This window comes from Girardinichthys multiradiatus, chromosome 15, assembly GCF_021462225.1.
Source record: "Girardinichthys multiradiatus isolate DD_20200921_A chromosome 15, DD_fGirMul_XY1, whole genome shotgun sequence".
Lineage (NCBI taxonomy): Eukaryota > Metazoa > Chordata > Actinopteri > Cyprinodontiformes > Goodeidae > Girardinichthys > Girardinichthys multiradiatus.
In genome coordinates this window covers 28,874,651-29,018,829 of record NC_061808.1, presented here as the reverse complement: position 1 = coordinate 29,018,829, position 144,179 = coordinate 28,874,651, and the positions used below count along the sequence as shown (strand labels likewise).

Genomic DNA, 144,179 nt, shown 5'->3' with positions numbered 1-144,179 from the left:
TACCAAAATTTCTGCTCTAATCCATCACTGCAACCCAAATGAGGGAACAGATAAATTTCCTCATCCCAGCAGAGCAATTTGCTGACAGTGGGGGCTTAGTTTTGGTTCCCACCATTTAAAAAAATGAAATGAGAAGCCGAGCCTTCAGCTAAAAGGCTCCTTTTCACTGGAGCTAGTTCACAGTTTGGCTTAAGGAAGCAGGTACCCTCTCTATTTTTAACATAAGGCTTAAAGATTTTCAGTTTGTCATGCTGTTTTGAGCCCCGTCTGTTCGTGGACTCCCCATGATGTTCAGAGTACCTTTCCTCAACTCTCTTTTACCGTGCATCCATTCATGACACTTTCAGATGCCACTAGCTCCTGTAGTTTGTTCTGTTTTTTTCTCTGGTCTCCCTCTTTGTGCGCCTTTCTGCAGGTATCTCTCACTCTAAAGCTGCAGGTTTCTGACCTACTCTAACTAGCTCTACAGGCCTGCCCACTTTTATTTCTTTATAGCTGTCATGGACAGTTTTATTCATTGCCCATGATGCATTATAAAATAATTCAATGCCTAATGCAATGCAACTTGTCTGCAGTTTAAACGGCCATCGTGTCTGGCATGCACAGGTTTTCTCCCCCATTGTGCAGTTTATCAGAATACACGGTAACTTCAGAAGGTCCCCCTTTACCTCTTCTATTATAATTTACCTGACTCATTCAGTGTAATCCTGTCACTCATTATCCACCATTATGTAAAATGTTAACAGTCTAAATCTAATATGTATTGTTGGATTGATAAGCTGCTCTATATAAGGTTAATGTGTATAAAAAATAATATGTCAAACAATCCATGCAGAATAAATTCTTCATATATTATTTATTCTTCAACCTTTTTTAGCTGCTGGATGGTTGATAAACGGGACCACAAGTTGCACTCTGTGCCCATTGGTGTTTCAACATGCATGCTCCAGTATACACTGGATCGTAGAGAGCGTAAGGTGTTTGAATCTCTCTTGAGGTCTAGACATGTTTCTTGAAAGAGAGAATGTTAACTCATGCAACTGATGGTCATTTCAAAAGGGGTTGGTTGGAATTTTGACTTTTCTTACGCACCACTAGGGAAGGGAATGTGCCATATCATATGCCCAATCAAGCAGGATTCGTAGAAAATCTAAAACAGAAGAACTATGTCATTTGTCCCTAGGAGACGGAGGTGCTACTGCCTTAAGAGAAGTGGTTTCATGACGAAAGTCCAGTTTGTGTCAGGATCTGTCTGTGTATTAGTTTCTGTTATGTTTATTTGAACCTGCATGGTTTAGTCTTTGTTTACCTTCTGTTGTGTGTTATATTGTTAATTGGTCTCATTCCCTCTGTCTCCCTGCAGTTTGTCACACACCTGTCCTGAGTTTCTCCGAATTGTCTGGTCTTGTCCTTGATTGATTCTCCCTGCTGTTCTGTGTGTATATATGTTCCTTCGTTGCCCTAGTTTTACACTGGTGCGTATTGTTAGTTTTCCTTTTGTCGCATATTGATGTACATCTGCTGTCTATGTCCTGGGTCCTGGCCTGGTCCTATGTTCCCTGCCTGTTCCATGAGTGGGAGATAATAAAACTTTCTACTTACCTACATGGATCTGACTACAGCGTCTACTTCTCTGCACTTTGGTCAAACCACATACGCACTTCATGACAGTTTACCTTAAATACAAATGATAACCACACTACGAATGCACGAGATTTAACAGATAACATGGTGGCATCTGTTTTGTGTGGTTTTGCACATTTCAGGTTCTTAGCAATTAAAAACTGTCAAACGTTTGCAGGCAACTTCACTCTCTTCTGCGGACAAATGTGGGTGGCCAGGGTGTAGGTGTTTTGTCCTCTTTTACACAGTAGTGAGATTGCACATATTTTCATCCACCAAATCTTTTCATTAAGTTAAATTAGAATTATGTGGAATACAGACCAAAATAAAGGTGCACTGATTCTGTGCACCAAGAATATCTCTGGAGCTTGCACCCTAACGCCAAGGTTGACACGAAGCTGAAAAGGAGTGTGAAGGGCACCGCACCTCGGAAGGAATGACACAACAGACGCTTACACACAAACTTAGACATGCGTACAAATACACCTCCTCTCATTTCTTTTCTTCTCCCTCATCGATGACTCATCCCACTCAGGGACACAGAGTGAGCCAGGAGAAACAGGAGGAGAAGGATGGGAGAGTGTGAGAGACAACAATAGAGAGGGGGAACACTAGTTAATAGATTTGCAGAAACAACTTATTGCATAAAGCAACTTCCTGTTGACCTTTTGTTTCAACGCTTTGGTAATCCCATTTTGTACATCAATATAACTGACAGCCATTTCGTTTCACCAAACACCAGCATTGAGACTAATCTCACGTAGAGCTGGATTCACTGTTCTCTTTTTGTTTCAAACAGCTTCTTTCTTTTTGTGGATTACTGCTCAGTTGTGAACAACAGAAAACCTTCCTGACCAGCACAGCGACATGCCGAGCTCTGTTTCAGTCAGCCCCACCGCACTGCTGGGCTCATTTGATGTTATCTGCCAGAGGGATCCCAAACTTCCAGGGCATTCCCTGTCTGTGTCGCCGTGCATTGCTGATGGAGCCTGCTCCAAGTCCCTTAATCTCTAATGTCTTTGTCTTACGGTGTGAGGGTATTTGGGGAGATAGATAGACCCTTGATGAGCCAAAGGTGGTGTTACAAGAGGTGATTATATAGCATTGAAGGAGAGATGCTCTGGAGCTGGCTTTATCACTGAGGATAAAGGAGTATTGCTGCTGAGGGTATGTCTGTACTGCTGACTGTTGGAAAGCAAACAGACAGTGGAGTGGTCATGTCCCATGTGGCTGTGGAGCTACATATAGCATTTTACACCACAGCACCATCAGTGCATCCTTTCTAAACATTTTAAAGCCAGAAAGGTTATTATAGGATTTTGCATCTGTAGGATTTATCCTTTATATAACTGCAGATTAAGTATGATTAAGTATGACATTGACCTTGTAATTAAAATGAAATGTTGGCGATTACAAATAGTGATACAGTTCCAACTCAGTTTAGTTGTGTCGTACCAGTTGTGAAAATAGTGTTTTTCTTTTAATTTCCTTCTCTGCATTTTTGTGAGGCTTTACAGTGGATATGCAGAGACAGATGGGCAAGACAGCTTTGTTAAAATGGCAGTTTTTTTATATACAAAAAAAAATTAAAACAAAATAATTGATTGAACATATATCCTCTGTTGTGTAACTGAATACAAACAAATCTGCCAGAGGGAAACATGGAACAGATGGAAAAAGCTGTCAGGTAGGGGTCAGGTGACTATATGGACTGACTTTAACAGGAAGATCCACCCATCAAAATTAAATGGTTTCTTTCCTTTCACCAGCTCTGATACCCTCTGATCGCCAGCCCGCTATCACCTCAGGGGCCATAAGTAGTGTCCTTTTTTTTCTCTGCCATCCCGCTTATGTCTCCAGTCCATTCGTAACACTGATTCCTTTTCCAAATTCGCATTTAGAGCTCCATGTTTTACTAGAGCACACTGAATACTTCTCTTCCTACCCGCTGCAAGTTCTTTACCATGTTTGGGTCTAGCCAGCACATTACACAGACGCATCTATCTCATTATCCGTTGGTCTCGCCTCCTTACTGACTGGAAGTTGATCACCAGAACAACAACCTGAAATCCCTCATCCAGATTTTGCTTCCGTTACAACCAGGGGTGAAAGTAGTTTTAAATTCTTGCTGGTACTTAGGGGCGGAGCTAGAGGGGGCTGGGGAGGCACTGGGGGCATATATATATATATATATGTATATATATATATATATATATATATATATATATATACCTGATAATTACATGATAATAAACAATGATAATTTTTTGATGCATAACTTTTCATCTTCAGTTTCCATCTTTTCTTTTGAACACAAAGGTAATTGTTCTCTGCATTGTGGTCAAGTTTTGATTTCATTTAAATAAAACATTTGACAGTTTGGTTGTTTTCGCGGCTTTTATTTAAAAGTCTATAGATGGTAAGTGATTTATTGCTCGTCCTGTCCTAATGCAAGCGGCGGTTTTTATGTCTGTACGCCACCTGTGTAAAATCTCCCAGTCCATTAAATCGAACGCATCGATCTCCATGGCAACCGCTCTGGTTTGGAGGTAAGCGCACATGCGCTCTCATGTAGTGTATGTGAAATCTCTGGTCATAAGCGGTGTTTTCGAGTTGTACTGTGTTTCTGTAATTCGGCAAAATAACATGAAACATAACTAGTTACTCTCCCTTTGCTTTTAACTGGGGTATTCAGCAGCGAGCAGACAGACATTAAACGTAGCGGTGCTCGTTTTAAACGTTGGCCATTCACAAAAGCCTCTGAGGGAAGAGAGTTCTGAGGGAAGAGAAGCAATGCAAGAGCATTGAGGCCCCAGCATAGCAGAACAGTTCAGAAACTATTTGGAATGAGGGGAACAAAACTATATTTATAAACAGATTAAGTCGTGTTTTAGACTGCCAATTGGTAGTGGATCTGATCTTCTTTGCATGCTCATGACTTTTTGCAGCCGTAACTGGTTCTGGATGACAGCTTCATAGCAGACAGCCGTTCTTCCCTCTTCCCGGTACTGGGTACCGGCGCAGAATCTTTTAGTGGTACATAGTACCGGACCGGCTGACTCTGGTTACAACACAGCAGTGTCAATCCACAGCGGGGGGCGAGAAACCCCAAATTGGACTCCCAGATAAATGGAATAGAGTCAACGGTCAGCCCGATGGATTGCTTGCCAATCTGGATATGTTGTTTGTCAGGGAAATGGCAGCCCGTGCCTTGATCTAGGCCAAACATCGGTGGAAGAAACAGTGGTGCTGTAGGTACCTCGACCTCTGTCTCCTGGTGGTCAAAGACAGGGCAATGAAGGCCATTACAAACAGGAAGAAGCATGCAGTTAGCTCTAGTAACACCCGAAGCACTCAATATAGATTAAGAATGGAATCAGTGTTACAAAAGGACTGATGATCAGAAGGTATCGGCTCATGAAATGAAAGGAACAATGTCTTGGTAACCATCTTCTCATTCAATTTCAGCATTTGCTCTTTGAGGATATTCATCACATTTGCAAAATTATATCTTTAAGCTAAAGCCATATTTTGCAGAGATCAAAATAACAAGGGATAAAAATAATCTTAACGTATAAAGGTATCAGTCAGGAGATGAGTACAAAGAAATCCAAGGCATTATACAGGTATATGTTCCATGCCAAATAACAGACAGTCATCAATACTTTGGACCACCGGTGACACTTGTAAAACTGAGCATTTCTCGATAGTTAATGAAAAAACTAGACAGAAAATGGTCAGGGTGATTGCCAAGAGCCTGACACTAACACTTAAGGAGCTGCTGAAATCTTGGTTAATAGGGGCTGTGTTCTGGTTAGGACACAATGTTGATGTTTTCTTTCAAAGTAAAAGTGACTAAGATCTCCCAAAACCTTGTAAGAGAATAGATTATGGTCTGCTAAAGATCAACCTGGATCTTATAGCTATATATTCAAAACAAAAGCTTAGCTCAAAGTAACCCAGGACATCAGAAAGAGAATAACATACCCACAGTGAAATATGGTGAGCAGATCTGGGGTTACTTATATTCAAATGGATTTTTGTGATGGTAGATGAAATTCTGAAAAGTTGTAAAAATCAGCCAGTTCTGACCTAAAACATTCAGATGTGGATAGATTTCATTTTTCAGCATCATTTTTAATCCAAACATAGCTCTACAGCCACAAAATAACAGGTTCACCAGAAGAAAATCACAGTCATGGAATGACCTAGTTAGGGTCCCAAACTAAATCCGACTGATCTGCGGTGCCACCTGAAGAAGGCTGTGATTCTGAGATATCCTAACAATCCTGCACAAAGTTTTGGAGAACTTTAGTAAGGTAGAGTGTGAAAATATTATCATACCAAGATGTGGGATCCGGATCCTGATTCCTGCCAAAGAACACTGGGTGCTGAAGCTGGATCAAAATGTGGTTCAAGAAAGTTAGGGTTTAGGGTAGGATTAGGAATAAACTGGTAATGGTTAGGGTTAGGGTTTGGCATGAAAATGAAAAAACGTCAACAACAGTCCAAATATAGGTAGAAATACAAACTTGTATGTGTGTGTGTGATTTCTGGGGTTCCCAAGCAGTTTCAGATGGAACAATTTTTCAACCAGATATGAAAACTGATCCACAGAACAAGCAAAGACAAGCCATAGCAGCAGGATGCCAAACAAACCTCTCCCCCAAGAGCTTTAAGTGTGATTATTGGACAAACCTACTTAACCCATTTGCTGAATCCTATCAGTAATTTTAAAGCTTTTTTGCAATTATTGTTTTTACTTTAATTATTAGTGGGAGCTGGTGATAATTAGAGAACAAAGCAGTTGTGCCAATGGGTCAAACAACAAATAGGATTGTTCTGCAGTCACATCAGGAAGCAGCACAGTGATATCTCAGCTGCAGAATGTTTGACAAAAACTCTTCAGTGGTCTCCTCAGGATTGGTGTTTGTTTGTTTGAGTCAACCACAGCAGTTCAGTTTTGTCAGCAAGGTTCATCTGAACACATTGAACACACTAATGTTAAGTTCAAACCCAGTTACAATTCAGTTTAGTTAGTCCTTTTATCCAAACTGATTGGTAAAGTCTATTAGTGATTTCTACCATTTTCTTCCACTTTCAGTCCAGAGCAGAGCTTCATGTAAAGAAAGAAAGATTTGTGTCAAAATTATGTCACGTACCATCTAGTGACACCTCTGATGAAGATGGAAGTCTTCATCGAAACATGTTAGATATGCCCTGCGAGACAAAAAAGTTGTGCATCTAATAATAAAATAACCTAAAGACTACTACAGCTAAAAGATATTCCAGCAAAACATTTTAACTTGGTTCATTTCAGCCCTCAAAACAAATTTGAACTTTGTCCAATGAGATGCGGCCCTACAGCTCCACCCTGAAGGTCATCGTGATTTCACTGACAAGACTCTTTCTACACAGCAGCTATATTGTGTTTTCTTTTTTTTAATTTGCATTTTTGGTACAACCAGCCATGTCATTGAAGAATTATAAATTGCTGTCAGGACTGTACCTATAATACAGACATTAGCATCTTAAAAATTAGAACCTTCAAAGTTAGAAACAGAGATCCTGGCAAGAAATGTCTGTGAGATAAACTGGGGCATCTCCTCCTCTCACATGCGATAGAGTTGACCAGGGAATTTTGCTTGAGTGTACATCACTTTGTTTTCACTACTCTGTGCCATGTTGTGCTCAGCCCCAGCTACAGTGAGATTTTTATATTGTTAAATGAATGTGAGAGCATAAACGTGGATGCTGTCACCCACCACTCCTCACAGACACTCCAAAATAAACTACTCCCACCGTGGATTACTATTGATCCGTGTGGAGCACTCAGCTGAATTTGGAAATAAGGAGCGAGAGAGGGAAACTGAGTAAATATACAATTCCCTCTCTCTCGTCAACTTGACTTGTCATCTAAGGAGTGCCTGCAAAGAAATGTGCACAAGATGATTTAGGAACACAGTTTGACAAGTTGGAAAAATGACAAATGCGCGCTAGCTGTTCTTACATGTGAGGCAAATTACGTTTTCTGTAATTTGTTATATTTTGAACAGTATATTTCAGAAACAAAATGGAGTGAAAAAAATGGAATGTGTTGTGTGAGTGTTTTAAAATTAAAGACTGGAAGTCAGAATGTAAATATCCAGAATTTTTACTCTGCTTTTTGATAAAGAATTGACACAACAGTGACAGAGTGAAGTCTTCTGGAAATAATTCCTTGAATTTCATTTTTTTTTTCATAAGTTTCTTGACGGAAGGACATGAATAGACTAAGAGCAGTAATATTTTCAAAGATAATATACCAAGTTTCGGTCCTTAGTCTTTCCAGGCTTTTTCACAGTCTAAAGATACTCCAAGGACTTCTCAGTGTATTTCCGTTTGTTTCTTTGTTTAAACATAAAATTCCTGTTTTTTCAACTGGATAAAGCCTTTGTTTTTAAGTTAGGTTTTTATAGTAATACTTTTATTCTTACCTCTGTTCGGACTGTTCTCCCTTTTCATGTCACAGAAGACACATATTGTCAGAGCGAATGGTGTGTTCCATTTACCGTTGAAGCTGAAATTCACATGTGAAAATGATGTCACACGCAACATATTTGAGTTCTGGCTGTAAGTTGGAAAACCAGTTTAATTTGTTAATTGTTTTTTAGAAATGCAAGATTATAACAATTTATTTCTCAGCATTTAGTATATGGAAAAAATAGCATTTTGTTACCATGGAGACAAAACAAACATTGATTTGAACATTGATTGATTTTATTTTAAAAGATTAAAAGATAATTATCAAATGTTAAATGTGGTAATTTAGGCCAAAGGACAAACATTTTTGGAATCCTAAAATGTAATGTTGGTTATCCTAAAGCAATGCAGGGCATTGACCTAGATGTTGTGGATTTGATGAGAATGTTAGTTATTAGAGCCTTGAAACTTGAAATAGTGCAAGAGACTTGTGACTTGGACTTTCCCCTCAAAGACTTGTGACCTGGACTTGGGAAAAATGACTTATAAACATCTCTCAGTTATGAAGAGGCATAGATTTTTATTGCCTCCTAATAAGAAGTTGAAGCCATTTTAACTGTATTTTGTATGGCAAAACATTTTCTAAACTAAATCTGGAGCAGACCCTCAGAGAGAGAATTTTAGAACAGTTTACCACATGAAGAACATTGAGTTCACCCCTTCTTCTCTCAGTCCGATGCAGAGACTTTGCTGCAAGCTTTTCTAGCTTGTAGCATTGACCATGCTTTCTGGTCTCCCTAGAATTACAGGTCTACTTAAGCTACTTCACAAATTCAGCTGCAACAATGCTGACATTGGCCAGAAACCCAGTTCATGTAAAACATATTTTAATTTATCATGGCTTTCACTTTTGGTGCTGCCCTCCCAAAGACCTGAGGGCAGCTGAGGGTGTTGGTGTTTTAAAAAGCAAATTAAAAACATATCTATTCAGTATGGCTTTTAATTGAATATTGAATATTATTTAATAATAAAATTCATTATACATGAATATCTTACAAATATATTTTTATTCTGTATTTACTATTTACATGTTTCTAAATTTTCTATTTAGATTCCAGTTTTTTCCTCACTATGTTTCCTCACTTTGTCATCCTCCACATTGATTGATTAATTGATTGATTGATTGATTGATTGATTGATTGATTGGTTGATTGATTGATTGATTGATTGATTGATTGATTGATTGATTGAGAGGTAAGGTAAGGTCTTTCCCTGCTGATGGTTCTAATCCTCTTTTATTTTACAGTGATGGACCACAGTGTTCTTCAGGGGTATAATTATATATTCTTACTGAAACCAGTATTAAAACATGATCTTGTCTTACAGGTCAATAAGTCACAAGGGATGCTGTCCAGGGGAGAAAGTGAGACATCCCTTTTTCCAGTGACACTCTCCAGTTCATTCTTGGAATCCTTCCTCGCTCTGACTATCACTTCCAGAAAGAAAGTGATAGTCCCCAGTAGACTATGAGTCTGTTACTGGGTCTCCTCGCAGTTGTGTGTACTTTTAAATGTGTCCAGGAGTGATCGTTACCAGATGCTGAACAACCTGAATTGACTCTTCAATGTAGATAGCAATGCCTTTATGCTAAGCTTCCTATATTGGATCTATATTGGAACATAAATGGACAGTCATGATCTGCATCTGTTTGGGTTTCTATAAATTGCACTTACCTGTTTTCCATGTAGTTCCTGTCACCTTAGTTGTATTTACATTCCTGTTTTCTGTCCCTTCATTGTCAGGTGTTCTGCTGTAGTCCCTGTTGTCATCGCCGCTGCTGTCTCCTTGGTTCCTGTTGTTGTAATTATGATTATCGATGAATTAATATTTATCAAGAATTATAATTAACAATCATAATTTGACAAAATTAATTTCTTAATCCTCATCCTCATTTATGAATCGAAGACCAGGGATGTCTTCTGGTGTTGTAACTGTGGCGCAACGCCTTTGATAATTACAACCGTTAAATACCCGGTAATAATTGATAACTATTACCAGAGATGTCACTCTTTAATCAACCGTTTCTACCGAAACGTGGGGAACTTTTATCCTTGTTTTGACTGACAAATCACTCTTGCACAAAATAAACACAAAACGCCTTCTCTTTATCTATGTGAATATTTATTAAATCACAGCCTGATACAATCCGCTCTTCCGATTTAGTAATTTTCACCTACTCAAACATGCAAAGTTCTACACAAAAAGGGGGTAAAATATCTAACTAAACAAAATAAAGCAAAACAGCAGTGAGTACGTATGGAATCAACGCGCAGTTATGGCCAAAGTGATAATATGACAAGGGAATATGGTGTTGAACGAAGCTTTGGTAGCGCAGCCCGCCAGAAAGTGTAGCTCAGTGAAATGCACAGTCATAAAACATCCCCCAACTCTGGGCGGGGGTGAGCACACAAAGAGTCATAAAACGTTTGGCGGCAAGCTAGTAAGCAGTAAAGTTGAAGACAAAGAAAATGGTAAATTTCCCAATGAGGTTATTATAACAGTTCAGTTTCACAGTGCACCTGTGCGCAGGTGTTTGCACAGTAAAGACACATTTGCGAGACACGGCGGTCTCCGAAAGTACCAGCAAGTTTCAAAACAATGGCATGCACGTACAATTCATAACACATTAGACTCTAAATGGCGACTCTAATCGCACTAAAATTTCCTACTCTATCTTGCCCACGCTATCCTTAATAACGAAATAAAGGAAAAATATGATCTGACCGTCAGCAGTCGACTAGAACCAAGCAAGGAGGGAAAGTTGCGTCTCCTTGAAAGTCCGTGGTTTTGGTTACGTGTTAAACTCACGTCTTCGATCGGCAAAGTGAAATTTCTGGCCTTCTCATTCCAGAAATCTCGTTCATGAATTTTTTGTTGGCCAACGAAGGAGAATAAATGAAATCCACTTGGGACTCTTCTCCAGAAATTGATGCGCTTCAGTTGCTGGTCCGGCTTCCAGCGTGAAAAGCAAAGCTTCTTTCGAATGTTCCTTCCTATATTGCCTCCTGTGATGTCAGACCTGGGACGGCCCCGTCATTTCAGCCGCAGTGGCTGCTGGGTTTTGTAGGACAGACTATCCTGCGGTACAAAATGGCCGATGACGTTGGAAAGGCATAGTGGCGTCCAGCAACGTGCAAATGGTCCAATATTCAGCAAACAAGTGGTCCAAAACTGTGTTTCCTCTCACGGCTGTAAATTAATCATCCTATTATTAAAAAACATCCGTTTAAATATCTATTCACCTGCTGATGTCATGCTGGCGCTTTGGCCCTCCACAAACAAACAAAAATGGTAGGACTGGTAATTATTTATTTTGTCTTTTTCTTCACTATGACACACTGGAGCAATGGCTGCATTGCTGCAGAAGATTCCACAATCCATATATGCATCTCCCGATCCCTCCTACCATTCCTCATGAACAACAGACCAAGATATTCGAACTGCACCACTTCACAATCAGCTGCAGACAGCTCCAGTGAACTCTGGGGGTCATGGCTTGAGGACCATAAAATAAAGAATTGGTTATTCTCAACATGTCTGAAAAACAACATGAGATACATAAAAGGACCTTAAAACTTTCCAGGTATTGTGCACTGGAGATGGCGAGAGGGGGGGATGACTGTCATAACCCCCTTCTGACTTTTGTTTCTTGTTTAAAGTTTCTAAAAATCTTTTATTTGCCAGACTTAATGGAAAAACAAGACATCGAAAGTGAAGAAAAGCACATGGAGGGAAAACACTGGGAGAGGAAATAAAAAGACTTTTTTGATTGACAGCCATTACGCCTGCCTGTTTCCTGCCACACACAAGATTGCTGACCCATCCAACTGCTCGCCCGAGGCCTCCGGGTAGACAAGCAGAGATGGCAGCCCTATTTAAAGAATGAGGGATGATGAAAGGACGGACAACACCTAGGTCGCTTGTTATCGGCCAGAGTCCATGTACTACAGAAAACAAACTCAAATATAGTATATCATGAGAATTGGTTTCTGTTTTAGATACAAATTGCATATATTAACAGAAAGACCAGCTTGAACTCTTGGTCAATAATTAAAATGTAACCGACCGTAGTTTATTTACACTTGGATGTGGCAGATCCAGATCATTACCATTAGCCTTAATCTCCAGCCCCTAATCCTACCAGAATCACGGCTGTAATTTACATTTGCTCCCTGCAACAGTCCAGCTGGATCCTGCTGACATAAATAGGACACATGATTTAATAGTGCACAAAACAGGGCAACGAGGCAGTTCTAATGTTCCTGGTTGAAAATTCACAATAAATATCAGTCATGGATACGTTATTATTGTGATCTTGTGAAAAGTAAGCAGTAAAGAATTCTGCATTTTTAGGGCTAATGTTTTTTGAAGTAAAATACTAGTTTGGTGTTCTCCTGACTGTTGAAGTGAGACTGAACACCATGGTGAGATCCAAAGAGCTGTCTGAGGCCTTTAGAAAGATGATTGTTGGAGGTTATAAGTCTGGTAAGAGATGTACACAGGTCTCAAATGAATTTGAAACAGCAATCCACTGTATGGAAAATAATCTGCTAGAGGATGAAATTCAAAACAACAGCCAACATGCTTAGGTCTGGCCATGCAAGCAACTTCATCCCAAAAGCAAACTGCAAGACGCTACTGAAGTCTCTAAAAACTATAAAATGTCCCCACAGGACCTACAGCAGGCTCTTCCTATTGTTGTAGTTGAAATGCATGCCTGTACAACCAGGAAAAACTATGCAAGTTTAATTTTTACTAAAAACATTTGTCCTCCAAGAAAACCAAAAAGTCCAGCCAATGCTTTGTCAGAGAAAACTTGAACAAAGACCAGGACTTCTGAAATAATGACTCTAAAACTGAATTATTTAGACACCAGAACAGAGAACATGTTAGGTGTAAATCAAATCCAGCATCCTATTAAAGGAACCTGATACCAAGTGGAGTTGGAGGTGTCATGGTTTGGGGATGCTTTGCTAATACAGTACGTGGCCAGCTTAGAGGGTGCGTCAGTAAAGCGTTAGTAAATTTGAGTAGTAAGACCACCTGTAAAATCTGTCAAAAAAAATCAAAGCTGAAGCAGGACTGGACCCTGCAAAATGACTTAAATCATTCCAGTAAATCCTCCAGATATTTTTTTAAAGGACAGAATATTTATTAAGGTGCACTATTTTGTTTTACAGAATTTTGCATGTGAAGGATTTTGTACATTAACAATAACTCTCATTCAGTTCATTTTATCTAATATTGTTGTGATTATATCCCCCCTCCTTTCTTACTAACTAAAAATAAAGCATGTAATATTTCCTGATCCAAGAAAAAAAATGCAAATGCAGTAAAATGCATAGCTGGACCAATCACACCCATTTCACCAATCACAGACATGTTCCAAATTAGACACACTCAAAGAGCTGTTTTATGGTCAAAATCCTCAACCTTTGAGTCTAAATCAGTGGTTTTCAAACTGTCAAGTTTCAGACCCAGGACTAGGAAGCCCATTTCTCTGCAGTGGAGCAATACAACCGTTTCATAAAGAACAACTGGGTCAGTTACTCTTGAAAATCTCAACAAACACGTTTTCAAAAAGGGGGTTACTGCTTTTTTAAATGCATCATAAAAATATCCCGTTGCACATTCTATAAACCGATTGCAGCAATTTCCTATGTTTCACTGTGGCACAGATCGATAAAGTCAGAGCAAATTTCTCCCTTCCATCTTTTAAATTGGCCCATGGTCCATCTCCTTCACACACCTGGCCCTCCTTTTCAATGGTCCCTTTGTAGGACTTCTGTTATGAAACTGTCCTCCAGACCCTTTGAAATCCCCCTAACATTTTTCCCTTGAAGCCTTTAATTCAGGAGCATTTGCAGTCTTTTACAGATGGTCTCATATTTAGTTTTTTTTTTTCTTTGTAAAGTGGTTGTGGAGTAGAGCAGAAAAAAAACGCCACTGTTAGTGACAGCCCTGGTTAAGATGTTAAATAAGTCTTTTGGTTTTTTGCAGTAGCATAATTATGCACTGGAAACGTTTTTGAAAATACATCATTTAATTTGAGTGGTGGGACAAAACGTTTACAAGCAATTACTTTTTTAATCAAGTGTCATAATTAGTAGCAAGATAAAGGAAATGTATGTTACACATTTTTTAAATTTGCACCTTACTTTTAAGGTTAATATGTAGAAACTTTAAATAAGCCACAACTTTCTGTTTTTCTGGGGTATTAATGAGGTGACACACAGGCAAATTTCTGTTTACCTCGACAAGGACCCATTTTCATCATTTGTGTCCCACCATCACAAATGTGGAGATTGCTCAATGCTTCTGGGACATTATGTAGATTTAAGAGACTTTAAATGCTGTGGTCTATTGAGGGTTTTTGGCAACATGGACTCCAGGTGGGTGTTATGTGAAACTAGGGACATCAATGCCCATTCTTGAGTATGGTGAGGGATCAGTGATGGTGTGGGCTTTTTCCCTCTTCCAAAGACATGGGCCTCCCTGTCCTTCTAATCTGACAGGCTGGGCAAGGAGAACACTGGAAGAGCTGGAAAATTTGTTCATGTATATGACATTATACATTTTTTGAAGTACCGGGACATTTGTAATAAAACTTGGGTATTCCAGTCAAGAAACTGAAATTATCTTGCCATTGGGTCTTTCAGCAGGATAATGACCCATAACAAATCACCATATGAAGACAGAAATGGTTTACCAGACTCAAAACCAACTTGTTGTACCTGGCCATCTCTGACCCACAACTGTGGAGGATCTAGAGAGATTTTTTTAAAGATCCTTCTCTCTGTATGATCTAGCCGCATGAAATGTTATAGGAGAAGACAAAGTGCTGTCCTATTTGTAACAAGGGTTTGTAGAAAGTATTAACAGCAAGGGTACAGATCTGACTTTCCTTGATACTATCTCAGCCTCGGATCACCTAAATTAATATGTTTCATGTCATAGTGAGCAAATCTGGTCCCATTCTAGAGTAATTTACCTATTATTTTCATGAATGCAGTTTAAGTGTACAGTACACACTCACCTGCCATCTTATTAGGTGAACCTTCCTAGGTTGGACCCCCTTTTTGCCTTCAGATAATTCTTCATGGTAGACATTCAGAAAAATGTTTGAAACATTCCTCCAAGATTTTGATCCATTTTGAAATGAGAACATTGCACAGTTTTTTCTGATCTGTCAGCTGCACGTCTCCTGTTCCATCACATCCCAAAGGTGCTTTATTGAACTGAGATGTGGTGACTGCGGAGGCCATTTTAGTACAGTAACCTAATGTTGAAGAAACCAGTTTCAGCAACCTGACATGGTGCATTATCCTTCTGGAAACAATCATCTAAAGATGGGTGGAATGTGGTCATAAAGGAGCTCAGATGGGCTGTGATGTTGAAACAATATTTCAACCTGGAAAGACTCACAAAGAGAAGACAGGGATGCAATTAGAAAAGTTTATTAGTGAATATTTATTTATTTGGCGCTCGGACCCCATTGGAAGACATGAACGCTGAGAATGACATGCGCTTGAATGAACATCTTAGGGTTAGATTTAGAGATGTCTTCCCCCCCTGGTAACCGATCCTGGTGGTGGAGTGGAGGCCTGAGGAGATTTGTAAAGAGTTTGGAAGCCAAATGGTGGAGATGGGGTGGAGGAGGGTCAAAGTTCAGCTGCAGAACGCTGGGTTCCATGGATGAAGACCTTTTAAAGTGGAGCATTGAAGGATGATTGGCCGGGGAGAAATGCAGACTTGACACTGATTGGTGGAGCAGAGCCGCATTGAGGAGTAATTAGACAAAGCTCGAGGTGATGGTGAGTCTTCCATGTTGAATTTTCATTCAAACTCCATTTAATTGCTACTGACCCAAAGTGTGCCAAGAAAATATCCTCCACACCTATACACTCCCACCTTCATCCTGAGTTGTTGATACAAGAAAGGAGGGATCCGTGTTTTCATGTTGATTACCTTCAATTTTGACTATCTACCATCTGATGCCATTGCTGGGATCAAGAGTCATCAGACCAGGTAGTTTTTTTCTAATATGTTATTATTCAATTGTGTACGTGAATTGTAGCCTTAGTTTTCTGTTCTTATTTGACAGGAGAAGCACCCTGTGTATTCTTCTGTCACTGTTGCCCATCTGCTTAAAAGTTCAACATGTTGGTCTTCTGCATACCTTGGTTGAGGCAAGTGGTTATTTGAGCTTCTTTTGCCTTTCTAACATCTTGAACCAGTTTGCCCATTCTCCCCTGACCTCTGACATCTGACATCTACAAGACATTTTCAGAATGTCCGCCGTAAACCGGAGAGATGGTTGTCTGTGAAAATCCCAGCAGATCAGCAGTTTCAGAAATTCTCAGACGAGCCCGTTTGGCACCAAAAACCATGACACATTTCAAGTCAACCTAATCTCCTGTCTTCTCTATTCTATTGTTTGGTTTGAACTTCAGCATGACTACTGGATATTCGTGTGGTGTCCCCTGAGGTTCTGTTTTTGGTTTCTATTATCCTTATGTGTTCTCTGGAGGAGAAATTGCAAACTGTTTCAGCAACACATAGCACCACACATATAATGATGATATCTACCTGTTTTGTACATCAAACATTCATAATGAGAACTGTCTTTTCCACTAAAATTAACAAGTCTTCAGACATGTTTGATTGTATGACATACAGTTAGGCCCAAAAATATTTGGACAGTGACACAAGTTTTGTTATTTTAGCTGTTTACGAAAACATATTCCGAATACAATTATATATTCAATATGGGTTTAAAGTGCAGCTGTAATTTGAGAGTATTCACATCCAAATTGGAGCAAAGGTTTAGGGATTACAGCTCTATAATACGTAGCCACCTCTTTTTCAAGGGACCAAAGGTAATTGGACAATTTGCTCAGAAGGCTGCAAAAAAATAAAAAATAATAACAAGGCTGCATGGGCTCTTCCCTCGTTAACCTGTCATCAATTAAGCAGTTAAAAGGTCTGGAGTTGATTCCAGGTGTGGCATTTGCCTTTGGAAGGTGTTGCTGTGAACACACAACATGCAGTCAAAGGAGCTCCCAATGGAGGTGAAACAGATCATCCTGAGGCTGAAAAAAAGAAGAAATCCATCAGAGAGATAGCAGAAACATTAGGAGTGGCCAAATCAACAGTTTGGTACATTCTGAGAAAATAAGAGTGCACTTGGGAACTCAAAAAGGCCTGGATGTCCACGGAAGACAACAGTGGTGGATGATCACAGAATCCTTTCCATGGTGAAGAAAAACCCCTTCACCACATGCACTCAAGTGAAGAACACTCTCTAGGAAGTAGATGTATCAGTATCTAAGTCTACCATAAAGAGAAGAATTCATGAGAGTAAATACAAAGGATTCATCACAAGGTGCAAACCATTAATCAGCCTCAAAAATAGAAAGTGCCAGAATTGACTTTGCCAAAAAACACCTGAAGAAACCAGCTCAGTTCTAGAACAGCATTCTTTGGACAGATGAGACTAAGATCAACATGTACCAGAATGATGGGAAGAAGAAAGTTTGGAGAATAATTGGAACGGCTCATGATCCAAAGCACACCAAACCTTATTTAAAACATGGTGGAGGCAGTGTGATGGCATGGGCATGCATGGTTGGCAATGACACTGGGTTGCTTGTGTTTATTGATGATGTGACAAAAGACAGAAGCAGACAGATGAATTTTGAAGTGTATATGGGTGTACTTTCTGCTCAGAAATAGCCAAATGCTGCAAAGGTGATTGGACGGCGCTTCACAGTACATATGGACAATGATACAAAACATACTGCAAAAGCAACCCGGGAGTTTTTTAAAGCGAATAAGTGGAATATTCTGCAATGGCCGAGTCAATCACCAGATCTCAACCCAATTGAGCATGAATTTTACTTGCTCAACACAAAACTTAAGGCAGAGAGACCCACAAACAAGCAACAACTGAAGACAGATGCAGGAAAGGCCTGGCAAAGCATCACAAAGGAGGAAACCCAGCGTTTGGTGATGTCCATGGGTTCCAGACTTCAGGCAGTCATTGCCTGCAAAGAATTCTCAACAAAATATTGAAAAGTAACATTTTGCTCAGAGTTTTGTTTATTTGCCCAATTACTTTTGAGCCCATGAAATGAGGAGTATTTGTATAAAAATAGCTACAATTCCCACACGTTTAATCATATCATTTTGTTCAGCCTCTTGAATTAAACCTTAAAGTCTGCACTTCAATTCCATTCTAGTTGTTTCGTATTAAATTCAATGTGGTAATGTGGCATCCAGAGCCCAAATCATAAAGATTCTGTCACTGTACAAACATGTCTGGGCCTAACTGTACATATACCAGAGATTGCTCTACTAAACAATAACTTTTAATGATGAAATAACAGTTTTCTACAACAGTGCAAAAAACATGGATGTTGGTCTCTCTAAATTGCCATTAGGTGTGAGTGTGTGTGTGTGAATGATTGTTTGTCCTGTATGTCTCTGTGTTACCCTGTGATGAACTGGCAACCTGTCCAGGGTGTACCCCACCCAATGACCGCTGGAGACAGGCACAACCCCTCTTTTGACCCTGCAAGAAGTTTCTCACACCAGGTTGAACATTTTACATTGACTCACTTCACACTTGTAAACACAGCAAAACGTTTCCTTTCTTTTGGTTTAATTAAAATCCTATGTAGATATTATGATTTTCTTTCCTGCTTTACAGATATTTTTTTATATTTACTTGTACTCGTACTCATCTTCTTCCGCTTATCCGGGTCGCGGGAGCAGCAGTCTCAGCAGAGTTGTCCAGACTTCCCTCTCCCCATACACCTCCTGCAGCTCCTCTGGGGAAAGCCCGTAAATTTTCCAGGCCAGTCGAGAGACATAGTTCCTCTAGCGTGTCCTGGGCCCTCCCCTGGGCTTCCTCCAGGTGGGATGTGCCTCTAACACCTCCCGAGGGAACTGTTCCAGGCCTTAGACTTGGAGGAGATTATTCTCATCCACGCCGCTTCACACTCACCTGTGAACCACTCCAGTGCATGCTGTAGGTCTTGGCTAGATGGAGCCAGCAGGGTCATGTCATTTGCAAAAAGGAGAGACGAAATCCACTGATCCCCAAACCAGACCCCCTCTGGCCCTTGGCTACACCTAGAAATCTCATGAAAGTTATGAATAGGACAGGTGACAAAGGGTAGCCCTACTGAAGCCCATCATGCACCAGGAAAAAGTCCACCTTATTGCCAGCAATGCAAACCAAACTCCTGCTTCACTTGTAGAGTGACCGCATGGCCCTAATAAAGGGCCCCAGACTCAATACTCCTAGAGTATTTTTATTTATTTTCACCATTTTATTACTTCTTAGTTCTCTTGCACTGTTTCCTGAGATGCTCTTTGTGATTTCCATTAAGAAATACACTATTGCACTACCATTGTTTGGTTTGAAAAATAGTCAAACATATTCATCCAGCTTGTGGTTCTTTGTCTCTCTAAAAAGTGAGACCAGTGTGGGTTAAGCCTCTAGTGGCTATTGTCAAAACGTCTCCAAAATATCTTTGACTGATAAGCTCCATTTAGAGGACTGCAGCAGTGGGATTGGGGTTCACATGGTCCAGTGAGCCCTGATCAAAATCTCACAGATACATTTGCTTTTAGTATTGGATTGGCCAAAATGACGCAGATTAAACAAATACATCTGAAAACCTTTAGCTGCTGTGATGCACTAAACAAATAAGGTTGAGAAAAAGACTTAAGGATTTTGTGGCACACTGAATGTTAAATCAGCTATATTGTCAAGGTCAGATCGATATCCTTCTTCTGATCAGTTGGACGGTGGTTTTCTTTAAAATATTGCATGATAAGATAGATATTGAATCCTAAAGATTCACATTAAGCTTCAATGAGTTACTGTGTTGCAACAAATATATTACCAAAACTGTCTTCAGAAGGAGCAAACATCTTCATAGTAAAATGCAAATTCAGAAATAGGAACTAATTCACAAACCAGTGGGCAAAATGACTACTGCGTTTATCCAGTTCCTTGAAAACACATTCATTCAAGATATAGAACATTGTTTAGTACATCTAAAAACAAACAGAGAAAGGCAGATGTACAAGAGAGTTGTATACTAGAATTGCGCTGCTCAAGGTGGCAGCAGGTTGGAGTAGCTCTCTTACTTTTGATTCTGATTTATTCTTTTTTGGGAACTATTCCTCTTGTGGTGGATACAGTTGATTTTTTTTTTGGACGACTGTCCACTCCAGTGTCGGATGCCGTGCAGCTTGGAGGATTTTTCTTAATACTTTCTATTTTTGGACATTTGTTATGATGCATTGCCATGGCAACGGGGTTGTTTTTTACAACCGTGAGCAGTTGATTAATATCTCAAAAGCTCAAATAATACTTCAACTATAACCACAAATCCCTGATGAGTTGAAAAGGAGATACCGTGGATGCAGAGCAGGAGCTAAGAGAAGAGAGAGAAGGAGGAAGTTTAAACCATCTCTTCCGTCGATTATGATGGACAATGTGATATCATTGGGAATCAAAGCCAGAGTACCGGGAATGCAGTATTATGTGTTTTACTGAGACATGGCTGCAGGATCATATCCCCAACTCCAGCGTCTCTCTGCCGGGCTTTTTAACCATACGAGCAGACAGAGATTTAAAGAGGAGCGGCAAATGTAAAGGAGGTGGACTGGCAGTACTTGTGAACAACAGATGGTGTAATCCAGGACATGTTAATGTGAAGTGTTGTCTCTGCAGTCCAGATATTGAACTGTTGGCAGTAAGTTTTCGTCCATATTATTTACCCAGAGAGTTCACCAGTGTTATTTTGGCAACAGTTTACGTTCCACCATCCGCTGTTGCCGACACTGCATGTGATGCCATCAGCTCAGTTGTTGCTAAGCTACAGACACAAAATCCCAATGCTTTTGTGGCAATTTCTGGTGATTTTAACCATGTCTCACTCTCTGCTACACTTCCAACATTTCAACAGTTTGTCAGCTGCTCTACCAGAGAAAACAAAACATTGGATTTGTTTTATACAAATGTCAAGGACTCATACATCTCTACAGCAAGACCTCCTCTGGGCAAATCAGATCACAATCTTGTTTTTCTCTACTCGATATATAAGCCCCTTGTTCAGAGGCAACCTGTAATAAAAGGACTGTGAGAAAATGGTCACAGGAAGCTGAAGAAGCTCTGCAAGGTTGCTTTGAGGCTACAGACTGGGACACACTGTGCCAGCCACATGGAGAGGACATCACTGCCATGACTGAGTGTGTAACCGACTATATAAACTTCTGTGTGGATAACATCATCCCCACCAGAACCGTGAGATGCTTCCCCAATAACAAACCTTGGATCACCAGTGACCTGAAGGACCTGCTTAACAAGAAAAAAAGAGCCTTCAAAGAGGGAGACAGAGAATTATTGAGGAGTTTACAGAAGCAACTTAAAGTCAAGATAAGAGACAGCAAGGAGGTGTACAAGAAGAAGCTGGAGAGCAAGCTCCAGCAAAACAATATCAGAGATGTGTGGACAGGGATGAAGAAGATCACAGGCTTCAAGCAGAAGGATGATCAGACCGATTGAGGTCTGGACAGAGCCAATGAACTGAACACATTCTGCAATAGGTTCAGTTCAGAAACAAGCTCAGCATCCTCCTCTCCTGCTCACAGCCAAACAGACATCCCACCTTCCTTTGACCCACAGGACCCACAGCTGTCCAGTAACACCTCACATTTTTTATCTTCCACCTCAGCCCTAGACCCTTCTGCTTCTACATGTTTGCCTTCAACCATGTCAGAAGATGCTGATGCTTCCTTTGCTTCCACCTTCCACCTGTGTGTCTCAAGAAGTCAGGTGAAGATGCAACTGGAGAGACTGAATCGGAATAAAGCTGCAGGTCCAGATCATGTCAGCCCTAAAGTCCTGAAGGCCTGCTCAGAGCAGCTCTGTGGGATTCTGCAGCACCTCTTCAACCTTAGTCTGGTCCAGAAGAAGGTTCCGGTGTTGTGGAAGACCTCCTGTCTTGTTCCGGTACCAAAGAAAACTCACCCATCAGTCCTCAATGACTATAGACCTGCTGCCCTGACATCTCACATCATGAAGGTCCTAGAGAGACTCCTGTTGGCCCACCTGAGTAAGCAAACAGTAAACCATCAGGATCCCCTTCAGTTTGCTTATCGCTGTGGAGTTGGAGTTGAAGATGCCATCATACACCTGCTTCAACAAACCCACTGTCATCTGGACAAAGCCAGTAGCACTGTGAGGATCATGTTCTTTGATTTCTCCAGTGCATTTAATACAAGCCAACCTGACTTGCTTTGTCAGAAACTCCAGAAGACTCAGGTGGAGGCCTCAACAATCTCCTGGATCAAAGACTACTTGACAAACAGACCACAGTTTGTGAGACTGAAGGGTTGTGAGTCTAACCAAGTAGTCAGCAGCACAGGAGCACCACAGGGGACTGTACTCTCACCATTCCTTTTCACTCTATACACCTCAGACTTCCCGTACAAGACAGACGCCTGTCATCTGCAGAAATACTCGGATGATTCTGCAGTCGTGGGGTGGATCAGAGATGTACAAGAAGCTGAGTACAGGAAGGTGGTGGACCGCTTTGTAGCATGGTGTGGGAACAATCATCTCATTTTGAACGTGACTAAAACAAAGGAGATGATTGTAGATTTTAAGAGAAACAGGAATAAGTCAAAAACTATTTCTATAATGGGAGAAGAAGTGGAGGTGGTTGAGGAGTATAAATACCTCGGTGTTCACCTGGACAACAGACTAGAGTGGAGATGCAACTGTGAAGCCATCTACAAGAAGGGACAGAGCAGACTGTACTTCTTGAGGAAGCTTAGGTCCTTTGGTGTTTGCAGCAAGATGCTGCATATCTTCTATAAGTCTGCTGTGGAAAATGGGATCTCTTCTGCCATCATCTGCTGGGGAAGCAGCATCAGAGCCAGGGACTTATAAAAGCTCAACAAGCTGATAAAAAAGGCTGGCTCTGTTCTGGGGACTCCTCTGGAACCTCTGGAGATCATTGTGGAAAGATGGATTCTTCATAAAATGAAGAACATTATGGAGAACCCTGAGCATCCTCTTCATGAGACTGTCCTACAACAACAGAGTGTCTTCAGTCAGAGGCTTCTTCAGATCTGCTGTAAGACGGAGCGCTACAGGAGATCCTTCCTACCCACAGCCATCAGCATCTACAACGGCTCTTTGAGGAAACCTTCATAATGAGCTACAACAACATTTAATTTCCCTTTGGGATTAATAAAGTATTTTTGAATTGAATTGAATTGAATTGAATTATTTAGAGAAGCAACCAAGTGGCCAATGGAAGCTTTGTAGGAGCAACAGAGATCCACAGCACAAGTGGGAGCATCTGTTTGCAGTTTGCCACAACCTGCTGAGGGAGCACAGTGAACATGTGTAAGAAGATGCTCTGGTGAGATGAGACCAACATGGAACTTTTTGGCCAACAGGAAGAACACCACATCAAACAGAAAACTAACAATATTTCTGACCCTGAACACACGATCTCTTAAACATGGAGGTGGCAGCATTATGCTGTGACAATCCTTTTCTTCAGAAGACACAGGGAAGCTGGTTAAGTTATGTTCCAGGATGGCAAGAAAGGGTTCAAAAGCTTTGAGACTGGGACAGAGGTTCAGCTTTCAGCAGGACAATAAGCCAAAATATGCATATGTACCAGGGTTTAAAGCAAATTCCTGTGTTAGTTTGGCCCATTCAAGGTCCAGACCTAAATCAGCCTGAGAATCTGTGGCAAAGAATCTGAGCTTGAAGTGTTACTCGAAGCAGAATGACCAAAAATTCCAGTTTGTCAAAATGCAAAGCTGATAGCAAAATAATTGCAAAAGACAGACAGCTGAAATTGCAGTGAAAGAGGGTTCAGTAGCGATTCGGGGGGGATGAATACTAATTCTCACCATACTTTCCGATTCTAGTTTCTTAAACTGTTGAAAACTGTGTCATTACCTTTCACTTTACAGTTAAGCACTACTTTTTGTTAATTCCAATACAATCCAGAGCGGTTTGTTGTTGTAACATGACAAAATGTGGAAAAGTTTAAATACGTTTGCTAGGCACTGTACATCCATGCAGTTCTACATCTCTCCCTATTACTGCTTGTCCTTAATTCTCCTCCTCTTCCAGTGTCACATTTCTTTGCCCCATTTTCTTGAGGTTTTTCAGGCACTTGGAGATAAGATCTAGCCTCTCTGGAGCCCATCTTAAAGATCCCTACTGTCACTTCAGCTTATTGCAGCCTTCTGGGCACGCTGCACAAACACAAATATGCTCATGTACACACATGGCCTCCCATTAATAACAGGGGCAGGGAGAAGCAATCTGGATTCAGGGACTTATAAACAAACTTTATTCACCCAACAATTCTCTTTGATCTTCAGCAAACAAAACAGCTTGCCTGATGTGTTCACCGCTTCCATCTCTGAACTTGAACCTACTGCCATGCACTTTTCCCTCTTCGATTTCCCAGCCCATAAATAAAGCACACTTGGTTTTCCTGACTGTGGGCTTTTTGTGGACCAATAGCTGCCACGTCTGTCACATCCATTAATTCAGCAGGGTGCAAGCAAGTTCTGCTCAACTGTTTCTGCAGGCTATATGTTTACATCTCAAAGGAATCTGTTTTGCATATCCAATTGGATTTATTTATAGCAACATGCAACATAGGGTGTATTACTTATGTTTTCCACATGGATTCATTGGATTGTAACTCTTCATTATCCCCAACATCATTCAGGAAAACTGTGCATAGCTCCACACTGGCCGTTCCGCTTAGAGGGAGTTGAAGCTTTCCTGGTAAGGGTTCCCACTTCCTCTGTTCACAGAAAGAGAAGCAGAAAAAAATCCTGCCCTTCAGTTTCTGGATCCCATGGTCCATAATGATCTGATCTCTGTCTCCCATAGGCGGATCGTTGCTGTGGCAACCTGATGACGCTCTGAGGCAGGATCAGGAGGAGAGGGAGGGAGGGGCGGGGAGATGAGGGAAACGGCACCCGCACCAAAGATGGGGGTGGGTTTGAACAGATGACTCACGCAGATAAATAAATATGGAACGAAACAAAAAAAAGCTGCTTCGACCTTCCTCACCCCACACTATTATTGGAAGGCCAGATTAAGAAGGAGACCTGAAATAGTGTTTGTGTTCATCCACAAAAACAAAATATTTTTGATCCCTTCTTGACATTAACTGCTGGTCGAATATCTGATATCCAAATATCAACCACAAAAATATACATTTGTTTAATCATTAGCTGGCAATTGTGCTAACATTAGGATTAAGCAATTTAGCTTGTTTAAACCTTTTGACTGAGTTTTGGAAAATGTAAAAAAAATGTAATAAAATTGGTAGGAACTCCAATGATGATGAGTTGCATTCAATTTCCCTGGGACATCTGAACTCTGATAACCACCTTAACCATGCTAACAGTTACTCATTGAATGACCAGAGGTTAAAAGGCTAACTATCGGCAATGCAAGAAGAAAACAATTTTCAAACAACGGTGTTTACAAATAATGTTTGAAAGCAACAAAGAACGTGCACCGCTGATTTATTGAGTTACAAACCATTTCAAGTTTATTTCTGCAACTTTTTTTATTTATTTATTTTTTATTGGATTTTGATTTTAAGGTTGATTCTCAAGAACTGATCAACTTTCCAATTTAGAATTCTTTTAATTTGGGGCCAGGGAAATTGTTAATAAAATAAAAGCCAACAATTACTTTTTTCTGAGTTTTGTACATTTAAACACTGTAGCAATATGTTTGCTAACTGAGGCTCTCTGGAACTCTGTGTGACAGATTATTATTATTATTTTTTTTATGTGGCAATAATGGCCTTTATTTTTTGTTATTTTTTTAAAGTAGGCAAACAGGAAGTGGAGTGGAGAGAGAGGGAAGACATACAGCATAGGTTCCTGGGGTTGGGACTTGAACCTAACACAGTTGCATGGAGGCCTGAGTCACAGGCTACGTCATGCGCCGTGCCCTCTGTGCGACAGATTTGACAGGACAAAAATGGTCAGAAGGGCAAATAAGTTGGTAATACAACTAAATCGCACACAGAAGTCAGAACTCTGTACCGGAAAAACAGAGAGAAACACATTGTTATTGGATTGTATAAAAAGACACATAACCTTTTATTCCGTTTTCAGGTCAGTTAGGATACCACACATAACACAATTATGCGTGACAGAAGTAAAGCAAAAGACCTTGTAAAGATGCTGACTGAAACTGGTGAGTGAGTGTGATCATCTACAGTGAAACAAGTCCTATACTGACATGGATTAAAATGCCGCTCAATAAGAAATCATTACTCCAAAACATTTAAAGGTCAGTTACAGTTTTCAACAACAGAGACAAAAAACCTAGATTTTTGGAGACATGCCCTTGTGGTCTGATGAAATTTGAATTTTAAGTATTTGGTTATAATGACCATAATTGCATTGAAAAACCATCAAGATGGCAGCATGTTTATATTTTTGCTGCCAGAATAATTGATGCTTGAAGATTAGCCATAAAGTTAAAGCCTGGGCACACATTGGTCTTTCAAATGGACAACAATCCTATACATGCTGTTACATCAGTTAGTGTGGCCTTAGGCCAACAGATTCAATGTTTTGGAATGACCATCACAAGCCTTGGTCTCAGCCCAATAGAACTGAAAATGTGTGTGCGAGCAAATACTAAGGAAATGTATGCAATCTTCTGAATTTTTAAAAAGTAATGCAATTATCTAAAAAGTTCTATTGCTCCTTATTGTCATTTATGAAATCGAAATCTTTTTCGAAATCCTAATTAACCAAAAAACAAGAAACTGTCTCGTCTGATTAAATGTTAGACATTGAGAAAATATACATTTATGAATCTTTTTATACAGTATATTTAAATTTCTTGTCACACTTGTAATAACATACTTATGATGGTCAAGCGTGTGGCTAAATCATTTTGTCCCAACAACAGACGATCTTTGGCTACACAATGGTATTCTTTCTGTGAACACAACAACCTTTAGGACCCAGGGCGGCCTCTGGGGGAAGTCCTCAGCCGCTGGCGGGGCAAGGCAGGCAGGCTGAGCCCAGAAACACTTCCACGCACATCCACACACATACAGTCAAGCCGAGCTCCTCTCCGACAGCGGAGAGAGCGCACAGAGGGATAAACACAGGGAGTCCAGAGGAACGCGGCAGCGGCTCTCCTGTGTGTGTGTGTTTGTGTGTGTGTGTGTGTGTGTGTGTGTGTGTGCGTGCGTGCGTGCGTGCGCACGCGCGCTCGCTTCGCTCGGTGCTCGAGACGACTAGCGGGGCGGAACATGGAGGGGCTCGGGAAAAACGCTGGGAAGTGACCTCGAACCGAGGAGAAATTGGGGAAAACGGACAGAGAGAGCGAGAAGAAGGACATAACGATAGACGGAGAGCTCGGACGGAAAGGAGGAGAGGAAGAAAGAAAGAAAGAGAGAGAGAAGTCTGACAGAGGAGGAAGAAGAGTGGGAAAGGGGTTCACCTGGAACTCAAGAATTTTAAGGTGACTCCACTGGGCTTTTATTGGCTGTATGTAGGTGTGTTAAAGGTGTGTGTCGCTGACATGTACTGCATGGCTCTGCACTTGAAGGAAAGTGCGGTGGTTCGTGTTTTATGTCTGTGCGTAAAGAGTGCGCAGCGTCATTCTACATTAGCGTGAATTAGTTCAGGAGGTTGTTTCCCCACAAGCTTAAAAGGGTACCAAAGTGAGCTGGAAGTGACCACTGTAAACTGGAGTGAAGGGATCAAAAGGAGTGGCTACTTTTTAGGGAACAGCCTGATTCCATTCCAACACACACACTCACACACTTCTCTGGCATGTTACTTTAAGTTGAGCAACAGTAAACCAGAGTTAATTTTTTTTTTTTACTCTCCCTCAAAATCTCTTATTCACCATGTGTTTGCATCTAAGTGTGGAGTTTTCCCCCCCACAATCCAGCGCACACATCTAGCTTGCATTTTTGCCGAAACAGCACGGAAATCATTTTTCTGTTTAGCTGTTCCTGAGAGAGGCTCGATAAGTAGTAGCAGCTCCAGTCTGTGTGTGATACTATGTATCTGTCAGTGTATATGCGTGTGTGCTTCTGTGCTATATACTGCAAACAGGTTGAGAGGAGGCAGATCTGATCAGACGCACAGCAACAGAGGAGAGAGCGTGGCACAGGCTGAGCAGCAGCAGATGACTACACATACACACAAGCTCTGGGGCCAGGAGAACAGCTGGGAGAAATGTGTGTGTGCGCCCCAAAGCCTTTCACTTTAATGTATTCGTCTGCCTTTACACGTGCAGGACTGTTTGCTCTCATATTATCTCCTGCTGCCATGTGATTGTGCATGTGTCCATCTGAGGCTGTGTAAATATGCACGACGAGGGGCGTTCAGTCATCTCCCCAGACAGACGGCACACATCCACCTCCGTCCACAACCCCAGGTCTGGAAGCAGGGCGATTGGATCACCGGGAATGAGGAGGGGCTGAAATGCAGATGAGGTGGAAAGAGAGGATGATGGCGATTTTAAGACAGAAGGAAGAGGAGGAGATGTGACAGGAAAGCGGAGGAGGCGGGTGCTGAGATGCTCTCTCCAGGAGTGCTCAGAGTGTCGCTCATTCATAATTCACCTCTATAGCTAACGTTCATTCACATATTGACCCCCCACGGCTGCGCTCAATGGAGTTCTCGCCCCCTCCTCCTCTCTCTGTCTCTCAATGGACACCCCCTGTGGCGAGATGTTCAGTTAGCCCTTCTTCTTTATCACTTTCTCAGACAGCCTGGGCACTCAGAGAAAACCTCCATTTTTTTATTTTTTTGTCCGGCCGTTCCAGTTGTTCGACACTAGCAGTTTTTCAGCGAGAGCCTCTTGTGTGAAATTGAATCGTGTAAATTGAATATTGAACTCAGACTCCACCCCTACACACAGATAATTGGTTTGGATGGATCAGTGGGTTAGTGCTCTCAGTACAGTTGTTTGACTGATTCCCAGAACCCCAGCTCAAACAGTCCATAATGGATCCATAATTCATGTGTGAATAAATTGAATCGTCTGTGTTTTGAACACAAGCGTCAGACAGTTTTCCTGGATGCCAACTCATGGTTTATTCAGCATAAACGCTCTAAAAATGGCTGTTTTTAATATTTCTTATTGTGCTGCTAGGGCCTTCCTGGAGCTGCACAATCATTACCCACTGCTGAGATTTGGTCAGCTGTGGCTGCCAGCCATATGGCAGCGTGTCTAAAATGCAATGTCAGGTGAAAGCACGCAGCCGAGGCTATGGTACATTTAGTTCCGAAAGGTAAACGTTCCACTAAACTTTACCTTATCAGCAAAACTGTTAAAATATCTTGACCTCCTTAGTTGTAGAGGTATGATGGAGTGTATTTACTCACTGCAAAGAGGACAACGTGTGTTGTGCTTCTCACGTGGGAAAGCGGCATAGTCAGTCCTATTTTTACTGAGCAGCAGGCAGGTAGGGAGCACTGGCAGTTAGTTTGAGTAGAGGTACGAGATTTACACTTCCAGACAGAATACTATTTGAATTCACTTGTATTTACTCATACTTACTGTAGAATAGTGATCATTTCACCAAGCATCTTTGTTTTGCCCTTCACTCACACAGAGCTCATTATCATAACTCATGCACTGATCAGATATCTGACCTCTGATTTCTATAAAGCTTTTGATATGCTGATACTAGTTTTTCATTAGTTTCAATCTTTTTTTAAATTTCATGAAATATCTGCATTCATGATATATTTCTTCCTTCCTGCCATAAGCAAGCCATTAGTTATTTATATCAGAAGAGGCGACTTCCCACTGTGTGAGAGAAGAACCTTTTTAGAAAGCACCATCATACAAATTAAAAATGATTTTTAGTCGACAGCAGTCTGTGTTCTGAAAGTTCAAAAATATCTTTATGACGAAAGTATTGACATGAACACTAATTTTGGTGAACAGTTTTCAATCTGAGCAGTAGCTTTTAAGGAAATGACCGAAAAACATAGCAGATACTTGGGAGCGTCCCCTTGCCCATTGGCATTTCAGTTCAGAGCGCGCACAGATTTGATCTTCTGTCAATCGATAGTTAACAGCCATTTTACCTGGTCAACAAGCTCTTCTGTGACATCCCCATAGAGGGTCCACAGTAGGGATGGAGGCCTTTCACATTTGAACCGATACGGTACCGATGTCCAGTACCTGGGAATTGTTATAGGTACTCAACGGTACCAATTTTCGGTACTTTTTTGTGTGTTTATGTGGTAATAAATGTTATTTCGTTTAATAATAAAATCTAACACAGATTTCTTCAATATAAAAACACTTAACTGACTATGCAGTGTTTTTTCTTAATAATGCACAAATTAAAGCCCAGCTCCATGTGTCCCTATTTCTGTCCTTTCCCCTCTGGGAAATTGTGATGGGGGTCCATGGAGGGCAAATACGTTTAAAACAAATGAGCAAAAGAGGGTGGAATAAACATAAATAAAGGTATACCATACACTGAAGTATTACAAACTACAATTGAAAGTGAAGCAAACTTCTTTGCTGTGAGAAGTGGAGCCATACTTTTGAGCGCTGAATTTGTTCTTTGCTTATGAAATAGACAGTTCATTACACAAAGTTTTGTTAGTCTATAAAAGTAAAAAAGAAAGAAAGATTATTAAACAGTTACATTGGTGTTTGAAGGGTTACATCATCACCTTCAATCCTGGTTCCACAACATTGTGCGGTCTGTTTTTGTTTCTTTACAAAGAAGTCAGATCAGGAGGGTTCGACATCTAATACATCTAATAATTATTAAATAAACTAACGCATGTCTAGTAACAGTTTAGAAGCAGTTCATGGATGATGTATTTTCTGGATGCAGTTATTACAATTATACAATTACAAATATACAATTTTTGCGACGATTATTCCTATTATTATTTTCCATGACAGCAAGCCAATTCGATGTATTGTGTTTTTAACAAAAATAAATCTATTTAACAAAAAACATCAACGTATCAGTATTAGTTGGGAGGCATGTACTGTATAAAGACAGCTGTTTTACATCTGGGTCTGAGCTGGGCATTACAGACCTCACTAAGCTGCTCCACCGTTGTTGTGCGCTGCCGTAGTTTTGGCACACACTCTGATGCTAACTCTGATGTCCACCATGCAGGAACATCACCATGAATCTTTGTTGGACCTGCACTAAAACCTTAGCCAACTGATTCTAAAAAGTAAAGCTCAACCATTGGCCTTCATATGTTGCATTTGATTTCATCAGAGGATCTCCTTAGCAATGTAAGCACATCCTATGGTTCCACTTAATTAAGTGGATAGGAACGCTAACACTGCACACTAAACACACCGTCCCCATGGTGGAACAAGGTGGCGGCATCATGCAGTGGGAGTGCTTTTCTTCTTCAGTGCAGGAAAACAGCGCTAAGCATACAGCCAGATCTTCAACGGAATGGTTTAGATCAAAGCTTGTTCATGTGATAGAATGGCCTAGTCAAAGTCTAGGCCCAAATCCAATTAAGAATTTGTAGCGGAACTGATATTTTAAAGTTCACAGGGCCTTTCTATCTAGTCTGATTGAGGTGGAGCTATTTTGCCAACAAAGATGGGCAAAATGTGAGTGTCCATACATACCCCAAAAGGACTACAAAGTCAGTGGAGCTGAATATAAATACAAAGCACAATTTTCAGAACTTGATTGGTTAAAAAAAACAAACATATTGAGGCATGTAGAATTCTGCCACCAGGTCATAATTCTGTGCTACATGTGTTGGTGTGTCTCGAAAAGTCTAGTGAAACACAGTGATGTCTGTGGTTGTAACAGGTGACAAAATGTGACATAAACTCAAGGGGTGTGAATACTTTTGAATGGCTCCATTTATTTGTTTGCCAATCAGGAAATTGGAAGTTTGATCTCACGAATCAGACGGAAGTCCAGTAATGGCCCACTGACAACCTGCATGGTGGCCGCTGAGTTTCAAGTGTATAAAAATGCTTTTCTTTGGATCGTCACAGAAGGTTGTAAAAGGAGCCAAGTTTATGTTGATCATTTATTAAACTCTGACTTATTTTGCAGTTTTGTAAACATAACCTTAAAGAAGCCTTTGCAAGCCAATAAACGGCTTGTCAAATTCCGCATGCATCTCCTCCGAGCCGCCAGAGTATTTGCTTTTGTGTGTGTGCTGAAAAGAAATCTCCTGTTTGTTTACACCTCCTGACCAGTACACTGCAAACAAACAAGGAGAAGGAGCCAAGGAAGCGAGCAAGAGGAAGAAGGTCAGATAAATATAAACTCGGAAATAGAGCTTATGATATAGTTTGGTTGGATCTCACAGAACCATTGATGCTGGTGTCAGTGTAACTGAAGATGTGTACTGCTACCAACGGGCGGATTGTTTGCTTTGTAGAAAATAAGAAAGACCACATGCTCTCTGTCTGTTACTTAACTGTAGCTGTTAGATGACCAAGTACCTGGCTAATTATTGTGCTGATGATCATTTCCTATCTTGGTGTAAATCCATACTTTATCTAAAGATGTTAAAGTTGAGACTTGAGCCCTAATTCTTTTTAAAGGTAACAGTGACTTGGACTGTTGGCAACAGGGCAAGGAAGGAAGGTTTTATGGAATGCTTTTCATCTGCAGAAATCCTCAGGGGCGTGTTGCACACAGTCTGGGGTTCACAGCACCGCAGCCAAAGAGAACTTGGATAAAAAGGGAAGCTTTATCTGTGCTGCTGTGCACATCAGCCTGAGCAGAGGCACAGGAGGAAGATTGTGTTACAGCCAGGGCACGAGAGACAGACGTTTCTTCATCGCTGTGCACTGAGTTGGTGGTAAAAGGTTGGGGTGCATCTAAATATAGGGGAGGATATAGCGGTCAGGAAGAAAGATTGTTGATGTGTCTACAAGGCCTAAAACTCAGCTTTTACAATCATGGGGGATTCCCCTTATTACCTAAATCACATGGGGGGATTTTATATATACATAGGCAAAACTAGGCTGCATGACCTGTGTGAAAAGTCTTAATTGTACCTGTTCCCTTTTCAGTATGAGGACTTTTCTTAAAAAAAATACATGAATGCAACTTGCTGCAGCTCGCTTCCTTTCTTATTTGCACTGCAGGTTGTTCTGTGTGCATGCATCCCTCCATTATTGGTGTCTGTCTCTAGTGGTATTTAGACAAAAGGCATGGTACAACCTGGACAAGTCTTCTGTTTACTTGGACCCGACTAAGATCTAAGTCAGAAGCTGAAAATAAAGCCCACATAAACATTGTCTGATGACATTAAAAACAAGATTCCCACATTACTAGTAAGCATTAATCCAAATAGGCTATGCAGTGCATTATGATCCTACTCAACAAACCTATTGTGTTGGTCTTTCTGTTAGTCGCTGTGCTATGACACACTTTTTTGATTGTTTTTCTTTTGTTTCATCTGTCTTTTAAAAAAATATATTATTTTGCCTCCTAAAAAGTTTTTTTTTCCACAAAAACCTTTCGGGTTTTGCAACCCACAAAAGAAACGTTACAACATATTTCCGTTTAATGTATATGCATAAATACGAAAATGTATTTAGATATAATAAGAAGCCATGTGATAAATTTGCAGTAAACAGAAATGGATCTTCATTTAGAGTGCAGCTCCAAGGTAAAAAGTCTGTTTCTGTTATACCTTTTAGTAACATGAAATAAAAAGAGATTGTCAGTCAGTGATTTTCTACCACTTATTCCATAGTGGGTCGTGGGGAAGCTGGTGCCTATCTCCAGCAGTTTATGGGCGAGAGGCAGGGTATGCCATGGACAGGTCACCAGTCCATCACAGGGCAACACACAGACAACCAAGCACACACTCATTCATACACCTAAGGACAATTTAGAGACCAATTAACCTAACAGGCATGTCTTTGGACTGTGGGAGGAAGCTGGAGTACCTGGTGAGAACCCACGCATGCACAGGGAGAACATGCAAACTCCATGCAGAAAGACCCCTGGAATTGAACCCAGGACCTTCTTGCTGCAAGGCAACAGTGCTACCAACTGCGCCACCGTGCAGCCCAAAAGAGATTGTATCTTTAAAATAATTGGCATTTATTAAGCATATGTGTTGTTTAGGGGTTTTTCTCGTCCTAAATTTGATTCATTTTGATATTCACAGTATCTAATCAATTAAATGTGATTACAGTGGGTAAAGTAAAAGTAATTTTGGCTTCTACACAACACTCAACAGACAGACAATTTGTCTAACCTCAGAATGCACTCAGCAGCCTCAACAGAACGAAAACTTGGGAAATTGTTTGTAGATTTTCTATTCAGGCTCTTGTTTCGTCAGCGTAGTACTTCTCAGAGAAGTTTGATTACAAGTACTTTCATGCTTCGACCTTGTACAACTCTGAGATACCTTTAGAACCCGGGGTCTTTATAGAGCTTTCAGAAGATCCATCCTCCACGTTTGTTAGGAAATAACTGCAGACGGAGTCGTCGAATAACTGGTACCAGACTGCAGGGACGGGACTCTACGCATACAGCCAACTTAGAGGAAAACTTGTAACTTTTGGTTCCAAATTTGAAATGACGTGTCAGCCAAAAATCTTGATGTAAGCTGAATATTATATTCAATTATTATTAGAATCAATTACATCAGCGAATCGTGGCCACCCTACTGGGAATACGTTTTATTTATGATATCTGTGCTTTTACTGTTTGTTTAGCTTTAACCACTGCTTTTAGCTATTCTGCCAGTTTATATTTAACTCTGTTGAAGAAGTGTGATATTATCTGCCATAGTAATATTACTTTATAGTTAGGAACCATAGAGTTTAACAAGCTACCCAAAAGTCATCTTCTCCACCTATATAAGATTGTTACCTATGTAAATTTGTTTCTATTCGATGGGTTTTAACAGTGCCTTGTAAGCTCTGGTTCACGAGGTAGAACCTCGTGAACTAGTTTTAAACTGTTGGTTTAAATAGGCACCTCTGCATCCTTTATCGTCTTCAGCTGGCCTCGTGCTAGTTTGAAACGCACCCGTTGAAGGGAAAGCTGCTCAGTTAGCTCGTCTCCGTCTCAGCCATGCTGAGCCATTGCTGGTCATATCCTTAGTGTTACACCAATGCAGAAGCGTAACCACTCACTGACACATGCACACAGTTTGGCGTTCAGCCTCATGCAGAAAAAGACGTCAGCAGAACCAAAAATAGAGCTTATAAATCGGGAGGGGGGAAAGTTCTTTATGTTTTTACAAGGACTGATGTCATGTTTGGTCTGGATCCACGGCCGACGAATTAAAGGGCAGCTGTGGCGAGTATCAGCCTGGGCAGCGTTAGCTCACTTATACGCTGTCTCTTTTGGCGCTTTTAGAGGAGCTCAGTTCAAGGAGTTGCACTTTGGATGTGCGCGCCTTTGTGTGTGTGTGTGTGTGTGTGCGTGTACGTGGGCCTCTGTCGGCTTTGTGTGTTTTCAGCAGTGGAGGCATGCACACTGTGACGCTGCTCTGGTTGCCACGCAACTCAGGAACGTGGGTGGAAGGATTTCCTGTCCTTAGGAAGCTCTGTTTATAAGGGGAGAGTGAGAGAGTGAGTGTGTGTGTATTACATGGATGTGTCTGTTTATATTTCTGTTTGCATTTGAGCTAAATATGCTCGAGTGCCTGTGTGAATTTAATGTATTCTCTGCCTGAAGTAAAAGTGCTACAGAAAGTCATCAAAGACACACACTTACACAGTTTATGCATAGAGACGGGGCTAAAAAAGGCTTTTTCTTGTCCTTTGAGTTGCATAACTCCTGTTTGCAGAGCTTTGTCTTTATATCCCCCCCCCCCGTGATATCATCAGCACGCCACATTTCATGTCTTCTCTCGCACATGAGGTTGCAGTTATGTGTCCTTGCTCTTCGCTCAGTCACAGAAACACACACAGCAGCTGGCCTGTCCTGCAGCCGTTGGACACCCCCCCCCCCCCCCCCCCCCCCCCCCCCCCCCCCCCTCCCCCTGGTTATCCACGTTGGACACTGAGTGAATGGGATGACGTCAGCTTGGCTCTCGATCAGTCTCTTTCCTCTCTGGCTGGCTACAGTGATGTCATGAGTGGATGCAAGCATACACACAGAGTGTGTGTTGGCATGCATAGTTGTATGTGGAGACCAAAATCACCCCAGGAACGATTTTATGTTAAAATGACTCAAAACCTCCATCTCTTTTGCCTGTAAGAAAAATAGTTTCCTACCTGTTTGAGGCCTTTGTATGTTTAGATTGTGGCTTAATAAAACTATACACTGTATATCCTGAACTTTATCACATTTTGCTGTGTTACAACCAAAAACTCTAAAGTGTTTTATTGGGATACACGAGGACCGCCCCAGGAAAGGAAGATCAAGAGTCACCTCTGCTGCAGACGATAAGTTCATCCGAGTCACCAGCCTCAGAAATCGCAGGTTAACAGCAGCTCAGATTAGAGAACAGGTCAATGCCACACAGAGTTCTAGCAGCAGACACATCTCTAGAACAACTGTTAAGAGGAGACTGTGTGAATCAGGCCTTCATGATAAAATAGCTGCGAGGAAACCACTGCTGAGGACAGGCAACAAGCAAAAGAGACTTGTTTGGGCTAAAGAACACAAGGAATGGACATTAGACCAGTGGAAATCTGTGCTTTGGTCTGATGAGTCCAAGTTTGAGATCTTTGGTTCCAACCACCGTGTCTTTGTGCGGCGCAGAAGAGGTGAACAGATGGACTCTACATGCCTGGTTCCCACCGTGAAGCATGGAGGAGGAGGTGTGATGGTGTGGGGGTGATTTGCTGGTGACACTGTTGGGGATTTATTCAAAATTGAAGGTATACTGAACCAGCATGGCTACCACAGCATCTTGCAGCAGCATGCTATTCCATCCGGTTTGCGTTTAGTTGGACCATCATTTATTTTTCAACAGGACAATGACCCCAAACACACCTCCAGGCTGTGTAAGGACTATTTGACCAAGAAGGAGAGTGATGGGGTGCTGCGTCAGATGACCTGGCCTCCACAGTCACTGGACCTGAACCCAATCGAGATGGTTTGGGGTGAGCTGGACCGCAGAGTGAAGGCAAAAGCGTGAGCTGGACTGCAGAGTGAAGGCAAAAATATATATATATATATACATATATATATATATATATATATATAAACTCAGCTAAGTAAAGTAGTGTGATTTTTTAAATAAAAAGTAAAGTAGAGTGATTTAAAAAAAAATAAAAAGTAAAGTAGTGTGATTTAAAAAAAAAAAAAAAGTAAAGTAGTGTGATTTTTTTGTAGTAAAGGAATGTGTAAATCATTGTAGATGCAAAACTGTTACCTTATTAAAAGAAAGGCATCCAGTTTGCAAATTTGTGCTTGATACATTTTTTTTTATTTATTTTCAGCAATACGAAGAGAATTTGGGTCACTCTTTTCAGTCACATTTGTTGTGTTCAGCCAAGTTTATCCTACAAATATATTGAATGTATTAATTTTAATAAATTTGAATTAATTAAAAGCAAATACGGGGGCACCAAAGTTTGCTTTTGAGCAAAAATCGCTAAACAGATGTGGTCCTATTGACTCTGAAATTAAAGTGCAAAAAGTAGAGTGATTAAAAGACAATTCAAAGAAATGTATTGTACCTAACATCTTCTCTTGTAAGAAGATTTTAACTGGTCAGTAATAATCTCAAAAATAAAATGTCTCCATCAGCATCATCCACCTGTGCAAACACACATATAATTCTTTATTTGGAGTTGGGGGGGTCACACAAAATCATTCCACTTTCTGCAAATCACCCCTGGACTGATTTCAGTCAAGTGGAAGGAAAATGATGCATGATACATAATTCATTTGATCTAATTAGTACAGAGAGTTTATCTGTATGTAGTTTAAAGTCTATAAATGCAACCTTGTCTGTTAAAGCCTCAGAAGGTTGTTAGCGAACATACAGCATCATGATCGACCAAACAGAGTACAGCTCAGGTGGGACAATCTAAATGGTTGTTAGAAAAACCATTTATCATGTGTTCTATGAATGAAACAGTGGTAAGAAGAAAACCATTGTTAAAAGAACGCAATAAGAAGTCCTGTTTACTGCTTTGCACAAGTCATGTAAAAGAACAAAATAAGATGGTGCTATGGTCCGATGACTACTACTACAGGTCAACCTGAACACACCACCCCATAGTGAAACATGATGGTGGCAACATCATGCTATGGGGAGGTTTTCCTTCAGCAGGGACACAAAGACTGGTCAGAGATGATTGGAAGATTGGTGGAGGGAAATACCAGTCAATCCTGGAGAAAAACCTGTCAGAGGCTGCCGAAGATTTGAGACTGGGGTGGAGGTTCACATTTTGACAGGTCAGCAAACCAAAACATAGAGCCAGAGCTACAATAGAATGGCTTAGATCAATGCAAATTCATATTAAAATGGCCCAGTCAAAGTCTAGACCTAAATCTCACCAGAAATCTATAGGAAGACTTACAAATTGCTGTTCTAAGACTCTTTCTGTCCAATCTGACTGAGCTTCAGATATCTTAAAAGAAGAATAACAATGAGACGTACCCCAAAAGACTTTGAGGTGTACGTGTGGTGAAAGGTGGTTCGACAAAGTAGAGATGTAGGGGGCTGAATGCAAATGCAGAACAGACTCTTCAGATTTTTATTTGTCAAAAAGTTTGAAAACTATCATTTTTCTCCACTTCAGAATTGTGCATTAATTTCTGTTGGTCTTTCAGATAAAATCTGAGTAAAGTTTAATTTTGTGGCTGTAATGTGACAAAACAGAAATTTCAGGAGTATGAATATTTTCACAAGACACTGAAGACACATGGGAAATTTAGACAGATCCATTGTTGGCATAGCGTTATTACAGCCTCTTGAGAGAGACATCTATTTGCAACGGGTTTGCCAGTGTCTCATAGCTTGAAACTCCATCACCTTATTGCCCTCCTTCTGCAACTGTCTGACCTTTGCTGATCCTCATCCCAGGACTCGCCAACAATCAAAGCTGGGAAGTGAATGAAATTGGAAAAGAGATGATGCAGGACTGTCTCCACAGATGTGGCACATACCAGTTCCCTCTGTTAACAAATGTACACATCGTCATGGAGAAGAAGTGATTTAAGTGATTGGCCTTTTAATTTTTGTTAAGCTCTGGAAAAAATATCTGGTTCTAGCCTGATGCTTGATGCAATGGATTTTCAAACACGGAAGAAGACGGCTCTATTTGTATGTTGGGCAGAACAGGCTGCCTGTTGTGGTCTCCAACTGTTGTGGTTAAAGCTCTGAACATCTGCCTTCTCACACTGGATGGGAGGACTGGGAGCTTTTAACAGACCTCAATACACACACGCACACAGATATGCTTTAGAACACTTTGCATGTCTTTTGTCCTCTCCTTCCAACCCCAAACCATAGGGAAATCACACAACACAGTAACTTTAAACAGATCAAACAATGCATGTGCATTCATACTGATGCAAAATGTGCAGATTTAGCTTGAAAAACTGATTAGCACTAGCTCAGACTGCTTAAGGCCAAAGCACAAACAGATCACTGCACATTCCACTGACCAAACAACAGCTTAACACTAAAGAGGGCGGTTTGATACTGCTTCACAAACACCATGTACAGGCAAACACACGCAGCACAAATTCACACGAACATGGACGCTTTTCGCCCAGGTACACACGTTCTAGATCGAGACACATCATAAATGGCTGGACTGCTGCATTAATTAAATACATATTCACAAGACAGAGATTCACATATGGCCTCCCCTCACTCCAAGAGGAGTCTTAGTCGGCGTCTGTGTGTCCGTGCGTGGGCCTGTTCCCTGGCACTGTGAGGGGAAAAAATACCTTCCCATATGATGTAAACACCAAAGTCCCTGTTTGTGTATGAGACCGTGCGCCTGCGTGTCTGTGTGTCGTTCTCTGTACTTTCATAAGCTTCTGCTTCTTGAGTGTGTGGATGTTTGTGACTGGCATACTTAGAGATAGGATTCGCTCTCTGTGACAGTTTTCCAAATTATTCCCCAACACTGTGCAGTTTATTTTTAAAGATAAGTTCCTCTGCCATATCTCTGTTTTATTCCGCTGCGCGCAGAGGGAAGCAAAGGCGACGTTGTCAGAGGGGCTGACATGTAACGGTACTGACTAAAAGGAGGGCGGTCAAGTCAAAACTTGGGCCAGCGCTTTAAATATAGCCTGTAGGAATGTTGAGAGGTTTGATCCGCCCATGTGCTTAAGTAACAACCAAGACAAGCCACACTTGGCAGTATTTGGAAGGTTTTTTTCAGAAGACTGGACAATTAAAGAGTTTCTCAACATTGTGCCATTGAACGAAAGGATCTGAGATATTTACCTGAAAGAGACACTCTCGACTGTTGTTGAAAAAGCAAATTTATAGCTGTCAAAATTACCTGCACTAGTTACAGGTGGTGCACCAGCTATGTTGGGATCTCCAAATGGCCTTGCTGTGTAAAGCTGCTGATGGATTCCAGGGGTTTTGGACATTCCATTTCATCATTCATCGAGAGCATATTGTATGTAAATATGGTACACATATTGAAACCTGTGCTAGGAGTTGTGAATTTTTTTCAGACCCATTCTCTGAATCACAGATAACTCCAAAAATTAATTGCACACGAGGACCTTGTCACTGATGTGCGTCTAAACTGCTCCATCAGAGATCTTTAAAGAGGTAACATGCTTTTTTGTAGTTGCCTTTCTTGAGGATAAGAGAAGGATTATCCTGAGCTTCTTGACCCCAGTGGAATGCAGATTTTGTGTTTCTGGTCAATATATTGAATCAGCTGAAGAACCTAAATTTAGATCTCTGAGGAAAGTTTAAAATGACCGAGTGCAAAGTGTTTCCACATTTGTCAACAAACTCAAGCTTCTTCTGCCCATCTGGAGTATCAATGGTGAGAACAAAATGCTGCACAACTCTACAGTAAAACTCCTCATCAACCCATTTACTGCAGACTGCTTAAAGGTCCCTTTGGTTACAGATGAAGTTGCCCCTCTGTTGAAAATGACTGAAATTTGACACAATGACAGACAAAAAGGTTTTTTGAAAGAAGGAACCACAGAGCTATGGAAAACTGTGCCCACAGATAACTACCCCATTGTAATACGGGCTACACTCAAGCTAACGTCAATGTTTGTCTTGACATATGTCTCTGAATCCATTTGCTCTACAAGTGAAGATGAAATCCAAGCTCCTCCAATCCTCCAATATTATTTGGTTAAATGTCCCATTGCAAGTTGTAGCTTGACCACAGACTTGCAGTGAGCATCAAAAAGCTTCTGGCAAAATTAGGTATGTGAACGCTCCTCTTGGCATTATTGGAGTTTGTCTAAACTGGCTGGTTTTCTAGCACATACAGTTTTAGTTTTAGGCCTGCATTTTCTATCCAAAAATATTTTTTATGTGTGTTTGGGATAATTCTCCTCTCAGGACACCCAGCTATGTCCACGTTTCCACCATATCACTCTTGATTCGAGATTTTTAAGAATTGGATTTGATTAATTCACTTTGTACAATGCACCAGTTCCACTGAACAGGGCCACAGTGAGATGCTGACATCGCCGTGCTTGGGGACTGGCATACTTGGTTTAAAAAACTTTTTTTTTTCTTCTCTGACCATGAATGTTTTTCCTGGAAGCATGATTTTATCCATTTTGAACCCGCGGCTACTTTCTTGGTTAGCATCCTCTCAATCTGCAGTGATGCAAAAGTAACGTCACTGTGGACACTTACACTGGTGTTGCAGCATTGTTTCTGATTCAAGCCAATCTCTTTTTATCTGAGGTTGACAGTTGGGGACTTCTTTCAGACCACCACCAAGTGATGACACTGATGAATAATTTGTACACATAGTTGTTTGAACAGATGATCTTAGAATGTGCAGTTGGCTCCTAAAGTCTTTTCAACTAACTACTGTCCGCAGAAAAACAAGTGTTGCAAAGTGGCTTATGTTACTGTTTTCATTTTGCATTTTTTTGTAACATTGGAAAGCGCCCAAGCCACACTCTTTCTTTCCAACAATGTAAGAGGGAAATGGAGTATATAAATGTTTTGCAAATGTGCGATGTTAAAGAGGCACTTCGGCACCGTGGCATAACTGTAAAGTCTGATTTATTTCGTCTTCTTCTATCTGCTGACTGCTAAGTAAAATGTGTGAATGTCCCCTAGCTGTATGCTTTGATTTCACGACTAAGTGCTAAAGATGGCAAAAGCTTTTACTGTGGCCTGTCATGAAGCAGCGCCACATTCAACATGTTTCTGCTCCAACAGTGAAAGCCAGGTGCAAAACAATCATCATCTGTCAGCACATTCATCATAGCTACATTCAGATCTGGTCAGGGCCACACAGGAGCTCTCACTGGAAACGATATGTGTCATGTGTTCGTTGCCGGGCAACTTTGTCACAATACCCCCTGCGACCTTGCGACCTTGCCAAGTCTGGTGTTACCACCCCTCCCCGTGCTAACACTTGTATGTGGCTGTGTGCTATCTGAGACGATGGTGCGACTGCTGCGTAGCAACTGGGAACAGCTGTGATTTCACTGAGGTTCAGGCAAGTGAATGCACACATTTTTTTTTTTAGTGCGTGTGTTCACGAGCAGCTGCCGTCACTTTTCATGTATGCACGTCGCCACAACAACATAATACGGCACACAGACACCTCTGCAGCTTGATAGACCCAGTCATCCAGAACACAGCTACCCCAACGCACGCATGCACACTCAACCCTGTTGTCAAATTGTAGCCCAAAATAGAGAGTTGAGGGAGCGACGGAGCAGTCATTTCCCTGAAGATCCATTCATGTAAAATACTGTTATTCAAACCTCCCTCCCCTTTGTTCAATAGTCCTATTCATCTCTCTGACTGAAAAACCAAACAGACCCTGTTTCCCACCACGAGGCGTTGTGTGAGTGTTTTTGTAAACCTGTGCACGTGTACTTGCTCCTCTCATCTCTATAAGTGGAATGCCTTTGGCCCGTATGACCTGCTTGCTCCTAATGAGCCCTCTGTCCAGCGCCTGGGGCGGGCTCTGGCGCGACGCTAAAGCCAATAAGAGGCTGTGGCTGCAAATGACATCATTTAGCAAGGAATCTTTAGGGCTGGCCCCTCGAGGTGATTCGACGCAGTGTGAGGGTGCTCTTATTGTTATGAAGATTAAGTGTTATATGAAGGGCTATCAGAGGAGAGCCCCTTAATGAAAGTGGAGCACGGAGAGCAGCGGCAGCAATGGTGAAAGCGCTGCAAGGAAACTGCATGGAGGGGAGGACTAGAGCTGAAAGAGGAGTAAGACTGGAAACAAGGATAGGGGAGGAAGGAGAGTTTAAGGTGGAAAAGGACAGGCAGAGAAGAAAAGGAGCAATGGGGAAAGCAGGCTGACTATTTAGCAGCTGTGTCCAGACTTGCTGACTCCGGGTGTTCATGCTCTGAATGTAGCATGAGATACAGGCAGTGGGTACAGGAAACCGCTGTAAAAAAGGCAAAAGTGCAAGACGTACAGGAAGAGAGATCAAGTGTGTGTTTGTAAATGCATACAAATTTTCCTGGTTTTGTCCTTCTCTGTTCTCCTGTTCATGTGTGAGTGCATCTAGGAATGTGAGCTAATGTGTGTGTGCGTGCGCTCAAGTTTCACTCACCATTTGGTATAAAAGTGGAACGCCCTAGCTCTGAGGAAAATTCCACCCTTAGCTTCTTCTACATTGTTGTAAATCATCAGGTTGGGATGTCCAGCATTCCTTTTTTAAACGTGTAGTTGTCCTTTACTTTTTGGTAGCATCCATAATCCTTTAACCTTCTATCGCCACTTTCATTTAGACTTCTTACCACACTTCCCTTAAAGCCTGCACTTTCTACCACCTCAGGATTAAACTTGTCTTTCATCTGCTGAACCCAGATGTGTGCTTTGACTCATACTTGGATTTATTTTGTCCATTATATGCTAGAACTGTCTTGGTTTGATGGAGTCAGGGTGCTATTTTCTATTGATAGACGTGGAGTCCCAATCACTGAATTTGTAAATTCCCAATTTCTATTGTTGGTCTACTGTCTGTGATTATGCCAGCCACATCCCGGCAAGTTTTAAAATATCAGTCTTCTTTTGCGTGCATGGCTTGTGAAATTATATAGTATGCCATGCACACAAATCTGGGTTCTCCATGATAATATGTTTTTTTTACTCATAACAGTGGGATTCACATTGAAAGAGAGGGAGGGGGGCTAAAAGAAATGATTTTTTTTTTTAAACTATGTAAGCTATTAAAAGCTATTGGATTTTAATGTGTTTGTAAGGGTTACCTTGCAGGTTAGAGGGCATTATTGTTATTGTTTGAGGTTTAGCAATTAATTGATATGTTGCGCACAACTTTAACATAGTTAAGCACAAAGGCAGCACAAAGTCGGGGATAAATAGTTTATTCATATTTGCTGACTAGGTGGCATTAAGTAAAATCATAGGTTCAAAAGTGAGCACAAATAACCCAATGGAAAGGCCTACGAGCTTCATCGGCGGTTATATACCAGTCATTGGAAAGTTTCTATCATTAATTTACTCAGGTTGTCGAAATATAACCAAATCAGAAGATGACACAGATTCGATGCACAGAATTAGATTGAAATGAGGTTTTATTGTTCCAACTTAGGTAGACCTTGATTAGAGTTGTTAGAAGCCAGAGGATGAGGAAGCCCCAAGGATCCGAGCAGAGAGAGAGTGTTCTGGCGGTGGAAATATTTACAGTGCAGATTTCCTGAAGAAGAGTTCCATATGGCGACAGGCAGGCAGACAGATGGGCAGATCGACAGGAAGGCAGGACAACAAGCGATCAGGCAGGCTGACAGAAGTCCACATAACAGAGACTATGTTCCAGCAACAGACTGTGTCAGCAGCTGTCTTAAAAAGCCATGAGCTCATTAGCTGGATGAGTTGCAGCTGAGAACAATGAAGTGCCAGAACCAGCCAGCAGAGATCTCACAGTACCCTCCCCTCAACGATTGCCTCCAGGCAATCCCGAACGTTTCTCCGGATGACGTCTGTAAAAAGATGTAATGAGAGCAGGGTCCAGGATAAGAGAACGAGGTACCCAGGTTCTTTCTTCAGGTCCATATCCAGCCCAATCCACAAGGTACTGAAAACCACGCCCCCTACGTCGAACATCCAGGATACGATTGACCGTGTAAGCTGGATGGTCATCAATGAGACGAACAGGGGGAGGGAGCTTGGTGGGTGGATTCAGGGGACTTTCCGAGACTGGCTTGATCTGTGAAACATGAAAGGTAGGATGAATGTGCATAGAAGCTGGCAACTTGAGTCTCACCGCAGAAGGGTTGATGATCCTTTCTATGACAAAAGGACCGATGAAACGGGGGGCCAACTTTCGAGTAGTATCCTTTAATTTAATATTCTTGGTGGAGAGCCAGACCTTCTGATCAATGCAGTAGACCGGTGCGGTGGAACGGTGACGGTCAGCAAACCTTTTATTCTGTTCCAAAGTGCGTAGAAGTGTCCTCCTGGTCTGACGCCAGATCTTACGACACCTGGAGATATAATGCTGAACAGAGGGGACAACAGTGTCAGATTCAATACTGGGGAATAATGGAGGTAGATAGCCCAGAGAAATCTCAAAGGGAGATAAACCAGTAGCAGAGGAAGTATGAATATTATGGGCATATTCTATCCAAGTGAGATGTCTACACCAGGAAGAAGGGTTGTCATTAATCACACATCTCAATGCTACTTCCAGTTCCTGATTGCATCTCTCAGTCTGCCCATTAGACTGAGGGTGGTAACCAGATGAAAGGCTTACGGTAGCACCAATAGCCCTACAGAACTCCTTCCAGACTTGTGAAATGAACTGCGGGCCTCGGTCAGAGACAATATCCAAGGGCATGCCATGAATACGGAAGACATGAAGAACCAGAAGTTGAGCAGTCTCCAATGCAGACGGAAGCTTAGTTAAGGGAATAAAATGAACAGTCTTAGAGAATCTATCAACAACGGTAAAGATGACTGTGTTTCCGTCAGATGGCGGGAGACCAGTGACGAAGTCAATAGAGATGTGGGACCATGGGCGACTGGGGGTAGACAGAGGTTGAAGAAGACCGGCAGGAGGTTGATTTGAGTTCTTGTTACGGGCACATGTGGAACAAGCTGCGACAAACTCTCTAATGTCGGGATTCATAGTGGGCCACCAGAAATACCTCTTGGTAAAAGTGATCATACGATTAATCCCCGGATGACAGGTAAGTTTATTATTATGAACCCAATCCAGAACTTTATTGATGACAGAGTTCGGAACGAACAGTTTGCCTACAGGACCAGTACCTGGGTCTGGTTCAGATTGTTGTGCCTCCCTGATGTCCTTTTCAATGGCCCAGGTGAGGGCGCCCACAATGCAGGATCCCGGTAAGATGGAAGCTTCAGTCTTGGATTGCACAGAATGAGAAAATTGGCGAGAGAGAGCGTCGGGCTTGATGTTCTTGGAGCCGGGTCTGTAAGAGATAGAAAAATTAAAACGAGCAAAAAACAGGGACCAACGGGCTTGTCTGGAGTTAAGTCTCTTGGCATTTTGGATGTAAGAGAGGTTTTTATGGTCAGTCCAAATGAGAAAAGGGACTTCCGCCCCCTCTAACCAATGCCGCCACTCCTCAAGCGCCAACTTGATAGCCAGAAGCTCTCGATTTCCCACATCGTAATTCTGCTCTGCTGACGACAAACGACGAGAAAAATAAGCACAAGGATGCACCTTGTTGTCTATAGGAGAACGTTGAGACAAGATGGCCCCTACTCCAATGTCAGAAGCATCAACCTCCACAACGAATTGCGCACTAGGATCAGGATGAGTCAGAATGGGTGCAGAAGAAAATAAAGTTTTCAATTTGCAAAAAGCTTTCTCTGCCTCAGGGGACCAATGGAATGTCTTCAGAGAGGAGGTAAGTTGAGTGAGAGGCACAGTGACCTGACTGTAGTTCTTTATGAACCTTCTATAAAAATTTGCAAAACCTAAGAACCTTTGGAGTTGCCTGCGATCCGTTGGAGTAGGCCACTCTGCCACTGCCTTGGTCTTCTCAGGATCCGTTCTGTACCTGCCTGCTTCAAAAATAAAACCCAAGAAGGTCACAGAAGAAACACCGAATTCACATTTTTCGGCTTTTACAAAGAGTTGGTTTTCATAAAGCCTCTGGAGTATGGTCCTGACATGCTGGTGATGCTGATCAATGTTCTGAGAGAAAATCAAAATATCATCCAGATAAACAAACACAAAGAGGTTGAGGAAATCACGGAGAATATCATTTATAAGAGCCTGAAAAACAGCGGGTGCGTTAGTCAATCCAAAAGGCATCACCAAATATTCAAAATGTCCCAGGGGAGTCTTGAAAGCTGTCTTCCACTCGTCACCCTCTCGGATCCGAACCAGATGATACGCATTGCGCAGGTCGAGCTTGGTAAAAATCTTGGCAGAGTGTAATTGGTCATGTATAGAATCAATGAGTGGTAAGGGGTACTTATTTTTTATTGTGATTTGATTCAACCCCCTATAATCAATGCAGGGTCTTAACGTGCCATCTTTCTTCCCCACAAAGAAGAAGCCGGCGCCAACGGGGGAGGTAGATGGCCGAATGATCCCGGATGCTAAGGAATCCTCAATGTACTCCTTCATGACTCTTCTCTCCGGTCCAGAGAGATTGTATAGTCTGCTGGATGGTAACGGAGCACCTGGAAGGAGATCAATAGCACAGTCATAGGGGCGATGCATGGGTAAAGAAAGAGCCCCCTGTTTACTAAAAACAGAAGCAAGATTGTGGTATTCAGGAGGAATCTTAGACAGATCAACAGGCTCAGGTGGTTCAATTTGTTTGCTAGAGTGAGAGACAGCAGTCTTTAGACAATTCTGGAGACAGTAATCACTCCACTTCTCTACTCTGCCCTCCACCCAATTAATTGCGGGATTATGTCTCTGCAACCACGGAAATCCTAGAACCAATTGTGGGGAGATAGAGGAGACAACAAAGAACTCACCCCATTCATGGTGGTTACCTGAGGTAATGATGTGAAGGTGGGGCACTTTAAACTTCACCTGAGATATGGTTTGACCAGTGATGCCCGAAACAGAAAGGGGGTGGTTGAGAGACTGAGAAGGTATCTTAAGTTTGTCAACTAGATCCAAGGAAATAAGATTCTGTTCCGCACCAGAATCAATAAAAGCATCCACTGGACACTTTTCTTGGCCAATAATAATAGTGACTGGAAAACACAGACGAGATATAGGGGAAAAATGGGACATGCTCATCAAAGTCCCCTGACCTATTGACGAGCCCCCCTCTTTTCCCTTCTTAGGGCATCTTGCAACATAATGTCCACCTTGTCCACAATACAAACAAAGACCAGCCCCAAAACGACGTTGTCGCTCTTCAGGAGAGAGACGAGTGTGACCAACCTGCATAGGCTCAGGTTCCACAGATCCCTCCGAAGAGGAAGTGGGTGTATCAAGGTAAGCGGTCCGAGGTGCCATAAAGTGCTGCCACTCTGACTTATGATTCCTCTCTGCTTGTCTCTCTCTTAGGCGGTTGTCAATACGGATTGATAGTTTGATTAAATCATCCAGTCTCGCAGGTTGATCTCTTAAAACCAACTGGTCCTTTATCTGATCTGTAAGGGAATTCACAAAAATACCCTTGAGTGCCGCTTCATCCCAACCCACCTCCTGTGCTGCCACCCGGAAGTCGATGGCGAACTCCGCCAATGCCCTCTTTCCCTGTTTGAGGGTAAGTAACTTCTTAGCAGCTGTCTCCTGTTGGAGTGGTTGATCAAAGACTTCCTTGAAGTGACTGAAAAAAACAGCATAACTCAGAGACTCAATAGGGTTAGTTGTGAGAAAAGCGTGCGCCCAGCGTAAAGCAGATCCTTTTAGGGAGGTAACAATAAAAGTGATCTTGGAAGCAGCAGTCGGAAACAGAGAGGGGGAACGACTAAAAGCCAACTCACATTGGAGAGAAAACCCACCAAAATTATTAGGGTTGCCATCAAAAAGTTCAGACGGACGGAAATCAGGTTCTCGGATTCCGGATGAGTGGGTTGTGGGTGGCTGAGGATTCTCAGAACGAACTGGAGGATTGGAAGGAGCGGGTGAGAGTTTGGTTAATATTTCACTTAAGGCATGTACCATACCACCAAGTTCCGTGAGATGGGCATCTGTCGTCCTTTGTTGTTGTAGCAACTGTTGAAGCATGGTCTCAGTGGATTGGAGGCGTTCCCTCCAGGAGGTCTGTTCATCTTCATCTGATTTGTTTTTCGACATGTCTGCTGGCTGGAACATACTATCATTAATTTACTCAGGTTGTCGAAATATAACCAAATCAGAAGATGACACAGATTCGATGCACAGAATTAGATTGAAATGAGGTTTTATTGTTCCAACTTAGGTAGACCTTGATTAGAGTTGTTAGAAGCCAGAGGATGAGGAAGCCCCAAGGATCCGAGCAGAGAGAGAGTGTTCTGGCGGTGGAAATATTTACAGTGCAGATTTCCTGAAGAAGAGTTCCATATGGCGACAGGCAGGCAGACAGATGGGCAGATCGACAGGAAGGCAGGACAACAAGCGATCAGGCAGGCTGACAGAAGTCCACATAACAGAGACTATGTTCCAGCAACAGACTGTGTCAGCAGCTGTCTTAAAAAGCCATGAGCTCATTAGCTGGATGAGTTGCAGCTGAGAACAATGAAGTGCCAGAACCAGCCAGCAGAGATCTCACAGTTTCTTTTCATGCTGGATCAATACCAGACCTCCGTTTCTTCTGCTTGTTTCTGCCAATTTGTGCTTAGCAGCTACCAGGAAGAACGCTGTGATATGACTCCGTTAATACCCACCCTTCGCAGCTGACATGATTTTAGAAAACTTTACTGTTAGCGGTCGCACAGGGTCAGCGCCTGAGCAATAGCCGACATAAAAAACCCCACAGACGGAGCCTAGATGTCAGTCAAAGGGCCAATACACTCATAAGAAATGAGCATATCGGCCTAATTTCAGCGTAGCGTGCGAGAACCCTGTCTATGTCAGGAAAGAAAGCAGCTAAAACACTACTCAGAACATTTTTCAATGTTCAAATCAAAGAGGAAGGTTTAGGGAGCCGGAGAATATGTTTGCATACGTTTACATAGAACCTCATTAAATTACGTTGCAAGCAGAATTTATGATGAATCATATAAAAACTAACATCAGCTTAGCATTTTAGTTAGCTGCTCAGAATGACCAGCTTGAGCAGAACCTGAAGACTGAAGACAATGTGTTTAAGTTAGATAAATCTTTAGAAACTAAAGGCTGTTCTGCTGAAACTACTCTTGGGATAAAATATCTGTCTCTGTGAAGGAAAATGGATACTGCATCATGTTTGTAAATTCATTTCCCATTCAATGTATTACTTGGTATTGGACTGAGACTTGGTATCAGTAAAGATTATCTGATTTTTAATGAGGAGAAAAAAATCCTGATTAGCACGGGACTGCTTTAAACACATTATATTATGAGTTCTTTTTTGTTTGAATCCTCCATAATGAGCTTCTGTAGAAATGCTGAACATAATAGCAAACTGAAATATTTTGAAAGACTAAAAAATGTGAGCTCAAGACTTCTTGGTTGTTTTTTTGGGCTTGTTCTGTCTTCTTATTGCTTTATGAGATCTACTGCTATTTGAACTTGTTTCAAGTTTTGCAACTTGGCCGTCGTCCAGCTGTTCTACCAAATTCTTTTGTTGTGCCTGTTCAAGGAGGCATTTTTCTACTTAAATGGCTTCGAGCAAATCTAAAGCTATTTAATTAGTCGAGGTTTCACTGGAGAACTGCGGTGTTGGATATCATTTTACAGTTTTCTCTGCCCTTTCAAGAACTTGATTAGGGGGGAAAACATTGGATAGCTTTGTTTCTATTTGCCTGTCAAGCCAGCACCTTTTATTATATGCTGCAGTAATTCTCAGGAGCACTGACAAAAATTAGCTTTTCGACTCCCCTGTAAACATCAGTGAAACTAAAGTAAAATGAGCCGTGCAAGGAGGTATTTGTATCAGCTGATCAAATGTCACTATGGTATGTTATGACTGTGGACTGGTGTAAGTTGGTTACTCACCTTTCTCTTTGGCTGAAGATTATGGGGAAATTCTTTCAATTTGGTACTTACAGGATTTTCTTCATTTAAAGGTTGACGATTGTGAAAAAAATCTTCTGACAAATGCATGTAATACTCCAGAACACAACCGGGTGTCTACCTTGCATTTTAGTGGCTCAGGAAAATACACGGCTTTAAGAAAATTACAACCAGCCTTACGCTTGTACAAATGTTATATAGTAGCATGTGTAATGTGACCTCGGGATAGGTATGGCTGCTGAAGGTTTTTTTGAAAATGTCAAAAATTCTGCAAAATCAGCGTAGCCACTTAAGGCTCCAACAGAGCCAATTCAATTCAGTTTCAATTCAATTTATTTATATAGCGCCAATTCACAACACATGTCGTCTCAAGGCACTTCACAAAAATCAGGTACATACATTCCAATTATTCATAACCATTGAACAGTGCAGTTAGATTCAGTTATTAATTGAAATTGGATAAAAAGTTTTTCTTTCTAAGGAAACCCAGCAGATTGCATCGAGTCAGTGACTTGCAGCATTCACTCCTCCTGGATGAGCATGTAGAAACAGTGGACAGTCACTGGGGTTGACTTTGCAGCAATCCCTCAAACCTGTTTAATATGGGATTTAAATTACATATCTTGGTCAAAAATAACACCAAGGTTTTTTACTTTATTACCGGAGGTCAATTTAATGCCATCCAGGTTAAGTGATTGACTAAGCGGTTTCTTTTTTAAAGGCTCCGGTCCAAAGACGACAGCTTCTGTCTTGTCTGAATTTAGAAGCAGAAAATTTAAACTCATCCAAGTTTTTATGTCTTCAAGACATGCTTGTAGTCTATCTAACTGGTTGGGCTCATCAGGATTCATGGATAAGTAAAGCTGAGTGTCATCAGCGTAACAGTGAAAATGTATTCTATGCTGCCTGATAATTTTACCTATTGGAAGCATATACAGGTCCTTCTCAAAATATTAGCATATTGCGATAAAGTTCATTATTTTCCATAATGTCATGATGAAAATTTAACATTCATATATTTTAGATTAATTGCACACTAACTGAAATATTTCAGGTCTTTTATTGTCTTAATACAGATGATTGTGGCATACAGCTCATGAAAACCCAAAATTCCTATCTCACAAAATTAGCATATTTCATCCGACCAATAAAAGAAAAGTGTTTTTAATACAAAAAACGTTAACCTTCAAATAATCATGTACAGTTATGCACTCAATACTTGGTCGGGAATCCTTTGGCAGAAATGACTGCTTCAATGCGGCGTGGCATGGAGGCAATCAGCCTGTGGCACTGCTGAGGTCTTATGGAGGCCCAGGATGCTTCGATAATGGCCTTTAGCTCATCCAGAGTGTTGGGTCTTGAGTCTCTCAATGTTCTCTTCACAATATCCCATAGATTCTCTATGGGGTGCAGGTCAGGAGTGTTGGCAGGCCAATTGAGCACAGTGATACCATGGTCAGTAAACCATTTACCAGTGGTTTTGACACTGTGAGCAGGTCGTGCTGAAAAATGAAATCTTCATCTCCATAAAGCTTTTCAGCAGATGGAAGCATGAAGTGCTCCAAAATCTCCTGATAGCTAGCTGCATTGACCCTGCCCTTGATAAAACACAGTGGACCAACACCAGCAGCTGACACGGCACCCCAGACCATCACTGACTGTGGGTACTTGACACTGGACTTTTGGCATTTTGGCATTTCCTTCTCCCCAGTCTTCCTCCAGACTCTGGCACCTTGATTTCCGAATGACATGCAGAATTTGCTTTCATCCGAAAAAAGTACTTTGGACCACTGAGCAACAGTCCAGTGCTGCTTCTCTGTAGCCCAGGTCAGGCGCTTCTGCCGCTGTTTCTGGTTCAAAAGTGGCTTGACCTGGGGAATGCGGCACCTGTAGCCCATTTCCTGCACACGCCTGTGCATGGTGCCTCTGGATGTTTCTACTCCAGACTCAGTCCACTGCTTCCGCAGGTCCTCCAAGGTCTGGAATTGGCCCTTCTCCACAATCTTCCTGAGAGTCCGGTCACCTCTTCTCGTTGTACAGCGTTTTCTGCCACACCTTTTCCTTCCCACAGACTTCCCACTGAGGTGCCTTGATACAGCACTCTGGGAACAGCCTATTTGTTCAGAAATTTCTTTCTGTGTCTTACCCTCTTGCTTGAGGGTGTCAATAATGGCCTTCTGGACAGCAGTCAGGTTGGCAGTCTTACCCATGATTGGGGTTTTGAGTGATGAACCAGGCTGGGAGTTTTAAAGGCCTCAGGAATCTTTTGCAGGTGTTTAGAGTTAACTCGTTGATTCAGATGATTAGGTTCATAGCTCGTTTAGAGACCCTTTTAATGATATGCTAATTTTGTGAGATAGGAATTTTGAGTTTTCATGAGCTGTATGCCAAAATCATCCATATTAAGACAATAAAAGACCTGAAATATTTGAATTAGTGTGCAATGAATCTAAAATATATGAATGTTACATTTTCATCATGACATTATGGAAAATAATGAACTTTATCACAATATGCTAATATTTTGAGAAGGACCTGTATATAGTAAAGAGAATTGGCCCAAGTGCTGAACCCTGTGGTACTCCACACCCTGGAGTTTAAAGATGATTTATCATTTACATGAACAAACTGGAATCTGTCAGACAGATAAGATTTAAACCAACCTAGCGCTGTTCCCCTGATCCCTACAGCATATTCCAGTCTTTCTAAGAGTCGGGCGTACACCAGCGATGTCAGCCTGTACTTGAAACAGGCTCGAAGCAGACTTAAAGAGACATTTCCACGCAAAGCCTGAATATGTTCTAGCATACATATTGCGCTTTGTAGCCGCACTTTTAATTAGACTAAGGTTGATGTGTGACTTTAGCAGGTACTTTAAACATGCACCCAAAGTGAAACAAGTTTATTCCTGTAAAAAGGAACCAACTGACCATGAATCAAAACGAATGGGGTCGCTATATATCTGACCACATTGTCGACCTACATCAGAATATTAGAAATGGGTATATGCGCAAATAAAGTCCTTTTAGCAATTGAAAAGCATAAAATGTTTTTATTTTAAATATATATTTTCCTAAAAATGGAGCTGACAAAGCAGCTAAATATGCTTGCATTTGTAATCTGTGGACATTTCTTCAGATTATTCTCCCAGTCTTTGGAAGATATTTCTTAAATATCTGTTTAACTCTTTATGACCGGCAAGAGCGCCGGCGCTTCCATTTGCATATCTATTTTTAAACGCCTGTAGAATTGCGACCAAATAAGCTAGAACAATACTTTTTTTTGCAAATGAAACCGAAGAGTTAAACTTAAATATTCTACTCACCACGTGTCCCAGAGCACAGTTTTTACTTTCCAGAAACTGTTGCAGAAATCCAGTAAAAAATCGCAAAAAACAACCAATAAAATCCAGACCGCAGTGTACTTCCTAAATCGGAATATGCGTGATGACATTGGTGGAACTATCACATGGTTTTCTTTCACACCAATGCCCACAACAACCGGAAGTGATGTCATTTCCCAGGTGATTTTTCCTGGGAGTGGTCTTTTTTTTCCCAGTAGTTGTAGTTTTTCGCAATAAACTTCGCACGCACTTTCGCTTTCATTTTTGTTGTTTTTTGCACTTTTTATTGTTTGAATATGGTCTTATGAACATATATGTGTGCTCATAGGTATCTGGCAAACTTAAAGATTTAATTACACTTCTGTAAATAGTTTATTTTGATGTACATATTATCTTTTCTCAAACTGTTCACAAAGTACATTTTATGTTCGGTTTTGTTCATACAAATTAGTGTATTTCAAAAATGAAGTTATGGAAACACTCCAAATAAATTTCCTGTGGTTTGAAAGGGTTTTGTGCAACTTTTTTATATTGCAATATTTGAGGGATACAGGTATGATATTTCTGTATTTAGGAAAATATGTGCAAAAACAAAAACTGTTTTAATTTTTCTGATGGTTGATTGGACTTTTTTGCAATTTACTTACTTAATATGGAGTTATTATATACATAATATTAAAATTTAGGATGTAAGAGTTGTATTGATGTATAGCAAATTGAAATGCTCCAACAAATGGCTCTACAGCATGTACAAATGTAAAAAATATGCTCTGGCGAACTTGTTCTATGGTAGGTCATAAAGGGTTAAAGTGTCCTGCATGTTTTAATCTGTTTTTTCTATGCCAGAGACTGTTTTACATGGATGAATGCCAGGCTATTTGCACAAAGCATCAAGGTTTGTAAGAATAAGGTGGATACCTTGATATAGCTAACAAGTCAATGCCTTGTTTAGACCCACATTAAACATGGTTTTTGGTACACCAACGTACATGGCAAGATATGAACTACTGCTCTGTAACAACAGCTTTGATGATGGTTCTAAAATTCTCAGATTGCAGTACTTTGACTGTGAGAGCCCCAAACTGCTGTAAACCTTTGGTGTTACAGATCTACATATCCAAGTTAATGTTTCCTTGTGTTTTCGGGTGCTGGTGGTAGTTATCTATGATAAAAAGATAAATGATAGAACTGGTTGATCTTTGAAAGACTTGTGAGTGAGTTGATGCCACAGACAAGTGATAGAAGGTGATGTAAGATGTTGTGAAAGCATAAAACAGAAGGGATGAAGTGACTCCTTGAAGTAATTTCAAAAAGCTTTGTGGATACAGATTTGTTTCATGGGGCTCAAGGCTGAAGTGAATGGCCAATAAAGCACAAGTCTCTCCTTACACTCCTTTAAAAATCTCCAGTTGACAAAGGTGCATTACTTGATATTTCTCGCGAAAGGGATGCCAGCCGTTATTCTTCTCCCACACATCACCACTGGCTAGAGGAATGTAAGTGGAAATCAGGGGACTTCAGATAAAAGATCAGAGGCGTTAATATGAACCACATTGTGTGTTGTCCTCCTGTTTCCCATCTCCCGAGTTTTCCACATCAGGAGTGAAACAGCCTTTGATGAATATCTACAAAGAGATTTGAGACCTATAAAGAGCAGCAATTTATCCAGGTATGTTATCTTAAGCCTGGTAATTTGGGAATTCAATTCGCTCATCGGGGGAGCCGGGGAGCCTGTGGTGTTTATCAGGCGGACTCGCCTCAGATTGGTACTTTAAAATAAAGGGTCTTGGGGCTAGTTAATAAGCGGCAACATCTTACCACTGTGGTTATTGTATTACTTCATGATGTATTTCTTTGTGCATATATGAGAGCGTAACCATGCATCAAGCCCTGAGTTATGCATCTAATCTCAGCAACATCATCCCTCACCTCTAATTCTGCTGGCAGGACCTGTCAAACAGCATGCGCTGAAAGCAAGGGTGACTTTGAATTGCTGCTAATGACCCTATGATCTTACCATCCTCTCCATTTTACTCTCCCTCGCTTGTTCTTTTCTTGTCCACAACTGTCAGTAGCATTCACCGTCCACCTTCTCTGCTGCCATTCTGAAGATCTGTTTGATTTTGTGAAACAAACAAACCTGGATCAGAACGCGTCAATGAAAAGACAAGCTTTTGTCAGAATGTTATTAACCTTTGTTTAAGCTTAGCAAGCTTAGCCTACTGATTCAAAGTCTTCTCCATCAAGGGAGGCCGAGCAAGACTGAAAGAAAAACACACAACAGCAGCATACATTGATAGCCAAGGGGCTGCTTTGTACTCAGTCCAACAGGCAACACTTTAGCTTTAAACAAGCAGGCCCACTGCCAAACCCATTTAAATCTTGACCAAGCAAAGAAAGGACAGCTCCTTATTGAGTCTGCCACTTTCATTAACAATTGAAGCTCACTAAGAAATCCTTGATTTTTTTTAAGAATTAAAAAAAAATGTGCAAGGATCCTTATAACCCATTGAGTTTCTTCTTCATGGATAAATTGAAACAATTTTCCATAGACTCTTTAAACACAAACACTTTTGCCCCACTCTTCTCTGCATATCCAAAGCATGCTTGAACTTCAGGTCACAGACTGATTGCTTGACATTCTCCTTTCAGGATTTTCTGGCAGAGCTCAAAGTTCATGGTTTCATCAATTATGGCAAGTCATCTGGGTCCTGAAGAAGCAAAGCAGCCCCAGACCATCACTTCTATAACCATGCTTGACTGTCAAGTTTCTTTTTCTGAAAAGGTGTGTTGTTGCCCAGGCTTGTTTTTTTGTTTCCGAATCATGAGCTCTGACTGGAACTGAAGCAAGTGATGCCTGCAGAGCTTGAGATCTTGTTCGGTTCGTTTTGTGACCTCCTACCTCCTGGATGAGTTGTTGATGCGCTCTTGGAGTAATTTTGGAAGGTTGGCCACTCCTGGAAAGATTCTCCACTGGTCCATGTTTTCTTCATTTGTGGATAATGGTTCTCATTGTTTGCTAGAGTCTCAAAGCCTTAGAAGTAGCGGTTTAACCCTTTCCAGACCGGCTAATGTCCGCAACTTTGTTTCTTATCTGTTCTTGAATCCCTTTAGACTGGGGCATGATGCGTGAATCATTTTAGCCTACTTCATGTTGTCATGTAGCCTACCTCATGTTCATGTTATATAAGTGATTTCTTGATTCTACAGGTCAGGCAGTTGTTGTAGCTAGTAAAATTGAGCCCAAAAAGTTTGGTCAATCACAGTTCATTCGTGATTTACCACGGTCGGCAATTCCTTTTTTACCTAGGGCCAGAGGGGTGTGAATAGCATTTTCACTTAATAACTAAAATCATCAATTGAAAACTGCATTTGTATTTATTTTGTTACTAAGATTAGTTGAAATGATGAAATAAAAAATTTAAGTAAGACAAAAAATCAAAAGCAGGAGAAATCTGTAGCGGGACAAACACTTCTTCACAACACTATGTTTGACGTGTAACCTGTGCGTCTCTTTTAACAAAACGGTAGCTGGAAAGTAGGTGGACAGTATAAAATATGGAATGTGACATTGATGGGAAGCAGAGGTACAGTCAATAAACCAGTTGGAGTGCTGCAGGCCACGGAAAGAAAAAGCGAAGCCAAGAAAGGTTTGCTCTAAGGAAATTGATGGCTTTCTCTTCTTGTAAAAGTCACCTGAGATGTTTTTGATTAATTGAATGAAATATGAAATAAGATTCGTGAGAAAATGCTATTAACTTTTCTCTTTTAACTTTTGGCACAGAGGATGAAGACATGACCCAATTTCATTTTTAAAGGGGCTAAACCCTTTGTGCATTTAAATCCACTTTACTCCTTTGCACAAGTTTTTCCTATATCCCAGACAGACATTCTTTCCATTCATCTTAGTCGGCACAGAAATCCAACTGGGAAGAGTTTGAACTTGCTTTTCAGAGACAATTCATTGCAATGATTCCCCCCCCTCCCCGGCCCCAAAATCTAACTGGCTTTATGCTTCTTAGTTATTTTAGCAGGATGCACAGACTCCCTTAAGTGTTAGACAGAACTGTTACTGACAACATTAGTCATTTTGAAGCGTAACTGTCTGGATTTAACTACATGGCAGAGCACCGAAGACAAGATTTCCTCCCATAATCTCGCCCATAGACTGCTGGAGATAGGCACCAGCTTCCCTGCGACCCACTATGGAATAAGCGGTAGAAAATGACTGACTGACTGACTGTATGAATAAAGGTCGAAAGATTCATACATTTTGAATTTGTGGCTTTCACTTGCTCTGTTTTTGTTCACAGTTGTGTGTGTGTGTACAAGCTGGGGGGGGGGGGTGTATTTATTATTCCCTTCTATTAATTTTACTTCATTTATTGAGATGGTGCCAGGCAGGAAGCGAGCTTGACGATGCAGGAATGGATCCGTGTCACGTTCAGACTGACTGTGATCATGCAGGTGATCACATCAGGATTTGAGCATGTCTTGTGAAATTTATTTGAAGTGCTTGTACAGAGCCGTGATGCATTGATCGGGATTTTCCTGGCAGATATCAATTTCTTTGTTTTTTTGTTTGTTTGTTTTTCTTTACAGCCCTACAGTTTGATTCTGATTTTCTACGTCAAAATGAAAAATAATCTGCTACTTGTTCTTTGATAGAGATGGTGGTTTTCAATCCAACAGAAAATGAAGTAATCGCAAGATTATTGCAACAAAAAGAATGATTGGCCTTTTATTTAAGACCGAGTACATTTAGAGCTGAACAAAACTAGTTTGTTGTTGTTAAACTCTGTTCAGTTGGAGAAGCCATCAGAAAAAAGTTTAAGAAGAGACGTTTTGGAAAAAAAAGCTCCACAGAAGGTTGAGATGTGATATCACATTTCATTTTTAGCCTGTTTGGGTTTTTAAACAGCCTGAATTTAGTTTTGTCAGCATTCGGAGCACGTTTCAGTTGACATAAGGTATCTTGTGCTGTGTTAAAAACAGCTTGTAGAAGTGGGAGGGAGAAGTGAAGGATGTAAGCAGAGTTGTATCATCAGCAGAAGCCCTGGAAGAATCGTCAGCAAAGGCAGGCCGGAGAGGAGTGTATAGGCGCCTGACAGATTGCTGCTTCACTCTCTTGTCCTTGTCTGTGCACTTTTTTCTCCTCTCAGCCAGAACCTCAGTTCTTCAGCCAAAGGTGATTTAATAAATTGCTCAGTCATGAGTTTCTTGGCCAAAATTGAGTCAGTAAAATATTTTTTTGATCACAAACATTTATCTCAGAGTTTGAGTTATTTTCCTTAATGAATCCAATCCATCCATTTTTGGCCAAAGAGCTGCTCCGGGTTTTGGGAAGCCAGACAGGGTGGACCTTTGGAACTGAGACTGCTCTTCCAGTGGTTGTTGCCATGTTTTGTTTTTTTTCTTCTTGTCTGGATCAACTTTAGGCCAGTGGCCGAGAGCCTGGGCTGCTGTTTGTTAAAGATAAGTGGAAAAGCCAGAAGGGGACGAAGCGACAACAAAAACAGACTCAGAGTTGGAACACTGTTTCATTTCTTGTTTTATTTTAACTGCAGGACAAACATCTGAAAAAAAAAAAAAAAAAAACCTTACCAGTTCAAAACATCATCCTCCCTACTCTCCCCTCAATGTGGGGATCCCGATAGATGACGCTTCCCTCTTTATGCAGTTTGCTGAGGCTTTCTCTTTGCTCTTTTGTGGCCTGAACTCCTCTCTGCCCACTATCAAAGCTCTGCTGGCTCTGCACTGGCTGCTTTGATTTATCGTATACTGTTTCTGGCAGACTCCCTTTCTTCCCTTTTTACTCAAACTGTTCCCTCTCTCTGACTCTCACACACACATTGTCTTCGCTTTCCCACAGTATTGTAAAGGAGCATGAAGCGCCAACAGGGACATGCTCACTGTCAAAGAGAAAAGACAGGGAGGCCTTAGAGGAAGTGAGGGAAGGGTTGGGTAAAGGATGGAGGGTACTGAGGCAGCAGAGGAAAGAAACGGTGAAAAATCGGACATAGGCAGTCTTGTCTTTATTACTGAGGGAATTATTAATACTGTTGATGTTTGAAAGCATTCAAACCTGAATTTAGAATCTGATTTAAGACCATAATAGGATGTGTTGATTGCATCTTTTAAGTATCAAAAGTGTTTTTGCTTTTTGGTGGTATTTAGTTTATTTGAACAGCAAAACAGAATTAATATACAAACCATAAAAATTGTTCCTCCGGAATCAATGGGAGTCCTGAGTCCCTCCACCCCCACTTCTTCCCTTCGCATGTCATACTTTTAACTTTTTTGGGAACTTAAATTAGTTTTTGATGACCCAGGTATCTTTACCACGAGCCTTAGTTTCCTGACTCATCAGCAACAGAGAGTTGGAGTGGACAGTCAAATATAAATAAGAATCCCAGTGAGTACAGGGACACCTCAGAACTGTGTTACAGACCACTTCCTGTTCTGTCAGTTATTTTTACATTTCCAGTGGCTGGATATACTCTTTATCTGGGGTTTATATTTGGTATGAAACCAAAGCAAAAAGACATTAGTACTTTTTAATTCTTTATTTATCGCGAGACATATCAGTATTGTAGTTTGACCAATATGATTTCATATTGCACATTTTCCTAATATCCTGCAGCCCTAGTTGTAGGTCTCATCAGTGACAGTGATGAGTCTGTAGAGTCTGTCCACAAGTTTAAGGCCTACAACCTGACTTTCAACGTGAACAAGACAAAATTGAGGTAGACTTCAGAAGGACGAACTTTCCATTTCCAAACAACAGTGATTATTTAGCTTGTGCTGTGAAGGAGCCTCAATAGTAGAGGTGGACAATCCTTTATTTTAAATATGTCCTTGCTCCAACACACCTGATTCCAGTTGTTGAATTGTCCCTTCAGTCAAGTGGTAGGTTATTTAACAGTGACCATTCCTGAGCATTGGACGTTTCATACGGACCATAAGTCATTTCATACCTGCCTTGGAGATGTTTTATACCCTCTTTGACATTTATAGATTTATAGTTTGCTATATGGAAGTCTGGCAATTTGAATGATTGGAGGTCATGACCTCACATTTCACACATACACACGGAATTGGTCCATTTCATACCTGCTCTGACAACCAAAGATTTGAAGTATTTGTGTATCGTTTACCCCTCCTTGAACCACCACCTCAACGTGGTGGAGGGGTTTGAGTGGTCAAATGATCCTAGGCTATGTTGTCTGGGGCTAAAATGCCCCTGGTAGGGTCTCCCATGGCAAACAGGCTCTAGGTGATGGGTCAGACAAAGAGTGGTTCAGGAATCCCTCATGAAGAACAAAATATCGAGGGACGTGACGTCGCCCGGTACGGCGGAGCCGGGGTCCCACCCTGGAGCCAGGCCTGGGGTCGGGACTCGCTGGAGAGCGCCTGGTGGCTGGGTTGCTCTTCGTTGGACCCGGCCGGGCCAAGCCTGAACGAGAGACGCGAGGCCATCCCCCAGTGGGCCCACCACCTGCAGGGGGAACCGTGAGGGACTGGTGCAAAGAGGATTGGGTGGCGGACGAAGGTGGAGACCTCAGCGGCCCAATCCCCTGATGCTTAGGCTGGCTCTAGGGACTTGGAATGTCACCTCGCTGGCGTGGAGCCTGAGCTTGTGCGGGAGGTCGAGAGATATCGACTAGAAATAGTCGGGCTCACCTCCATGCACAGCGTGGGCTCTGGCACACATTCCCTTTGAGAGGGGTTGGACTCTCTTTTACTCTGGAGTGGCCCACGGGGAGAGGCGGCGGGCTGGTGTGGGTTTTCTTGTTGCCCCCCAGCTCAGCCGTCTCGTGTTGGGGTTTACCCCAGTGGATGAGAGGGTCGCATCCTTGCGCCTTCGGGTTGGGGATAGGTCTCTGACTGTCGTTTCAGCCTGCGGGCCGAGCAGTATTGCGGAGTACCCGGCCTTCTTGGTGTCCCTGTCACCAAGAAGGCAGGGACACCAAGAAGGGAGTCACCCTTCCCGGGGACTCTATTATTCTGATGGGGGACTTCAACGCCCACGTGGGAAACGACATTGACACCTGGAGAGGCGTGATCGGGAGGAATGGCCTCCCCGATCTGAATCCGAGTGGTGTTTGTTATTGGACTTCTGTGCTAGTCACGGATTGTCCATAATGAACACCATGTTCAAACATAATGGTGTCCATCAGTGGACTTGGCACCAGGACACCCTAGGCAGGAGGCCAACGATTGACTTTGTTGTCGTATCATCAGACCTTCGGCTGCTTGTTTTGGACACTCGGGTGAAGAGAGGGGCTGAGCTGTCCAACTGGTGGTGAGTTGGATCTGCTGGAGGAGGAGAAAGCCGGACAGACTTGGCAGGCCCAAGCGCATATTGGGGGTCTGCTGGGAACGCCTGGCAGAGCCCTCGGCCAGGAATGTATTCAACTCCCACCTCCGGGAGAGCTTTGACCAGATTCCGGGGGATGTTGGAGACATAGAGTCCGAGTGGACCATGTTCTCCGCATCTATTGTCGATGCTGCTGCCAGTAGCTGCAGCTGTAAGGTCCACGGTGCCTGTCGCGGCGGCAATCCCAGAACCCGGTGGTGGACACCGGCAGTAAGGGATGCTGTCAAGCGGAAGAAGGAGTCCTATAGGCTGTGGTTGGCTTGTGGGACTCCTGAGGCGGCTGACGGGTACCGTGAGGCCAGGCGTGCTGCGGCCCGAGCTGTGACAGAGGCAAAAACTCGGTCCTGGGAGGAGTTCGGTGAGGCCATGGAGAAGGACTACCGGTTGGCCTCGAAGCGATTCTGGCAAAACCATATGGCGCCTCAGGAGGGGGAAGCAGTGCTTCGCCAACACTGTTTATAGTGGGGGTGGGAGGCTGCTGACCTCAACTGAGGACATTATCGGGCGGTGGAAGGAGTACTTGGAGGATCTCCTCAATCCTGCCATCACACATTCCCTGGTGGAAACAGAGGCTGGGGACTCGCGGTTGGACTCTTTCATCACCCAGGCTGAAGTCACCAAGGTGGTTAAAAAGATCCGCGGTGGCAAGGCTTCGGGGGTGGATGAGATCCGCCCTGAGTACCTCAAATCTCTGGATGTTGTGGGGCTGTCATGGTTGACACGCCTCCTCAACATTGCGTGGTGGTCGGGGACAGTGCCTCTGGACTGGCAGACTGGGGTGGTGGTGTGTTCCAACTACAGGGAGATCACACTCCTCAGCCTCCCTAGTTAGGCCTACGCCAGGGTATTGGAGAGGAGAGTCCTGCCGATAGTCGAATCTCGGCTTCAGGAGGAGCAGCGTGGTTTTCCTCCTGGCTGTGGAACACTGGACCAGCTCTATATCCTCTACAGGGTACTCGAGGCCTCATGGGAGTTTGCCCAACTGGTTCACATGTGTTTTGTGGACCTGGAGAAAGCGTTCGACTGTGTCCCTCGTGACACCCTGTGGGGGGTGCTCCAGGAGTATGGAATTGGGGCCCTTTATTAGGGGCAATCCGGTCCCTGTACAAGCGGAGCAGGAGTTTGGTCCGCATTGCCGGCACTAAGTCGGACCCGTTCCCGGTGCATCTTGGACTCCGGCAGGGCTGCCCTTTGTCACCGGTCCTGTTCATAACTTTTATGGACAGGATTTCTAGACGCAGCCAAGGGCCGGAGGGGGTCTGGTTTGGGGACCAGTGGATTTCGTCTCTTCTTTTTGCAGATGATGTGGTCCTGCTGGCCCCCTCTAGCCAAGACCTACAGCATGCGCTGGGGCGGTTCGCAGCCGAGTGTGAAGTGGCTGGGATGAAGATCAGCTCCTCCAAGTCAGAGGCCATGGTACTCGACAGGAAAAGGGTGGCTTGTCCTCTTCAGGTTGGAGTGGAGTTCCCTTCCTCAAGTGGAGGAGTTCAAGTATCTCGGGGTCTTGTTCACGAATGAGGGAAGAATGAAGCGGGAGATCGACAGACGGATCGGTGCAGCTGCCGCAGTAATGGGGGCACTGTTCCGGTCCGTTGTGGTGAAGAGAGAGCTGTGCCGAAAAACAAAGCTCTCGATTTACTGGTCGGACTACGTTCCTACCCTCACCTATGGCCATGAACTTTGGGTCATGACCAAAAGAACGAGATCCCGGATACAAGCGGCTGAAATGAGCTTCTACTGTAGGATTGCCGGGCACTCCCTCAGAGATAACGTGAGGAGCTCAGCCATCCGGGAGGGGCTCGGAATAGAGCTGCTGCTCTTCCACATCGAGAGGAGCCAGTTGAGGTGGCTCGGGCATCTATACCGGATGCCTCCTGGACGCGTTCCTCGGGAGGTGTTCCAGGCAAGTCCCACCGGGAGGAGGCCCAAGGGATGGCCCAGGATACGCTGGAGGGACTATGTCTCTCGGCTGGCCTGGGAATGCCTTGGGCTCCCCCTGGAGGAACTGGAGGAGGTGTCTGGGGAGATCGACGTCTGGGTGTCTCTGCTGAGTCTGCTGCCCCCGCGACCCGGTCCCGGATAAGCGGAAGACGACGAGTACGAGTACGAGTGTATCATCTATTCCCAGTTGGTGGTAAGGAAATGGGTTTTTGTGACTCAAATTAAAAAAAAAATACGTTCAGGAGGCCACTTAGAACTATTTTTGTTTGATTAATAGTTATAATCTGTCATGTTACATAAGAGTCATAAGGCTCAACAGGGATTCAGTCTATCATTGATAAAAATACTGTGTAATGTACAATTTTTACACATGATATTTCAGCATTTCTTTGAGCAAATCTTAAATATACCAAACGATTGATAGGCACATGGGTATGACATGCTATGGATTGAAAACACATAGGTAAGAAATGCAGATTTTGAAATGGTGAACTGACCCCGAGCAACTGAGAACATCAAAGGTTTAGATTGAGTTTAATTCATCCTGCTGGAATCATATACCTTCTTAGAAAATAATGCAATTGTTTCAACGCCCTTGTAGTCTGACAATCAGTTCTGAATTTAATCCAAAGGTTTAGTTTCAGACAAACTTTTCTTCACTGTCTTTTCTCACGGAAAACACCGTCAAGTCACCTGAGAATAAGACCAGCACTTTGTCTTTTTCTGTGAGCAAAAAACAAACACATTTCAACCTAGTTTCTGTTTATAATTTTCAGGTTTGGGGAACTCTTTGTATGTCTCCTTGTTGTATGTCATAAGATAAGAAATCCTGTAAGGACATGAAGAAAGCCCTTTCCACACACCTTCTTGTGATAATTTGATCATGTTAAATTACAAAAGTTGGCAAATTTAGTAAATGCTGTGTATGTAGTACATAATAATCAGGCAATATTAGCTAGACTACTAAAAAGAAGCTCTAATTGTTTATATTACAGTGTTTGTTCTTCGGAGAACTACTATAGGTTAGTGTTTCAGTAAAGTCATTAAGAGATTCATATGTTTATATATTTCAAATGTCACTTTTCTTGGATTTTTGGCTTTATATTTCATGTGGACATGACAGACATATATTTTTCTTTACAAAAACTATATTTTAGGTAAATCTGTTGAAACATACTGTAGATAATAAACATGTTTAACTTATAGAGCAGCTTCTACAGGTAGTGCTGCTGGACGTACGCTAAGTGATGTGGCCAGAATGTGGGTTTTTGAATTTATTGATATTTATTAATCTGTCAACACGTGTTGCTAAAAAAGGGCATATATTTTATGTTTTCTTTGTTTTGATATAATAAAAAGTTATGATAATAGTAGGGCAACAAATTGATTTGGCTTTTACTAACATCCGGTCAGATTATCACTTACATGCTCATAAAAAGAACAAATATTTACTTAATGGTCCCCTCTTCTTGCATGGGATTTCTGCATGTTTCCTTTTTATACATCCCAACATGTCTGTAAAAGGATGGCACACCTCACTTTAGAGTAAAAGGGCACATCAAAACGGTGGGCCCTGCAACCATTGTGTGTCAGGTCAGCTGCATGAGAACTAAAAGGCTTAAAAAGCTGATTGCGAATGAGAGCGACAGTGTGTCATGGTCATACGAATAAGGTGGACCCTTGGGCCATGATTTCTTTTTTTTCTTTTTTTAAAGTTTGACCCGATTGTTGCAGCCAGTCCACTACACTTCACTCTTTTACCACCTCCAGGCTGCACACACACACACACACACACACACACGCGCGTGCGCAAACACAAGTCACCTTGAGGCAGCAACATATGCAGCCTCACTTTGCCTCATTGTGTCTCTGTGTGTACATCTCGTTCTAATTGTTTTCGGTCCTCACAGACCAAGAGTGAGCGTGACTTCATGATCGCTGCCTGCTGATGAATCAGACCAAACGGACTCTGTGTTTGCCCAATCCAAATGTCTGTTTGCGTTGTTGGTTAGCCACTTTGAAGGACGGCGCCTGTGTGTCTTCACATGTGTCACTTTGAATAATTCACTTAAACAATTAGATTTTTTTTAATTTTTTATCATCTTTTTCTGCTCACAAGTTTAGTTGCACATTTGCTTTTCCTGTGTTTTCTACAGCAAATCAGCTTAGAGTTGTTCTTTCTGCATAAGCAGCACTGATGTGCTTTATGCTATCATTTTTCAAATTGAAAGTTCTGGGGCTCAGTTCCCCTAACTATATCACAATCTTCTTATCTGCATTGTTGGCTTTCCCAGTAGAAAAAGGGGATTATGGGAAATGCTGTGGCAAAGGCCTCTGTGAACTAAAGAGTAGAAACGTATGTATGCAGAAGAAAGGCTCATTTTGCTCATATTTAATTTTTTTATTCAATCACTTTGACACAATCGACCCAACCATGAGTCATAAAATGTAAACATTTCCCCCTAAATCAGTGCCATAAATGTAATGGAGTTTTAAAAATGACATGTGGCTTTCTGTTTTTTTTTTTTTCCACCATACCATGCATTTGTATTCAGCTGCCTTTACCCTGATAACACACAATAACATTCAGTTCAACAAATTGTGTTTAAAATTTACTTAATTAGTAAAGAGAGTGCACCTGGAAGGAAAAGGAAGTATTTTTTGGAACAAATAAAAACCTGAAAAGTGCAGCGTGCATTTATATCCAGCCCTCCTGAGTCAGTACTCTGTAGAACCATCTTGTGGCTGCAGGTCTTTAGAACTGACACATTACTCTTGAACAAATAGCTGAAGCTCAGTATGAGGAGAGTCTGCAAAATCCATTGTCAAGTCTTGTTGGAGATTCTGAATTTGAATTGAGCACTGTACTTTGACTAGGCCTTTCTAACACATCAATATGCTTTGACCCAAACCATTCCATTGTGTCCCTGGATGTATGGTCAGGCTTATTGTCTTGCTGTAAGGTGATCCCTGCTGAAGACAGTCATCCCCATAGCATGATGCTGCCATCACCATGTTTGTTTGGGGGATGGTGTGTTCAGGGTGAATACTAAATCTCACAGCATTTAGATACTGTGTTATTTTCCCAAGTGAAATCCCTACAAAATACATGTTTGTGTTTGCAACTTGGCAAAAAGTGAAAACATTTAAAGAGTAATGATAATTTTGCAAGGCACTGTATGTACTGAACTAATGTTCACTGAATGTATTCACATCTATGTGCGTGCAGCTGTTGTTATCTGCCTGCCAGCATGGAGTGCAGCACAGACACAGGGGTCAGGAGTATTCCTCAGGGACACCCTGACCTTGACCTCTATTCCATAACTCTTTGCTGCTGTAGATGACAGAAAAATAAGACTGTCAGAACATATAGGATGTGATTGGTGCGTCTTTGCTCCCTTAAAGTCCCCTGGAACCCTGATGGTTGTCGCCAGGGAAAGGCTGGACTTGGTGATGGTGGGGGAAGTAATTTTGTGGCTTGGAAATGGAGAATTTCAAAAGCCCTCCTGCAAACCATGCTGACATATATGTAGCAGAAGTTATTATTTTCCAGTCTCTTACAGACTTCTTATTTTTCCCTTCTCCCCGTCGGTCTTCCTTTCCCCTTCTGTCCATCCGGTCTATGTGAAGGAAGGATAAAGGTCGTCCTTTTGTCATCAAAACTCCAGATTAGTTTTGCCTCGGTGCATCTGACTCTGCTTTATCACTGTGGCCAGAGGAGCCACAAGGTTGAGCTCACGCCTCTGCAAGTAATAACTCCTACCAGCCGCTATTCCATTCTTTGCTGCTATCTCCTACACTACTATTACTACTCCATTCAGGGGTAGTGGGATTATTTTCATGGCACTGGCTTTATTGCAGTATATAGTGAAGACTGACAGGAAAGTGGGGTGCACAAGGATGTGTCATGCAACATATGTCACTAGCTGCAATCAACCTGACAAAGTTCTAAGAGTTGCTTTGGTCCTTGGAGACCCAGAGTAAAGTATAAATGAGCCGCTGACAGCGTGTCAGAAGCCAAACTGGGTTGTATTATAATATATCTGCATTGATGTGGTTTTGGAAGTTCTGAGATTTGATTACTTGGTGATTTTTGCTGAAAGTCAGTTTGGCTAATGGTGCAGCTGCGCAGAACGGTGAAATGAAGGACATTGCTGAAATGTTTCCTCTGGCTTCAGCTCTCAGAAAGCCTGCAAGATTGACAGAAAAAAGCTGCCAAGAGGGAATGGAGATCTTCGGAGGATTACGTAAATATGGCATGTGATCTAGGCAAGTATCTGGGAGAGCATGAATGTGGTGTAAGATGATTACACTGTCAATTAGAGCACATGAATTAGCTTACACCCTGTCTGCTCTCTGAGGAGTTTATTAACCTTTTTCCACTCGTGCAAACACTGCTGGCTCCGGCATCCAGCTGTAAGGGCTTCAGAGAGTCGAAGCTGACTGCAGGTCAGCTGGGATACATCATGGTCACTTACAGCATTCCAATTACATAGCCTTTTTGATACTATGCGCTATCACGCTCAGTTGGGTGAATTTTAAAATCTATAAAAATGTTTGGATTTTAATGACATTCATGTTTACAAGGAACAGTTTTATACTGACTAAAATGGGAAGCATCCTAGGGGAGAATGGGACCAACAGTGTTTTTTTTGTATTTGATAAACTGTAACAGTTTGGCAACATGTCTGTTTATTAAACAAGCTTTAGGACGGGCTGTATAAATGCCACTTCCAGTCTTCTACTGAGAAAATCATTTAACCATGAAGATAAAGCAAGTCCATATAAAATTACACAAGTATATTCCAACTTAATACTCAAAATTCATAATTGAGGTTTTCCTAAGATGGCACGATGATGTAATCACTTTTTATTAGTCAAAAACCTTTTAAATTGATTCTGTTTTTTATGATTTGATCTATTGATTATAATTATGAGGAGTTATAGTTAACTAACTCTCAAATACTGTCTAATATGTTCAAAGTTTAAAAGATAAAAGCTAACTCCCTCCTACAGAAAACAGGATCTAAATGAAATTGCGACAAAGCCATGATGCAAAGGCAGCTGGCTGTCCACGAGGAAATATTGATGTAGATTCAGCTTGTTGTTGAGTAAAAAGATAAATGGTACAGAAAAATGTTTTAGGTGATGGTTATGTTGCCTTTTTTCCATTTTGTACACTTATAATTTTGGTCATTTTGCCCCCAACTATTTCAGGTATGAAATAAAGATGTCTGACATGGAATGTTTCCTACTGTTAGTGCATCAAGTCGTATCAACCTTCGAGAGGTTCAAAAATCAATGAGTTAAATTCATTTTCTATAATCTACTCCTAGTTTACTGTAAGGGCATGTGGTTATATGACTTCATTGCTTAAAATCTAGCTGTAAGAAGCCACTTAGGTTAATCTGATCTGAACTGTGGTTTTAATTAGACCTATTTCTACAAGAGCTAACTGGCCCAAACGGAAAGTATATACAAACCTCAATAAAATCAGATTCAATTAGTTTATACAATACACTTCAGCATTTTTATGATTATTTTTTTGAAACTATATATTATTGTCTTATAATTTCAGAAGGCATCTTATTTTTCTTATTTTGAAAGTTTGGAATAGAATGAGGAAAGTTAGATTAGTGTCATGAGGTCCATTTCTTGTCTGCAACATGAGTCACTTGTCATCCTACTGAGTGACAGTAGGATGTGTGCTATCCGTTATGTGTAACAAAATTGTGGTGGGCAGTATTGTTTACTGACCTATAAATTAAAATTAAACATCCAATATGATAACAAACTCCCCTTTTCAGCACAATCAAACCTCAATATAAATAAAAATAAAAAAAGAAATACATAGAAAAAAAAACCAAAAGATCTATTATAAAAATTGTTGAGTTCCTAGCTAACAAGGTGGAAGCTCAATACAACTAATACTGTACCAACAGCTTTCATTAGGTAAATAACTGTATTTTCATAGAATTATTTTTATTAGTATTTATTTAGTCAGGTTTAAAAAATAGGGGCAAATGTACTACATATTTTTGAAAAAACTCTGAAGCATATGCCATCGAATAATTTGAGCAAGAATGCTGATTTGAGACAATCGTGCTTCAAGGGGCTACTATTTGTTAAATTTAAAGAAAAGATTAGATACAATACAAGTAGCTCAAATGAGAAAAAAAACTATATTTTCTTTCAAAGATAATACTGTCTAAGCAACATATGGACTTTATACCTGGGTACATGAAACAGCGCTGCTGCCATGCCGTATGCACAGTATCAAATCAGTTTATTGTGATTTTATTGCATAACTAATAGCATTACACAAAAAAGAATGTTTCTCTTGTATCTTCAACAGATTTGTGTTAATAGATAAATCTACTTCAAAAATGATCATGGAGGGTATGAAAAGTCTCTGACAATGTTTGGAGCTCTCATCTTGTGTGGATATGTTACCATTGTGAATATTAATGGACTGAGCACACAGCCTTGACGTATCCCAGTTTTAAACATGATGATGTTGGATATATTTTCTTCCAATGTGGACTGAATCACAGTCAGGAATATTAGATTTAGAAAACAATTGGCAGTGTTCACGCCAGGCAGGGAAAGTTTATCTATTGGTGTCGAAGAAATAGCAGTATTAAACAATGAGCTAAAATCTGTATATAGAATCCTTGCATGGTTGAGTTTATGGTACAACATTGACCTTGTCTCAGAAAGACAGAGGGGTATGTCTGTTGTAACACTTGAAAAGATTCCTTTAGGAAAACCTGTAAGACCAAAATCCCCTCCTTACTCAAAATATGGCCCTTAAGTTTCTTCAAGGAGTTTTACTGGCTGATTGTTAATGAATGGATATTAAATTGTAGCTTGGCTTGCATGACTGAGTGTAGATGGTCAAAGTTACCAATGCGAAAACCTAATTGGATTCCAATAGAATATCAAAGCAAAATTTACAAAAAATAACTCTCAATTGACTGCAATAAATTCAGTGCTTTGCATTAAAAAACTCTATTTACAATAGCTATAATTTCTCTTAATCCACTCATCATTTTAATCCTGCCGCAATACGGTTGAAAAACTCTTAAGAACCTACTGTACATACATAGCGGTATAATAATTGCAACAGTCTAATTTAAGTGTACCAGCAGCCACTAACTGTTCCAGAGTGGTGTTTCCAATGGAGAAAGCCATTTATTCTAAACGAATGGTGTCTTTTAAAGTCCGTATGCTCAGGGTGCAGAATGCAAACAGAAGCAGCTTGGTACCAGGGTCACAGAGAGACAAAACATACTGTACTGACTTCAGCTGCTTTAAATTATGTTGGTATGCTCTGAGTTTTACATGAAGAATGTGAAAGACGGATCAGACGGTGTGCTTGTAGTCCAGTTCACCCATGTATCCAAATCTGGGGGAAGGAGGAAATAAATTCCTAACGTGGACACGCCAAAAAGAGACGAACACAAATCAAAACAAAGCACGCAAACACAAAAGAGATCCAGAGAATGAGAAAGACAGAGAGAACAGCAGAGTCCCATCTGTCAAACAAATGTGAGGATGCTCCTAACACACACAAACACACACTGATGCACACACAGGCGCACCACAGCAACCATCATTTAGTCTGAACTTGAGCGATATCTGCATTTGTCCTTTAGCAGTGGGTCCTCAGGGGCCACTGTAGAAGTTGCATGGAAGTTTGTTTAGAGCTGAGCAAGTGTGTTAAGCTTTATGAGAGCCCCTGGGAGACACGGTAGCACACATACACACACATCTACGCACAAACATGCACAAGCTCAGGCACGAGGCTTGGGCGGCAGCTCGCAGTGGCCCCAACCAACACTGAGGAGTTTGTTGTCATAGCAACAGTAAAATGAGATGACTTTACTGTCAGCCGTAATGTTTCATGGCCCCCTTGCCGCTATGGCAACATAACAAGGAGGAAGAAGAGGAGACTGAGAGAAAGAGAGCATCAGAGGCATCTCTGCATTCCAGTGGACTCCTACCAGGAACAATGTCACTGCGATGTCCTTTCTTCCTCCTCAAGACAAACACCATCACAAATACACACTCCGACAAGCCTGTCAGAAACAAGCATCAAACACACACACACACACACCTTGAAAAGCCTATCAAACGCCCTATCCACCTCGCCCATCTCTTTGATTTTGCCGCTCTCTATTTTCAGCTCTGGCGCTATATCGTCGCCGGGCCAATTTGAATTAATTATGCTCAATGTCAATATTGGTGCAACAACGCTGTACCTCAGACAGGTACAGCTTGTTGAATAAGCACGCACTCTTGTCAGACAGCGGGAGAAGCGAAACGAGGAGAGTAACGATGGGAAGCGGGAGTGAGATCAAAGGCGCATCAGCTCCTGCTAAGCATTTTCCCGCGCTGTGGAGACAGTGGGAAGGAGCGCAGAGGTGACTGTGGGCCGGCCCGGCTATATGCGGCTGTGCATCACAGCTCTATATTTAGCTCAACAGCCTGTCAACACTGTTAAGCAGCTATCTGTGCTGATAAAAATGTGAAAAATGGAAGATAGGTGGAAGAGCGGCAGACACATAGAGGGGAGGGAGAAAAAAAAAAAAGGCAGGCGAAAGTGGAGATGAGTTGTTTTGCTCTGTCGCCATGGTGACACGGTAGCTGTGGCACACTGACAGTTGTCACGCTATGGCCGATCGCCGTGGGTGACAGCTGTCAGTCAATGGTGCAGAGTGAGGGGACAGATCGGCCGATGATCACCTTGGATTGGAGAGCGGTCGCGGCACACAGAGAAGGACCAGAACATATCAAGCCCTAATCCCCATGTCCTAATGGTGCTGCTCTGTGTGGATCTGAGTGTACATTCATACACCGGTAGAACAAACTGGTAGAATTTATACAAACTATATAGTTCATTTGGGTAGATTTTAATCAGTATTTCTGAGTTAAATCATCTAGGTTAAATAATCCAATTGTTTAAATGCATTTACTCATCTTAATTAGTTACAAATAATTCAGATAATTTTCTCCATCCTGTTATTCTTTCATTTTTAAAAAGAAACACAAAATCCCTGACAACCACAGGTAAGACCTGCTGTTCCAGAGCTTTGGAGTCGACTGTTTTGTCTTTCCCAGGTCATACTGGTGCGCCCAACACCAATATAAGAAAATATGCCAATAGGGTTGGTAAATGTCCCAATAGTATTATGTCTTCCAACAAGTAATCAAATACTAAATACTACACACTAATGGTGCCAAGGTGGTTGTACCAGTGCCAAAGATACATCTGAAGGTTGCAGGACATCGGCTCTCGAGCTCTGCGATTTGAAATTCCTGCTTTAAGTCGATAATGTTGGAGAAAATCTGCTCTGACACATTAAGGCAACCAGGCCCACTGCATACTATCTGCTAGGAAAGGACATGTTACATAAAACATCTTATCAAACTGTTTAGGTAGGATTTGTCAGTAAATAAAGTAGCCAAGATTGTTAGAATTGATCACATTTACAAACTAATATACTTGATTATAAAATAAATATTTTCAGGTTTTAATGCCTTCCAAAATTCCATTTTACAGGGTATGTGCTTTTGCTTTCATTCATGTTTGCATCAGTGTCGCTCTATGTGTGGATGTGTGTGTGTCTGTTCTCAGAGCAGATTAGGTTTTAGCTGGAGCTGCTGCTGGGCGCCTTCCCACAGCTGTCTGTGCTAGAGGACAATCAGAGGCCCAGTTGCGCGCCTTCTTCTGATTGTGGTGTGACGCTCAGGCCCGTTCCCCTTCAATTACTGCGCTCTGCCTGTGTGTAACGAGCTCGGCATTGCTCTTATGTTGGCAGGATAATGGTCTGATTGGAGCAGGGATGGAATTGAACTCACACTTTAATTTGTTTCTTTTCTTGGTAAATTACCCCAATCATGATCATGTCTTGTCACAGATATCCCGCTGTGGAACTAAGTCTCATCATTGGACGCTGTTTCTGATGTTGTAAGTCCAGGAATTTAAGATTTAAGAGGGTTTCTTTTCTGCTCCCAATTATCGCACCACCCCTGACAATTACATTTTCTCATGCTGCAGAGATGTTAAATCACCAACACAGTTTCTGAGCCCTTGCAACCATTAGACCTTTAACAGTTTTCACGTGTTATGACAGCAACCCCGTGTAATGTCAATACTGTGCTGTTACACTGGTAATTAGAGGGTAGTTGTACAAGGAAAGATTTCCTCAGCCGTTGAAGCACTAAATTTGCTGCACCAGTCAGAATTAGACAGAAAGCCTCAGAGGGAAATGATGATGCACATTTTTCCTCAGATGTAATTCAGTCTAATTGCAAAAGTGGTCAAAATCTCCTCCTTTTGACCTTTACAAAAGTGAAGGCTTAATATAACGAATGACTTGTGTTTCACAAGCTGACCTTCTTTCTATTCTTTCTTTGTCTCTCTCCTTCCACCTCTGCTGCTCTACAGGAGTGAGCCCTGGGCTGGATGGGACCCACTATGCCCCCCAGTAAGAAGGCCCAGAGCCCCAGCAGTGGAGCCAGTGCTTCGCAGGGCATGAGCCCGCCCTACCGGCAGGGGGATGCCACCGCTGCAGCGTCTGAGGCCGAGGCAGCCGACCTCTCTCTCTCCTTGTCTGCCTCCTTCTCCAAGGCCGAGGACGAGGAGCTCACCAGCCTCTCCTGGCTCCACGAGAGCACGGACCTCCTCAACAGCTTCAGCCACTCCGGGCTGCGTAGCGTTTCCCCTCTGCAGGATCCCGACAGTCAGCACCCCCGTTCGCCCTCCTCCTCGTCCCCGTCTCCAGACGACGTCCTGCTCGCCGATGCACACTCGGCGTACGACTTGGCGGCGGGGACCAACCGGAAACCTCCGTACTCCTTCAGCTGCCTGATCTTCATGGCCATCGAGGATGCGCCGAACAAGCGGCTGCCAGTGAAGGACATCTACGGCTGGATTCTAGAGCACTTCCCTTATTTTGCAAATGCTCCAACAGGCTGGAAGAACTCAGTGCGGCACAATCTGTCGCTCAACAAGTGTTTCAAGAAGGTGGACAAAGATCGCAGTCAGGTAAAGAAATCCACAATTCTGTTATCCCTTTCTCACCAAATCAAGTCAAGCACTGCTTATCTTATTGTTGAGCTTTTTGTGACCAGCTTTAACTTCCAGCACTGCAGCTTCAGGCCAGAAAGCTTTTTACAGGAGCAGATTAACTAACCACTCATGCTAGAACCTTTGGGTGGATTTATTGGGTTTTAATCAAATTAACTAAAAGGAGGTGAAGGTTTCAAAGTTCCAGGTGACTACTCACACCTACTCTGTAAACTGTCTTTCATAAAGGCAAACAGGCAATATTAATACATCTTTTGGCAAAGCATTTGATGAAAAAATGAGCATAAATGTTCACGCACTGTGGGTTTCTGCAGAAATTCAAAATACACTGAAAAGAGATACAAACTATTGTTTAGAAAATAACATCATAATGTTGCTGTGTTCAGAAAGTATTCATAATGCTTTAACATTTTTACTTTTTGTCATGTTACAACATCGAACTTCATTTTATTTTATACACAGTAGCAGAATTGTAAAGTAGAAGAAAAATCATACATGGCTTTCAGAAATCAAAATCTGAAAAATAGTTGATCACTTTTACTTAAGCACCTGTAAACAGAATCCTGCTCAGGAGGTGAAAGAATATGTCAGATGAGACCAAAATTATTATTTTTATTTATTATTTTAAAAATGAATATTTTGTACTACTTGCTGAAAGCTAGTCCGGTAAAAAGCTGATATTGCACATCTCCCTGTATGCATTATCTCACAGTGAAGCATAATGGTGGCAGCATTATGCTGTGCAGGGCCTACAAACAGGACAATCCTGGAAGAAAACCCGTAAAGGTGCGTTCACACCGAACGCGGATTCTGCGAATCTTTCGCCTCATTTGTGTGCTTTTGCCCGCTTGACATTCCGTGTGAACTCCGCGTTGCCATTTGGCAACAAGCGGCAACGCTTCGCCGCGTCATCAAATAGGAGGAGCTTCCATCTGCCGCTTGCTGGTTTCAACTGAACATGGCAGACATGGATTTCATGGATAATCACGGTGTTTTACCTGTGGAGAGCCGAGAAACGCCACCGACGTCAACCCCTGGGTTCACCAGATTCTTCAGGGACGGGAACAGTTCGGAAATTACCACCACCTACTCCAGGAGCTGCGTCTGGATGACAGTCGATTTCAGCAGTACTTCCGTCTCTCCAGGACCCAGTTCGAAGATCTGCTGTCCCGCGTCGGGAGACGAATTGGCCTCCTGGACAACAACTACCGGCACTATATCCCCGCTGCTGAACGCCTGTCCATCTGTCTTCGGTGAGTAAATAAATCTCAGCTCAATAAAAAAAACAGCCGATTTTTAATGTCCACATCTCCTAAATATAAGATATTTGCGCCTAAACATAACCAGGCCAGGTCCTTTCTGTACTTGTTTCGGTAAAAGTAATTAGTTGAGTCATACAACTCTGGCCTGCCGCACACCGCCACTATGATTTTGTCCTCCATTTTCACTGACAACCGCTTTTTCTCCGCTGCGGTCTTTCACTCTATGTCACAGCCACATCCAGTCCCTGATTGGTTGACGCGACGCGAATTTAGGAAAAAGTTCAGATTTTTCAACTCGTCCATCGCTCTCTTTCCGCTCCTGCTCCGCTCCCGCTTCGCTCGGCGTGCCTTCCGTGCCGCGTCCTTCGTCTCCTTCGCACCGCGCCGCTCCGCTCCTGAACGCGCCTCTACATAGGGATAACATGTAAATCGGCCGCTCCTATTGCAGAATCCGCGTTCGGTGTGAACGCACCATTAGAAGCTGCAGAAGCCTTCAGACTGGGATAAAGGTTCACATTCCAGCAGGACTTTGACTGTAAACATGCAACCAGAGCTACACTAAAATGATTTAGATCAAAGTATATTCATGAGTGAGAATGGCCTAGTCAAAGTCCAGAGCTAAATCTAGTTGACAATCAGTAGCAAGACTCCATCCCTGAGCTATTTGTCAAAGATGAATGGGCAACAAAATGCACAATTATGCAGTGCTCTGTTTGTTTCCTTAAAAAGTATTTGGCGGTAATGTGACAAAATGTGATCATATTTAAGAGCAAGGGAAAGCTCTCCATTTTGGCGTTTCACTTGGACAAAAAGACTTGTAGGTCATCTTAACCTTCCTGCAGCCCAGTCCACTCTTCCCCTGGTGGACAGCAAATGGGACAGCAAAACCCAGCTCAAAATCCGGCCGATTTTCATCAACATCTCTGGGAAGTTATTCCAGTCCAGGGACAGATCCCGATAACCTGGCCGCCATATAAAACTCATTACTGTATGAGTAAATACATTTTTTTTTTCAATGTGCTGGTGAAAGCTATCTTGCTCCAAATATGCACCCTAATTACAACCACAGTCATTGATTAATAATTACAGCTTATCCACATGTTTTTTAGAGGAACACCGGCCACACGTATCAGCCTATAATCACTCCATCATGTGTGGTTAGACCTTATTTCACAGCCAGACGGTTATCAGCCGCTTGCAGACACATTCAACGTGAAGTCAAACACATTCTGTATTTTGTCTACAGCTGTACCAGAATCGGCTTTATCAATAGTTGATGATCTCCGCTTTCATACTTCTCTTTCACTCCGACGTTCTGTGCTTCCCTGGTGGGAAGAGCATTTCGCTTTTGATTTAAGTCTTGATGCAGCCTTTAATACTGGCTTTCCCGAGCAGATTTTTGCTCAGGGTAAACTGGGAGCGAATCCCTCTCTCAATTAGTGCTAAATTAATACTGGAGGATTTAATAACACAGATGCCAGCAGCCTTCAGATCCCGTCCTGCCCAAGGGGTTGTTAGGTGGGGGACAAACGACGAGAATCAATGCTCGCGCTGATGGAGATTATACCAGAGGTATACCAGAGCTTTAACCAGAAAGGGATTTCAGTCGTGTGTGTGCGTGTGTGTGTGTGTGTATGTGTGTGTGTGGGGGGTGATAAACAAAATGGATGAAGGATGTAGAGGTCTCTGTGTGTGTTTGTGAGTGTGTGTTTCAGTGTGTTTGCGTGCGTGTGCTCACACTCTCGCGCTGGGCTGTCATCTGGCTCTTGACTACGACGGCCCAGAGTTTCTCTTGTATACATATCTCCATAGTAACAAGGTTGCAGTTGACATAAAAGTATGCTGTTGCTGTAGCAACGAGAAAACTGATTTGGCTTTACAGACTTGTATATAAATGTGTGGGTGTGTTTTTTAGAGGTGTTGAGATGGGGGGGGGGGGGGGGGGGGGGGGGTTAGTATATGTCCTCCTCTTATGTACACATATGTGATTGTGTGCATGTGCAGAGCAGCGTGTGAAGAGGTGATTCTGGCAAGGACGGCTTGTCTTGTCTTCCTGTCACTGCACACTGCTTAAGACAGCACGCTCATTAACCCCTCAAACCCATTCCCTCCTCTCTCTCTCTCTCTCTCTCTGTGTTTCTTGCACACAAGCAGACACAGGGCAATTCTGACACGCAAATAAACAAACGTACACCGACACATACACACACACACACTCCCCAACACACACGAATACATAAAAAGAACACAAAACACGCGCAGGAGCGCGGCGCTGGTGTTGAAATGAGGGCATATCTCTGCAGACTCTTACTCTACCTGCCAAGAACCGGGCTTTATCTGAAGCTGCAATTACAGAATCTCTGTAATTTCACTCAGACTCTGCCTTTTTAAACCTTTTTACCGAGAATATCTGCATGTGAATATTGCCCCCCCCCCCCCCCCTTACCTGTTTATTTCCTTTGAACCGAGCATGCAATTAAGGTTATAAGATCTCTTTCTGTATGCTGCATTAGGATTTACTCACTGCTCAACGTGGAGGAGAGCTGGAGATAAGAATCGCTGAAGGGGAGGTCATGTTATGGTTACGGGGGATAAATCGAGATCTGTTGGCGCTTACGAGGAGAACAGGGGAGAGCAGGGTGATGTGAACGCACCAAATTATATTTCCATCCATTTACAGAGGCGCAGATTAATATGACATTGGCCTATTTTTTCCAGTGGCTGTATTTCTGGGTCACATCCAGGTAGATGACAAGATGGGGGACTAGTTCAGAATAAGCCCACTGCGGCGTATTTTTGTGTTTGTCAGTGTTGGGTGTGTGTGCAAGGAGCACCTAGTTGCGAGCAAGAACATGAGAGAGAGTGTGAGTCTCGCTGTTGCCATGGCTTTGTTTACAAACAGGATTCTTCTCTGTGCTGAATGACATGCCTTAATGGCAAGTGTTGTTGCCCTCAGTCTTGTGGATCAGTGCTGGAGATCAATGTTGTAACAGCGCAACACACACACATAAACACACACATGGAGTCAGCAATATATCCCTCAAAGGCTCTTATGAAATCACAGCAGAGAGGCAGTTTTGTAATCTGAGACTCACTGTGAAGTCTCTCAGCATTGCACTTAAGTGTCACCCTGAACTTAACCTCACCCTGTTCAGATGAGAGCTTTCTTTCATGTTTTTACATTTAAACTGCTAGACTATTTCAGGTGAGGATACAATTGCTTGGTTAAAGTGGGGTTTTTTTTCTCATTGTTTTTCCTAAATTACACCTCCCAGAATATTGTTAAAGCAGCATAATACTGGATGCAATATTAAGATACTTTAGTAAAGGTTCTTTCACTGCACTTCATACTGCAAAAATTGGCACAGCTTTTTTTTCCTTCTTTTGTTGCAGACAAATAAACTTGCTGCCTGAAACATCCATAGATGCACTGATCAGAAGGTTGTGGCCAATGTCTCATCTCTGTAAAGCTTTAATTAGCCACTTTTGATTTTAGCCAATTAAGATTGAAAATTTTCTTTTTTACCCTTGCTTCCATAAGCGGTCATTAATTATTAATAATTTGAGCACAGACAACATCACGCTGTGTGAAGCTGAAAAAATAGGATTTTGCTAACATTTAAAGATAAAAAAATTTGAACAATTGAGAGTTTGCAATTTAATCCATGTTTGTCATCATATATTAGTTGCTAGCACGGTAAACAGGGGTAATAGGGGTGTAACGATACACCCAGCACACAAGACAAGATGATTTGGGGTCCTGGATACAAGACATGATTTTAGCAATGTCTTTGGAAAAACAACCAACCCCTTTTTAAGTTAAGTAAAGGTTTACAAACTGTGTTTTAATCACAAGAATTCAGCCTAGTTTTGACAAGTCCATATACTGAAGTTCTAATGCTTGTCTAAATTTAAGGTGCCAGAAACGTGTAGAAAATACTCTTTTGTATTTTCACAAATAGAATAAATGTTTCATTATTATAAAGAACTACCGTTCAGTGTATAGTTGTCCAATTTAGGTTTTATCCCTCCAAATATTTCAGATTTTGAACTAGAGATCAGCTAATGCATTCCTGTCGCAATAAAAGCGGTGAAATAGACCATCAATTTAGTGCTGCTACGTTCTGTCGCAAGCACCAACTCTAACATCATTAGAAGCTACGGTAGTGGCGGTATTCTTCCAGGGCTTCATATCTAGCCTCTCATCAACGTTTGATTCTCCTAATTAGTACCTAAAATGCTGCAACACAAACAACCATGGAGGCTTCTTCAGGTGGTGTCAGTTAAGTTGATGAGCAACATCAGAAAATGGTGTCAGGAGAAAGCAGGAAATAGTCTCTTTCTAGCTTCAAAATAAAATGCAAACACACATAAAGGAGGACTTCGAGCTAAAATCACTTTCTTTCATATCCTGAGGTCAGAATAATCACCTAAACTTTCTTTACCAGGTAGAGTCAGATGTTGGCTGCAGCTGAATTCTTCTGAATTCTTCTTGAGACTGAATATTTGGTGTTTTATTATCTTGTCACAACCATAGAGGCTGTCATTACTGAAAAATTGCTCTCTCTGTGTATTTTCATACAGTTACAGAACCAGCATTGTCAACTCCAGACCGTTGCATAACAGACAGAAGATAAAACCTGGAAAAGATTAAAACAGAACTCATTTTCTGTCGCAGCCTTCCTGTTATCTGGAGTCTCTTGCTCTCTTTTAGCCTCAATGCTGCAAAAGATAGGCTTGTCCGAGAAAACTGTTTCCTTTTAAATGCTTCATACATCTTTGCACAACTTCCACATTGAAGAGTGCACAACCTTTTAGAGGTCAGGTATGGTGTGTTCGCTGATCAGAAAATAATCAGATTTCTGAGGTTTTCGTCCTGTCTGTCACAGACCTCGAACAGGCAAGCCAAAAATTGTGGTTACCGATGGGCTGGTGTCCTGAAAAAGCCCCCTGTGCATCTCTTGTCAGGGTTTGTGTAGAGGACCCCGGAATGCAGACGAGCTGGCAGCATGATGGTAAGTAAAGATTTAATAAACAAAACTTACTTCAGTGGCAAACCAGACATGGGCAGGCTGGCAAGACAGGCTTGGCATGAGTAAAGGACATGACATGAATAGAGATGAATGATCCAAAATGTTTCCGCGAGGTATGAACAGAACAGATGTGTATATATAGAACAAGAACCAGGTGAAACATGGAGACTGAATGCTTGGTGCAGGTGAACCGAATGAAGTTAATTGACAGTTAAGTTAACTTGACAAAACATGAACTAGAAGACAAAAACTAAAGCATGACCAGGATAATAATAAACAGAAGCATGATTCAAAACCTATGAAGAAGAAGAATCCAAAAACACCCACAAATCATGACAGAAACCCCCTCCCCTCAAGGGTGGATACCAGATGCCCACAAGAGTCCAGACAAAAACCAAAAACAACCCGAACAGGGTGGACGGAGGGGGTCTCGGCAGGAGGGCCAGAGACAAAAACCAAAACACAAAGTTCAGGCGGGCAACCAGGACGTCGCCCGCGCAGGCACAAAGTTCAGGCGGGCAACCAGGACGTCACCCGGCGCCGGCACAAAGTTCAGGCAGGCGACCAGGATGTCGCCCCGTGCAGGCACAAATGTCAGGAGGTTGTCCTGCGTAGGCACACAGTTCAGGCGGGTGCCAGGACATGCACCACAGAGTCCTGGGCGGTCAGTGGCAAAGGCGAGGAGGCCGACAGAGGCGTAGAGACCGTGGAGGCTGGCGGCAAAGACGTGGAGGCCGACAGAGGCGAAGAGACCTTGGAGGCTGGCAACAAAGAGGTGGAGGCTGACAGAGCCATAGAGACTGTGGCGGCCAACGGCGAAGGCGAAGACAAGGAGGCCAGCAGAGACGTAGAGACCTTGGCGGCCGGCAACGAAGGAACAGACGGCCTGGAGGTCGGCCGAGCAGAGTAGAGGACCCTCGTGACGGTAGATCAGGAGGTCGACCATGGAGCATAGAGGACCCTCCAGAAACTCGGTGAAACTCCGGAGGCTTGGAGTCAGGCTTGGAGTCAAGCCTGGAGTCAAGCTTGGCCTTCCCAGTGCCTGGCGATCCCTCAGAGACTGAAGCAGAGCCTGGCGATCCCTCAGAGGCTGAAGCAGAGCCTGGCGATCCCTCAGAGACAGATGCAGCGCAGACGGGACCCACGGAGACTGAAGCAGCGCCGTCGGGAACCTCGGAGACAGATGCACAGTCTGGGGGACCCTCGGAGGCCAGAACGAGGACAAGCTGCTCCTTGAACCCCTCAGAGACAGGATCCGGCAGCGCTTCCTCCTCAAACCCCTCGTCTCTGGGTTCAGAGGCCAGGACGAGTACGAGCTCCTTCTCAAACCGCTCAGGAACAGCCTCAGTGGCTTGAGCAGGGGATGAGGCGTCGCCGGGACCCTCAGTGGCTTGAGCGGCGGCTGAGACGTCGCTGGGACTCTCAGTGGCTTTGGCAGGAACTGAGGCATCGCCGGGACCCTCAGTGGATTGGGCAGGAGCCATGGCGTCGCCGGGACCCCCGATGACTTGAGCTGAGGCGTCCCTCTTCCGACGTCCTCTGTGGCATGTGGAGGGGGTTGAGGCAGACTTGGGCGTCGCTCTGGAGCCTTGGCGACGGCTGAGCTGCAGCGGCGCCCTGGAGACCTGGTGTGGGCTGCTCAGTATCAGCTCCCTGGAGATCTGGCATGGGCTGCTCGGCAGCAGCAGAGCTGGGAAGAAGGTGGAGAAGGGCGCTGAACTGCCTCACGCTCCATCTGGTCCAGCAGTAGTGGAGAGGGCAGCACCTCCAGATCGGCTCATCGCCTCCTCCATCTGCTGCTGAGCTCAGCGATCCCTGGCGCTCCCCTGCCTACCGTCCGCGAGGTCCATGTTTGGCAGAAACGTTCTGTCAGGGTTTGTGTAGCGGAGGACCCCGGAATGCAGACGAGCTGGCAGCATGATGGTAAGTAAAGGTTTAATAAGCAAAACTTACTTCAGTGGCAAAACAGACATGGGCAGGCTGGGAAGACAGGCTTGGCATGAGTAAAAGACATGACATGAATAGAGATGAATGATCCAAAATGTTTCCGCGAGGAATGAACACAACAGATGGGTATATATAGAACAAGAACCAGGTGAAACGAGGAGACTGAATGCTTGGTGCAGGTGAACCGAATGAAGTTAATTGACAGACAGGAGAGAACACAACGTGACTGGAGAAAAACAGAAATTCAAGGATACAAACTAATAGAAACATAACTAGAAAATCATGAAACTAAAGCATAACCAGATCCAAAAACCTAACTTGACAAAACATGAAGTAGAAGACAAAAACTAAAGCATGACCAGGAAAATAATAAACAGAAGCATGCTTCAAAACCTATCAAGAATAATAATAAGAAGAAGAACCCAAAAACACCCACAAATCATGACATCTCTAGGAACATCTCGTGTTAAAAAGTTCTGAATTTGTTGGCAAAATCCTGAAGATGAAAAAGCGAGTTGTTAATTTTCATCAAGATATCGATTATTTTATTCTATAGGCGAGGGTTTCTGCTGTTAGTCAAGACCAAGGAAATCCTATACCTTTATCTTTATACATTAAGTGAGATTGTATTTGAATTAAACTGGACTTCCTGTCCAGTGGAGTTTAATAAATGAACTAAATGGAACAAAAGTTGAAATTGCCCTTGACCATGTTAAAGGATTAATTAAAGTTGTCCTAGCTAGTATAACTACTTATAAAAATCCATATTAAGGTTGTCAGTTGTAAAAGTTGTAGAAAATGTATCTGCAACTGCAGATTATGAGCCAGCTGCTGTTTTCAGTGGAAGAGCTCATCTTTCCTCTCACACCTGCCCAACATCATTGAAAAGAATTAACTACACAGTAAACATAAGAAAGTATTTAGTGCCTAATTAGAAAGGTATTTCTCCCAGGTGTCAATAGAGAACGGGTGTTACAAAATGATCCTTGGTGCTTGAATGAAAGATGACTTCCTTTCAATGGATGGGGAATGTCACTAAATGAATTGTTGATGACCGTGATTGTACTACTAAATTGATTTAGTTTTTGATTATCACTCTCAACTCCTGTATTAGAATGAGTCTGCCTAAACTAGTTATTACTTGTTGGATGGCTCAACATAATCATCAATTAAAAAGAGTTCAGAACTTGTCTGAAATATTTCCAAAGTGTTGAAGAAACTTGCACTTACACATTGACAAGCAGTAGAAAAATGTATGGCGACTAGAGACTGAAATGTAAAAATCAAAATGGAATTAAAAAAATGAAAATTGTCTTTTTAGCTCAAGGGTTGAGAATCATGCAGAATAACTCATACTCTGCTAACGTTACCACACTTTGCCATGTTATAACCACAAACTTCCTTTTATTTTAGTAGAATTTTCTGATAGAGCAGCACATTGTACTGCATAGTTGTGAAATTAAAGGAATAAGAGATTAATGATTTTTAAAATCTGAAAATTGTGGCTGGCATTTGTATTCAGTCACCTGGCAAAGTTGTGCCAAACAGGATTTCCAATGGCATCTCCTAAATAATGTCTTTCTTCTTTCCACTCTTCCATAACAGTCATATTCGTGGAGCTCACGATTAATAGTTGTCCTGCTGACTGATCCTCCCACCTGAGTTGTACATCTATGCAGCTTCTCCGAAGTTACCAGGGCCCCTTAGCTGCTTCTCTGATTGAAGCTCTTCTGCACGGCCAGTCCTTTCAAGTCGATCGCCATGGGGAGCGGTACCATGCTGCTGATTGTTCAGTGATGCTCTCTACCTTCCATGTACTTCTCTTAGGCCTTCACAGAACAGCTGGATCTGTACAAGGATTACATTGCGCAGAGGTGGACTTTACCTTCAGAAGTCACCTTCTGAAGGCCATTGGTTGAACTGGGTTTCATTTAGCGGTGTCGGTTAAATATGTTGAACACAGATGCATGCAACACAATGTTGAAAACATATCACATAAAATCCCCAATAATGTACATAGAGGTATGTGGTTGTAGCATAACTAAATATTGACTATTATCATTAATTTACTCAGGTTGTCGAAATATAACCAAATCAGAAGATGACACAGATTCGATGCACAGAATTAGATTGAAATGAGGTTTTATTGTTCCAACTTAGGTAGACCTTGATTAGAGATGTTAGAAGCCAGAGGATGAGGAAGCCCCAAGGATCCGAGCAGAGAGAGAGTGTTCTGGCGGTGGAAATATTTACAGTGCACATTTCCTGAAGAAGAGTTCCATATGGCGACAGGCAGGCAGACAGATGGGCAGATCGACAGGAAGGCAGGACAACAAGCGATCAGGCAGGCTGACAGAAGTCCACATAACAGAGACTATGTTCCAGCAACAGACTGTGTCAGCAGCTGTCTTAAAAAGCCATGAGCTCATTAGCTGGATGAGTTGCAGCTGAGAACAATGAAGTGCCAGAACCAGCCAGCAGAGATCTCACAGTACCCTCCCCTCAACGATTGCCTCCAGGCAATCCCGAACGTTTCTCCGGATGACGTCTGTAAAAAGATGTAATGAGAGCAGGGTCCAGGATAAGAGAACGAGGTACCCAGGTTCTTTCTTCAGGTCCATATCCAGCCCAATCCACAAGGTACTGAAAACCACGCCCCCTACGTCGAACATCCAGGATACGATTGACCGTGTAAGCTGGATGGTCATCAATGAGACGAACAGGGGGAGGGAGCTTGGTGGGTGGATTCAGGGGACTTTCCGATACTGGCTTGATCTGTGAAACATGAAAGGTAGGATGAATGTGCATAGAAGCTGGCAACTTGAGTCTCACCGCAGAAGGGTTGATGATCCTTTCTATGACAAAAGGACCGATGAAACGGGGGGCCAACCTTCGAGTAGTATCCTTTAATTTAATATTCTTGGTGGAGAGCCAGACCTTCTGATCAATGCAGTAGACCAGTGCAGTGGAACGGTGACGGTCAGCAAACCTTTTATTCTGTTCCAAAGTGCGTAGAAGTGTCCTCCTGGTCTGACGCCAGATCTTACGACACCTGGAGATATAATGCTGAACAGAGGGGACAACAGTGTCAGGTTCAATACTGGGGAATAATGGAGGTAGATAGCCCAGAGAAATCTCAAAGGGAGATAAACCAGTAGCAGAGGAAGTATGAATATTATGGGCATATTCTATCCAAGTGAGATGTCTACACCAGGAAGAAGGGTTGTCATTAATCACACATCTCAATGCTACTTCCAGTTCCTGATTGCATCTCTCAGTCTGCCCATTAGACTGAGGGTGGTAACCAGATGAAAGGCTTACGGTAGCACCAATAGCCCTACAGAACTCCTTCCAGACTTGTGAAATGAACTGGGCCTCGGTCAGAGACAATATCCAAGGGCATGCCATGAATACGGAAGACATGAAGAACCAGAAGTTGAGCAGTCTCCAATGCAGACGGAAGCTTAGTTAAGGGAATAAAATGAACAGTCTTAGAGAATCTATCAACAACGGTAAAGATGACTGTGTTTCCGTCAGATGGCGGGAGACCAGTGACGAAGTCAATAGAGATGTGGGACCATGGGCGACTGGGGGTAGACAGAGGTTGAAGAAGACCAGCAGGAGGTTGATTTGAGTTCTTGTTACGGGCACATGTGGGACAAGCTGCGACAAACTCTCTAATGTCGGGATTCATAGTGGGCCACCAGAAATACCTCTTGGTAAAAGTGATCATACGATTAATCCCCGGATGACAGGTAAGTTTATTATTATGAACCCAATCCAGAACTTTATTGATGACGGAGTTCGGAACGAACAGTTTGCCTACAGGACCAGTACCTGGGTCTGGTTCAGATTGTTGTGCCTCCCTGATGTCCTTTTCAATGGCCCAGGTGAGGGCGCCCACAATGCAGGATTCCGGTAAGATGGAAGCTTCAGTCTTGGAATGCTCAGAATGAGAAAATTGGCGAGAGAGAGCGTCGGGCTTGATGTTCTTGGAGCCGGGTCTGTAAGAGATAGAAAAATTAAAACGAGCAAAAAACAGGGACCAACGGGCTTGTCTGGAGTTAAGACTCTTGGCATTTTGGATGTAAGAGAGGTTTTTATGGTCAGTCCAAATGAGAAAAGGGACTTCCGCCCCATCTAACCAATGCCGCCACTCCTCAAGCGCCAACTTGATAGCCAGAAGCTCTCGATTTCCCACATCGTAATTCTGCTCTGCTGACGACAAATGACGAGAAAAATAAGCACAAGGATGCACCTTGTTGTCTATAGGAGAACGTTGAGACAAGATGGCCCCTACTCCAATGTCAGAAGCATCAACCTCCACAATGAATTGCGCACTAGGATCAGGATGAGTCAGAATGGGTGCAGAAGAAAACTAAAGTTTTCAATTTGCAAAAAGCTTTCTCTGCCTCAGGGGACCAATGGAATGTCTTCAGAGAGGAGGTAAGTTGAGTGAGAGGCACAGTGACCTGACTGTAGTTCTTTATTAACCTTCTATAAAAATTTGCAAAACCTAAGAACCTTTGGAGTTTCCTGCGATCCGTTGGAGTAGGCCACTCTGCCACTGCCTTGGTCTTCTCAGGATCCGTTCTGTACCTGCCTGCTTCAAAAATAAAACCCAAGAAGGTCACAGAAGAAACACCGAATTCACATTTTTCGGCTTTTACAAAGAGTTGGTTTTCATAAAGCCTCTGGAGTATGGTCCTGACATGCTGGTGATGCTGATCAATGTTCTGAGAGAAAATCAAAATATCATCCAGATAAACAAACACAAAGAGGTTGAGGAAATCACGGAGAACATCATTTATAAGAGCCTGAAAAACAGCGTTAGTCAATCCAAAAGGCATCACCAAATATTCAAAATGTCCCAGGGGAGTCTTGAAAGCTGTCTTCCACTCGTCACCCTCTCGGATCCGAACCAGATGATACGCATTGCGCAGGTCGAGCTTGGTAAAAATCTTGGCAGAGTGTAATTGGTCATGTATAGAATCAATGAGTGGTAAGGGGTACTTATTTTTGATTGTGATTTGATTCAACCCCCTATAATCAATGCAGGGTCTTAATGTGCCGTCTTTCTTCCCCACAAAGAAGAAGCCGGCGCCAACGGGGGAGGTAGATGGCCGAATGATCCCGGATGCTAAGGAATCCTCAATGTACTCCTTCATGACTCTTCTCTCCGGTCCAGAGAGATTGTATAGTCTGCTGGATGGTAACGGAGCACCTGGAAGGAGATCAATAGCACAGTCATAGGGGCGATGCATGGGTAAAGAAAGAGCCCCTTGTTTACTAAAAACAGATGCAAGATTGTGGTATTCAGGAGGAATCTTAGACAGATCAACAGGCTCAGGTGGTTCAATTTGTTTGCTAGAGTGAGAGACAGCAGTCTTTAGACAATTCTGGAGACAGTAATCACTCCACTTCTCTACTCTGCCATCCACCCAATTAATCGCGGGATTACGTCTCTGCAACCACGGAAATCCTAGAACCAATTGTGGGGAGATAGAGGAGACAACAAAGAACTCACCCCATTCATGGTGGTTACCTGAGGTAATGATGTGAAAGTGGGGCACTTTAAACTTCACCTGAGATATGGTTTGACCAGTGATGCCCGAAACAGAAAGGGGGTGGTTGAGAGACTGAGAAGGTATCTTAAGTTTGTCAACTAGATCCAAGGAAATAAGATTCTGTTCCGCACCAGAATCAATAAAAGCATCCACTGGACACTTTTCTTGGCCAATAATAATAGTGACTGGAAAACACAGACGAGATACAGGGGAAAAATGGGACATGCTCATCAAAGTCCCCTGACCTATTGACGAGCCCCCTCTTTTCCCTTCTTAGGGCATCTTGCAACATAATGTCCACCTTGTCCACAATACAAACAAAGACCAGGCCCAAAACGACGTTGTCGCTCTTCAGGAGAGAGACAAGTGTGACCAACCTGCATAGGCTCAGGTTCCACAGATCCCTCCGAAGAGGAAGTGGGTGTATCAAGGTAAGCGGTCCGAGGTGCCATAAATGCTGCCACTCTGACTTATGATTCCTCTCTGCTTGTCTCTCTCTTAGGCGGTTGTCAATACGGATTGACAGTTTGATTAAATCATCCAGTCTCACGGGTTGATCTCTTAAAACCAACTGGTCCTTTATCTGATCTGTAAGGGAATTCACAAAAATACCCACCAAAATTATTAGGGTTGCCATCAAAAAGTTCAGACGGACGGAAATCAGGTTCTCGGATTCCGGACGAGTGGGTTGTGGGTGGCTGAGGATTCTCAGAACGAGCTGGAGGATTGGAAGGAGCGGGTGAGAGTTTGGTTAATATTTCACTTAAGGCATGTACCATACCACCAAGTTCCGTGAGATGGGCATCTGTCGTCCTTTGTTGTTGTAGCAACTGTTGAAGCATGGTCTCAGTGGATTGGAGGCGTTCCCTCCAGGAGGTCTGTTCATCTTCATCTGATTTGTTTTTCGACATGTCTGCTGGCTGGAACATACTATCATTAATTTACTCAGGTTGTCGAAATATAACCAAATCAGAAGATGACACAGATTCGATGCACAGAATTAGATTGAAATGAGGTTTTATTGTTCCAACTTAGGTAGACCTTGATTAGAGTTGTTAGAAGCCAGAGGATGAGGAAGCCCCAAGGATCCGAGCAGAGAGAGAGTGTTCTGGCGGTGGAAATATTTACAGTGCAGATTTCCTGAAGAAGAGTTCCATATGGCGACAGGCAGGCAGACAGATGGGCAGATCGACAGGAAGGCAGGACAACAAGCGATCAGGCAGGCTGACAGAAGTCCACATAACAGAGACTATGTTCCAGCAACAGACTGTGTCCGCAGCTGTCTTAAAAAGCCATGAGCTCATTAGCTGGATGAGTTGCAGCTGAGAACAATGAAGTGCCAGAACCAGCCAGCAGAGATCTCACAACTATGAATGCAAGCTTTTCCCTATTGCCACAGAGCAAAACGGTCAGACATGGTGTGCTGGAGACACTTTGACAGATACCCTTATAAGCAGAGGATCACACAATAGAAGGTGGTGTGCTCTGATCATCTCACACCTTCAGCAAGTCAGACTATGTCTCCGTTTGGCTTTAGGGTGTTTTGTCACAGCTCAGTGCTTTCTGAAAATGATTCCCTGCCTTTAAGATCTACAGGTCCTTCTCAAAATATTAGCATATTGTGATAAAGTTCATTATTTTCCATAATGTCATGATGAAAATTTAACATTCATATATTTTAGATTCATTGCACACTAACTGAAATATTTCCGGTCTTTTATTGTCTTAATACGGATGATTTTGGCATACAGCTCATGAAAACCCAAAATTCCTATCTCACAAAATTAGCATATCATTAAAAAGGTCTCTAAACGAGCTATGAACCTAATCATCTGAATCAACGAGTTAACTCTAAACACCTGCAAAAGATTCCTGAGGCCTTTAAAACTCCCAGCCTGGTTCATCACTCAAAACCCCAATCATGGGTAAGACTGCCGACCTGACTGCTGTCCAGAAGGCCACTATTGACACCCTCAAGCAAGAGGGTAAGACACAGAAAGACATTTCTGAACGAATAGGCTGTTCCCAGAGTGCTGTATCAAGGCACCTCAGTGGGAAGTCTGTGGGAAGGAAAAAGTGTGGCAGAAAACTCTGCACAACGAGAAGAGGTGACCGGACCCTGAGGAAGATTGTGGAGAAGGGCCGATTCCAGACCTTGGGGGACCTGCGGAAATAGTGGACTGAGTCTGGAGTAGAAACATCCAGAGCCACCGTGCACAGGCGTGTGCAGGAAATGGGCTACAGGTGCCGCATTCCCCAGGTCAAGCCACTTTTGAACCAGAAACAGCAGCAGAAGCGCCTGACCTGGACTACAGAGAAGCAGCAATGGACTGTTGCTCAGTGGTCCAAAGTACTTTTTTCGGATGAAAGCAAATTCTACATGTCATTCGGAAATCAAGGTGCCAGAGTCAGGAGGAAGACTGGGGAGAAGAAAATGCCAAAATGCCAGAAGTCCAGTGTCAAGTACCCACAGTCAGTGATGGTCTGGGGTGCCGTGTCAGCTGCTGGTGTTGGTCCACTGTGTTTTATCAAGGGCAGGGTCAATGCAGCTAGCTATCAGGAGATTTTGGAGCACTTCATGCTTCCATCTGCTGAAAACCTTTATGGAGATGAAGATTTCATTTTTCAGCACGACCTGGCACCTGCTCACAGTGCCAAAACCACTGGTAAATGGTTTACTGACCATGGTATCACTGTGCTCAATTGGCCTGCCAACTCACCTGACCTGAACCCCATAGAGAATCTGTGGGATATTGTGAAGAGAACGTTGAGAGACTCAAGACCCAACACTCTGGATGAGCTAAAGGCCGCTATCGAAGCATCCTGGGCCTCCATAAGACTTCAGCAGTGCCACAGGCTGATTGCCTCCATGCCACGCCACATTGAAGCAGTCATTTCTGCAAAAGGATTCCCAACCAAGTATTGAGTGCATAACTGTACATGATTATTTGAAGGTTGATGTTTTTTGCATTAAAAACACTTTTCTTTTATTGGTCGGATGAAATATGCTAATTTTGTGAGATAGGAATTTTGGGTTTTCATGACCTGTATGCCAAAATCATCCATATTAAGACAATAAAAGACCTGAAATATTTCTGTTGGTGTGCAATGAATCTAAAATATATGAATGTTAAATTTTCATCATGACATTATGGAAAATAATGAACTTTATCACAATATGCTAATATTTTGAGAAGGACCTGTAGTTCTGTATCTATATGACAGTCTCCTTAGTCGAACATCTCCTCAGTCTGTAATCGTCTTATTGAGGTTGATTTTTACAGTGCTCGAAAAACCTACCAGAAATGTGAAAACTCCCTGTTGTTCCATATTACATGTTTAATGTCGTCATCATGACGTTGATGTGAGTCATATGTAGAAAACCGTGTTGTCACACTTCGCCATATGTTCAGTCTACCCTAAAGGATGCACTTTAAACATCTGTTAGCCGCTGCAGTTCCACATAAAAAAGCAACATATCATCAATTCTTTGTTAGTTTAATTCAGTCCAGGCTCCGTATCCTTTTTTATTTTTGCATGGATGCCTGTTTTGGCCATGATGCAAGAAAACCGTTTAAATCGAGGAATACTTTGTGGCGGTTAAATTTTACTTAAAACCAGATGGGACAATTTTTCATACAAGCTGAACAAGAAAGGCCTTGTTTTGAAACTGGAAAGGTTTTCAATCCTTAAAAGCATCTGTAAATGTTGGCAAGTAGGCAGAGCGTTTATGTGTTTGCGCAAATATTATTAATAATTTAAAACTGAAAAGCCCACGTTAGTTTTGCATAAACATCAAATTAGAAGAGTCCTTCATTCTCCCCACTGTTAAAGCTTTTGTGAAACTGAACACGTCCATAACATTAATGCTGGTAATATAGATCCAGTCATGTTGTGGATAACAAAGCCTCTTACTCTGATGCTTACGACTAGAGTTTAGCTGTGTGCAGTCTGGGCATTTTATATTATATCTAATGTAGTTTTAGACATATTTGATGCTACTGGTAAATCCAGAGTAGGAGAGACAAAAGTATTTATAGCTGTTATTTTAGTGGAAGATCTCACCGAACTAAGACCACACCACAACATAAAATAAATCTGCCAAACCGCGGATTATCTGTTTATGGAGTCATTTGTCGAACACATTTTATTTCAATTGGAAAACGTAATACTTTGTCAAATACTATTTCAAAAATGGAAGAAAATTACATTCAGTGAGATTTATTAATAAAAATCCTCTAATGAGATACATTTTTTTAATCATTTAAATCTAACCTCAAGTGTAGAAAACCACACTATAGATTTGGCCATGTCATGTGTGAGGCCAAAGTGGTATATACACTGCTCAAAAAAATAAAAGGAACACTTAAAACAACACAATATAACTCCAAGTAAATCAAACTTCTGTGAAATCAAACTGTCCACTTAGGAAGCAACACAGATTGACAATCAATTTCACATGATGTTGAGCAAATTTGCCACTGGCGCCCTGTGCTCTTCATAGATGAAAGCAGGTTCACACTGAGCACATGTGACAGACGTGACAGAGTCTGGAGACACCGTGGAGAGCGATCTGCTGCCTGCAACATCCTTCAGCATGGCCAGTTTGGCAGTGGGTCAGTAATGGTGTGGGGTGGCATTTCTTTGGAGGGCCACACGGCCCTCCATGTGCTCGCCAGAGGTAGCCTGACTACCATTAGGTACCGAGATGAGATCCTCAGACCCCTTGTGAGACCATATGCTGGTGCGGTTGGCCCTGGGTTCCTCCTAATGCAGGACAATGCTAGACCTCATGTGGCTGGAGTGTGTCAGCAGTTCCTGCAAGATGAAGGCATTGAAGCTATGGACTGGCCTGCCCGTTCCCCAGACCTGAATCCGATTGAGCACATCTAGGACATCATGTCTCGCTCCATCCACCAACGTCACGTTGCACCACAGATTGTCCAGGAGTTGGTGGATGCTTTAGTCCAGGTCTGGGAGGAGATCCCTCAGGAGACCATCCGCCGTCTCATCAGGAGCATGTCCAGGTGTTGTAGGGAGGTCATACAGACACGTGGAGGTCACACACAATACTGAGCCTCATTTTGACTTGTTTTAAGGACATTACATCAAAGTTTGATCACCCTGTAGTGTGTTTTTCCACTTTAATTTTGTGTGTGACTCCAAATCCAGGCCTCCATTGGTTAATAAATTTGATTTCCATTGATGATTTTTGTGTGATTTTGTTGTCAGCACATTCAACTTTGTACAGAACAATGTATTCAATGAGAATATTTTATTCGTTCAGATCTAGGATGTGTTATTTGAGTGTTCCCTTTATTTTTTTGAGCAGTGTACAAAGACCTTGAATTTAAATAGGGTGTACTTTCTTTCACGACTGTGCCTCCAGTAGCGGCTCTAAAGGGAAACAGCGGTTGGTCCACATCTCCCAGCTTTTTCATATCTGTCCTAACATAACCTACATAGAGGCATACAGAACACGTCTGGATCTCAGCTTTAAAGTGTCTTCCTTCTGAAGGAGGCTTTTAAATATGAGTGGTTATCACATGTGTTCCTAAAGCTCTAGCTAACCATAAGCTGACAATAGTCACAGAAAAAAATTCTTCCTTTGTTTTCCTAATTGTTATTAACTTTTTGGGTATTTTTCCACTAAAAAGTATTGCACATTGCATTGAATTTTCTAAAGACTGTAGATGACCCATTTGGTAAGACCTCACATACAGTGCAAGGGGTCACAGCAGACAAGACATGGTCTCTAGATCATTCTAAACATGTTTGCGAAGTAGGGGTGGATGGATTGGTTATCACAATATCATTGTGATAGCGACGGAGCCTCAAAAAGCACATAATGCTGTAGGTGCAACCATTATATTCAATTATGCTGCACAATAATTGCTTTAAGTCATATCTTAAAACTTAAACTAAAAATAAAAATGATTAAATAAGCACCCCTCTTCTACACAGGGTGTTTAATTGAGTAAGTAATTTGATACTTGTTCTATAAGGTTTTTTGTTTTTATTTTTAATTTATAAAGACATACTTTTATTTGTTTCATGTGCTGTAGTTCTGGTGGAGGAGTTCAGGCATTACCAGAGACATTACCATTTGTTGTACTTATTAGGAAATGTGTTACATGGTTTAAAAATGTTTTTTCTTTATTGTTTAGCCCATTATCTCTACAGGTCCTTCTCAAAATATTAGCATATTGTGATAAAGTTCATTATTTTCCATAATGTCATGATGAAAATTTAACATTTATATATTTTAGATTCATTGCACACTAACTGAAATATTTCAGGTCTTTTATTGTCTTAATACGGATGATTGTGGCATACAGCTCATGAAAACCCAAAATTCCTATCTCACAAAATTAGCATATCATTAAAAGGATCTCTAAACGAGCTATGAACCTAATCATCTGAATCAACGAGTTAACTCTAAACACCTGCAAAAGATTCCTGAGGCCTTTAAAACTCCCAGCCTGGTTCATCACTCAAAACCCCAATCATGGGTAAGACTGCCGACCTGACTGCTGTCCAGAAGGCCACTATTGACACCCTCAAGCAAGAGGGTAAGACACAGAAAGACATTTCTGAACGAATAGGCTGTTCCCAGAGTGCTGTATCAAGGCACCTCAGTGGAAAGTCTGTGGGAAGGAAAAAGTGTGGCAGAAAACGCTGCACAACGAGAAGAGGTGACCGGACCCTGAGGAAGATTGTGGAGAAGGGCCGATTCCAGACCTTTGATGACCTGCGGAAGCAGTGGACTGAGTCTGGAGTAGAAACATCCAGAGCCACCGTGCACAAGCGTGTGCAGGAAATGGGCTACAGGTGCCGCATTCCCCAGGTCAAGCCACTTTTGAACCAGAAACAGCGGCAGAAGCGCCTGACCTGGGCTACAGAGAAGCAGCACTGGACTGTTGCTCAGTGGTCCAAAGTACTTTTTTTGGATGAAAGCAAATTCTGCATGTCATTCGGAAATCAAGGTGCCAGAGTCTGGAGGAAGACTGGGGAGAAGGAAATGCCAAAATGCCAGAAGTCCAGTGTCAAGTACCCACAGTCAGTGATGGTCTGGGGTGCCGTGTCAGCTGCTGGTGTTGGTCCACTGTGTTTTATCAAGGGCAAGGTCAATGCAGCTAGCTATCAGGAGATTTTGGAGCACTTCATGCTTCCATCTGCTGAAAAGCTTTATGGAGATGAAGATTTCATTTTTCAGCACAACCTGGCACCTGCTCATAGTGCCAAAACCACTGGTAAATGGTTTACTGACCATGGTATCACTGTGCTCAATTGGCCTGCCAACTCTCCTGACCTGAACCCCATAGAGAATCTGTGGGATATTGTGAAGAGAACGTTGAGAGACTCAAGACCCAACACTCTGGATGAGCTAAAGGCCGCTATCGAAGCATCCTGGGCCTCCATAAGACCTCAGCAGTGCCACAGGCTGATTGCCTCCATGCCACGCTGCATTGAAGCAGTCATTTCTGCATTTCTGCCAAAGGATTCCCGACCAAGTATTGAGTGCATAACTGTACATGATTATTTGAAGGTTGATGTTTTTTGCATTAAAAACACTTTTCTTTTATTGGTCGGATGAAATATGCTAATTTTGTGAGATAGGAATTTTGGGTTTTCATGAGCTGTATGCCAAAATCATCTGTATTAAGACAATAAAAGACCTGAAATATTTCAGTTAGTGTGCAATGAATCTAAAATATATGAATGTTAAATTTTCATCCTGACATTATGGAAAATAATGAACTTTATCACAATATGCTAATATTTTGAGAAGGACCAGTATATGTATTTAGCTTAATGGAAGAGGTTTTAGTGGCAGCTTATAGAGATCGCTGCTTATATAGAAAACATTGAGTTTTGTCTTTTTTTTCATACAAACTGCTCAGGGAGAGGACTGCTACCTTTTTCATAGTTCACTGAGTATGTAGCAGCTGGTTAGTTTAGCTAAGCGTGAAGATCAGCAGCTCGTCTCGCTCTGCTCAGATACGGCGTAATTTGCGCTTGTGTGACTCTCAGGGTTTAAAAAGTTTGTTGAGGTGTAAAACAACAAGGCAGCGTTTTAAAGAGCAAACTAACCCCTAAGTGTCACCTTAGATGAACAGTACAGTGTCCTGCAAATGTGATCACACCCATTTAAATTTTTACATATTTTAACACGTTAGAACTCCAAACTTCTATGTATTTTAATGGAATTCTGTGTGGTAAAACAAAACACATCAGTGCATAATTGTTGTGAAGTGTTCTTTGTCGCCTTCTCCTTAGTTACAGCTGAAAGTCATTGATGTATGTTTGTACCAGCTTGGCACATTTAGAACTTGATCTCTTGACCTATTGTTGTTTGTAAGATAGCTCAGGCTTAGTCAGACTGGAAGGAGAACATCTGTGAAGACAGATTCTGAAATACTTTGAGGTCTGGACTTTGCCTGATCTAAACCATTCCATTGTAGCACTCGCTGAATGCTCAGGGTTGCTAACCTGATGGACGGTAAACCTCCACCCCACTCCCAACTCTTCTGGGACTTTACAGACTGCCTCTTTTGCAAGTTTTCATCCAGGATTCCCTTGTAATTAAGCTGCATTCATCTTTCCATCTAATCTCGCAGCTTCCCTGTCCCTGCTGAAGAGAAGCATCCCCCCTGCATGACGCGGCCACCATCAGGTGTCACTTTGAAGATGACATGCAGCAAAGAATGTGAATATGAGCCAAAAAGTTACATTTTGCTCTCATTTGACCAGAGCACTTTCTCCCACATGTTTGATCAGGCCTATGCAGGTTGTGAAAACTCCAAACATGACTTCTTTTGACAATGGCTTCTTCTAGCTACTCTGCAATAAAGACCACATTTCAGGAGTTTGTGATTCATAGTTGTCCTGTAAACAGACACTCCAACCAGAACTTATTATCTCTTCTAATAAGATTACTTCTGAAGGCTTGCACTGGATTTTTATGGTTATCAGAACAGAGGGGAAGAAATCCTATCTACAACTTTTTAGCTGTTAAAAACATTTCAACATTTCAAGTCAATGTGCATTTTTCTTTCCACTTTAAAATTCAGCTCGTTTTTGTGAAGGTCTGTTGCATACAATCTCAAGGACATACATGGAAGTTTTTGGTTTTAATAAGACAAATGTAAAAAGGTTCAAAGGGTCCAAAGGCACTATAACCCCATTTTTCTTGTTACTTGTCAAACTGCCCCTTTTAAACCAGACAAATTCTCATTGGATACATTTACAGACTGCAAAAGGACGGGTTAATCTGAACAGTATCTGAAACCGTTTTAGGCTCTGCTAAGGAAGCTGTGGCGAGAGGTCTGACAGGTAAATGTTCAGTGGGCAGGATAATCGGGCATTCAGGAATGCAGGAGCAGGAGTTGTGTGGTGGTTACCAGCAGGGTCAGTGGCAGCAGGACTTTTTAATATCTCCCATTTCCATGGGAGACCAGCCCCCACAGCTTATATAACACAGGAAACAGATGTTAGCAACTCACAATCATCCCTCTATCTGAGTTGTTCTCCCTCGCCTCTCTCTCCTCTTTCTTTTTCCCCCCTCTGCCTTCTAAATCACATCATAATGTGTCCCAGACATGCCTGTTTTCTTCATCCCCTGTATGTTCCAGAATATAAAAGGACTGCTGCTCTTTAAATGAATCCCCCCACCCCTTTTTAAAGTCGTGTATAAAGTCTAATGCGTTGCCTTGTCAGATTTAGTTTCATACTTTATCGGGTCTGTCTCATAGTAGGGGCAAACCTTTCAAAGTGAGGGATTATTTGTTGTGTAATCCTGCTCTTTCACTGTGGGGAACTGCAGTTGTGTGACTATTTTCAGGAACACGCTGCATGTTAAACACAAATGAGGCCAGAAAAATGGCTCGTCCCAGTAGAGGGAGACAAGATGGGGATGGACAACATGTAGTCCTCAGAAACCAATTTGTGACATCATATGCCCATATCTCAACTTTATGACATTGTTTGAAAATGAAAACTCCATTTTACCTTTGCTTGCTTCCATGATGATGCCTGTTGCCAAGGCGACTGCTATAACCCAGGTTACAGACCCTTCCTGTGAGATGCAATGTGTGATTGGCCTGCCTGCCTAGGAGGAGGGGGGACCGCATTCAGAGGAACTGGATTGGCTGACTTGCAAGGGCCCCCAGCAGACAGACATTCGAGAGAGAGCATTGATTTAATCGGTCGGCAGCCAGGCAGACACCACTCACACATATAGATACATCTACAGAAACACTGGCAGGGTGGAGGTTTGGGGGGGATTTGGGCCTGGTGGGGGTCACCTCTGTGGGAGTTTGTGTTTTTGTGTGCAATATCATGCTCTCCAGGAGAAGGCGTCGCTGGCAGTAATAGAAGCACTCCTAGGAGCAGACCACACTGGGTAATATCACACTCCCTGGGGAACTCGCCATGCACACACACACTTACCCACACATTCACACACTGAACAAGCCTCAACACAGCTGGCATAATAATGCAAAGACCCAGACAGGCCAGTCGGAGAGACAAATCAACAGTTCACACATGTTCTATTAGGTTCTTAAGTTTTCTCAACATCGGAGGCTGCAGTCTACCAGGTCATAGCTCTTTTTTTATTCTGATACACAGAGGATGCAAGGAATGAGTTGAGGTTCTGCATGGTCATCACACATTAGAAATGACCCAGTATCTATTTAAATACAGGTCCTTCTCAAAATATTAGCATATTGTGATAAAGTTCATTATTTTCCATAATGTCATGATGAAAATTTAACATTCATATATTTTAGATTCATTGCACACTAACTGAAATATTTCAGGTCTTTTATTGTCTTAATACAGATGATTTTGGCATACAGCTCATGAAAACCCAAAATTCCTATCTCACAAAATTAGCATATCATTAAAAGGGTCTCTAAACGAGCTATGAACCTAATCATCTGAATCAACGAGTTAACTCTAAACACCTGCAAAAGATTCCTGAGGCCTTTAAAACTCCCAGCCTGGTTCATCACTCAAAACCCCAATCATGGGTAAGACTGCCGACCTGACTGCTGTCCAGAAGGCCACTATTGACACCCTCAAGCAAGAGGGTAAGACACAGAAAGAAATTTCTGAACGAATGGGCTGTTCCCAGAGTGCTGTATCAAGGCACCTCAGTGGGAAGTCTGTGGGAAGGAAAAAGTGTGGCAGAAAACGCTGCACAACGAGAAGAGTGACCAGACCCTGAGGAAGATTGTGGAGAAGGGCCGATTCCAGACCTTGGGGGACCTGCGGAAGCAGTGGACTGAGTGTGGAGTAGAAACATCCAGAGCCACCGTGCACTGGCGTGTGCAGGAAATGGGCTACAGGTGCCGCATTCCCCGGGTCAAGCCACTTTTGAACCAGAAACAGCGGCAGAAGCGCCTGACCTGGGCTACAGAGAAGCAGCAATGGACTGTTGCTCAGTGGTCCAAAGTACTTTTTTCGGATGAAAGCAAATTCTGCATGTCATTCGGAAATCAAGGTGCCAGAGTCTGGAGGAAGACTGGGGAGAAGGAAATGCCAAAATGCCAAAAGTCCAGTGTCAAGTACCCACAGTCAGTGATGGTCTGGGGTGCCGTGTCAGCTGCTGGTGTTGGTCCACTGTGTTTTATCAAGGGCAGGGTCAATGCAGCTAGCTATCAGAAGATTTTGGAGCACTTCATGCTTCCATCTGCTGAAAAGCTTTATGGAGATGAAGATTTCATTTTTCAGCACGACCTGGCACCTGCTCACAATGTCAAAACCACTGGTAAATGGTTTACTGACCATGGTATCACTGTGCTCAATTGGCCTGCCAACTCTCCTGACCTGCACCCCATAGAGAATCTGTGGGATATTGTGAAGAGAACGTTGAGAGACTCAAGACCCAACACTCTGGATGAGCTAAAGCCCGCTATCGAAGCATCCTGGGCCTCCATAAGACCTCAGCAGTGCCACAGGCTGATTGCCTCCATGCCACGCCGCATTGAAGCAGTCATTTCTGCCAAAGGATTCCCGACCAAGTATTGAGTGCATAACTGTACATGATTATTTGAAGGTTGACGTTTTTTTGTATTAAAAACACTTTTCTTTTATTGATCGGATGAAATATGCTAATTTTGTGAGATAGGAATGTTGGGTTTTCATGAGCTGTATGCCAAAATCATCCGTATTAAGACAATAAAATACCTGAAATATTTCAGTTAGTGTGCAATGAATCCAAAATATATGAATGTTACATTTTCATCATGACATTATGGAAAATAATGAACTTTATCACAATATGCTAATATTTTTAGAAGGACCTGTACACATGCCATTCAAAGTAACCTAACACAGCAAGTATAAAAGGTCTACACACCTTTATTTCTATAGTACCTTTTACAGTGGAAGCATAAAAATAAAATCAACAAAACAAATACAATTCAGATGATCAAAACAAATATAAAGTAAGAAATAAAAATATATTTTTGAATAGTAGTGTCGTAAGATGCTTTGTAAGTGTCCAACCTCTCAAGACAGCGTAAAAAACAAGGAAGGCGCGTTCAACACTCAAGGTGAAGCCCTCTGGAAAGAGCGATCACTTCCAGTTTTATATCTGGTGTTTGGGACTAGTAGTAGATTTTGGTTTAAGAACCTGAGGTGTCTAATTGGAGGACGTGGATTTAACAGCTCATTAACATTGCTAGGAATATAAACATGCAGTTTCCTGGAAATTGGAGTCAGGATTTTAAAATGGATTCTTAGATAGGTATTTAGGAGTAATGTGAGCTCTTCTGTTTCTTCCAGTTAAGAGTGTTGCTGCAGAGTTTTGAACCAACTGACGGTATCTTTAACCATCCCTTAAAAATAAATGTAACTGAAGCCTTTTTAATTAATTGATGCTTTACTTGTTTAAGTTGATCAGAATTTCTTAATACTTAGAATTAGTAACCCATGGCTTTCTGTTTCCCTGGGTATAAATATGACATGACAGAGGCCCTTTTTTTAGCCATTGACCAATAGTCTGGGAGGGGAGCCATATTTATTGTGCCACCATATGCACTAAGTAGGATGGTGAGGGAGGTAAAAATAAACCTTACCAATATCACTCGGTGAACTACAGTACAGAGTGGTATCCTGGGCTCACCCAATCTCCATAGCAACAATAAGATGCTAGCTACAGGCGGAAATGTTGTTGTGGTATTGATGCCAGAAAAAGACATTTCGTGTCCTATAGTCCACTGTACAAGTGGAATTTGCTTAACTTTACTGGGACTCTAAACTCAATAGTCAGATAAAACTAAGATTGCAGATTTAGCCTGCAATAAAGTATGAAAATATGGACAAGCACCTCATGCCCACTGTTAGGTATGATGAAGCATCTGTGATGCTGTGGGTCCATTGCTCTTCCAGAGGCACTGGGATCCTTGTAAGGGTGGTTAGTTTCTGCTCGAATTGTCAGCTTAAGCATGGGTCCATTGTTAGTTAACGTTTACTTATTTTATTATTAGCCACCTTAGCCATTTTACTTGGGGTCTGTGCATTGGCTGCTTTACCAGTCTTTAGCCATCTGCTAACAATCTATACTTTGCTAGTATTTAAGCAAATAGGGTTACCTTATTCCATCAGACAGGTTTACACATTTACTTTTGCAAATTCAGGAGCTTTACTGGCTTTCTTAAATCTATCTTAAACATCAGAGTCTCAGTCTTTAAGATGCATCGCCATGGTTGTACACTGCTTTATAATCCCCGCGTTGGAGTATTGCTGGAATATGGGCTTATTGGCTTCCTCCAGCTTCTCCTGTTCGTCTGTTGCATAAGTAAACAATCTGCGAACAATACTTGTTCTTGACTAAAGAGGTCTGTGGAGGCTGTTTTCTGGATGTACCTGCGATGTTACTGGATATTACAGCGCACTGTTTTTATTCTCCTCCAGGATTGTTCAGGTGGGCTGCTGCAGGAAGGGGAGGTGCTGAGTAGGTCTGTGTCTGCAGCACTGCTCTACAAAGTTGTTGGCCAACTTAGGGAGATGAAAATGGTTCAGTTTGTATCGACTCTGAGCAAGTATCTATAAGTATAGATTGTTTTGTATCGATTAAAACGAAATTTGGATTATTTTGACAACACTTCCTAGGACTGTGGATTATCTAAACAGATTGCGTGAAAAAGAATGGTCAAAGATCCCCCTCTCTGTATGCTCCAACACGGCCAGTAAATGTCGCCAGCACTGTATTAGGTTGGAGAATCTGTGGTGGAATCATGTTAATTAAAAAGAAAAACTGATTGACCTACAACTGAATTTACTCTCATGTTATCAGATATACAGGTGTTGGACAATGAAACAGAAACACCTTTTAGTGTGGGAGGTTTCATGGCTAAATTGGACCAGCCTGGTAGCCAGTCTTCATTGATTGCACATTGCACCAGTAAGAGCAGAGTGTGAAGGTTCAATTAGCAGGGTAAGAGCACAGTTTTGCTCAAAATATTGAAATGCACACAACATTATGGGTGACATACCAGAGTTCAAAAGAGGACAAATTGTTGGTGTACGTCTTGCTGGCACATCTGTGACCAAGATAGCAAGTCTTTGTGATGTATCAAGAGCCACGGTATCCAGGGTAATGTCAGCATACCACTAAGAAGGACGAACCACATCCAACAGGATTAGCTGTGGACGCAAGAGGAAGCTGTTTGAAAGGGATGTTCAGGTGCTAACCCGGATTGTATCCAAAAAGCATAAAACCACGGCTGCCCAAATCACGGCAGAATTAAATGTGCACCTCAACTCTGCTGTTTCCACCAGAACTGTCCGTCGGGAGCTCCACAGGGTCAATATACACGGCCGGGCTGCTATAGCCAAACCTTTGGTCACTCATGCCAATGCCAAACGTCGGTTTCAATGGTGCAAGGAGCGCAAATCTTGGGCTGTGGACAATGTGAAACATGGATTGTTCTCTGATGAGTCCACCTTTACTGTTTTCCCCACATCCGGGAGAGTTACGGTGTGGAGAAGCCCCAAAGAAGCGTACCACCCAGACTGTTGCATGCCCAGAGTGAAGCATGGGGGTGGATCAGTGATGGTTTGGGCTGCCATATCATGGCATTCCATTGGCCCAAAACTTGTGCTAGATGGGCGCGTCACTGCCAAGGACTACCGAACCATTCTTGAGGACCATGTGCATCCAATGGTTCAAACATTGTATCTTGAAGGCGGTGCTGTGTATCAGGATGAAAATGCACCAATACACACAGCATTACTGGTGAAAGATTGGTTTGATGAACATGAAAGTGAAGTTGAACATCTCCCATGGCCTGCACAGTCACCAGATCTAAATATTATTGAGCCACTTTGGGGTGTTTTGGAGGAGCGAGTCAGGAAACGTTTTCCTCCACCAGTATCACGTAGTAACCTGGCCACTATCCTGCAAGTAGAATGGCTTAAAATCCCTCTGACCACTGTGCAGGACTTGTATATATCATTCCCAAGACGAATTGATGCTGTTTTGGCCGCAAAAGGAAGCCTTACACCATACTAATAAATTATTGTGGTCTAAAACCAGGTGTTTCAGTTTCATTGTCCAACCCCTGTATGTCTGTTGCAAAATGATGTAAAATGAGGTTTTCATTTCTGACTTGATGACTTGATGCTTTGGACCTACACTGTATTGCCAAAGTATTTGCTCACCCATCAAGTAATTGGAGTCCGGTGTTCCAATCACTTCCATGACCACAGGTGAATAAAATCCAGCACCTACACATGCAGGCTATTTCTACAGTTCCACAGTCAACTATTAAATGTATTATAAGAAAGTGGAAGTGATTTGGAACAACAGTAACTCAGCCATGAAGTGGTAGGCCACATAAACTGACGAAGCAGGGCAGCAGATGCTGACACACATAGTGCGCAGTGGTCGCCGACTTTCTGCAGAGTCAATCGCTACAGACCTCCAAACTTCATGTGGCCTTCAGATTAGCTCAAAAACAAAGCGTAGAGAGCTTCATGGAATGGGTTTCCATGGCCAACCCCAAGTGTGATGCAAAGCGTCCGATGCAGTGGTGTAAAAGCATGCTGCCACTGGGTTTTAGAAAGTGGAGGTGCATTCTCTGGAGTGATAAATCTCGCTTCTCCATGTGGCAATCAGATGGAGAAGTCTTGGTTTGACGGTTGCCCAGGGGAACGTTACTTTTCTGACTGTATTGTGCCAAGTGTAAGGTTTGGTGGAGGGGGGATTATGCTCTGGGGTTGTTTTTCAGGAGCTGGGCTTGGCCCTTTAGTTCTAGTGAAAGGAACACTTAATGCTTCAACATAAGCAAGGTCCATAACATCATGGATGAGAGAGTTTGGTGTGGATGAGCTTCACTGACCTGCACATTGAGTCCTGACCTCAATCTAATAGAAAACCTTGAGAGCACTGAGAGCCAGCACTACTCCTCCAGCATCAGTCTCACCAATGTGCTTCTGAAAGAATGGTAAAAAGTTCCCATGAACGTGTTCCTAAAATCTGTGGGCAGCCTTCCCAGAAGAGTTGAAGATGGACCAATGTCATATTGAACCCTATAGATTAGTAATTGGATGTCACTTAAATTCATATGCGAATCAAGGCAGGTGAGGGAATACGTTTGCCAACATAGTGTATGTGTCATTTCTTTCTTTGTAGCTTCCTTGTTTTATTTCCAGACAGCAGAAGTCTACATTCATGTCATCTTACCCAGCACTGCACCTATCATATGACAGTATGCTCCAAAGTGATCTCAACATGACAACTTACATGGTGTTCATCCTTCGTCCCACCACGCACAATATGCTTGATTTTGCCACTTCCTGAAGGAAGCACAGAGAAAGCTGGTAGATCCCCAGACAGGCAGAGTGTTTTCGCTGCTGCCTTTGCCTGCAATCTATAGGCCGGCTTCTCTATGAGCTGACAGCTTCATTATGAGAGGGTGGGGGGGGGGTGCCTTGATCTAAAAATACACACAATCATCGCCTCTGGAGTGGAGAAAGTTAAAGTTTTGCGATGTTCTTGAAAAAGCTTTGCCTTTTGTTTTTTCAAAGGGAGGACACAGCTCTGTGGCATGTATGAGTTAGGGGGTGTCTTAGTTTTCATCCTCCAGAGTGTTCTCTATTTGTGGAATATGTGATTGTTTGGATGGCAGACCAGATCTGGGGTGGATTCGGGAAGTAATCTATCACACACTGCTGTTTTTCTCAGGGTCTTTAACTCAACAGGAATGCAGAATTGTTCTTTTAACAGGTAGTTTGGTAAATATGAACGTTTGGTTCTCCACCTGGCGACTCTGGTCAGCCTGCTCTAAGGAGTCTGAGACGCGCTTTAAGAGGTGGTATACAACCTCTAATAACATATCTCGTATCTTTTCTTTCCTTCTCCTGTCTTCTTTTCCCTCTCTCAGAGCATAGGCAAAGGCTCCCTGTGGTCCATAGATCCAGAGTACAGGCACAACCTGATCCAGGCACTGAAGAAGACGCCATACCATCCTTACTCACCCAGCCTGGCCGTACCTTCCACCTCCCCGCCCACCCTGCCTCAAACATTTCACCACAGGTAAAAAAAAAACCAACAAAAGATCAACTGAGATCTCCCGTGAATTTATCTATCTGAACTGGACTGAGGCTGTTTGAGGCCTTGATCAGAATTTTATTTGACGGTCCACCTCCTGTTAAACCCATCAGCCACTACAGCACCAATGTCCTCCATTTTATATTCTCCATGATTGTTTTTGCATTTCATACAACTTGTTTTACATTTAAGTAGTGAGCCAACAATACATTATAACTATGTAATAAGGTGTCGTTTGCTTGTTGACCAGTTTTGTCTTGCATTTGTCAACCTGTCATGGGTAAACTCAAATTCTCCTGGAGTCCTCAGGCCAGCAAGAGGGTGCCTAACCTGATGCAAAGTTTACCTACAGTCACTCGTAAATTGAACTGCTCCACATTTTGTCAGACCATAACAATCATCAATATATTTCAGTGGGAATTTATTTGACAGAAAAAACAGAAAGCAGTGCATAATTGGCAAGTGGAAGGAAAATAATGCATGGTGTTAAACATTTTGGCACATAAAAACCAGTGAAGTGTGCTGTCAGTAATATTCAGCCCCCCTGAGCAAATACGTTGTAGAACCACCATTCTTTGCAGTTACAGGTCCAAATCTTTTACACTATGTCTCTGTCAGAGCAGAACATCTAGAGGCTGTAAATTGTAACCATTTTTCTGGGCAAAATAGCTCATCCTGTCAGATTGACCAGGAGGCATCTCTGAACTTTCCAGCTTGCCACAGATTCTCATTTGGATCTACATAGGACTGAGCTTTGACTGAGCCATTCTAGCACATGACCATGCTTTGACTTAAACTATTCAGTTGTAGGTCTTGATGTATGTTTGGTGTTATTGTCCTGCTGGAAGGTGAACCTTCACCCTAGTCTCAAGCCTTTTTTACACCTTTTATAAGGTTTTCTCCCTGGAGTGTCCTGTTTTTTTGCTCCATCCATCTTCCCATTAACCTGAACTAACTTCAATGTCTCTGCTGGGAAATAAAAGCATTCCCACTGCATATGTATATAATCCCATTGAATAAATCACAAGGCTCTTTTCCTTTCCTTAGCATAAACATTAAAAGTACAGTAATTTGATGTGTTGTTCCAAAGTAGGCAGCATATGGAGAAAAAATAAGACTACCTTGGAAACATATGAAAAACTTCATGCATCATGTGATGACTGGTCCTATGGTCCTTTTATAAATAATTTTTAATTGGGAATGAAAGCAGAAAGTAAAGTTTTGAAGCATTTTCTGTCCTTTTTCCTCTGTTTTTACAGATAAATGTTCATTGAATGTTTGCTTTTGGAGTACAGGTGGAAAAATTGTACCGGTTTTCCATGATAAATCATTCGGTTATACCTGTCTTTAAGACTGTGTCCGATTTGAGTGGATCTTCAAAAATCAAAGACCACCAATCAAACGGGGCTTTCAGTGCCAATATCCAATTATAACATAAAACCTACAGCATGCATTCATCTCCTGCTCTCTATCCTCTCCCCATCTGTCGCTCTCTCTGCATCCACGCGCTGCAGGCGTTGGAGCTGACCTGCTCCATCCTTTCTTCAAATCTGTTTTTGCACGCTGTTTTCATGCAACAACAGTCCTGTCTTTCTCGCCCTCAGGCACATCGCAGGTAAAAAAAGCCCCTTTTTATTCTTTTCTTCTGCACATGTTCACTCCATCAGCCGTGCCTCCTAACCCCACCCCCCCCCCCCCCCCCCCCACCCCATCGCATTTCCTCCGGCATCTTCTACGCCTCCCTCTCCTTTCTCTTGTCTCCCCTTTTAATGTCCCACACACCCTCCTGTTCATCCTCAGGCATACAATGCAACTAGCGAGGCACCCTCCTCTTCATCTTCTTTATTTATCCCTGCTGTAATTTATCTCTTCTTTCCACTCTTTCTCCTCTCCCTCTATCACTTTATCATTCAATTAAATCCTCCTTTGTCTATGCTCAGTTTTCCACACACTCTTCTCCACAGCACAGCAGCATCCTCTCATCCTTGCTTTATGACCTTTCCACCACCCTCCATCATCCCCTTTGCTAACTTCTCAGTTTCCTGCGTCTCCATCTATCCCTGCGGATATGTCAGAGAGAGGCACCATTAGTCCCCCCCCCGAGCTTCTTCCCTTTTGCTCCGTCCAAATGCCCCCTCCCCAGCTGATCTGGGCAGGTTGGCTCGCAGAGCCAGCGGACTGTGTAAGACAGAATAATTGGTTCACCATAAAATGTAAAAGTGTCATTTTGAACAATGAGGTATGGGGAAGTGGAACAAATTGGAGGCTGGATTCGGAACATGGGTGGGGGGTGGGGGGGGGGGGGGTGGGGGGGGGGTTCATTTGCATTCTGACACACACAGAGGGAAACGGGAGAGAGAGAGTAAGGGGAACTGGAGGTCCTCGCGTGATGCAGCACCTGCACTGTGTGTGCGAGTGTACTGTATTCATTTCAGTTACACTAGACAATTATTTTATTTATAAAACGCCCTTCACAGGCTGCTGCAACATGAGATGTCTGCATGTGCCTGGGATTCATAAACTACAGTGAATGAGTTTGTGCTAGAACTCCAGAGTGAAGCATCAAATGAAGACGGTGAAATGACAACAGAGAAACTTAAAAGTGTCATTTAAAAAATATCTGTGTTTACTTTGTTTTATGTCACTATGGACAAATGTTGTCCCACCTGTTTTTGCAGAAATGTTTTAAGTGTGCCACATTCAAGGTATGTCAATCAGATTTATATCTGGACTTTGACTAGGCCACTCTAAAAACAGTTGTAGATGTACCAGGACACACACCTTCCAAAAAGTTCCCCTTTTTCCTCATCAGCCAACAGAATATTTTTTCAATCCTAAAATAACATATTTTATAGGATGTTATTTTGAGAAATTTAGAACAGGTCTTTGTGTTATTTTTGGTCAGCAGTGGTTTTTGCCTTGGAACTCTGAGGCAAGTGAGACCTGCAGTTCTTTAGACATTTTTTCATATTCTTTTTGATCTCCTTGTTAGGTCGTTGAAGAGCCCCGAGAAGGTTCTCCACTGATCCATACTTTCTCCATTTGTGGATATTGGCTCTCATTGTGTATCACTAGTCTCAAAGGCTTAGGAATGGTATTCCAAGACTGATAGATACTAATGACTCTGTTCCTGATCTGTTTTTGACTTTCTTTAGATCTGAGGCTGATGTGTTGCTTTTTTTAGCCTACTTCATGTTGTCATACGGTTTCTGTTTCAGTGATTTCTTGATTTTACAGTCCAGGCAGTAATCAGATCTTTTGATTAATATACGTATTGAGAACAATAGCACCAAATTTGGATCAGTCACTTTTCCAGCATGTCTTTAAAAAGACTTTAAACCAAAGTTCATAAGAACAATTTAAAGTCCTTAAACATTTTAAAACCTTGGTATATCTTTATATGCCTCATGAGCAAACACAGAGGATGTCTTGTAGAGCATTAGACAGGATTACCAATATTTGACAGAACTCCGTAGGGGTCAGAGTGCAGGTTTTTCATGGGATGGTCTGATTACTCTGTATGTGGGTGTACAGCTTTCACAGTGGCCCGTTGTAGGAATCAAAGTGTATGTCAGGGGTACCCACAGATGTTGTGAAGGTTTCAGTCACCTTACAATTTAAAGACATGCATCAAGAAATGCATCTCTATGCACTGCATCCTTTAATTACAGCAACATTTATTTCGTTAGCCTTGTCTTTCCAGTAATACGAATGGTAAGCTGACTGTGAATAAAATATCAATAGGTTAAATGCATTGTCTTCAGCCCCTCTCAGTCAGAACATTTGCTTTATCCATCTTCCCATCAGCTCTGACTAGCATCTGTGTCGCTGCTGAAGAAAACCATTCCCACAGCATAATGCTGCCACCACCATGTTATTTGGTTTGGATGGAACATTCAATATGATGCGCAGTTTCAGTATTCCCTTAAACATAGGGTTTTGGACATAGGTTCAGTTGTGGTCTCATCTGACCAGAGTTCCCTCTTTCCCACACGTTTGCTGTGTCCTCTACTTCTTGTGGGTTTTTTGGGGTTTTTTTCAACAGTGGCTTTCTTCTTGCCACTCTTTTATAAAGGCCAGATTTATCCCATGAGACTACCTAATCAGCAGTGGAGTGGAGCTGGTTCAGGCTTACAGGGAATACCCAACCTTAAATCCTTGTAACTGCACTCTGCTGCGCATCCATTATTGTGTTCCAGGTGAGCTGCTCCTGTCTGCCTCTCGCTGACCTGCAGCTTCATCAGCTTTCAGGGGTTTGTTCATTTGAGATGCTAATTTAAACAGATCCTCTCTTCCAGCACAGGATACTGCTGATCCATTTCTGGGTAAAACAAAGATAAAAAGGGCACTCTTACATGCCACTTGTAATAACAAAAGCAGTTTAACATATACAGGACAGACGGCTGGTGTGGAAAGGATTTGAAAGTACACCCACATTTTGTGCCTATACATCTGTTTTTCTTAGTTGCTTCCATCGGCCTTTTTTTCTGCTTCTGTTCTGAAGTTCTCCTCTCTCTCTGTTGGAACAAAGTCGTGATTCTTTTGTCTTCAGTCAAACTCTTTGTGCTTCAGAAGGTTTTTTGACATTAGCTTGTGTTGAAAACATTAACATGGATTCTAATAATACTGGAATTACATTTTACTTAAAATTCATGAACCACATACCTTTTTTTTATAGGTCATACTGTCTGGTGCAATTATAAAATCCAAAGTACATGTTTTATAATATGCTTGCATAATTTTAGCGTGACATCAAAGCAGTGTGACATAAATACTTCTTGTGTTGTGCTTGACATCAATTGACCTCAGCAATTTCATCTTTAGATTTTAAATGGCAGTTGGACATTGCTTCCCATGGCCTAAACCAATGTGGTTCTTGCAATGTCATTTGTGGTGTATTCTTTTCTCAGTAGTGACACGTACTGTGTAGGAAGAGTTCTGCAGTGACTATACGTGAACTACAGTGCCTTGCAAAAGTATTCATACTTGAACCTTTTCTATGGGGTAAGAACGCTGTCAAAAGCAATGTGTATGTAAAGATGGAAATGTGTGCATATTAGTCAATAGTTGTGCATAAGTAAAATCCAATAGAGGTATTGTATATTTTCTCTATAAGAATACAAAATAAAATGTTACAGCTTCAAGAAATTACAAACACAAAGTTCAAGTTTACAGTTGTGGTTTAGTCTTTATGAATACAATATGCTATAACAGTTTGTGAATACGATTTCTTTTCTATGAGAATACGAATTTACATCAGCGAGTTGATTTGTGTTTCGCATGTGCTGTCACACTCCTCACCGCCAGTAAACGTGGTGCCGGGATTGGATGAAAGAAAAAGGCAATGGGAGATAATTCAGACTAAAAGGAATATTAGGAACAGAGGGGAGATTGGGGGGGGGGGGGGGGGGGGGGGGGGGGGATCAAGAGTATTATAAATAAAGCATTGTTTTTATTTTTATGAAATACAAAACTAAATCATAGAATATAGTGGGTAGCGTTTTACAATCATGTACAGCAGAAGAAGAATAAGAAGCAGCAGCACTAGCGCCAAGATGACGGACCAAGAGCATATATTAACGAAATTAAGACATATTTAAACTTTTTAACATTACCTGGCTTTGTACCGTAGTTTCTTGGTCCGTTTTGTTTTCTATAGAGAAAATATACCATACCGCTTTTGGATTTTACTTATGCTATTGACTATTGACTAATATGCACACATTTTCGTCTTTACATACACATTGTTTTTGACAGCGTTCTTACCCCATACTTTTCCCCTTTTTTTTCAAATTGCCACGAGGAACTTCAGTTTATTTTAATAGGTTTTTACGTGATGGTTACAAAAAATTTAGTTAGAAAAAATTATGCTTGGTTTCCCAAAACATTTTACTAAAAAAAAAAAAATCAGAAACACTTTGCATGCATTTGTGTTCAACTGAACTGGTCTACGTGCAACACGCCATGTGTTGGAAAAAAAAACTAACCCTGCACATGTCTTTGAACTCTAAACTCATCATCCCCAACAATAAACACTGCGGTGGTAGCATCTTTCTGTGGGGAAGCTTTTTCTTCAGCAATGCCGCTCAGTGTTGTTGGGAGGGTAGGTATAGCTAAACACAGAGCAATCCTACAAGAAAACATGTTAGAGGCTACAATAAACTTAGGACGGAGGTTTGCCCTCCAGCAGGACGGCAACCCTAATACATAGAGCCAGAGATGCATAAGAATGATTTGTATCAAACCAAATTGGTTGGTTAGAATGGCCCAGTCAAAGTTCAGACCTTAATCCAATGAAGAGCAGAAGTAGGGATACTTTTGTAAGATACTGTACTTTCATATCAAAATGTCCTTGGGCCTTAGTAAGAGTATAGTCTGGCCTTTAAACAGTTTTATGGTAAATATTAGGTGCATATCTTAGCTCTACTTTTCAAAGTTTGGAAACTGCAAGTCAACATGGGCAGCTGCAGTCTACTGACAGGCGTCTGTTAGAATAAGACGTTTGCCGTTCAAAGCCCAAGAACTCAGACTTGATCAATAGAACATGATATCCCTCTCAAGAGTACTCACTCTTAACAATACTGTGTATGAAGTTTATTGACCGTGAATGGTTGCTCTGCATGTCCATTATGTGAAGGTCAAGGACTGACTCCAGCAGTCCAACGCAGAACAGATTAGAAAAAAAAAGGAAGTAGCAGAAGAAAGGGGGGGTGATGCAAGTTAAAGCCGGAGTGCTTCTTCTTCTTTGTCCTCTGCTGTTTCTTTTATGGACTGGAATACTGAGTTCTGCTCCAGTCAAAACCCACCGCCTACCCACCCACCTGTGCCTGGAAGAGCAGCTGGATGTTTTCAGTCCAGCTGTGTGTCTGGCTGTGTGTATTCAATACAAGCATCATCAGATAGGTGTGAGTGGACGAAGAGATGGAGGGAAGCAGGAAGAGACAGAGCATGCTGGGTAGGAGGTCAGCCCTATGGTGCATTCCTTCACACTCCATCAGCATCTGGATGAGAGGAAGACGGCAGGGGAAGGATGGATGGATGGAAGGAGGGTGTCTGGGGGATGGGGAGGAGCTCTTCTCCCTTCTCTTAATCTCTTTCCTTTTTCTTCTCCCTCTAGCGTCCCTTTGAGGAAAAAAGCCGGACAATGATTACGTGGCTATAGTTAGAAGGCTGGTGGGGGTTTTGAAGATGGCGGGGGCAGTTGGCTGCTGTCGCACTGCTGGGTCGTTTGTTGAGAGAAAGGGAGGAAAGAAGCGAGAAAGAGGGAAGAATGAGATGGGTGGGGGTGGCAGGGAAAACAGACAGGCTGTTAGCGCAGGAAAAATATGTTATCGCCGTGGCAACACAATGTGGCAACTCTCCATGGCAACAGCAGGTGGCTCAGGGCTAAAATTTGCGTGTGTGTGTATGTGTGTGTGTGTGCATGCCTGCACGTGTGCTTCATTCAGCTGCTTAGCCCCAAAAAAAAAAAAAAAAAAAACACAACTCACATTACAAAGGGAACTGGGCAGATGAGAGGAAACAAGTGCTTTTTTTTTTTTGGACTTTCCAGCATCTCCAGGTGTTCTTTCCCCTGTATGTGTGTGTGCATACAGTGTAAAAACCTCTGTCCACGTTGTCGCTGACTGAGGGCAGCCTTTCTAACTGCACAGTGGGGGGAAGCAGTCAAACAATACAGTCTGACGGAGAGCTAGAGACTGCTCAACCTGGAAAGTCCCCCCGCTTGTATACCCTCTTCTCTGTCTGTATCCCTCCATCTTTCTCGCTGAATTATGGCCTCACCAGCAGAACTGCGCCCATTGTCTTCTCGCGTGAGTGTACTCATGAGTGAAGATATCTCCGTCTATGTGAGAAATGCTGTCATTACCTCCCTCATTAGTGGTGCAATGATCACCTAAAGTGAGTCCCCAGCTTTGTGTATTTCTCTGTGTGTGTGTGCAGAGGGCTTGTTTGTACTGTTTAAATGGCTTTTTTTGAGGGCTTAAACATGGATTTAGAGTTAGGGGGTTAGAGGTGAGGCATTGCATTATGTGCCTTGACTGTTGGCATGGGTTGGTTTGAAATAGAAATGCACCAATCAGCATTTTGTGGCCGATTTCTCATCCCTGGTTCCAGCTCTGTTAGCAGTAATAAAACTGCAGTCTCTAAATAAATTCCCTGAAAAATGTACACCCTTACCTTAACTCTGAGATTTCATGAAGGCATTTCTAAATTCAGTTTTTTCCATGAGGGAGAGAGGTTGCAATCTGAATATTGGAACAGAGGAACTTTTCTGTAATACCTTTGCTCTTCCTGTTATCTGCTGCAAGTCTTGCTTTCTCTATCGCAGCCTGATGGAATATCTCCAATATTAGGAAAACTTGAGATTGCAATATAATTATTGGTTACTGCAATGTCTATATTGATTATAGTTAACCAAAGTTTTCTATTTTTCCATCATCAGAATTTCCCCACCACTTTCCCTGAGCTTTATGTCCTTGGTTGCTAAAAATCTATGTCAGTTGTGGGCAAAAAAGGCAAAGAAAGTCTGTCAAAGTGCTCATATACATTATTAGAAAGCAGTATTTTGATGCACATCCATTGAAATATTATAGTTTCCAAATACTGCATTCAAGCGTCCCTCTCGCAATTGCTATATTGCTTACATTAATATTGCTATGATGTGATATCTTGTGCACCTGTCATTTAAATATTGTTTGCTTTTTAATAGCTTCTTAAATCTCTATGCACGGCAGAATACTTGGTTCTTTTGCGCAAATCTTTGCATCACCCGTGGGCCGGTCGAAGCCGCAGACAATAAAAGCAATAAGTATGGTAGCTGAGACAAAAACATACCGTATAAACATTATTTCGTTCGTTCGTTCGTCGTCTTCCGCTTATCCAGGACCGGGTCGCGGGGGCAGCAGACTCAGCAGAGACGCCCGGACGTCCCTCTCTCCAGACACCTCCTCCAGCTCCTCCAGGGGGAGCCCAAGGCGTTCCCAGGCCAGCCGAGAGACATAGTCCCTCCAGCGTGTCCTGGGCCGTCCCCTGGGCCTCCTCCCGGTGGGACGTGCCTGGAACACCTCCCGAGGAAGGCGTCCAGGAGGCATCCGGTATAGATGCCCGAGCCACCTCAACTGGCTCCTCTCGATGTGGAGGAGCAGCAGCTCTACTCCGAGCTCCTCCCGGATGGCCGAGTGTCCAAAACATGCGGCCGAAGGTCTGATGATACGACAACAAAGTCGATCATCGACCTCCTGCCTAGGGTGTCCTGGTGCCAAGTGCACTGATGGACACCCTTATGTTTGAACATGGTGTTCGTTATGGACAATCCGTGACTAGCACAGAAGTCCAATAACAAAACACCACTCGGATTCAGATCGGGGAGGCCATTCCTCCCGATCACGCCTCTCCAGGTGTCACTGTCGTTCCCCACGTGGGCGTTGAAGTCCCCCAGCAGAATAATGGAGTCCCCGGGAGGGGCACTATCCAGCACCCCCGACAGGGACGCCAAGAAGGCAGGGTACTCTGCACTACCACTCGGCCCGTAGGCTGAAATGATAGTCAGAGACCTCTCCCCAACCCGAAGGCGCAGGGATACAACCCTCTCATCCACTGGGGTAAACCCCAACACGAGACGGCTGAGCTGGGGGGCAACAAGCAAACCCACACCAGCCCGCCGCCTCTCCCCGTGGGCCACTCCAGAGTAGAAGAGAGTCCAACCCCTCTCAAGGAGATGGGTTCCAGAGCCAATGCTGTGCGTGGAGGCGAGCCCGATTATTTCTAGTCGATATCTCTCGACCTCCCGCACAAGCTCAAGCTCCTTCCCCCCCAGCGAGGTGACATTCCACGTCCCTAGAGCCAGCCTAAGCATCCGGGGATCGGGCCGCTGAGGTCTCCACCTTCGTCCGCCACCCAATCCTCTTTGCACCGGTCTCTCACGGTTCCCCCTGCAGGTAGTGGGCCCACTGGGGGATGGCCTCGCGTCTCTCGTTCGGGCTTGGCCCGGCCGGGTCCCGCGAGGAGCAACCCGGCCACCAGGCGCTCTCCGACGAGTCCCGACCCCAGGCCTGGCTCCAGGGTGGGACCCCGGCTCCGCCGTACCGGGCGACGTCACGTGCCTCGATATTTTGTTCTTCATGAGGGGTTCTTGAACCATTCTTTGTCTGACCCATCACCTAGAGCCTGTTTGCCATGGGAGACCCTACCAGGGGCATTTAGGCCCCAGACAACATAGCCTCTAGGATCATTTGAGCACTCAAACCCCTCCACCACATTAAGGTGACGGTTCAAGGAGGGGTAAACATTATTTATGTTTTCAAAAAAACACTAAACATGCATTGTGTAATTACTCCTTTCCGTTACACTCTTGGATACTGAACGTATGCAAATGAAAACATTCTACATAACGTTGTTCTTGCACGGTGTTCCATCTCCTTTTTTGTATAATGGTAGTTTATGGATGCTCTCTTTTTGCTTTAGAAGGAACAGTGCATGCAGCTCAGCAAGCTCCGCTGCCTCGCTACCAAACTTCCCCCCTTGCTATATAACAGCCACTGTTTATGACACATGCTTTCTTCGTAAAACTGGGGGAAATGCACCTTGGTGATCAACAAAACACCAAAGTTTGAAGTCAGCCGAACCAAATCGGTTTTAGATCGAGAGTTCTTTCAGTCGAAAAACGTGATTTCTCGGTGCATCTCTAGTGTGAATTATACATGATATGGTATAATAACCTTGACACTGTTTCGTTGTATCTCTATATTTATAATAAAATTCATACAAAATATGATTTAATTTAAAACAGAAAATCAACAAGTATTCCTACTGGTGGTAAAATAATAAAACTACTAATTATCACTGTTATTAAAATAATATCTATGACATCTACTTGTTGTCATTTGATACCTGCACTAAAACAGGAATCTAGATTATACACCTGACAGATCTTTATTTATAGAGCACTCTTTATACTCAACTTAGGCAACTCAAAGATGTGTGTGGATGCAAAAATCAAGAGGAAATGGAAAAACAAACAATGTCAAAAAGACAAAAATAATGAGCTAAAAAGAAATGGTAGCAGAGGTCCAGGTTTGAAGGACTAAAAGAAACTGTGTTGATGATATAGCGAGAGTAGAGTTATACATAAAAATCCTAAAAAGCATTGATCCTGAAAAAAGTGTTAAAACTGAAGTCATAAATAATAGAAAAAAGATTTTAAAAAATAGATGAATAGATACTTTTAAACTTAATCTGCATTGACCTCAAACAAAAAACGTAAGAGAATTCTTCAAAAAATAAATAAAGTCAAACTAAAAGTGCATAAAAATTTGATATAAATAAGATTAGGAATAAGCGATTGTACTTATTTACTAAAAGTAATCTGAAAGCCAAACCACAAAGATAAGTCTTCAGTTTGCTTTTAAAAATAATAACGGCCTGTATCGCCCTCAGAAAGGCCATGCAGAAGGGTAGGGCTATAATTACAAAATAACGTCTCACTGTTTGCCTTTGTTAATTTTAAATTTATCAGAAGACATTTTATAGAAGGGATCTGGGTGGCTTTTAAGATTTCTTAGCAAATGTAATAAATATGTGGGACCAAAACTATTAATTATTTTTAAAATTTGTGAAAAGCACTTTAAATTCCATTCTAAAATGTAGAAGTAACCAGTGCAGAAACTTTAAATTGGAGAGAACAACGTTTTATTAAGAAAAACTTGGAATGTAGTAGATTTATATTAGTGTGGATATCTACTTGGGTAGCTAGCCTGCAGTCTGCTGCTTTACAGACATGTTGTTCGCAGTTAACCAAATGGAGTTTTAAAATGGCACTAGCTTAATAAAGTGATGGGTGGTCCACCTTTAGGGGGGCAATGCTGCATTACTCTTTGCTCTGTACAGCCTAAGAAAACTCTGATAACTCATTATGGAGTAATTTAAAGGAGCTTAAACTGTTGGAATGATATGACGTAAATCCTTGATCTACCTTGATACGAGTAAGAGGCTTGTGGGGCTCCAACAATAATACATACGTTTTTCTGTTTGTTTTAATGTGTCACCCTGGATGCACATCTGTCTTAAATATGCCTGCGTGCCACAGGCGACTGTTAAATGCACACACGGCAATGAGAGCGGCTGTGTGTGAACGGACCAGCGACGTGCGGTGGGGGGCTGTCATGAGAAATTACCCCCGTGGACTGCAGTGTGGAGGCTGTAATTCTCCGAGGTAATCACAGGGAATAATGGCAACAGTGGGACACCCGGGATTCTAATCACTATAATCAGAAGCATTGGCTTATGGGCTCAAATTCTTGCCTCGCTATCTGCCTTTTACGAGAAAGCCGGCTGGGCTTGTTTGGCTGGTGCCGCGAGATCAAATGATTGACCAGTTCTCTCTCTTCCTCTTTTCTTCTCATCTCTCTCCTTCCTCTCTAGTCCTCCATTGTGGTCGGGGAGCCCCATCTTCAGAAAGAACGGAGGAGTTCTCCTACAAGGTACAGTTGCACCTCTGCAGGTCACATCCTTGTTTATGTGTGATCTTCCACCTTTTTTTTTTTTCTATTGTCTTTCTTTTTTACTCCCTCACCCTTTTACCCCTTCTCCTCCCCACTGCACCTTCTGCGGATGTGCCAACTCCAATCATCTCAATTCCAAATCCCTCTTCTTAGAGGCGCACCTTGAGAATACCAAGCTCTGAGATCTGACTCTTGGATCGCAGCCCAAGGAGGAATGCTTTTTTTTCTACAGAGGCATATTTCAGAGTTTGCTTAAAAAGAACACGAGAAAGTGATGAAGACATAACAAGAAACTGGAAGCCTCCTCTATTGCCCCTTTCCCTGATTTAACTTAACATATGTCCACTCTCGCATCCTCTTCCCTGTATTTTCCATTATTCTTCTCCCCTCCTCCTCTTCTCTCTTCCCCCGGTGGCTGGACAGCAGTTAAAATGGACATTCAATCCCAATCAGGGAGCACTCCAGGAGCTCACTGGGCTGCCGAGCCCTAAATGGAGGGGGAAGTGGATACATTAGGCGTCTGCGGCGAGCCCTCCATGGCCGCTTATAATGGAATAGTAATGGTCAAGGAGCAGAAGTCAGAGAGGGGAGCGCTTGAGAACCTGGACTCCCTCTAGACGTGCGCAGTCAGAGTGATGGTGCTGAACGGATGGACGGACAGAAAGGGAGACAAGTGAGGGTCAATTTGGAGTGTGCATGTAACAGAAAAGGACAGGAAATTTGTTTTTTTGTTCCCCTTAATGTGTTTTTAAAAGGTAAGAGAGCAGGAATGGTCAGGTGTGATATTCAGAGGCAGCAGGTAGAAAGAAAGTTGTGATAGACAGCCAGAGGCAACGACAAGGAGAGGGTTGGAGGGGGCATAGAGAGGTGGGCTGTTAGTGGCTTCAGTTATTACTTCCATCTCCCATTCTCAGAGCCTTCAGAGCTGTTCTGCTCTTAGCTGATGTGGGCTGAAGTCCTCCTGTCCCTGTCACCAAGCAGCAGCAGGATGATCACAAGTGTAACTCAGGGAGATGGGTCCTCATCCTGACGGGTCAGTCCCAAAGTTCCATCACAAGGTCAAAAAAAGGAAAACGAAAGCAATTCACATACAAAACAAAAGAGCGAGTTTCAAGCTGCTGTTGATTTAAAAACAAAGTAATCTCTCTGGAAGGTAATGTAGTTACAAAAGGTTTGTCTGAATTATATCTACCTGCTAATGTTTCCTGATACCAGAGCAGTAAAAAGGTTTGTTTATTGCAGCTGAGGTTAGTAAATAAACACAGCCTGAAGAAAAGAAAGATTTCTATAGACACCACATTTTCAGTTTCTTTATGCACCCATGTTATTTGATTTTATACACCCTAAAAATCGGTGCGCTTTTCCTTTAAATTCAGAAGAGTATTAAATTAAACTTCTTATAATATAAAGCTCATCCTCTCATTGAACTTGAGCAGCTTAAGTAATACATTTTCATTATGGTAAGTAAGGATACTGATGTGTTCTATTAAAACTTACAGTCCCTTGCAAAAGTATTCATACCCATTCACGTTTTTTCACATTTAATCACATTACAACCCCCAATTTCAATGGGATTTTTTGGGATTTTATGTGACAAGCTAACCCAAAGTACCACATGAATAGTGAAGGGAAAAAATATTTTACAAGCAAATATCTGCAAAGTGTGGTTTGCACTTGTGTTCACTATCCTTTACTCTGGTAGCCTAAAATAAGCAAGTCATGAGGCAATAGTCTACTTGTGTGTAATTTAAATTATTTATGGATTTATATGTTCTCAAAAGGCCCTTCTAGAGGTTAGAGCTGATTTTTTTAAATGTTGTAGGAGGCGATGTGGAAGAATTAGGCCACGCCCACCAAATATTTCACTGGATATCTTTTGGGGGGCGGACTAAGATTGGCCACATTGAATTTGGTGCAGATCAGATGATATATGTGGAAATTAGAGCCAAACGCATAGCCACGGCATGACGTTGCACCACGGCCACACCATAGTACAGTCTCTGTGTTCCAAACCAAGTTAGACCAAGTTGTTATCTGTCTTCTGACACACTTTCAAGTTTATTAGGTCAAGAGGGTCAGAGTGAACTTTCCAATTGAAATAAAAGTGACTTACTGATCTCAGGGTACATGATTTTCATGATGCAAAGTTTTAGGCCTGCCCCTGCCCCTTCAGCATAATAAAAAACTCACGAATTTGATATATTTTAATCCCCTATGCTTTAAATTCATACCGACCAAATTTGAAGCTGATTGCTCAAAATCCCTAGGAGGAGTTTGTTGGAGTTTTGCATGTATGAAACATCAAAAACCCCAAAAAACTACCATTTGAGGCAAAATGGACGACTTTCTGTTAGGTTTAGGACATATCTCCTAGAGACTTTTAATCTCATGATTTGGAGGAATCTACCTATGTACCAAATGGTGGTGAGTTTTTGAATATGTTAAGGCCTCCAGAAAGCCAATTTCATTTGTCAGGAGAATAATTAATGGAGCAGTTCCAATCCAGTCCTAATAAAGTGATCATCATGATATCAATGTGGTTTTTGTATACTTGTGGTTCCTGCATTATCCTACTGCCCATCTATCCATCCGCCCGTCCACTCGTCCATCCACCTGTTCATACATCGTCATTTGAGATTGTGTTGTTTAGGAAAGGGAAACATCTCTCTCCTCAGCATCACAATTCAGCTCATTCTGGGGTATCGCCGGCCAGAGGGGATCTAGCAGGAGGCCCTCCAGAATACTCTGGATCTGTCCCAGGGTCTCCACCCAGTGGGAGTTTAAAGTTTTATCTCTTAAGAAATTAATTATCCAAACGGGTTAAACAGCAGATTTCTCCTCACTGTATTTCTTAATAAAAAGCTTTGCTGATCTGATTCTTGCAGAATTCTTTACCTGTTGTGTTTAGCGCCACCCTCTGGATGGGAGTGTTATTGTCGCATTCACATATATATGAGCTGCAAGCGGACATCTGTAGAGCATCCTTGTGGATCTTAGTGGGCAGTTACATATGACTAGATTAATGGACAGTAGAGTGAACTGGGAAGTTGGTAGTAGCAACTGACTAGTTTTCATTTATTTTCATAAAAAAAATTAATTGGCAGATACAGTCCTTGTTGATAACTTAAGTTTGGTTTGTCCTAATTCCTACATCCCATTGTCATCTTAACTGAACTTTGATGACTATCAAAAGAAAACTGGATTCATCTAAGCAGCTCTGTTAGTCACCATTTGGTTCATTGGAGGTTCTTCTGAAAGAAAAGGAGAGACTTGTTTAAAATCTGTATTATATTACTGTAATCAAGTGTTACTTTCATTTAGTCGCCCCTCTACAAGTTACAGCACATGTCAATCCGCCAAGCTCTTAAACTCTAAGCCCGAGTGTCAGATAGACAAGCCGGTTAGCCGTCCAGTTAAACTGCCAGCAACTTCATCCCACCAGCAATCCAGGCTGTCATTCAGCCAGTCAGTCAGACAGCATTAGTATGCATCCTGCCCTCAGACTCTTCTCTCAGTTTAACACGCAGCATCCAGGCAGGCAAACGGACAGAGAGGGGGGCTGTTTTGACTGAGCGAGAGGCTGCTTTCAAACGGTTGCAATCTCAAGGTCTGCTGGGAGTGACCTCTGAACCTGTGGGCTGTTAGTGTGAGCTGAGTGAGTGCTCCTCTGCCGGACGAGCCGAGACTGCAGCCTGTAGGGCCATGTGGAGCTCATTTAGGACGAGAGCAGAGGAGGAAATGGGGGAGGCAGGGAGAAGATGCAGGAAGCAGACACAGAAGGCACGGCAGCTGACCATACGTATGGGGGAAAAATAGACCAAGGGCATAAATTCTTTCTAGGAAAGTGTCTAAGATACATACACAAGTTCTCATACCATCAAAAGGGACTTGATATAGTTGAATATCTCTAAGCTTTTAAGAACGTACCGCTCAATCTCAGCAATGCCTGATTGTTCTCAGTCTAGTTTGTTGCCTCATCTCCACAGCATATGTCCCAGGCTTTTAACCTACAGAGAGAGCATACATGCTCAGCTGGAGATATGAGTCACCAGTGTACACAGAATGGCGGTGAGATCAATACAGACAATGGGGGAAAATATCAACAAAGAGGGTGGAATTACATGGACAAACAGGGTTTATGAACAAGTACAAACACCATAGTAGAGAGGAAGAAGAGAAGAGTTGCCCACGCTTGGACTTGGTAGCCATGTGTTTGTGGGTGTGTATTTATATCCAGAGTTCCTATACAGTCTGGAAGTATTTTAGAACTTACAGTATGGAAATGTATTGGTGTTTCTCTATTGTCATTCTCTAAACATCCATCCATCCATCTCTAATTTAGTATTTTCCCTGCCCAAATATCTGTCAGAAAGTCTTAGTAAGTTTTTGAAGCGAAACAGTGTTTGGGTTGGTTCAGTGTCGCTGTGTCAAACAGAGCCTGGTATTCCCCCCCCCCCCCCCCTTCCTATCACTTTCTCTCCTGATTCCTGATCCTCCACTCTGTGGCATGTTGCTATGGCAACGCATAGCCCGATTGGAGCGAGAGGGTGGGGAAGGAGAGGAGGGTGCACGTCAACCCGGGAAGACCTAATGCGCTGCCCACACACACACACACACACACACACACAGAAACATGCAGCAAGTGATCAAGATTACAAAAGAGACTGTGTGCAGGGACTTACTTATAAGGTTATGGAGAGCAGCGCTGGCGATATCAGGGGCAGAGCCATGCTAACCGCAGTCAATGAGATTACTGTGGACACAGTGGGCCAGGGAAAAGGCTAAAAAACACAAAAGCACCAGCAACTCCATCATATTCCATCTGGTGCTGGTACATGCGTGTGTTACAACATGAACCAAAAATATGAGGCTGTTTTCTGGGGGGGCCTCGCCGTGACAACTTGTATGTTTTAATGAGCTTGCAGCTCCTGGGGCGAATTAAATTTCTCCTCGTGACATCAATCATACATTTAGCAGTTTCTGCTGAGAGTTAACATTGGGGGGGACAGGCTTCATTTGCAACGTGTTTATGCTGCGAACATGTTTGCTGGCATTTGCACCTCAACAAATGCGTCTGCGACAGACAAAAGCAAACAGTGGGTCATCATTTGCAAAACACAAACTGACCCCAGAGATGAGAGTGACAGCTGTTTTAGTGAACGGCAATGGCTGTGGTGAGCAACCTGCTTTGAATTAAAAGACTTTTGGCTCAGATCTTTTCTTCTTTTTTGACCTTCGTAAATCGTCCGTCTGTCTTAAAATAGTCCAGTGTTTTGCAGAAGTAGAACAGCAACCTTTAGTCTGTGACCTTGGTGGACAATCTGAAATTGGAACTCACTGTTTTTTGAAGCTTGTTAATGTTTCTTTCAATCCTGAATTCAGTTTTGGACTGAGACACTTTGGGTTTGAAGGCATAAAGTTGTCAAGTTTTACCTTTATCCTCTTTATTTAAGATACAATAAAGTCTGATTTTAAAAGTATTAAAGAAAAGATTAGATTATTTTACATTTACCTGGCTCCACAGGTATTAAACTCCATGTTTTTGGTGCACCATTTCAACCAATCACTCAATTTTATTCACAGAACATTTTACACACACAAAGTGACCAAAGTTCTGTATAGGTCCATAATTAAATAGAAACAAACACAAACAATAAAACACGTAGACAAAAAGAAAAAAAAAGTTAAAAACTGTAATAATAGTAAGTAAAAGAAAGTAAAAGACTAATAATTAAGAACAGACTGATATTTCTACTCAAGTGGAAAAAAAAGCCAACTTTAAAAGATGGGTTTTTAAAAGGGACCTAAAATCATTCAGTGTATTGGCCGACCTCGATTGTTGATTGTTCCAGAGTTTGGGAGCAACAGCGGAAAAATCTCTTTCTCCTCGGGTCACAAGACGAGTCCAAGCAACCGGAGCATGCTTGTGTAAAAGCTCTGTTAAATAAGAAGCTGCCAGACCGTTTAAACATTTAAAAATGTTAATCTTACTCCTAAAACATGCAGGCAATCAGTGAAGTGCATTTGTGGATACAGGTCCTTCTCAAAATATTAGCATATTGTGATAAAGTTCATTATTTTCAATAATGTCATGATGAAAATGTAACATTCATATATTTTAGATTCATTGCACACTAACTGAAATATTTCAGGTCTTTTATTGTCTTAATACGGATGATTTTGGCATACAGCTCATGAAAACCCAACATTCCTATCTCACAAAATTAGCATATTTCATCCGATCAATAAAAGAAAAGTGTTTTTAATACAAAAAACGTTAACCTTCAAATAATCATGTACAGTTATGCACTCAATACTTGGTCGGGAATCCTTTGGCAGAAATGACTGCTTCAATACGGCGTGGCATGGAGGCAATCAGCCTGTGGCACTGCTGAGGTCTTATGGAGGCCCAGGATTCTTCGATAGCGGCCTTTAGCTCATCCAGAGTGTTGGGTCTTGAGTCTCTCAACGTTCTCTTCACAATATCCCACAGATTCTCTATGGGGTTCAGGTCAGGAGAGTTGGCAGGCCAATTGAGCACAGTGATACCATGGTCAGTAAACCATTTACCAGTGGTTTTGGCACTGTGAGCAGGTGCCAGGTCGTGCTGAAAAATGAAATCTTCATCTCCATAAAGCTTTTCAGCAGATGGAAGCATGAAGTGCTCCAAAATCTTCTGATAGCTAGCTGCATTGACCCTGCCCTTGATAAAACACAGTGGACCAACACCAGCAGCTGACACGGCACCCCAGACCATCACTGACTGTGGGTACTTGACACTGGACTTCTGGCATTTTGGCATTTCCTTCTCCCCAGTCTTCTTCAAGACTCTGGCACCTTGATTTCCGAATGACATGCGGAATTTGCTTTCATCCGAAAAAAGTACTTTGGACCACTGAGCAACAGTCCAGTGCTGCTTCTCTGTAGCCCAGGTCAGGCGCTTCTGCTGCTGTTTCTGGTTCAAAAGTGGCTTGACCCGGGGAATGCGGCACCTGTAGCCCATTTCTTGCACACGCTTGTGCACGGTGGCTCTGGATGTTTCTACTCCAGACTCAGTCCACTGCTTCCGCAGGTCCCCCAAGGTCTGGAATTGGCCCTTCTCCACAATCTTCCTCAGGGTCCGGTCAACTCTTCTCGTTGTGCAGCGTTTTCTGCCACACTTTTTCCTTCCCACAGACTTCCCACTGAGGTGCCTTGATACAGCACTCTGGGAACAGCCTATTCGTTCAGAAATTTTTTTCTGTGTCTTACCCTCTTGCTTGAGGGTGTCAATAGTGGCCTTCTGGACAGCAGTCAGGTCGGCAGTCTTACCCATGATTGGGGTTTTGAGTGATGAACCAGGCTGGGAGTTTTAAAGGCCTCAGGAATCTTTTGCAGGTGTTTAGAGTTAACTCGTTGATTCAGATGATTAGGTTCATAGCTCGTTTAGAGACCCTTTTAATGATATGCTAATTTTGTGAGATAGGAATTTTGGGTTTTCATGAGCTGTATGCCACAATCATCCGTATTAAGACAATAAAAGACCTGAAATATTTCAGTTAGTGTGCAATGAATCTAAAATATATGACTGTTAAATTTTCATCATGACATTATGGAAAATAATGAACTTTATCACAATATGCCAATTATTTGAGAAGGACCTGTAGAGTGGCATTTGTTCCAATGCAGCTCCTGACGTTTGGCTGTCTTATCTCTAAAAGACATATCTGGAGAGTTTTCTCCAATGACCTTCATTTACTTTGAAAACTATTCACATAATGGTTCAGCAGGGGAAGCACATGCGCCAGGAGTATCTATTTTTTGATACTTTTGAGCTTTTCTCCAATAATACAGCAGTGTATGGTATTATCAACAAGGCTTAGGAATTGTCATAAATTCTAATGCTATGATAACCTTGAGTAAAAATACTAACGTTTCATAGTATAGTGTATGGTATTTAAACTTTTTTTTTTTTTCAAAAAACAGAAACTAGTGTCAGTTATTTAAAGCAAAAGCAACAATATTCCTCCTGCGGCTGCATTGATTATTAAATCTAAAATAATGTTATATATAACATCTTTTTCTAGTTAGTTTGAATTCAGAAACAGCCGATGTTGTCTTCCTTAAAGGGAGAGAGAAAAGTGTAGTAGGTTTCCTTCAGCCTGCTGGCTGGCAGTGCGCATTGGGGGAGAGGTGAGCGTTGCTCTATAGAGAAAACTCCAGCACCTACTCTTGCATCTCATTAAAATACACCTAAACCATTGGATCAGCAAATAATGTAATTGTAAATGTAAGTATTTTTCCAAATATATCTATATTACTTTTTTTAAAACCCCAGTATTCCTTAATACCAGTTACCGGACAATGCCTATTACCGACTGTCACTTGTCAGCAATTTCTAACCCGCAGCCTGCGTTCAGTCTTCATGGTAACCATCTGGTTGTGGTAGTCTCCCCTACTTTTATTACTGTTTCTTACAGGTGTATTTGCTGCGGTAGATAATCCTTCCTGTTATCTAGAGCAGGGATTCCCCAACATTTCAGCCTGTGACCCCCAAAATAATAGTACTATAGACTGGCGACCCCTTTTGGGGGGATCTAGCAATACATTTGAACTCAGCACCCAGACTGACACATGGTGGTAGCGACATCATGGTAGGTGTTGTATTTCTTCAACAAGGACATGGGATCTCCTCAGAGCTGATGGTAAACTAGATGCTCCTACCTGTTATTATTGAAGTAATGTTGTAGCTAAAGTGATTGGCTTTAGGTCAATCTTTTTAATGTTCTTTTACTGCAATGGATGAACTGTTTCAGCTTCTTAAAAAACCTTCAGATGGACTTTTCATCGAGATAAACTACACATCCTCACACCTGAAACAAGTCCCACCTATTTGTTCAGCTTAGACCAGCCAGTAACTGTTCTAAGTGTCCTAAAACATGTAACTACTGTAACAATTAAAGCTAAGCTCCACTGGGAGCCATTTACCATTCTTCCTCTAACACAGTCCAATCTGCAAGGTCTCTCCAGCTCCTTACTTAGACATTTACCGCAATCCGAGGACATAATTAACGCACATGTAAGCATCTGTGAATTGTCACCGTAGATCACCTTTGAGTTAAGTACCACCGATGGAGCGAAATGATGCCTTAGCCCAACTTAAACAGGTCATTATTAGGCTGTAATGCATTGTAAAAATTAACAAATACAACAGTTTGGCCAGAACAAACACTATTCAAGCCTGTGGTTAGAAGATTTGTATTAATTTAAACCGTTTGCTTTCATAATAAGCTAATGAATACGTTTTCAGCAAACATGCTAGAAACACATTTCTTTATTAAGCATCAGCTGCTTTTTATAGTTTGATATATTTGGAAATGGAAATACTTTTAGGGAGTCTTACAATGGGTGTGGTTATATTTGAATGTTATTTTGAGTCTTTTTTTATCACCTTAGGGTGTGGATAATGACCCGACACATTTTGTATGCTGATTTCTGACATGTGACGTTTATTGAGTGGAGAGGTTAATCTGCGGTTTCATTGGTGGGATAAATACTGCTCTACAAATCAACTCCTAAACAAAAGGAGTAATTTAGATGAGTCTGAAGTTCCCGGTTTGGGTCCGGCTGCTGCCACCACCGTTCCGCTCACAGCATCAGACGGGCTGCATTTAGCCGAGCCAAGCGGTCGTTGGTAATCGAATGAATCAAAGCGACCCTAACTCATTTATGACGCTTTCCCGCTCAATTAAAGCTTGCCTTGCTCATCAATATCGCTCCGTCGGCCTCCTTGGATGGTCAGGGAATTCTCATCGAGCTCCTCTCACTGTCTTATCGAGGTCCGATCAAATTTTCGAGGCAGTTCCTCTATTTTTATCCCTCCCTGCTTCTTAAACTGATTTAAGTATTGCATGCAGGAAGGATCAGGATTGATGTCCTTTTTAAGTTTTTATATATGTGCTCCTTTTCTTTTTCAGTTCCTCGCAGTGTGATCCAGAACGGAGCTCGCGTCAGGAGCCAGGCCCTCTTCCCTGTTATCAGACCCCTGCCCGTAAGCCCTGTGGGGAGCAGAACCTCGGCTATAAGGTGGGTCAACTTTGCCCTCAGACTTATAATTAATGTGAACCAAAGAGGGTTTTCCCTGCACAAACAGATTCCACCAAAGACACACCCATACCCACAGAAAAACCAAAACATGCACAGCACATTTTCCATTCATAGTTTACATAATTACATCTTTATTGTCTTCAAAAGTCAGGTTTTCACACGCTCCCTGCTGCTCTGAACATTCGATACAGGTGTGTTTATATAATGCTCTCCCTTCCTAAAAACACCAACAGGTTTATTAGAGGGATAGGCTTTTTGATCCAAAGAACATATGCAGCATGCACGGACATGCACATCCATCACAACAGCATAAGAATATAATGGTCGGCACGGCGTAATGAATTATGGCCGAGGGCTCACTGGAAGTATGCAGTGAATATTTGATCACTGCGAAGGGTGCATGTTTTGCTTATAAGATATTAATATGCGAACTCTCTCATTCTGAAGGAGAGGATGTCTGTGGGACGGGGGCACGATGCTGAAGCTCCTGCTGATTTATGGCTTTACAGGAAACTCCCCCCCCCCACCACCCCCCACCCCTTTAATGCTGAGCACAGCACAGCCCTCTGACTATTAGGGCAAAATATGTGTTGTAGTATGATGCGCAGGGCTTTCAAAAGTATTTACACTCCCTTGAACCTTTCAACATTTTGTCCCAATTAAACTAAAAACTTCATAGTATGTCTTTGGGAATGTATGTGATTGGTCACCATAAAGTCGTGCATAATGGGGACATTTTTTCAAATAAAAACAGTGTGATCTGCATTTGCATTCAGCCTCCTTCACTCTGATACCCCTAAATAAAATTAAGGGCAACTTCAGCTGTCACCTAAATACTTTGTAGCAAAACCCTTTGCTGCAGTTACAGCAGCAGGTGCTTTGAGGTGTGTCTCTCCCAGCTTTACAACCTTAGCTGGTGGATTTGTTTTTCCAAAATAGCTCAAGCTACATCAAATAGGATGGAGAGTGTGAATAAAAATGCTTTTATCCAAACCATTCCATTGTCTCTCTCTCTATGTTTAGTTGTGCTAGAAGGTAAACCCACAAACACCCCCCACCCCCCTGCATTTACTCTCATCCATCTGTCTTTCAACTGTGTCCTGCCTCCCTTTCCCCATGAAGAAAAGTACCTCAGCATTATGCTGCCTACACCATGTTTCACTGTGGGGATGGTGTGCTATAAATGAGCTGTCCTGTGTCAGTCGCGCACACAGTAGCATTTTGCACGTCCCATTTGAGCAGAGCAACTTATTCCACATGTTTGCTACACGCAGGGTTCCTTTGTGGTCTTGAAAACTCTAAAATGTGCTTTTATTATACTCATGGTCTGGGTAAATGTGGGAAAATATAATTGTGTATGGAAAAAGTGTTTGATTTGGACTTGTTTCCTATTTCTGTTTCCCAAATGACATAAATCCAAGATTGCTCAATAAATGTGCTTCATTTTACATTTGATATTGAAGTGATATGTTTTATCTTTGATTTGCCTTGCCACAACTTCATACTTTGGTTTTTGAGTCCCAGATTTAGTGCACACTCATTAAAAAAGGTCAGTTTTACTACTTTTAGGACGCTAGACCAGGAATTCTCAAACCTTTCAGCCTGTGACCCCTAAAATAACAGTGCCAGAGACTGGTGCCCCCCTTAAAATGCATAGAATTTAAGGGTGGCGGTGGCAGAGGGGTAAAACGCAACCCATATTCAGAGGCTTCAGTCCTCCACGCAGGCCAGGCAACCTTTGCTGCATGTTTTCCCCCTCTCTCCACCCCTTTCCTGTCAGCTTACTGTCGCAAAATTAAGAAAAATTGAGCCACTAGTGCTGCAAAAACAAAAAACATAAAAAAAATTTTTTTTTAAATGACATTCGATTATTTAAGTTCATCATATATTATTTTATTTTTTAATGGGACATCTCATGGTACAGGTATTTCATGATAAATTATAATATGTATTTTCACCCTTCTTTGGCTCTCCATACACCTCAGCTGTCACATCTCAATGATTCTGAAAATCATCCCGTGACCCCCACTTGGGGAACCCCTGCTCTAGCCCACCTGAAATGTAGGTTGAATCGGATCTGTGAATATTAAACTGGATCTGGTTAAAATATCGAACAAAACTAAAACTGCTATATTTTGCAACAAAGGTACTAGAGATGAGCCAGTATTAGATTCTCACATTATGATAGCATTGAGTAAAATCAAAATACCAGATTAAAGATTAAAATCAAAAATGTTTAGTTATTAACATTAGTTATTAGCATTACCCACTCTGGAACTTTCGTTGGGATCTCCTTAAAAGTAGGAAGAAGAAACATTATGGTGGAAATTTGTTGCATTTATGAAAACCTTAACTTACTACCTGTAACCAGCCCCTTCCTAAAAGTTACCAGTACGGACAAACTATGGTTTAAAGGATCAGAATGTTCCATGATTTGTGGGACCTACGCAGAAGATCCAATTACTATTAAAGCAGGTAAAAATAATTTTTTTCACACAGATGTCCAGAATGTTACAAAGACATTTAGTGTGGAATGTTGAAGTTAAACCTGTATAGGAAACCGGAAGATGGGTGCAAACTGCAAAAAATATTTGTTCTGTTGAGAGACACTGCTACCTGAGCTGTGGATCACAGCAGCTCCTCAGAAGTTACTATTGAACTCTTTGCTACTTCCTGGATTGAAGCTTCTTGATTTTCTGTTGTTTCATACTGAGATTAAAGGACACACCGTTGGATTCTGTTTCTGAAAGCAGTTGGGTGCATTAGCTTTTACTTATTAACACAAAAAATACATTGTGGTGTCCTACTAAAAAAAATCCTGAAGGATAGATAAACACTTGTAGAGAAAATGTAGAAATGTAGAAATGTAGAAATGTTGAATTCAGTGTTGAATTGTCACCTTGCAGTGTCACAGTTTAGAGTCCTTTTTTGTGCTCAGCAGGTCTCACATTTTAAAGCGAGTGCGTGCCGTACAGAAAGCTCATTGTCATTCGAAATATGCATAGGTGGCAGTCTGACAATGACTGCTGTCCTTTAAAGGGAAAGGCTGACTCCTTTTTTAGAGATTCAAGGTTTTCATTGGACTTGAGAGATGTGCACATCAGGCCCAAGGGGGCTGTTTGGGTGACAGATTACCACCTAACTTTTTTCTGCTTTCCAGCAGCTTCAGTAGAATATCCCTCCAAACTACCTGACTGCAGAAGTAACATTATTCTGTCTTGTTCTGTGTCCTTGCACCATACAGATCATCCCTGGGAGATTATCTTAGCCGGGGAAAGGACAGCCCATCATGCTACTCTCCTCCCCCCTGTGACGAGGACCTCCAGGACGACCACACATACAGCACTGCCAAGTCCCCCAGCAGACTATCCTCCTCCCAGGTCACCGACCCTTCCTCCCCGCTGGAAGACGACGACATCATCGCTGTGGAGATCCAGTCGGACGTTAAGCCTGAGCCCCGGGAGATCCCGCTGGATTCTCACATCGCCACAGCTGCTGCTGCCGCCGCCTACATTTCCCAGCAGCCCTTGCGCGGACAGAGACGCAGCTCAGTGGCTGGAGCCGGGACTCTGCCGGGCAGTAGCCTGCCCTGGACCAAAAGCCGAGCGAGGGGCATTAGCGACACGCTGCCGCTAAAGAAGCGACGTGCGCTGGAGAAGCCACCGGAGAGCGACGACGAGGAGATGAAGGAGGCGGCAGGGTCGCTGCTCCACCTGGCAGGCGTCAGAGCCTGCCTCAACAACATCACAAACCGCGCCGCCAAGGGCCAGAAGGAGCAGAAAGAGACCCTAAGAAACTAAGATCCACAAACACAAATTCAGACAGCTCAAAGCACGCATACACACACATCAACGCACACATGTACACAAATAGGTCAACAGGTAACGTTATTACAGCATTAGTCTCAACAGACACTCGTCATCCCCCTCTATCTATCTGCAGGGCATTAGGTGAATCCTACCTATTTGTGGCAATATCAAAAATCAATGTTTTCCTACATGTTCAGCAACACTAACACCGATGGGTATCTCTCATGTGTCTGTTGTTTTTGTTGTTTAAAAAGGGGATGAAAGCCATAAAAAAGCATGTTTTGTCGCTAATTTGGGCGAGCGGAGGAGCTGTGCTGCACGGCGAGCGGAGGATGGCTGTTTGTCTTACCTGTTTTTGTTTAGTTTTTGGGTTTTTTTTTTTTTTTTGTTTCTTCCACATTGAATCTGTAGCAATCTCTCAGCGATGCCAGCATAGGTGGCGGAGCCCCAGCGCTCCCCCCGGGGGCATCGCTTTCCTACACCCACGAGCACAAACGTGAGACTGTGCCAAAGATATGCGACCAGGTTGCTTCATGTAGCTGATGCGACAGCCTACAAAAAAATTATTTTAAAAAAATTGAGTGAGACAAAGGCATCATAGTAAAGAGCTAAAGAGAGTGACCCTAAGTGTCAAAATAAAACCCAATGTGATGTATATTCATGCACTTAAGATTATTTTATGCCACTTACACAAAAAACATGGTTTATTTCAAGAGCACTCATAGTATTTAAGAATAAATATCTAAAAAAAATGATAATTTTCATGTTTATCACAATAGCGACAGAAAGGAAGCCGGGTCTGAGGCAATATTTCCTTCATTTTGTTGTTCTTGCTGCATAACGTAGACATTGTTCCTGAAACTTGCTCAGTACCTCTGTTCACAAAGATCATAGCTATAACCGGTAGTTGCCACACCTTCCTGTCCATCAGACACTGTCAAAGAACTCTACATGAACTGTGGGGTTAGATCTCCTGTCCGTTGTGTGTGTCTAACCCGCTCACTCTACCCTCATAAAGATATAAGCAATTTGTTCCACGCGGACAACTCTGTACAAAGGTTAGAAAATATTTTATTTTTTTTCCTTTTTCTTAATTGAAGCAATTTGACCTGCAGGACTTTCTCAGTTATATTGCATGGGTGCTTGTAAATAAGATGAGAAGCAAAATCTTTTTTATTCAAAGATTCATGTAAGATAAACAATGTATTTAGCATGAAGCATGACTTATTTTCATATAAACCTTGATCCTAGAGGAAAGGAAAAAAAAAACATGTTTTTCCGCCAATTCTTATACCTGTGATTACTATGGAGTTTTGTTTTGTTTGTTTTTTTAAATCCGCTTTTCTTTTTCTTTGGAGTGGGCTTTCAGTGGCATGTCTTCAGGCAGGAACGTAGTAGAGCACTCTGCAATTAGAGACCGCCACCCCCTTTGAGGGTGAAACCTCTAGGCTTTGGGTTTAATCCAGGAGGAGCATCTCTTTGGGGGTGTGGGGTGGGCTTCCATCTACTTCAGCCTACATGTTTTTGTAGGTTTTCTTTCTTTCAGCATTTTAGTTTTCTATTTTTTTGGAGTGGGCTTTCAAAGACACGTTTGAAAGCCCAAACCCCACCCCCAACCCCCTCCCCAGGGGTGCTAACGCTAATCTTTGGGTTCTGACTAGCAGTATATCCTCTTTTGGGGAGGGTGGGCTTCCGTCTTGCTCTGCCTGATTTTGTTTCTTGTTTTTTTATTTTTATTTTTCTTGTAGGTGTTCAGTGTTACCCCCCTGGTGTCACTTCAGTACATGTCTGTGGAGTGTGTGAGTTAGTGTGTCCAAGAACACACGCACCCTTTAACGTTGTGCCTGCCTCCCTGCTTGCCCTCAGTCGCTCTATTTACACAGCAGAGTGCCACTTATATTTATTTATAACAGTATTGTTTTTGTTAGATTTTTTTTTTTCCACCGTGTAGATGTACATGTGTCCTCAACTTTCCATTGACATTGTTCTGTGTAAATGTATGAATCAGTTGGCCATAGAAAACTGTCGATTTCCTAAAAAAAAAAAAACTACCTTGCAGGGAATAGAGAAAAAGAAATATTTGTTTTCTAATTTAAATACAGTATTTTAAACCCTTTGATTAAAAGAGGAGAGGTTTGCCATTGTAGAGGGAAAACACAGTAGTGAATGTCAAAGGGCATATATTGCCATTTTTGCAACTTTTCCTTCTCATCTGTATGCAGACTTGCAGCTCATGATATTTAAAGACAAAATCAAGAAATTTGTAAAGATTCTAAAAGGAAAACATTGAAGATGCAGCCAAACGTTCCCGAAGAGTAACGCCAAACACAGGCATCAATGTATAACACAATCCCACCAAAGGCAAATGTAGTGATAGCAAAGTCTCCAGCTCAAGTTCTTAAAGTGAAAAGTACATTTAATCCAGTGAGGAGGAGGAAGTCAGGAGGAATATTGTCTGAGAGCTAGGGCTTAGAGACCTAACAAACCGGCAATCTAGGGAGGGGTTTAAAACAGTCTGTCACAAGCCCAGTAGGCCTGTAGTTCACCACAATGGTGAATGAGAGCTGGTGACAAAAACTGTTGCTAATAAAACAATTCAGGTGAGTATTTTTTTTTTCCCTCCGTGTCTGTTCACCATTGTTAATCTGACGTGCACAGGCGTGTGTTAGCAGGTTCCACCCAACAACTTTGTCCCCACATTAGCTAGCTGCTCATGCAGTGTTGGTGAAAGTCTCTCTTTTCTTCATACAATCAGTCCACAACAGCAATGTAGCAAAACTAAAATTTAATAACTTTGCTTTATTTCCCTAAAAAAAAACAAAAAAACATGCTGTTTCGTCCTAAACGTATTTTTAAGCTTATGTTACAAATGTAGGCGATGAAAGAGAAGTTAAAATCCTGATATACGTTAAGTTAATGAGTCTCTTCTTTGTTTGGCTCAGACATGGAGAAAGAAATTTGGTCACAGAAAAGGCTAGTTATCATGGATTAATACACTTTTCCACTATGGTTATTGATCACAATTTGTAGACATCAGCAGGTGTTTTGTACTGACAGGAAACAGAAAAAAAGTATAAAACAAAGCATTTTCTTCTGTGACACTTTATGCTCACAAACAACAGTAAGCTGCTGTTGACTCTGCTTGAGCTATGTGGCGTAGCCATTGCATGAACTGTGTTTTTTTCCTCTGCTCTCAGTTTTGGGTTGTTCCTTCCCTTAAATCAGAGATATCAATAGTTCATAATCCTTGGACAAAAAGTGTTTCCAACAATGACTTTTACAAAAGTGTTCACTTCATCATATTGGCAAAAAACAATGGACAAGCCAATTAAGATTAATTTATGTTTCATTCTTCTAACATTTCAAAGTTTTTAAAGTATATAAATAATGATAATATTTGCCTTTTAATAGTCGTTTAATCAGAAATAGTGTAAAACATTGAAGAGGAGCGTGTCAAAAGTGCACATTTTCTTTTGTCTGAGGAGATGCAGCTGAGGCTGTTTAGCAGTCAGTTAGTTTTCTTTGAGCTGAATAGACACTGAGCCAATATCAGCAGGCCGAGCAGGAAAAACAAATGGATGTCCCATCCACCGGTACGCTCCTTTGCCACCTGTAGCATGCATCACTGGCTTTCCATTCCGCGTATATGGAAAAAGGCTAAGAGGAGACGCTGTCGGGGTGTCTCGTTGTGTGCCATCTGTCTCCCATCTGATATCTGTCTGAGTGCTCCCACGGCCCTGGTGGATCACACAGCTGTATTTGATGTAACAGCCCCACTCTTGCAGTAACAAGTAACCTGCTCACATGGCAAGTAAAAAAGGAGGGTATGTTGATTTAACAACCACTTTTTTTCAGCGCGACCCGCTCTGTGGCATGTAGTAAAGGTGAACTCTGGCCTTTAGGTCCTGGAAAAACGTCGAATTTATTATTTCAGCAAAGAAAATGCACATCACTGCCTGAAATGGCTCTCAAGACAAGTGTTTTCTTTTAAAACCTTCCAAACAAAACCCATTAATAAAGACAATTCATTGCAATTTTAGTTTTTACTTGTGTTTTTATTCAGTTGTTTTTATTTGTGTTGCTGACAAAATTCCTTACAATACTGACATTGTTTCTGTAGACTGTCTGAGCTGAATCCTGGAAAGCCATAGGTTCCAGATGTCAAAAGTCAAAGCTGTCAGTGATCTGCGAGATGTGATTCGGAGTACACCCAGGTGTTGGTTCATTTTTTTTTTTTTTTATCTCAGTAAGTGTTCAGTTTTCTCCTTATCGTGCAATCATGTTGCCAAAGAATGATTTCAAGACCTACTTCATCACTACATGTAAATATCAACGTTGTCCAATGCCGTGGCAAAAAATATATAAATGTTGTTTTCTTTTCTTTGTTGTTTTGTTTTCCATTTTCTGAGAAACTACAATGATGTTTATGTGATGTATTGTCTTCCAGTTGGTTGCAATAATAAAAAATATGAGTTGCAGAGGAGAAGTTGGACTGTTTATTTCTCACTGAATGATAAAAAGAAGGAACTTAGAAAGGATGCAGTCCCTTACAAAAGTATTTATGCCCTTTGAACCTTTTCACATTTTGTCATGTTACAACCGCAAAGTTTGTTTTATTGGGATTTTATGTGATAGCCTAATACGGAAGTTTGTAACTGAAATGGCAGGAAGATCATACATGGTTTTCAAAATATTTCACAATCATCTGAAAAGTGTGGCTTGCATTTGCACATCTACAAACTGACACTTTAGCCCATCCCTCTTTGTTAGATAGTTAAAGTCAAATTGGATGGCTGTGAGCGTCAGTTTTCAGGTTTCGCCACAGATTTTCCTCGCTAAAGAGAAGCATACACACAGCATGATGCTGCCACTACTACCTTTCACTGTCTAAATGGTATTTTCAGGGTAATATCCAGTGTCAGCTTTCCACTACACATACAGTTTTGCATTTAGAAAATAAAGTGTTGATTTTTTTGTCTGATTTATTTGACCAGAGCATCTTCTTCTACATGTTGGTTGTTTCCCCTGTGTGGCCTGTGGCATACTGCAATCAAGACTTTCTATGGCTTATTTAAACAATGGCTTTCTTCTGCAAAGGCCGGATTTGTTGAGTGCACAATATTCGTAGTCATGTCAGCAGATTCTCCCACTTGAGCTGTAAATCTCTGCAGCTCCTCTAGAGTTACAGTGGGCTTTTTGACCGCTTCCTTGAATAATGCTCCTTAGTGTGCAGTTGTTCCAGCAGTGCTCTTTAAGAAGTCCAAAGCTGAGGATTTAGTTTTATATTATTGCGTTAAACCTCTCCACAACTCTCTCCCTGACCTGCTGTGTTCCTTGAATTTCGAGCTTTTTGTGTGCTTTTAATGAGAGTACCAGGTAGGACTCCACTTACTAACTAGGTGATTGGTTACATTGCATTTTATTTAGGAGTATCATATTAAAGGGAGCTGGAGATTAATGTGTGCCACACTCATATTCTTATTTATAAAAAAGCTTTTAAAAATGACATACAGTGCCTTGCGAAAGTACTCGGCCCCCTTGAACTTTTCAACCTCTTGCCACATTTCAGGCTTCAAACATAAAGACATAAAATTCAACTTTTTGGGAAGAATCAACAACAAGTGGGACACAATCATGAAGTGGAATGAAATTGATTGGATGTGTCAAACTGTTTTAACAAATAAAAAGCTGAAAAGTGGGGCGTGCAATATTATTCGGCCCCTTTACTTTCAGTGCAGCAAACTCACTCCAGAAGTTCAGTGAGGATCTCTGAATGATTGAATGTTGTCCCAAATGACTGATGATGATAAATAGAATCCACCTGTGTGTAATCAAGTCTCTGTATAAATGCACCTGCTCTGTGATAGTCTCAGGGTTCTGTTCAAAGCGCAGAGAGCATCATGAAGACCAAGGAACACACCAGGCAGGTCTGAGATACTGTTGTGGAAACGTTTAAAGCTGGATTTGGATACAAAAAGATTTCCCAAGCTTTAAACATCCCAAGGAGCACTGTGCAAGCAATCATATTGAAATGGAAGGAGTATCAGACCACTGCAAATCTACCAAGACCCGGTCGTCCCTCTAAACTTTCATCTCGAACAAGGAGAAGACTGATCAGAGATGCAGCCAAGAGGCCCATGATCACTCTGGATGAACTGCAGAGATCTATAGCTGAGGTGGGAGAGTCTGTCCATAGGACAACAATCAGTCATACACTGCACAAATCTGGCCTTTATGGAAGAGTGGCAAGAAGAAAGCCATTTCTCAAAGATATCCATAAAAAGTCTAGTTTAAAGCCACCTGGAGACACACCAAACATGTGGAAGAAGGTGCTCTGGTCAGATGAAACCAAAATCCAACTGTTTGGCCACAATGCAAAATGATATGTTTGGTGTAAAAGCAACACAGCTCATCACCCTGAACACACCATCCCCACTGTCAAACATGGTGGTGGCAGCATCATCGTTTGGGCCTGCTTTTCGTCAGCAGGGACAGGGAAGATGGTCAAAATTGATGGGAAGATGGATGGGTCCAAATACAGGACCATTCTGGAAGAAAACCTGTTGGAGTCTGCAAGAGACCTGAGACTGGGATGGAGATTTATCTTCCAACAAGACAATGATCCAAAACATAAAGCCAAATCTACAATGGAATGGTTCACAAATAAACGTATCCAGGTGTTGGAATGGCCAAGTCAAAGTCCAGACCAATCCAATTGAGAATCTGTGGAAAGAGCTGAAGACTGCTGTTCATGAACGCTCTCCATCCAACCTCACTGAGCTCCAGCTGTTTTACAAGGAAGAATGGGCAAGAATTTCAGTCTCTCGATGTGCAAAACTGATAGAGACAAACCCCAAGCGACTTGCAGCTGTAATTGCAGCAAAGGGTGGCGCTACAAAGTATTACGCAAGGGGTCCGAATAATATTGCACGCCCCACTTTTCAGTTTTTTATTTGTTAAACAAGTTTGACACATCCAATAAATTTCATTCCACTTCATGATTGTGTCCCACTTGTTGATTCTTCACAAAAAATTAGAATTTTATATCTTTATGTTTGAAGCCTGAAATGTGGCAAGAGGTTGAAAAGTTCAAGGGGGCCGAATACTTTCTCAAGGCTCTGTATTCTTTTCCTTCCAGTGCTGTAATAGACACTACATACTGCTGGTCCATCACACAAAATCTGAATAAAATAACAGGACGTTTGTGGTTGAATCATGACAAAATGTGATGGGGGAGTGAATACTTTTTTAAAGCATTGTATACTCTACCATATTTTGGCTACTTGAGGGTAATTTCATCGAGCTGACCGAGACACTGTGTATATTGGGTCTCATTTAACCATTTTCCTCTCCAAGTCTGACGTTAAATATAGTCCCCCCTTCTCTCTTTCTTACTCTTCCCTTCTTCACACCACTTCCCACACTGCACAATAACCCCTATTTCCTGCCACAGGGCTGGCTTTGTGAGACATGAGAACTCTTTAATTTGCTCTCAAGCCTGACCCCAATCATTAACCTCACATATTCCCATCAACAAGGGTCTTATCATAACCACAGCCCTTATTCCGGTTAATTATTCATTTACCTCCTCTCTAATCGTTTAGGTTCAATACATACGATTACAGTCAAACTCGCCCCCCACCCCCACCTCAGGGAGAAAGAAACAGTTAAGAGTACCAAAGAGTTCCTCAACGCCTTATCAGTCTAAGCGGTGCCATTTCAGAGTCGTGTGGTTGTGGAAGCCCATTCATAATTGAAGCAGAGAGACCAGCGGCTTAATCTTGAGCCACTGTGCAGCACGCTCCCACCACAACACTACTGGAGCCAGCAGCTCCTCTGTTGCTATGCAACTATAGCAAAGAAGAACAGAGGTGCGGGGAGGACGAGGAGGAAAAAGTGTACGTTCTCAACATCTTTGGAGGGCATCGTGCTACTCGGATACAACCATGGTCACCTTTTTGTGCTTGATTGCATCACAAACCCTCACAACATGAGTCACATGGCTTCCAAACATGTTTCACCCATTCCTTGTAGAGCCCCAAATTTTAAGAGCAGTCAGAAAGGCCAGTAAGATAAATTCAGAGAACATGAATGACCTTCTGTTTTAAAAGGGTGCCACGCAGGATGCGTCAGGTGGGTTCCTACAGAGTGTGTAGCGTCTTTCCCGCTCCTCATCATCCATAACCATAGAATGACCAGCGAAGCAAGTTTCCATGGAGACTGAAGTGGAGGTTACGTTCTCCTGTCTGTTCAGATTTATAGCAAGCCTATTTATTGTTGTTGGAAATTTCCTCAAACACACGTGTGGATGCATGAAGATCATGTCGAATTTCACATTTTTTCTTTTTTATTAATGAATACCATTTAAAATAGTTGGATGCTATGAAAGTGCAGATTATGTGTCCTGGAATTGGAGAGATGCTGTCCAACTTTTGCGTGGTGTGAACGCCCTCTGGTGGCAGCATGATATAACTACATGAAAATTGACAAGCAAGCAAGGACACAGCTAAGAAATGCTGGCATTGAAGTACAGGTCCTTCTCAAAATATTAGCATATTGTGATAAAGTTCATTATTTTCCATAATGTCATGATGAAAATGTAACATTCATATATTTTAGATTCATTGCACACTAACTGAAATATTTCAGGTCTTTTATTGTCTTAATACGGATGATTTTGGCATACAGCTCATGAAAACCCAAAATTCCTATCTCACAAAATTAGCATATCATTAAAAGAGTCTCTAAACGAGCTATGAACCTAATCATCTGAATCAACGAGTTAACTCTAAACACCTGCAAAAGATTCCTGAGGCCTTTAAAACTCCCAGCCTGGTTCATCACTCAAAACCCCAATCATGGGTAAGACTGCCGACCTGACTGCTGTCCAGAAGGCCACTATTGACACCCTCAAGCAAGAGGGTAAGACACAGAAAGAAATTTCTGAACGAATAGGCTGTTCCCAGAGTGCTGTATCAAGGCACCTCAGTGGGAAGTCTGTGGGAAGGAAAAAGTGTGGCAGAAAACGCTGCACAACGAGAAGAGGTGACCGGACCCTGAGGAAGATTGTGGAGAAGGGCCGATTCCAGACCTTGGGGGACCTGCGGAAGCAGTGGACTGAGTCTGGAGTAGAAACATCCAGAGCCACCGTGCACAGGCGTGTGCAGGAAATGGGCTACAGGTGCCACATTCCCCAGGTCAAGCCACTTTTGAACCAGAAACAGCGGCAGAAGCGCCTGACCTGGGCTACAGAGAAGCAGCACTGGACTGTTGCTCAGTGGTCCAAAGTACTTTTTTCGGATGAAAGCAAATTCTGCATGTCATTCGGAAATCAAGGTGTCAGAGTCTTGAGGAAGACTGGGGAGAAGGAAATGCCAAAATGCCAGAAGTCCAGTGTCAAGTACCCACAGTCAGTGATGGTCTGGGGTGCCGTGTCAGCTGCTGGTGTTGGTCCACTGTGTTTTATCAAGGGCAGGGTCAATGCAGCTAGCTATCAGGAGATTTTGGAGCACTTCATGCTTCCATCTGCTGAAAAGCTTTATGGAGATGAAGATTTCATTTTTCAGCACGACCTGGCACCTGCTCACAGTGCCAAAACCACTGGTAAATGGTTTACTGACCATGGTATCACTGTGCTCAATTGGCCTGCCAACTCTCCTGACCTGAACCCCATAGAGAATCTGTGGGATATTGTGAAGAGAACGTTGAGAGACTCAAGACCCAACACTCTGGATGAGCTAAAGGCCGCTATCGAAGCATCCTGGGCCTCCATAAGACCTCAGCAGTGCCACAGGCTGATTGCCTCCATGCCACGCCGCATTGAAGCAGTCATTTCTGCAAAAGGATTCCCGACCAAGTATTGAGTGCATAACTGTACATGATTATTTGAAGGTTGACGTTTTTTGTATTAAAAACACTTTTCTTTTATTGGTCGGATGAAATATGCTAATTTTGTGAGGTAGGAATTTTGGGTTTTCATGAGCTGTATGCCAAAATCATCCATATTAAGACAATAAAAGACCTGAAATATTTCAGTTAGTGTGCAATGAATCTAAAATATATGAATGTTAAATTTTCATCATGACTTTATGGAAAATAATGAACTTTATCACAATATGCTAATATTTTGAGAAAGACCTGTACTTTGAAGCAACGACCTTTTGAAGATACAAACATCATCGTTTTTTATCTCTTAATGTTCACATTTCACATTTTAAAGTAATCCAAATTTAACCAACATGTTCCTTTTGATTGACAGTAATATTAGGATTTTGGA

General features: G+C 42.2%; 1 protein-coding gene across 1 annotated transcript; it reads left to right on the top strand.

The window, feature by feature from the left end:
- The first annotated feature begins 27,269 nt into the window (after positions 1-27,269).
- On the top strand, positions 27,270-138,381 carry LOC124881826 (forkhead box protein N3-like). Its single transcript, XM_047387648.1, has 6 exons — positions 27,270-27,718; positions 75,492-76,091; positions 107,342-107,493; positions 119,929-119,987; positions 129,965-130,073; positions 133,339-138,381. Exons 2-6 carry the CDS (start codon positions 75,510-75,512, stop codon positions 133,892-133,894), a joined length of 1,458 nt encoding a protein of 485 aa, XP_047243604.1. The 5' UTR covers positions 27,270-27,718; positions 75,492-75,509; the 3' UTR covers positions 133,895-138,381.
- Positions 138,382-144,179: the final 5,798 nt, after the last annotated feature.

Bases quoted from the DNA above. Each gene is read 5' to 3' on its own strand.
- LOC124881826 (XM_047387648.1), top strand. From the start codon at position 75,510: ATGGGACCCACTATGCCCCCCAGTAAGAAGGCCCAGAGCCCCAGCAGT. The intron at 76,092-107,341 runs GTAAAGAAATCC...TCCCTCTCTCAG, and splicing joins TGGACAAAGATCGCAGTCAG to AGCATAGGCAAAGGCTCCCT. The intron at 107,494-119,928 runs GTAAAAAAAAAA...CTTCCTCTCTAG, and splicing joins CCTCAAACATTTCACCACAG to TCCTCCATTGTGGTCGGGGA.